This window comes from Pinus tabuliformis, chromosome 3_2 (assembly GCF_031772625.1).
Source record: "Pinus tabuliformis cultivar Carrire ecotype Pingquan chromosome 3_2, CPIR1, whole genome shotgun sequence".
Lineage (NCBI taxonomy): Eukaryota > Viridiplantae > Streptophyta > Pinopsida > Pinales > Pinaceae > Pinus > Pinus tabuliformis.
Genome location: NC_142302.1, coordinates 19,625 through 163,803, shown reverse-complemented (window position 1 = coordinate 163,803; position 144,179 = coordinate 19,625). Strand labels below are relative to the sequence as shown.

The following is a 144,179-nucleotide window of genomic DNA, read 5'->3' as shown; positions in this document are numbered from 1 at the left end:
TTCAAATTAAAAGTTACACTCATGTTTCCCTTATTGATTTTCCAACATTTGAATAGTATTTCCTATGAGGAAAAAAGAAAATAACACCCTTCTTTCATATTATGGACCTCCAAATTATAAAATCCACCCAAAGGGTGAATAAACCTTCAAACATATCATGGTACTGGTTTCAATTTCCTTGCATTATGAACACATCAGCCAACTACTTGTAGTGAAACCTCATCCAAAAGGTAGCTTTTTTTAACGTACACAAAATAGAGAAATCCCAACCTTTAAAGGGGATTAATGGACATCTAGAATGCACAAGCTAGCTCGAATAAAATTTATTTCAAGATGGCCAAAGGGCTTGCATAGGTCATCCTAATCATTACTATTTCAATTTTGCATTGATTAGAAATATACAGTTGTGCACGTCGACTTCATTAGTAAAATTTTGAGGTCTAAAATGTGCCTCAAAACAAAAATGTACAACCAAAATAAAATTTATAAGAACCATTAGGATTCAAGATGATGATGTTAACCATGGGGGATGATTCAACATTTTTGGAGTAAAATTATTTATAAAAAAAAAAAATTTTTTCCAACTCATTATTTCAGCTTACCTCCCTACATTTTTACTCAAAGTTTAAGCGATATCACTTGTTGGATGCAAAATTTAATTCTTCATCCAAGAGTACCCATGTTGCATACTTTTAATGGACCCTGCTACACGAAAAATGAGAAATACATAAAAAAAAAAATGTGATTGCAATCACGTTTTTCATGTATTTTTCATTTTTTGTGTAGGAGGGTCCATCGAAAGTATGCAACATGGGTACTCTTTGGATGAGGAATTGAATTTTGCATCCAACGAGTGCTCGTCTCGAAATTTGAGAAAAATCGTAGGGAGATAAGTTGAAAATACGAGTTGGAAAAGTAGTTTTTTTCCTTTTTTCCTCTAAAATTTGGTGATGTGATCTAATATTTTTTTATTATTTCCACTATTATTTTATAATATTCCTTAGGAGGCCCATTTTAGACCTCAAAATTTCTCTAATGTGACCCCTTTTAAATTTGAATCAAATAGCATTCTTAAATTGGCCTCTAATACCATTTCAACGCTCCAATAATATCAATCCAAATAGGATCATTATATTATTTTTCATCCATATTGATGCTTTCAGAGTGGACAAATTGAAGAAATTAGCTCGCATGACCAATCTTGATGGTGGGTCCTTCTTGGGCGAATTGAAGTTTGAAAACTTTCAAAAGAAGTTTGAGGCATTAAATAGCATTTTTCAATGGTAAAACTTTCGCACTTAAGGGTGGAACACCTAGCAGTATTACACACATAGAAACCTTTCCAAAGGCACAATAAAGGCCTCAAACAGAGTTTGTATGCAAAATTTATACCATCCAGAAGATTACCTTCTTGTTTTGACCACCATGATTCTATAAAATGTTGAATCAACCACATTGTTCATGGAAAATGGGCTAGACACATGACAATGATGAATAATACTCTAGAATATTCAATATTATAACTCTAGTTAAGAGTTAAAAGAGTCAAAATTAACCACTAGTAGGCTATTGGATTGTGTTATAACAAGGCGACTAGGAGGAAAATGGGTTCTATTATATTATAGCTCATTTTCTTCCTTGTGTGAGAAGAGTACATGAGTGGATAGAGAGAGAGAAAACATGGGGGGAGGTGGGGGATTCACTTTAGAATTCCGTGGGCCACAAGTTTCACTCCTTTGTACTTGCTTCAATTTCCATTAAGAGAAAGAGAGAGAAAAGCGGGCTCTCCTTCCAACTAGGTTTTCTCCCATAAAGATATCCTAAATCATATCTTGTGTTCATTGTGGTTTGTGAGTCTGATTTCATTGTTCTTTATTTTTTATATTTTATCTATTGCATGCATAATCATAACACAATAATTAACGATTCTAGAAATCTAAGAAAAAATTAACCCTCATAAGGTAGATTTCAGATTTTTAATAATATAATTTAGTAGATCTATTATGACAATCTGTCCAATGGAATATCCATGGTAGTTTATAGATCATATTGGTATCAGAGTAGGTTTATTTTGGTATATTGTGGGGATCCATATCATTTAAGATGAAAGTCATAAAATCATATCCATGGCCAATGAATCTATTAATAACCCTCAAGATCTCATAGAGGAGAGGTTTGCATAGTGATGCATAAGAATCTGGCACTCTTCATCAAATTCAGAATCTGAAGCGGAGCAAGGAAGAGGACGTGGACCATCGGAGTAAACAGGGGACTTTTTTGTTATAATAGAGCTTGAATGCTGGAATGGATAAAGTCTCTAGAAGACTTATTTAATGTAATCTAATCTGCCATGTATGCGTACAAAGAGAATCTAGGGGTTTGTTGAGTGATTGTAGGAAGAAATCATGCATCTTAAATGATCCACAACTATTGTAATCTCTTATAAAAAGAAAAGTTTGTATGTGTGAGATGGATAGAGAGTGAGGACAGAGTAAATTGGTGAGAACAGAGTAGTCAAAATGTAGTCGAGAGGAGAATTGTTACTAAGGCTGAAATGCCTTAGAATGTAATTATTCGTGTATAATATAAAAGTGTGTTTAAGTGTTGATATCGTGTGCGATGTGTGTATTTTCATAAATAGAGCAATCGTATGTTGTCATATTTTTGATCGACCATCGATCACTGAATGATCGATGGTGATCCAACAATATCAATTATATGAGTGTTCTGTGTGTTAACAGTGTGTAGACAGAGTCGGCAAAGAACTGTGATTCGACCCTGGTTTTCCAGTTAATACTCTCATAAAAGTCGATTTGAGTGTTTTCCTTCATATCGACGTGCCTCTGTTTTCAATTTATGCATTGTTTTAGTCCCACAAGCCGAATTCCAGTTTAAACTAAGAAACAGTGAAAAACATAGAACGGATTCGAAATCTAGACTTGAAACCTTATAAAGGGTGGCTTATATCCTTATCGGGTCCATAAGGATATCGGATCGGCGCTTTAGAGCAGGAAAAGCCTGGCTTGGAGGATTGTGACTATGCGAGATGCAATTTAATTATGTCCATCAAATCGCGATCAATCGCAACCGTTGGATCAGTGGAGTATAATATTGTGTCGCTTTGATTGGTGCATCGCATAACTATTCGCATCGCAAATAGTTATCTCATCGCAAGTTTTAAGCGGAAGGAGCTTGGCGAGGAGGCGTTGAACCTGCCGATTGTGATTGCCGATAAGTGCCACAGTTATATCGCATAGGGGAAACATCGATAGCGAAGCGCCGATAGTGTTGTTCCATTTCTCGTGGAATAACCCATCGATAGTGGATTTTTACGTATAATTGCATTATTTCCATTTTAAACAGCGCCGACAGTGTATTATGTAATTTCATGGAATTACAGTGCCAATAGTGTTAAGTGCCTCTGTTATGAAATTATGCCCGATAATGAAATGGGCTCATAACCCATAGGTCCCAGGATCGATTATTTATAAATAAAGGGGAAATGGATATACCCCTATTTCTCCTTTCACCATTTGGTATCAGAGCAGAAGAATATTTTGCGTGCAAAAGCAGGGAAAGCTTAAGGGAAAAGATTTCCTGCGAGAAGGAAGAAAGAGTGCAAGCAGAAAGAGAAGGAGGTACAGTCGTTTAAAGCTGGAGAGTTATGATCTTACTGTCGTGTAGATAGCGGCAACGGAAGGTGAGAATACTTGCAGCAACCTAGAGCAAGGAGTGCTCAATTGGTTCAAAAGAAGAGAACCAGAAGGATGCCAAAAGACTGAGTGAGGAGAGCTTGGTGAGGTATCATGTATCAGAGGAAGATGTTACTGCGGAGGTTGGTTGCAGCTCACAGAAGATCATGAAGGCAGTTCCACTAAGAAGTGGGTAGAATTGCTAAGGACAAGGAGAAGCATATGACCAGGAGGTCATAAATTTTTGTGCCTCGGGAGTCTGATGCAGGAGCATCTAGCACTCTTCATCAAATTCGGAATCCGAAGCAAAGTGAGGAAGAGGACGTGGAACATCGGAGTAAACAGGGGACATTTCTGTTATAATAGAGCTTAAATGATGGAATGGATAAAGTCTCTAGAAGACTTATTTAATGTAATCTAATCTGCCATGTATGCGTACAGAGAGAATCTAGGGGTTTGTTGAGTGATTGTGGGAAGAAATCGTGCATCTTAAATGATCCACGACTGTTGTAATCTCTTATAAAAAGAGAAGTTTGTATGTGTGAGATGGATAGAGAGTGAGGACAGAGTAAATTGGTGAGAACATTGTTACTAAGGCTGAAATGCCTTAGAATGTAATTATGTGTGTATAATAGAAAAGTGTATTTAAGTGTTGATATCATGTGCGCTATGTGTATTTTCATAAATATAGAAATCGTATGTTGTCAGATTGTTGATAGACCATCGATCACTGAAGGATCGATGGCGATCCAACAATATCAATTATATGAGTGTTCTGTGTGTTAACAGTGTGTAGATAGAGTCGACAAAGAACTGTGATTCGGCCCTATTTTTCCAGTTAATACTCTGATAAAAGTCGATTTGAGTGTTTTCCTTCATATTGGCGTGCCTCTGTTTTCAATTTATGCATCGTTTTAGTCCCGCAAGCCGAATTCCAGTTTACACTAAGAAACAGCGAAAAACATAGAACGGATTCGAAATCTGGACTTGAAACCTTATAAAGGGTGGCTTATATCCTTATCAGGTCCATAAGGATATTGGATCGTTGCTTTAGAGCGGACAGAGCCTGGCTTGGGGGATTGAGACTATGCGACATGCAATTTAATCGTGACCGTCGGATCGCGATCAATCACAACCGTTGCATCAGCAGGGTATAATATCACGTCGCTTTGATCGGCACATCGCATAAATATTTGCATCGCAAATAGTTATCGCATCGCAAATAGTTATCGCATCACAAGTTTTAAGCAGAAGGAGCCTGACAGGGAGGCGTTGAACCTGTTGATTGCGATCATCGATAAGTGCCACAGTTATCGCATCGAGGAAACGCCGATAGCGAAGCACCGATAGTGTTGTTCCATTTCTCGTGGAATAACCCGCTGATAGTGGATTTTTACGTATAATTGCATTATTTCCATTTTAAACAACGCCGACAATGTATTATGTAATTCCATGGAATTACAATGCCGATAGTGCTAAGTGCCTCTGTTATGAAATTGTGCCCAATAATGAAATGGGCTCATAACCCATAGGTACCAGGATTGATTATTTATAAAGAAAGGGGAAATGGACATACCCCTATTTCTCCTTTCACCACATAGATAGAAGCACAAGTTGTTAATATAAAATGTAATGTGAGCCTCCTGATGGTGGCTCTAACCAATAAGATTATGATATGCATAGAATATGTAGGTTTTAACACAAAGGTAAGATTGGAGGGAAAATAATGGGATCAAGAAGAACTAGAGGAGTCCAAGAAACCCAAAAAGAACAACCCAGTTCAAGTGTTGTGAGCCATTCATAGTCCTTGTTTAAGACGGAAGTGAAGTTTCACATCAAGCCCTATGAAGGTGAGATTGGTACTTTGAAGTTTAAACATTGATTGCAATAGTTAGATATTTCTTTCAGTGTTCACCATATAGAGGAAGAATAGAAAATTTTGTTTGTTCATCTGATGATTGGAGAACCATTCCTTGACTTAGTGGGAAAGCCACATGAAAAATTTGAGGCTGGAAGGAGATCATCTAGTGACTAAGTGGGAGGATTTAAAAATTGTCATAAAGCTTTAGTTCTACCCTATTGTGTGTGTAGAAAACCATTAGATCTAGTGTAACTACTTTAGGCAGAGACAGGGGCATAGTGTACAAGAGTACATCATAGAATTTAGGAAGATGGCAATAATGTTGGGTATATCCTCAAAAAATACAAGCACACTCCTCTAGTATATGGGGGGTCTACATAGCCATATGCAGAAGAAAGTGATGGTTCAAAATGCATATAGGAATAGTACCTAGAGAACATAGGTTATAAGAAGGGGAAATCAAGTGAGTCAAAGAAGAAGGAGCACCAAGAAACCTTGAAGGAGGGGAAGAATAAGTGGAAAGAGGGGCAAGAAAAAAATATAGCAGGCACTGAATACCAATGCAAATATCTTAGCATCCACAACAACCATTATAATATTGATGGCGATGTTGAATTTTGTAGCTATGTTTGGTCTTCATAATTAATATTTTAGCCCTTGAATTATGTAAGACATGTTCTTCATGTCATTTTTACGTTAGCCCTTGAAATATAATTAATATAAGACATGTTCTTCATGTCAATTTCAAAAGAGAAATTTTGAATTTTTAAATTTGAATTTTTGTCTCCAAGTAAGGTCAATTTGACCCTCCTTCAATTCATGTCAGCCCTAGGCAGGGAGACACCCATTTGGCCAGGAAAAAGCACTATATATGTGCCATTCAACCTCCTCCTCATGGGAAATTTGGATCACATAAGATAGAAGACATTTTTTGGGCATGTAAACGAAGTAGAAGAAGACAAGGAGGATGAAGAAGAAGGACAAATATATCTCATGAATTCCATCTCTTGTTGGACCTTGCACGTGTGAGTTTTTGACGGTTTTCTAGGCATTAGTTTTTGGGCAGATATCTGAGTTTCTGGGCAACAACAAAGCTGAGTTTTTGGGAAATTTTGCAAGGATGAACTTCAACATATACATATCAGACTAGGACATGTTGATTGGGCATCTTTGTGACTTGACCTAAGGGAAGTTTGACCAGGTTTTACCATAGTGATATTGCTGGTCAATTTGACCTTGTTCTTGGCTAGAAGATTTAGATGTATCTCTATTGAACTTAATGCTTTCTCTAAGAAAAAGGTTGGCTTTTCCCCCATGTGGGTTTTCCTAGGGTAAATTCCTATGTCTCTTGTTTGGTTGTCTCTTGTTGATCCTACTAGTATTTTGATTCTACTGTTGAGATTTTATTTGTAATTGCTTTATGATGAATTTTAATGCAAGAAATGATTACAATAGGAAATGATAAGAAGTAATTATCGATTAGAAGATCCTATGAAAAATCAACATGGTATGAAAGCATGGTTTGAAAGAAGATACCTTGAAGAAGCCCTTATCCAAATCTATGTTTGAAAATGTATATGTTCTATCCATGGTTAATTCTCAGGGATCTAAAACCTAGGTTTAGGATTGAACTAAGTCGAAGCCTAACTAAGCAATATCTCAATCCTGAAACAAGAGACGGAATTACCTTAGGCTTGCTTCAAGTAATATCAGGAAGGATGAGAAGGCCTTAGAATGCCCTAAAGAAGGAAAAAAGGCCCCAGTATATCATACACAGAGACTGAAGCAAAGGATTTCATTTTTTATTTCAAATTTTTTGAATCATACCTCAATCTCTGTGTGAGCATTTAGAAGAAGAACAAATTGATGTTACAATTATTTTGAAGAAGTCAAAGTCTTAGTCATTCCCATAATTGAATATTATTTTGTCTTAAGAGGTCGAGTGCTTGAGGAGTTGAGTTGGTGTCACTTTGAGATTGATGAGAAGAGATCATATTCTTTCCAAATCTGGTGATCACATTGGAGGCCAACATTTCTATTGTCTTGGGAGCTAAGTTATTGGATCAGATTGAGTTACCTCCTATCTAAAATAATCCTTGTATCTATTATTATTGTGTCTTTAAGAAAGGATTGAGAAACCCAAATTTCGTAAAATAGATCTGAGAGGCCTCAAAAGGTGGTCAAGAATTATTTTCTTTGATAATTTGAGGACTAAGTCAAGTCTCGACAATGTGCTTTTGGAAATGGCACTTGCAATATTATCTTACTTGTATCAGTCACACTACTTCCTAAGAGATTTCAAACTCATATATGTCAAATGTTGATCTAGTCTGAGATACCTACAACGAATATTTTTGATGTCATCTCTCTCCTTTTTGAAAGAAACAAGTAAATATCACAAGCTATGATTGAATATGCCATCTCCATTATGATTTCTTCAAGCAAGATATTAAGTCAAAGGAAATTGTTTGAGACAAGTTTGAAGGATTCTTAAATAATCCTTCAACATCATCTTATGATAATCAGTAGGAATCATAGAGAAAATAATTTAGTTGGCCTATAATCCAACTAAGGAACAACTGACCAACATTCTACTACATAAAGCACCTTTGCATACTAGTTATATAATGACGATGGAAAATATCATGATTGAGGTTATAAATTAAAGTCTCTTCTAGTGTCAAATGATTATGTCACTTGAAGATTTGTTTTACGGAAGGTAGTGGAATGCTATTGTTGGGCCTCGAATATTCCCATTTTTCCATCATACAAAACCACTATTCATAACCTACGTTTCGATATTTTTAACTCATTTCGTACCATAATTTCTCAACTTGTCGCCAAATCACATCTTACACCTTGTGGTTGATTATCATTATTTTTCTGCACTTTTCTATGATTAGAGATGATTTTTTCATGATTTACTAATGACGGTTTTTTTCTAAGTTCATTTTCCACAGGGTTCCATTGCCAAAATTCTTCACATGTCAATCAAACTAGTTGCTACAAGTTGAGTACGAAATAAATTCATATAGGTGAAAATATGAAATTTGTGATCAATGGAGAAGAATCTTGAAATTACAACACATAGGTTTTGTTTAGAGTACCCTCATTCAGGTAACCCAGTGACCGTTTGGAAAAATTCATTACCATGAAGGAGTTATGGTCAGGGGAATATTCCAACACAATCTTAAGTACAGAATCAGGGCCGAATTCGTGGTTTGTCTATTTTCGGCCATAGCCACAATTTGGATAAACCTCTTGTGCTAAAAATGGGAACGGTTTGTTACACACATTAGGACCCATCCATTCAAGTCGAGATCAATCTGGAGGATAACTCGCGAGATTTCACACAAGCCCAGATTAGTTGATAATTGCCTATTTTCTTCTTGTCGTTAATTAGTTAAGATTTAGCCTATATCAACTTAACCTTTTTAAGGGCTGATATAATTTGTATCTTGGGGGAGGAGAAAGGAAGTACGTAGAAAGAACTTTTGATCAATTTTGTAAAGGATACTCTGTTCGGAAGATATTACAGTATGACATTTGTATTTACATTTTGAACCTTAATATAATTCAGTTGCAGCGATAAGTTTCTTGTGAGTATTATGGTTTGTCTTTAAGTTTTCAGTCTCATTGATTTAACTTGAACTTGTTCCAGGAGTGGCAAGGGCCCACCACCCCCTGCATATGAGTTCTATAACTTATTTAGATCATAGGATTTACATTCAAAGTGTGAATTTCATCGAGAGATTTGTTGTGTGAAATCTAGCATCATTTTGTACTTAGAACTCTGCCTTGTAGATTTGAAATTAAAAATTCCACAATTCATTCTTCAACCATTCAAGATTGTTATTTGAAACACGAATGATTTCCTTCAGAAATGCAGACTGTTAAATTTGTTTGTAACCTGGGAATGATATCGAAACAATAGATCAATACTTCGTTCCTCTTATCCATAATTCATAACAATTACATTGTTGTAGGGAATGTTCTGAAATGCAAAACTGAATGTATTTAGATTTAATTGGGTAGCTTGTTTAAGCGCGAGACTAAGATAGAGGTTTCGTGAAGGTTTAAGTATTTAGATTTTGGATTAAGTATATACTTTTGATGTTGTTAAAAGTGTGAATGGTTTGAAGTATTTATGAATTGATTGTAAAACAAAGCATTTATAACCCAGGACTAGGCTTGGATTGATTGTATAATCGTCATTCTGTACTTATACAGAGTCATTCCGTACTTAAACAAGTCATGTAATATCATGTTTATATGAATGACCAGTGATAATATGACGACATGTTGATGGTTGTAGCTTAGTTCTGAGATCCATTAGAGTTGAAGTATGGTTGGATTGAGAGTTATAGGTTAATGCTTTTCATGGAATAGACTTTCTAAGTTTATTTGCTGCAATTTTTAAATTAGAATAAACTTTCATCCTTTAAATTTGAGTGTGTCGACATAGCTAGTGAAGGAACATCAATTTGGAGGCTTGTTACTTAGTTTCTTTTGAGTGTTCGCAAATTTGAATGCTTGTCGATTCGTTACATGCATCTTGGGACTTAGTGATTAAAATCGGCCTTGTTTGGATTGTCTATTTTCCTTAGTTTAGAATCGCTTGAATTACAATTAGTTTTGTTTAAGATTGAAAATATAATAAGCTTGATATCTAATGATAATTAGTCTTGTTTGATTTCATATTTCTAAATTTTATTGTTTGGATTTTAGTTAAGTTATACTTGCATTAAAATTAAGTTTTGGTTGATTTACTTTACTTAGATCGAGATTAAAATTGTTCAGTAATCCATATTTTGTACTTAATTCAAGGATAGAAATTTTGTACTCAATTTAGGAATCAATTTTAGATTTCATCATGTTAGTTTAGGCTAGATTCTCTTATCCTGCATTACCTACGCTTGTGCCTCTAAGTCTTACAACCCCATATTGATAATTTAATGTTGGAATTATAACACATGTAATTTCCCCAACAGCTATGATCTCATCCTTCACCTTGTTGAAATGATAATTGGAAGAGAGATCTCATTTCTATACAAAGACACTGAGATCTATGACACATTCTCTTTTGATTATGGTACTTGTATACTGTAGGATAATTTGAACATACATTTTTGAGCTTAGGAAGACATGATAACATATAAGCCAATGGCATCACAGTTTTTTGAATTATGATAAGTATATGTGGCATCTTGAAGCATGATTTAATTGAAGTTTAGGTTTAGACCTTTGTAAAGACATTCCCTAAATATATGTGATCATAAGCATAATGTTAATGTCATATATTGTACTATTTTGAAAAGGATTCTTGTCAAGTATGATGCCTTGCATTATACTATTGAAATTATGATTGCACTAGCTGAAATGTGGTTGATTAGAGTTGTTACTAAACATTTGAGGTATGTTCAAAAAGTTACTCATATTCAGAGGAAGCAAATAAGAACACGACATTCCTTCATGAAGTATTCTAATATGACAAAGATTACAAAGAAAAGGAGGTTGAATTCCTCTTCAAGTTTGAATACCAAAGTTATCTTGAGAAAAATGAGTCATTTGCAGAACCTCTTATTATTACCATTGTTATGATGAAGGAAGGGCTACTTGGGTCAATGTTTATTTGAGAATACATAGTTGCAGCAGTAACCAAGTAATGTTGATGAAGACATCTCACATTTATTAGAAGATCCTTGATATTGACACATCTCCTTAATCTGATATAAATATGGAATATCCTTGATTGTTTTTAAAGACATTGGGACTCAATGGTTTTTGGACATTTGGATATAGAAAGGAGAAATTGCACATTACAAAGTTTGTTGGACTTGCAAAAGGTGTAAATGAGTTTTGAAAAACTTGGGTTTATAAATAATAGAAGATTGGAAGTCTTGGATGTAAAAATCTTAGGGTTTGTGGATAAAACCCTAGATCAAGCCGAGATTAGTGTTTCCACCAAAAGAAGAAACCCTAGCTCATAAGAATGACATCATGTTGATGATGAGGACAAGGTTGATAAATTTACAAGATGGATGCAAGAAGGCCAAGATAGAGAGGGAGATGACATTTCCTTGTAACCCTCAAAAGATAAGTACTTTATATCTCTCTTCCTTGATTATTATTGCTTCTATTTTAGTGTTAGCTAGCCTATTGTGTTTATTTCTTTTGTTGGGTTGTAATTTTTCTTCCATGACCTCCTAGTGAGGATTGCAGGTACATAATAAAGGTTTCCAAGGTTCACGCAGTAGATGGAAGTAGTGGAAGAATGAAGAAAATCTTGCAACAAGAGGACACTCCCAGAATTGGTGATTTGTGTTGAGAGATATTATACTAGATGAGATTTGAGCTCATAGGGAGCAGGAAGATTAGAAAATTTGAAGTATACCATTATTTTTCTAAAGAGAAGTCAATGGTGACTTCCAAATATATCTACAAGATCTAGCATGTAGCAAATGGTATCATAGAGGAAATATTTGAGAAGGTTCTCCCAGAAAGAGGGAGAGGAACATGAAAATACATTTTCTCCAATTTTCAGGTACACTTATATTAGAATTATTGTTTCTTCTATTATGGAATTACATCATATGGATGTAGAGGTTGTTTTTCTCCATAAATAATTTGAGGAAGAATTGTACATGGAATCACCTCAAGGATTTGAGGGCCATGAAGAAGTCTCCCACTTGAAAATAGAATATTATACCTAAGATTTGGATTGATGGATCAAAATTGATCAATATGATTGTTTGTAACATAATCAAAAGAACTCATGTGTTAAAGGGAGAAGCTACGATAGATATAATTTATTTTGTAATAGAGGGAACAATCAGGGAGTCTTGCTTTAGCTTCAGAGGAAGTTGACGTTTGAGTCCAAGATGATGTACTTTCATTGAAATTGACATGATAGATACTCGATATACTAGAAATCAACAGTGGTAGAGGAGACAGTCAGGGTTGTAGTAGCCGAAGTTGTTTCTAAAAGAGCACCCAGTTAGGGTAACCAAAATGTAGGTGATTAGCTTATGGTTGAGCCAAGGCATAAAGCTCAACATGTGTTGGTTATGGTACAACCAAATATGGTTTGAGATATGTCTCAAACATTGAAGTACAACTACAGGAATTCATAGATTCATATTGGGCAAAGAGTACAGAAGACAAAAATAGTTCATTCGGATATTATTTCAGTTTGGGCTCCATTATGATTTCTTGGATGAGCAAGAAGAAAAAAATTTCCACACTCAGTATTGCAGAGGTCGAATATATTGCAGCTTGGTTGGAAATTTGAAAAGTAGTATGGCTTTAGAAAATACTTGCAAGATTGTTTGATCAAGTGCATGTGACAACCATGATGATAGGACAAAGCACAATGAGATATAGTACCAAGACATGGTAAAGAAGGAAGCAATGTGCTTCCAACACTATTCTATAGTCAAGTAGAATGTTGACAAATCCTTCACTCCATTATGAAGTCTGTATACTTCAAGGACAAGCTTGGAGTGATTAAGCATGTCTCTCTCAAGCAAGAGAGAGTGATGAAATTGTAGCATCAAGGGTTGTTATTCCCCCTAGGTCAAGTTGACTAGGATTAGGGAGAATGGTCCAAAGTGTTGCTATGATAGCTTTATAGAAATATATTCTCCATTTTTCAAATATGATGACCAAAATTTGGGAGAATGCTCTGGCAGAGGACAGTCATTCTTCCTATGTCAAACATGTTTACCAGAATTAGGAAGAATGGTCTTAGAGTCCCAGAATCACACAGTTGAGTGGGTTCCTTTCAACATCAAGCTCAGACTCTCCAGATAGGTTGAGTGAGCATATTTGGCATTGGGCCCGAAATTACTCATAAAGAGTGAGGCCTTTGGAGATTCACCACTGGAAATATGGTGAACCAATACTATTCTGTATACCATGTGTCATAGGGACTGAAATTATGGTGACTAGTTGATGTTAATGTTGCACCAGGTGTCAAGAGTACCGACTAGGATTATGGTGATGGTGCACCATAAGTTAGAGGTATCTATTGGAATTATGGTAACTAGTTGATGCGGTTGATTTACCATGTGTCAAAGTTGTTGACCAGGTAATTAAATGATGTTGATTATGTTGTTGTTGGTGATGAATTGTTATAATTTTTTCTTAGAGAATTTTGTTAATGAGAGAACATCTAGATAGTCATTATGAATAGCCCCCTAGCTAAGAGAGAGTGTTGAATTTTGTAGTTATGGTCGGTCTTCATAATTATTATTTTAGCCCTTGAACTATGTAAGACATGTTCTTCATGTCATTTTTCCTTTAGCCCTTGAAATATAATTAATATAAGACATGTTCTTTATTTTGGTTTCAAAAGAGAAATTTTTGAATTTTTTTGATTTTCAAATTTAAACTTTTTGCTCCAAATAAATTCAAGTCGGTCCTCCTTCAAGTCAAGTCAACCCCAGGTAGAGAGACACCCATTCAGCCAACCAAAATCACTATATGTATTACATTCAACCTCCTCCTCTTGGTAAATTCATATCACACAAGACAAAAGACGTTTTCTAGGCATATAAATGAAGTAGAAGCAGAAAAGGAGGACGAAGAAGGAAAAATATATCTCATGCATTCTCTCTCTTGTTTGACCTTGCACATGTGGGTTTCTGAGGGATTTTTTGGTAGTAGTTTTTGGGAAAAGGTCTGAGTTTATGAGAAATTAATGGAGGCCAAACTTCAACATAGGCAAATCAGACTAGATTGCGTTGGTTGGGCATCTTTATGACTTGACCTAAGGGAAGTTTGAGCAAGTTTTACCATAGTGGTATTGTTGGTTAGTTTGACCTTCTTCTTGGCTAGAATATTTAAATGTATCTTTGTTGAACTTAATGATTTAGCTAAGAAAAATATTGTTGGGCTTTCCCCCATGTGGGTTTTCCTAGGGTAAATTATATTAAAAATGTAACTAATGTGGTCTTCATAATTTAATACAAATGTATCATTGATGTATACATTATTATTATTTTATTTCTAGTCAAAACATGTTCTTCATGTTTATAAGGTCAATTGATTCAAAATAAAATTTATTATGAGTCAAAGAAATGTAATTGATTCAAAGTCCCATTTGGACTTCTTGTAAGAAAAAGATAAATTATTCTATTTGAGTCAAAAAGTCAAATTTTCATCCACAAAACCAAGTCGATCCTCCCTGGACAATTCAGCCTTAAAAGGTAGCTATTCGACCTCTTGGACATCTATAAATACAAGACACTTCAACCTCATTCATTCACTCATCCAACACATCAATTTATGTGCCAAAATACAAGAAGAAACATAGTGATGTCAAAGAAGGAGAGAAGAAAATTCAAAGGAGAGAGAAATTTGGGTGTTTTCACTTGTTTTTTGTTCACACATGCGAAGGTTGTAGGGGAGCTTTGTGAAATTATAGGTCCAAAACTTCAGGTTTGAAATTCAGTGATTTGACTGCATTTGACAAGGTTTGAAAAACTTTGACTTTCATTGACTTTGACTTGGTTGGACGAGACTTGAAGGAGGGCTAACTTGGGTACCAAGGTCTTTGTGTCAGTCTTGGTCTTGGTCTTGGTATTGGGTCTTGGATATCTCACTTTGATCTGATTTTATAAAAAGAGGATTTTTGGGTTTTCCACCTTGTGGGGTTTTTCTCGCTTGGAGCCTAATTTGTAGAGTTCTTTGTCTCTTTGTGATCTTTATGTTTTTAGTAATTCCTTGATGAATCCTAAACACAATTTAATAAGAAGCCAACAAAAATTCACAAGTAATTATCAAGTTACGAGAAATCATCATTATCTTTTTTCCAAAGGAAAAAACAACAATTTGAAATCATCATTATCTATAAGAATCTTGGTTTCTCAACATGGTATTAGAGATAAGGTGAAGGAAGGAAGCTTGAATATACATCTTGTTGGAATTCTCGTTTGAAGACATTCTTGTACCAACTATCTTCTCTCTCCCTCTCCAATGGCAAGATACATGAAGGAAGGTCTAACAATTCTTAGGAGTCTCTTTAAATCCATTAAAGGATGCATCATCAAGTTCATCTCCAATTTATCTAAATAAATCAAGGATGAAAGTTTCTATTCCACTGTTACAGGTTCATTCAAACGTGAAAATACATGGGTGGTCGAGAGTGGAGCTTCAAGACATATGACAAGGGAACGTGGTCAACTCAACACTTTATCAAAAGGAAACTCTTCTCACTCAATTGAACTTGGAGACAAGAATATCTACTCGGTCAAAGGGATTGGAACTACCTCTTTATAGTTGGAATCCAATGGGAACATTCATCTCAATAACATCCTCTATGTTCTAGGTTTGATAAAGAATTTGTTTTATATTTCTTACTTAGAAGATAAAGGATATAGGTATCTATTGATGGAAATGTTATTTTTTGGGCAAAGGGATTTAGTATAGAAAATGAAAGGACTATTGAGATTCATGGGGGGGGGGGTTGTATAGAATTCTAACTCCTCCTCCTCAAGCTCTAGTACATTTAGACATCAATCCTTGTGAATTATGGCACAAAAGGTATGGTCATCTCCATTACAATATATTGTCGTCATTGAATCAAATGGTTATTGGCATACCCCAATTAAAACAAGAGAATGAAGGAGTCTGTAAGGGATGTGCCCTTGGTAAAAATGTGAAGAAACCATTCACTAGAAGTGTCACAATATCCAAGGAAATATTGACCTAATACACTCTGATGTTTGTGGACCAATGTCAAAGAAGTCACATGATGGTCATCAATACTATGTAACATTTATTAATGATCATTTAAGAAAGATTTGGATATACCTCTTAAATTCTAAAGATGAAGTATTCGATAAATTCCAAGAGTTCAAGGCAGAAGTTGAAAATATGTTCGAAAAGAAGATCAAAACCCTAAGATCAAATAATGGTGGAGAATATACTTCTAAATAACTTTTGGCCTTTTGCAAAGAAGTAGGAATTAAGAGGGAGCTAATAGTTCCCTACAATCCTCAACAAAATGGTGTGGCCAAAAGGAAGAATTGATCTATTGAAGAATTTGTAAGAGCCTTGCTACATGACCAAGACCTTCCCAAATTCTTATGGGGAGAAGCTTTTGTGGCAGTAGTCTACATACAAAATAAAAGTCCTCACAAAATTCTTGATGACATAACCTCGGAAGAAGCACTTACATGAAAGAAGTCGAATGTTGAACACCTCAAAATTTGTGGATGTCATGTTTACATTCACATTCCCAAGGACAAAAGGAAGAAGTTGGGCCCAACAAGTATGAAAGGTATCTTTTTTGGATATAACATCTCATCCAAAGCATATAGAGTCTACATAAAGAAAGAACCTCGTATTGAAGTATGCAGAGATGTCACCTTCGATGAAAGTGTTTCATACAAGAAGCCCAAGGATATCCCCATTGACGCCAATGAAGAAGAAGAACCTATCCTTCCCATTGAAGAGAATTCAAGGAAAAACAATCCTCCAAAATCTACAACTAATCATCATGAAGAACCAAAAGGACATAGTGAAGTAGTACAACCAGTCATCATTCCAAAAACTCGAAAAAGACCATCTTGGTTAGGATCAACTCTATAATAATTCGAAGGACATGTGGTAGCAAAAGGGACATTTATAGAAAGCAAGAAACCCAAGATATATTCAGGTTATCCAGCATACACGACCAAACTTATTAAAGTAGAACCTACCACTTATGAATAGGAATCGAAACATCAAGTATGGAATAATGCAATGTTAGAAGAATACCAATCTATAATGAAGAATGATGTTTCAAAAATTGTTCCTAAACCTAAAGACAAATCAGTTGGGAATTCCAAGTGTGTGTGCAAAATCAAGCACGTGGTAGATGGAAGTATTGACAAATATAAGGCAATATTTGTGGGAAAAGGATTCTCTAAACAAGAAGGAATTAATTACAAAGAAAAATTTTCTCCAATAGCCAGATACACAACCATTAGATCCCTCATTTATATTGCAGATATTATGGGATGGAACATTCATAAAATGGATGTAAAGGCAACCTTTTTGAATGGGACAATTGATGAAGAAGTCTACAATAAACAACCCTAAGGATTTGAAATGCATGGAAAGGAAACACATGTTTTCATATTAAAGAAGGCTCTATATGGCTTGAAACAAGCCCCAAGTGCATGGTATGCTAGAATGGATGTTTATCTACTAAGACTTCGTTTCATCAAAAGTTCCATAGATCCAAATCTTTATATCAAGGCGGTTAAGAATGAACCCATGATCATAATACTCTATGTGGATGACTTACTAATAACAGGTGTGCAGCATCATATTTGTGAATGCAAGAAGGAACTAATAGATAAATTTGATATGAAATATATTGGACTAATGCACTATTACTTGGGACTCAAAGTGTGGAAGAAACCTGGCGATATTTATCTTGGTCAAGGAAAATATGTGATCACGATTTTGTAGAAATTTGGTATGATGGATAGTAAACCTATGACAACTCCTATGATCACTAATTTGAAGAAGACTCAAGTTTTGTTGATCCTACATCCTACTGACAGTTGATTGGCTCCTTGATGTACCTTGTGAACGCCCGACCAGATATATGTTTTGTAGTAAACACTCAGCGAATTTCAGATGGATCCTAGCATGATCATTGGATAACAACCAAACACATTTTGAGATATCTTCGTGGGGCTATACATTATTTTTTGATATACGTTGAAAGAAATAAGATTCGGTTATTAGGCTACATAGATTCAGATTTGGTAGGTGATGATGCAAATGGAAAAAATACTACATGTGGATGTTTTTGTTTGGGATCCTCTATGGTTTCATGGATGAGCACAAAAAAAGACTCAATTGCATTGAATAGTGTTGAAGTTGAATATATAGCAACCACTAAAGTTGGTGGAGAAGTTAATTGGCTTCGGACATTGCTTGCATAATTGTTTGAAGGACCTTTGGACTCTACTATCATATGTTGTGACAGTCATAAATGCATAAGCTTGACAAAGGACCCAATTTTCCATTCTAGGATGAAGCACATCAATATCAAGTATCAATACACTTGAATATTGGTGCAGTATCGGGTTGTGAAGCTATAGTACATCTCCACTAATGAATAAGTATTTGATATATTGACGAAGTCTCTTCCTAATAGGAAGCTTGATTATTTGAGAAACAAGCTTGGGCTTGTGGATATTTCCTCCTCGGTTGAGAGGGAGTGAGGATGGACACCATATTCTCCATGTGTCATGCACTATGGCCAGGACTAACAATCGTAAGAATAGAGAAGACACTGGAAGGGAGAATGGTGGATTGGATAAGCATATGGTACTGATATTCTTTGAGGATTTGTATCCAAGATAAGAATAGTCCCGAGGATCGATATTCTTTGAGGATGGGTATCTAAGAAAAGAAAAGTCATGTGAGGATATGCCCGGTGAACATATGGATGGGGGTATGTTCCTAGAGAGGTGGTGATGTCCAAATTTATGCCTCGCAACATTTTTCTATGATCTAGTGGAGAGATAGAGCTTGTTAGTCAAGGCCTTGCTATTTTTTACAATCATTATAGAAATTTTGAGGTCTAAAATGTGCCTCAAAACAAAAATGTACAACCAAAATAAAATTTATAAGAACCATTAGGATTCAAGATGATAATGTTACCATGAGGGATGATTCACCATTTTTGGTGTAAAAAAGTAAAAATATTAAAAAATAATAAAATAATTTTTCAACTCGTATTTTCGACTTATCTTGCTATGGTTTTATTCAAATTTTGAGTGGGAGCACTCGTTGGATGCATATTTTGATTCCTCATCCAAGGAGTACCCATGTTGCATAATTTTGATGGACCCTACTACATGAAAAGCAAGAAAAACATGAAAAACATGATTACAATCACATTTTTCATGTATTTCTCATTTTTCATGTAGCAGGGTCCATCAAAAGTATGCAACATGGGTACTCCTTGGACGAGGAATTAATTTCGCATCCAATGAGTTCTCCCTCTCGAAATTTGAGTAAAATTGTAAGGAGATAAGTTGAAAAAGTAGTTTTTCATTTTTTTCCCTCTAAAACTTGATTATGAAATCTAATCTTATTTTATTATTTCCACTATCATTTTATAATATTCCTTAGAAGGCCCATTTTAGACCTCAAAATTTCTATAATGGTTGGTTATGATGATGCTTATCAATATGAATCCCTTCTTATGAGAATATTTCAATTTGTGAGTATAATGTCGTGTCATTATGAATACCTCCCTAATTAAGAGGGAGTGTTGAAAATGAAACTAGTATCGGTCTTCATAATGTAATACAAATATATCATTAGTGTAGTTATTATATTCATTTATTACATTCATTATTATTATTTTATTTCTAGTCAAAGCATGTTCTTCATGCTTATAAGGTCAATTGAGTCAAAAGAAAATTTATTATGAGTCAAAGAAGTGTAATTGAGTCAAAGTCCCATTTGGAATCCCTATAAGAAAAAGAAAAAATATTTTATTTGAGTCAAAAAGTCAACTTGTCATCCACAAGACCGAGTCATCCCTTCCTAGGCAAGTCGGCCTAAAAAGATCATTATTCGACCTCTTGAATAGCTATAAATACAAGACACTTTGACCTCACTCATTCACTCATCCAAATCATCGATTTATGTGCCAAAATACAAGAAGAAAAATAACTAAGTCAAAGGAGAGAGAAATTCGGGTGCTTTGGCTTGCTTTCTATTCACACGTGCAAAAGTTTTAGAGCAGCTCTATGAAATTACAAGTCCAAAATTTCAGGCCTGAACTACAGGTCCCAAATTATGTGATTTTACTATATTTCACAAGGTTTGACCAACATTGACTTTCAATGACTTTGACTTGGTTGGCGGATATTTGGAGGGTTGATTTGGGTCTTTTTATCAGTCTTGGTCTTGGCCTTGGGTATTGGATATCTCACTTTTATATGATTCTATAAGAAGAGGATTTTTAGGCTTTCCCCCTTGTGGGGTTTTGCCTTGACTTGGAATCTAATTTCTATTGTTCTTTGTCTCTTTGTGATATTTATGTTTTTGGTAATTGCTTGATGAAGAGAACAAAATATTAATAATAATCCAACAAACATTCACAAGTATTTATCAAGTTAAGAGAAATCATCATTATCTATAAGCATCTTGGTTTCTAAAAAAAAAAATTGTCTCTTGTTTGGCTATCTCTTTATGATCCTAATGGCATTTTGTTTCTACTATTGAGATCCTTTATGTAATTTATTTATGATGAATTTGAATGTAAGAAAAGATTAAAGTAAGAAATCTTAAGTAGTAATTATCAGTTAGAAGATCCTATGAAAAATCAACAGGATTTATAGAGGAGAAAAGTTGGAAGTTGCATCTAAAGCCCAACATGAATAATAAAAAGAAAGATGCTAAGAGGAAATATCTCATGGCCATTGATTAGAGAAACTAGTTGGAAAGCAGCTCGGACGTGGATGAAAATATTGTCTATACATTAGTGTAGAAGTGGATGAATATGTGTAAGCTTCAACAACAGGAAGAGAAGGAAATGACTAAGTTCTTCCATATAAAGATATAGGTCAAAAAGATGAAAATGGATGCTTTATTTAACTTAGGATCACAAGCAAATGTCATAGTAGTAGATTTAGTCAAGAAACTAGAATTAGAGACTCACAACCATACTATCCCATAACCATTGGATTGGGTCAATAAGGAGGCATAGATAAAGGTAAGAAAATAGTGCAAGATCAAATTTTATATTAGTGCTAATTTATTGATAAAGTAGAGTTGAATGCAGTTCCATTCAATGTATGTGGATTTGTGTTTCAGAGTCCCTGTATGTACATGTAGGATTTGATATTCATGTGGAGAGACAACCATTATCGTCTCATCAAGGAAGAAAAATCCTTCATCATCAATGCCCACTAGGGAAACTCAAAGGTCTTGTTGGTAAGTTCCAACCAAGCCAAAAAGTTGAGCAATTCTAGCAAGAAGTATCTTTTGTTGTTTTCAGGAGAAATTTGGTCTATAGAAGAGTTGATGACAATTAATTCATCCCTAGTGGGGCACTAAGGAATAGAGTAGAAATTAGAAGAGTTTCTACAAGCTATAGGGGTTTGTTCTATGAACTTAAAGGGCTACCACCCAATAGGAAAGTGGAGCACGAGATTTAGTTGTTTTCTGGCTCTTCGTTTCCAAGCAATGCGCTATACAAGAAGTATGTTATATAGGAATACGAGGTGAAGAAGTAGATGAAGCAGCTATTGGAACAAGGTTTCATTCAAATAAGTACCTCACCATGTGGGTCTCTCATCATCATTGTACCAAAGAAGGATCAACTCGGAAAATGTGTATTGATTACATGGTGTTAACCAATATTACACTCAATAACAGGTACCCACTACGCATGATAAATGATCTTTTGGATCAACTGCAACAAGCCAAATACTTCACCAAGTTGGACTTAAATTTAGGGTATCACCAGGTTTGGGTCAAAGAAGAAGATAACAAGAAGACCACCTTCAAAACTAGGAAAGGTTTGTATGAGTGGTTAGTCATGTGTTACACTAAAATTTGTCACCATGACTATTTACAGTCAGTATGGCTCCATCAATAACCATACTGTCCTCCTTGGCAAGTCTTATACCTCTGCTCCTCATGTCAAACTCCAAAAAAGAGAGAAAGCCTTTAAAAGACAATATAACTTTGGTTACGCAGTTTCTCTTACTCTTACCTACGTGTACGCACCTCAAGTTCATAATACCTGCGTACTTGTACGCTCTGTCTGTAAAGGGGTAGGTGCGTACTCCTGTAAAAGTCAAAAGGCGCAAGTTTTACTTCAAAAAAATTACTTGTGGTCGATTCTAGAGCATTCTAGAAGATGGTTTGACGTTGATTGAGCGCCTCCAGATGGTTCATGCATCCCAATGAAAGAGGAACTTATCCCATGAAGAGGGGAGCTATCCCTTCTAAAGAGGGGCTTATCCCATTGATGGTGGACCTGATTAACTTCCTCCAAAGCATTATAAATACAGGTATTGGGCCAGAGGCAAGGGAGGTTGAAAGCTGAACATTCCTAAGGGTAGATGCTGCTGAAATTAGGACTCCCTTTTAGAGCTTGAGAGGAGAGATTCACATCCTTTCTTAGCTTCATTTGGAAGTGGGTGAGCTGATCAAAGTAAAGGAGAACTCTTGCTGGACCCTGGGAGGGACCTGCACAACACCAAGGCACTGGTTGTAATGATTTCTCTTGTTTCCAATTAATACAATTAAGTTCATTTTTCTCAACAAGTTGTTATATATAATTTGTTTCATAAACTCCTTGGTCTTTATGATGAATATGTTTTATTATATGAGTTATTCAGGTGCTATGTAATCATTTGCTTGTTAGTGAATGCAGGTTTCAAGGAGAAGGAGCTCATCGGGATCGGAGAAGCTTGGCTGCTACAAACAGCGTTGGACTAGAGGTAAGCCTTAAACACCTGGTTGCTTTTATTTTAAATGCATATTTAAGCAAAGATAGTGCTTGATTGTTTTGTTTGTCACTAGAAAGCCTTAGCTTCTAGGGAGGTCGGTTTTGTCCACAAAATTGACTCTTTCCGCATGACAAAATGGCGACTCCACTGGGGAATCCATGGATTTGATTGATTTCTCTTTTGGTTGATACTTTGATTTGAGAAAAGTTGATTTCTTTCTAGTTTTTGACTGATTGACTGTGAATTTGGGTGGAATAGCTTAGGATTGAGTTAGTTTTTATTTTTCTTGTTTTTGAGAGCAGTACGCACCCTCTGCGTTAAGCACAGTGCGTACATGTACGCACTTCTGCTTTGTACACAGAGCGTGGCCGCACCTGTGCAAACAGGCTGCCTGCGTACCCTGTCAAAAGTTTAGAAAATTCCCATTTTTTCCTTTTTACCTATTAGATTTTGTTTATAGCTTGTTCATTACTGCCCAGATCCACTGGTTACCTGTCAAAAGTTTTCATCTAAGCTTGTTTCATTAGCATCAAGGGTTTTAGTGAAGTTCATAGAAATTCTAGCCCTAGGTTTGATTTTTGTATTGGTCTTGTAGTGACTCTGGTTTTAGAAGTCGTAAAAACCTTGGATATCCCTGGTCTTTTCAGTCTTCTTAGGAGTCGGACCTTTCATAAAATCACCTTTGTTTGAGAAACCTACCGTTGTGTTGTCTCTTTGCGGAATTTCGAGAAGGCTTGTTTGTTAAAGCTGTGAATTTCATTCTTAAGAAAAAGAACAAAAGCTTTTTATTTTTGTATTTGACTGATTTATGATTCTGCATGAATTGGTCCTTGGTTGAATTGTAACCGAGTAAAACATCCTGGAATTATATTTTGTAGGCTTTTACCTCATTAGATTTGCTTTTAGGTAAATTTCTCTTAGATTTTCTTTTAGGTAAATTTTTCTTAGATTTTCATAGATCTTAAAATTGATTTTTATTAAGTAGTTTTACATGCTTTGTTAAAATAGGAAAAATACAAAATCTCTTTTGAGGAAAGTTTGTTTTAGTAGCATTTGAAGTCTTTGAAAAGAGAAAGGAAGTTTTCGTGAAATAATTAGTGGTCATGTGTTGTGTGCTTTGGAAAAGATAAAGAGATTGTTTCTTTGATTTTCATTGCGAAGAAAGTTGTCTTTATAAATTTTGCATTCTCCAACTCTCTTAGCTAGGGAATTCATTGAAAAGGAAAGATTGTTTTGTTTCATCCTAGGTGCATCTTTTTAGTGGATTTGAGTCGAGTCTACACACCATCAGTTTCATCTCCGCTACCTTTTGTCCTAAAGAAAAGCCATAAAAATTAACGCTTAAAGTAAAATTAACTTAGTAACTTTTTATTTACTAGGGCTCTGATACACCAACATAGATCAAGCTAGTGTCTTGGAGTAGGAGAGTAATTAACTCTCCAAGACAGTAAAAACAAACAAGTAGCTTATCTTGCGATAGGATAAATCCAACTATTACATTTATGCTCTGGGAAAGCTCCTCTTAAAGGAGAAGCACGAGATCGTGTCCGAACCAGTGAGGGAATCAATCCTCCTTCATTGGGAACGATGCCAGATATGCACGTACTACAAACGGTAAACCTCGGATTAACCATTGTCGAGGAGCCTGGGGTCACTTGTCGGTAAACCTTGGATTATTGTCAAGGAGCCTGCAAGGGGATTGAGCTTGCTACTCTGCCCTTGCGTGTGTATCGGATCGTAGACTGTTCCCCCAGGTATATTTGTTGTTGTTGGTGACCTTAGTGACTATTATCTTTAGGATTCTTCATAAGGTGACGGTGGAGGGAAGATCCCATTGTACCTGGAGCAGACGTCGGCTAGACTCACTTGGATTTTCTGGGGGGTTCACTTCACTCGAGACGGTTAAAGTGGAGGAACTTGTGCAAGTCTATTCATTAAGCAGGTTGTCGGGGTGACTGTTCCACCCACCACTTCTGTACTGAATTTTGCGATGTTGGATTTCATCACCAACTAGTGTTTTTGGTCCGGAAAGTTACTGTTTGTGTGTGGTTTGACGCCCTAGATTCTTTAGGCGTGTGATTCGAATTTGTTTGGTTCTTTAGAGACTTTAGGCGGTTTTCTTTGAGATTTTACTTTGTTTGCGTGTGCAGTAGTTAAAAGTTTTTAGCTGTGGCTAAATTACCAAGACAGTCCCGTAGACTTCGGGGCCAGTCTCCTGAGGTTGTAACCATGCCTGATTTGTTGAGGAAGTCCCGTAGACTTCGGGGCCAACCTCCTGAAGACGTCCGGGTCATTACGAAGGTTTGAAAGTCCTCGTAACTCCTAGTGGCAGTAAAGTAGGATCACCTGAAGAAGGAGAGTCTTCGTTGGTTGTTCATCCTGATTACCAAACTCTAGAAACAGGTTATAATCCTGAAGCTATTTCGGTTTCCGAACTTGCTGGTAGCTTTTCATCTACTAGTGATATAGGTGAAGAACCTGAGAGATCTGAACCTGTTACTCCAACATCGGGGTTAGTCTCTCCAAATTCTAGTGCTCCTGATTCACCTAGGGTAGAAAGAGTAATCACCGAAAATCTTCCTTCTGGTTTGATAGCTATTGAAGAACTTGCTCCAGAAGAAGAAATAGGCATCCCTATCCCTGAAAATCAACCTACTATTGATTTAAAGGAGCGTGAATCCAGTTTTTACAGTCCACCTAGAAGTACTACTTGGTATCTTTCTTTAACTAATTATTTGGACAACTCAGGGTTAAGTTTTTCACCACCTAGGGGTATTTATACTCCCGTAAATATGTTAGGTCATTCGTCCATGTTTACTCAATCGCCTGAATCCTTTTTGTACGACGGTCCTTCTGTTCCCTCTGGGTATCAGTCTCTTTCTGGTACTTTTGCGGGAGCATCTCCTCAACCCATTGAACATGGGTTATTAACTGGAAACAATGGTAATAAACCGTTGAGCGTAGGAGACATTTTCATGATGTCAGGTTCTATTCCCAATTCTCAACCTCAAGGTGGCTAGTTACCGCCTGAGGGGCAGCCTCAATTAATGCCTGGGGGGCAACCTCAAGGTACACAAATTGTGTCTGGGGGGCAACCTCAAGGACAGTATGTACCCATGGTGCAGTACATTCCTCAAGGTAAAACCCAGCCTCAATATGTACCCCAAGGTCAACCTCAATATCAATTTATACCTCAAAGGTCAACCCCAGTATCAGTACATGCCTCAAGGGTATCTACCCCAAGGTTAGTACTCGAACCAAGGTTTCCAACCACCCCAAGGTCAATCTTATGTTCAAGGTATGGGAAATGTACCTTTCAATTATCAATCCTACCCTCAATCCAGTTATGGATCTCAATATCCTCAACCTGTTATGGGTCAGTACCCCGGAATGAACATAGTGTGGAATCCATCGCAAATTCAACAGGTGTTGCAGCCAAGTGTACAGTTGTCATCTCAAACTGGACAACCCTTAGTTACTGGTTCACCCCAGCAACCAGTCCAGTCTAATATTCAAACTTTTGTACCTTCGGTAGTTTCTCAGTCTGGGCCTATTTCGCCTCGTACTCCATCTCAAACGACTGCTGCAACTGCCGCAACATCTGTTCAATCTACCCCACTTACTTCTGGAGTATCAATAGCTCTGGTTTCTACTGTTCCTGTATCTACTCCTCAGACATCTTTACCATCGTCTGGATCTACGATTCAAACTACGGTTCAGATGCCTGTAGGACAACCTGGTTTAAGTACGGTTGTCACAAGTCAACCACAATTCACTTATCAACCGTACCAGGGACAGTACCAATTTGGTCCTGCTGTCCAGCAGCCAGTTTACCAGTATCAACCGTATCCTGGGTACACTTATCAACAATCACAGCAACCCCAGTACGGTCCGGTTAATCCTGGTTTTCCGGGAGGATACAATATCCCGAACGCGATTCCCATTCCTAGTTATCCTGGATATCCTCCTCCTGGGGCTGGTATAATGACTCAGAGTTTTAGGGATCCTAATCGGCAGCTACCGTTTATCGCAACTTTGGACTTACCAGACTTGTCGCGCCTAACGAACGATCCAATTAATTATCTTCCGTTTTGGCCGCCAATGCCAAATAAGTTTCCCAGTGACATTCCCAAGTTCGAGGGTAAGTCTGGAGAGGACCCGTCGAAGCATGTGATGAATTACCACCTCTGGTGTGCCTCTAATTCCATCTCGGATGATTCCATCCGCTTACGTCTTTTCCAGTGCACTCTCATTGGTCTTGCGGCCAAGTGGTATATTGAGTTACCACGGGCCTCTTTTTATAATTTTAGCCAGCTAGCTACCTCGTTTTTAACTCATTTTCAGTTGCCGGTCAGATATGATAATGGCACGGAGTTACTAACTTCATTAAAGCAATCGACGTCCACATATATTTCCGATCATATTCATGAATGGAGACGTCGAAGGTAGTTAGTGAAAGTTTTTATCTCGGACCAGATCTTAGCTGAATGGTTTGTTAAATCATTGTTACCGAAGATTACTGAAGACGTAGCTAAGGCCAGAGTAGTTACTGAGGAGCAAGTGATTGCTCAAGCGCAGTACCTTGACTTAGTTTATACTCAGTCAGGTACGTTACACGAAAAGATCCCAGATCTTCCAAAGTCAAATCAAATCGCTGCTGCTCCGTCAGGGTCTCATGCTACTGATGGCATGATTGGTACAGTAAACACTAAAAGCAAGAAGAAATCCTCAAAGAATTCTTATCCTATTATAACCTTACCAAACTCCTCGACAGGAGATTCTTCTGCTGAGGTTTCCACCGATATTCACGCTGTAGAGTCATCTACGGCTAAATCAAAATCCGGTGGAAAGAAGAAAGGAAAGAAGAAGAATAAAGCAGACAAAACTCCAAAGGAGAAAACTGAAAAGGCGGAATCCAATGACGAAAAGCGCAAACCTCGTTATCCATGTCTTATTTGTGAAGAAGAACATTTTACAAGAGACTGCCCTCATCGAGCAGAGGTTGCGAAGATCGTCAAAGGTTCCCAAACACCTGCTGTTTTGAAGGATCCATTTCCAAAGCAGGATAGTAAGATGATAGGTTCTTCCTCGAGTGCCAGTGAAGAACCTATATTGATGATATCTCATGTAAGGATTGCGACTCGATCGCAAGATTATGGTAGTAAAAGTCCTGTTGATGGCAAAGAAGCAGAATCTTCTCATTCTAATCCATCAACCTCAGCTCCCGGTTCCGATCCACTACAGATCGAGAAGCCTAACCCAGACTTAGTAATCAAACCGCCCGCCAAGGGTGTACTTCGAAGGTTTGCTTTCAATCCACATGCGAGAGCAGCCCAGAATTACAACATTGTTGAGGACTTAGCTGTTTCACCCTCAGCAATGTCGGCTTTGGAAGTGCTGCAATCATGCCCAGCACAACGCAAATTACTCTTGTCGACTATAGGAGCTGTTGATGTTCAGGACCCGAACCTAATAATCTTTGATCTAGAAAATAGTACACCACGTTTACCTCATAAAATGGCTTTCCAGATCCCAGTGATAGTAAAAAACAGGCCTATTCATTGGAATGTAATTGATGAGGGAGCTTCAACGTGTATTATGTCGATACAGTGTTGGAGATCGCTTGGTTCTCCTTCACTAAATCAATCCCCGACAATTCTTAAGGCCTTTGATGGCCGTGGGTTTCATCCTTTTGGAATTCTACAGGATTTGCCTATAGGGGTTTAAGGAAAAACCGTTAGTCTAGATGTGGAGGTGGTTGATGCCCCTCTAGACTACAACCTTCTCTTGGGTCGAAGTTGGTCTTATGCTATGACAGCGGTCGTTTCATCGGTCTTCCGAGTAATAAAGTTCCCACATAATGGAAAGATCGTAACAATAGACCAGCTGGCTTACTTTTTAGCCGACCCAGCCTCTTCAGATAGTATTCAGCATGTTGGTAAAACGACTATCCCATACAAGGATGTTGGAGTAGGATTAGTTAAAGATGCCGGTTTACTGGGAACTTTTCCTTTTCCTCCAATCAATGCATTGTCTTCGTTTGCATCCATTCATATGATTACATCAGACACCATTGTTTATGATGATCCTTGTATCGTTCCTTCTGAATCTTAGATAGACTCATTTGGTGATGCTATGCCTTTGAGTCCATATGAATTTGCCTATGAAGCCGTGCAGTCTTTTACCGACCTGTGTTCAACCAGAATCGACCTAATGAATGTGGTAATTTGCGTCGATCCCTCGAAGGTAGAAGCTATCATCAAATTGCCTCCTCCTTCGAGTCTTCACCAACTCCAAAGTTTGCAGGGGAAAGCAAACTTTTTATGATGATTCATTCCTAACTACGTCGAGGTTACAAAGGGTTTTACACGGTTGTTGAAACAGAATGCTCAATTCTCTTGGGATGAGATAGCTCAGAAATCTTTTGATGCACTCAAACACGCGTTGACCCATGCACCGTTGTTGCATCCTCCCAACTACAACCAGGATTACTTTTTGTACCTCGCCGCCGCTCATTCCACCATTGGGATGGTCTTAGTTCAGGAAGACGAATTCGGAACGGAACATGTGATATATTACCTTAGTCAGACGTTAAATCCAACTGAGCTAAAATACTCTCATGTGGAGAAATTGGCATTGGCAGCCGTTCAAGTTGTCCAACGTTTTCGTCACTACATTTTACTCCGTAAAACTACAGTCATTTCGGATTGCAACCCTATGATCTACATTTTGACCAAACAATTGGTAGGGGGCAAGTACTCTAAATGGATTATTATCCTGCAGGAGTTCGACTTGGAGTTTGAGAAATCTAAGTCTAAGAAATCTTTAGTTTTTGCAGAGTTAATGTGTGACTTCCCGCGTGCTGACACGGAAACTGTGGCAGAGGAGCCCATTGCGGACAAATCTTTGTTTCTAATCAGCACTTTAGATCCATGGTATGGGGATATCATCGTCTATCTCCAGACCCAATCCTTTCGGCCCGAAGTTTCAAAGTCGCAACGTCGGAAAATTCGATTCTAGTCCCAACAATACAAAATTATTGGAGATACTCTTTATCGCCGTGGGGCGGACTCTATTTTTCAACGTTGCTTAACTCACGAAGAGGCTGAAAGGGTTCTAAATGACTGTCACTCTGGAGCGTGTGGCGGTCATATGTCTGGGTATGCCACTGCCCAAAAGATATTGCGTGCTGGCTACTTCTGACTGTCCTTGTTTAAAGATTGTATTACTGCAGTCCGAAAATGCCACAACTGTCAAGTGTTTGATCGAAAGATGCGCGCTCCACCTACTCCTCTCCACCCTATAATTTCCGTTGGTCCTTTTGCCAAATGGGGTATAGATTTTATTACATGTAACCCTCACTCGGCCGGGGGGCATGCGTATATCATCCTTGTGGTAGATTATTTTACTAAGTGGGCCAAGGCGATGCCTACATTCGAGGCAGATGGCAAGACAGCTGCAATTTTCGTGTTCAATCATATAATTTCTAGGTTTGGTGTCCCACAAGTGATAATCACTAACCATGGGCGCCATTTTCGAAACGTCATGATGACAGAACTTACAGGCCAGCTTGGTTTGCGTCACGATAGTTCAACTCCTTATTATCCACAAGCGAATGTTCTGGTTGAGTCCATCAACAAAGTTTTAGTTATCATGATCTGACGAATCATTGGTATTCATCGGTCGAATTGGCACAACATGTTATTTTCAGCGCTTTGGGCGTACCGAACCTCAATGAAAACATCAACAGGGTTCACTCCTTTCCAACTAGTTTATGGTTTGGAAGCTGTGCTACCCATTGAATGCGAAATCCCATCACTGCAAATGGCCATCGAGTTATTTCCAGCTACTTCCGAAGAGGAAAAGCATTTATTATACTTAGCTCAATTAGATGAGAATCGACGTGATGCTGCATTGGCGATCGAGACTCACGCAAAACGTATGAAAGCTCAGTATGATCGAAATGTGACCCCTCGAAATTTTTCGGAAGGAGACCTAGTGTTATTGTATGATCAAGCTAATGATAAATTAGGTGCTGGAAAATTCGTTCCTATGTGGCATGGGCCCTATATTGTCAAGCGAAAGCTAGCAAAAGGGGCCTATGAGCTGGTAGACTTTGACGGGGATTCTTTGGGTAAACCCAAAAATGGACTTTACCTAAAGAGGTATTATGCTTAAAAGATGGGTATGGAGATTTTTAGTTAGGTTAGTTTTTCTTTCTAGCTGGTGTGTTTGTTAGTTTAGATAGTGTGCTTAGCTTAGAGAGTGTGTTTTCGTCATTATTCTAGCTTATCTTGGTTTTACTCTTGATGATGCAGATGTCGATGCCTCTCCAAACATACATTGGTTTCGCTGATGGTGCTTGTCGTAGTACACGGAATATCTCTTCCGCAGCTTGGGTTATCTATTCGCCCTCTGACGAGTTAGTATCTATGCATGGGGTGAGCCTCGGTCAAACAACAAACAACATTGTCGAATACAGTGCAGTGATTGAGTTATGGTCTGAATCTATTTCATTTGGGATTCGGAGTTTGATAGTGAGGTTAGATTCTGAACTCATTGTATTACAGCTTAATAGAGTGTATTCCATTAGAAATCCAGTGTTATTGAGGTTATTTTTTAGAGTGCGTCTCTTGGAACGTGAGTTTGATTACATTGAATATCAACGTATTCCAAGGTCTTTAAATACATTAGCAGATGCAATTGCTTCTCGAATGTTAAATAGACATTTGCAATGATCATACATGTAAATTTAAAGCCATTCCATAACATGATTTACAAGATAAGCCGGTAATAATGATATATATATATATATAGGAGTGTGTCAAAAAATACATCGTCTTCGATCATAGGTTGAAAAACACCTTACGATCGGCAAAAACGATAAGTACAAAAAACCAAAATGTCACGTGTCTACAAAACGACCATCCAATCACTGGTGATGATCTTTATATGACACCACTGCACGGGCTACCCTACACAAGAACCTCCTAAAAGGTCCCGGGACCCCGACTACATAGCGCTGAAGCCTGATAGGAATATCATCTATGGTAGTCTCCGGTATATCTGCTGTAAGACGCTCTAGGTCACTTTCCAACTCAGCTAAAGTCTCTGTGGCCTCGTCCTGTGGGGCCGGTGCCACTGCAACTGGTAGTCTCCTCTCGAAAGGCCGGAGATTGGCTGGACGTCGTGGGCCTACATCTGCATTTTTAAAATTATTACTATCAGTTTTGAGACGATATAAAAACAAACAAAAAAAATAGATAGTTTAAAAAACTTGTGGAAAATGAAGTCACCTGTATCATCCCATTGTTCTCCCGGTGGAAGAACCATGTCTGGATCTCCACGAAAATCAACTCCGGCATAAGGAAAATCCTGTATAGAAAAGACTTGGTCTTCTAACCAGTGAAAGTACTCCGGAGTAAATCGAACAACCTCCGTTCCCTCATCAGGATGATGGGCCATAACCGCAACCCATCGCATCAATTTGGGCTCTCGAGGAAGCCCAACACCAACAGTGAGCTGCTGTGGGATCAGCATCGGAACCCTCTCTAAGCCAAAACTCACAACTAAAGGCCCATAACCAAAAGTCTTTAGCTGTCTTTTTTTGGCTCTAGTCAGTTGGCCTTTTACATTGGCCAACACAGCATTACACCAGTTGAAAATGGTACATCGATAGCAATCAATCGCCATCCGCATCTAGGATCCAGTGGAAATGTGTAAAGCGGCAGCCCCGCAAAGTCTGGTAACTGTAAAGGCAATCACCATAAGTTCAGGGCGGGATATAGTTTTGATCTCTATCCCCTTCTCCTGAGTCTGAGTGTTACACCACTCTAGTCGGAGACTAGCGATGGACTGGCCACCCGGCCTAGTCCCGAACAGAGTCAAGTGTTCGCCTCTCTTGGGCAAACCAGTGAGAAAGTAAATATCTGTGGACTCCATCTCGAGCTGGTGCCCTCCAATATAAAAACACTGGTCCTGAACGTTCCATCTTTCTACCAGCCACTCTAGAAATCTCACTTGGGCCCTTATGACAGGTATGGCCCAGTATTTATAAAGGCCGCATGCCTTCAAAGCATCAATTGACGGTTGATGATTAATGGCGGCCAAATCAACATCTTCGTGCTCTCTCTCGCGCCAATCAAGCATGGTGAACAATCTACACACCATAAAAACATCCATTAGAGTTCATAAAATCAAAAAAATTTGGTCCATTTTGGAGAATTTAGGGTTTAAAAACTTGTTGCGTGGAGTACGTACCCCGCCTTTAGGAACAGAGCGTGGGTACGCAGGTTCCCTTAAGGCAAGGTGCGTACTCCCGACATTTTTCTAAGTGAGAAAATGTCGGGGTACGCGGGTCCCTAGTGTGGTGCCTGCGTACGCCGAGAGGCAGTCTTTGAAACCCCAAAACCTCCAAAAAATGAAATCTAGGGCCTAAAAAAGAATTCTAAACGGATGAGATTGAAGGGGAGGATGTTGAAAATTACCTGGAAGAGACGGCGTTCGGTTTCGATGGTCGGATTCTCCGCAATGTCCACGGGAATTTTCTTGCCAAAAGCCATTTTTCTCTCTTCAACAGTAAAATGGTAAAAATGAATTGGTAAAAGCCCTTTTTATAGGTTTTTTGGGTAAATAAATGGTAAATTTGTTTATTTTTCACCATGAAAAGGTATTTTTCAAAGTATTTTTATCTATCTTCAACAGGTATGAGTAATGTGTTGGTTTTTGTGCAGGATAAAGGATTTTCAGGGAAAATTGTCATTTTTTACAAACAAAAACATCAGAGTCATCTTTAAGCCTTTTCTGACTCCTAAAACATGAAAAGATTGTCGAGCATTTCTTTTACACTCGTTAAAACGGAATTAAAAGACGGTCCTCTTATAGCCCTTTTCTGACCGTAAAAACATGAAAAGATTGCTTGATTTTTGTCGTTTCAAATTCGATATTGGAAATAAAACGACGTGTCCTTGGTCGTAAAGATCAAGCGGTTCTCTCAAGTATTATTTTATACTTTTTCGGGCTTGGGAGACACAAATTTACGAAAAAGGTCAACCCTGGAGTCTTCTTAAGTTTTTCAGACTCTCTAAAATTGAAAAACACCGAGTTTCTCCTATACTGGACTCGTTAAAATTTCACAGTAAAGGACCTGTTCGATTACAAACAGGAACGGACCACTCCTTCTTAGGGTTCAAATATAAACTAAGTTGGACTCATCCGAAGGATGAGCTTATAATCAAGCAAATGTTATCCTCCTCAAGCTTGTAAAAAATAAAGAGGTACTTGCCAGAAATGGTGGGGGAAAAGAGAGAAAAATGAGCCTATTTGTTATCCTTTGTCTCAGAAAAACCTTATCACCACTCTTGAACACGACACTTTTCATTCACCTGGGTTGGGAAATCCTTTGCCTAACAGTTGATCAAACCACATTGAAAGTCTCCAGCCGTTTTCTGGGTATTAACTTTGGATCAATTGTCACCAAGCCATCTGTTGTGTCGTTATGTGTTCAAGAGGTCACTGCAAATAAACCATTCATCTGCAAAATATCTGTCATCCATCTTGACCATCCCTGAGTCAGTCCTTACAGCTACATTTCTTCAACTTGATCTATGATTTCGTGTTGTGGGCTTGCCTGCAATGGATCGCTTTCTATCCACATCAGCACATTATCTAGAAAGATGATCTAGAAATCGTCAGTACCTTGAAATCTGCATGCATCAGTGGCAGGTTTCTCGCCTTTGACGACAGTTTACATCATTGACTTTCGATCGAAGGATTCTGTGACATGTTCGACATCAACACATTCATTCACATCTCATGGATTGTACTGGGTACTTTGAGAACCATTGACATCACCGGTGATCCCTCTCACACTTGTTAACAGTTTACATCATTGACTGGTAATCAAGTGGTTTCTACCATGTTCGACATCAACTCATTTATTCGCATGGATAGAATCGTACTATTTCGGGAAGTAGAAATGAAGACTCTGGATCTAGTTTCCTCCATCCAGGCTGCGAGGAGTTTTGTATTCATTATATAGTAGACTAATTATAAACAGATGGCTGCGTCCATACTGTGTCTACATGTGTCTATGATTATGATGTACTGTGAAATCATTCCTATATCAGAGCAGTAGTTAGTTTGTTAGTTTAAGTTTTTCATCTGAGTATGGGAATGCCTACCTCAGCGATGATATGATCTCATACATGTATTTTGTGTTGAATATTTGCAGGTTCCGACTGGGCTCTCCACAAGATAATCCTCGAAATGATAAATTGCTTCACCCTTCCTAGATGATATAAAACCCTAATCTACTACAGACCTCACACTTTAGGGGGCAATCTGTTACACTAAAATTTGTCACCATGACTATTTACAATCAGTATGGCTCCATCAATAACCATACTGTCCTCGTTGGCAAGTCTTATACCTCTGCTCCTCATGTCAAACTCCAAAAAAGAGAGAAAGCCTTTAAAAGACAATATAACTCTGGTTACGCAGTTTCTCTTACTCTTACCTGTGTGTACGCACCTCAAGTTCATAATACCTGCATACTTGTACGCTCTGTCTGTAAAGGGGTGGGTGCGTACTCCTGTAAAAGTCAAAAGGCGCAAGTTTTACTTCAAAAAACTTACTTGTGGTCGATTCTAGAGCATTCTAGAAGATGGTTTGACGTGGATTGAGCGCCTCCAGATGGTTCATGCATCCCAATGAAAGAGGAACTTATCCCATGAAGAGGGGAGTAATCCCTTCTAAAGAAGGGTTTATCCCATTGATGGTGGACCTGATTAACTTCCTCCAAAGCATTATAAATACAGGCATTGGGCCAAAGGTAAGGGAGGTTGAAAGCTGAACATTCCTAAGGGTAGATGCTGCTGAAATTAGGACTCCCTTTTAGAGCTTGAGAGGAAAGATTCCCATCCTTTCTTAGCTTCATTTGGAAGTGGGTGAGCTGATCAAAGTAAAGGAGAACTCTTGCTGGACCCTCGGAGGGACCTGCACAACACCAAGGCACTGGTTGTAATGGTTTCTCTTGTTTCCAATTAATACAATTAAGTTCATTTTTCTCAACAAGTTGTTATATATAATTTGTTTCATAAACTCCTTGGTCTTTATGATGAATATGTTTTATTATATGAGTTATTCAGGTGCTATGTAATCGTTTGCTTGTTAGTGAATGCAGGTTTCAAGGAGAATGAGCTCATCTGGATCGGAGAAGCTTGGCTGCTACAAACAACATTGGACTAGAGGTAAGCCTTAAACACCTGGTTTCTTTTATTTTAAATGCATATTTAGGGAAAGATAGTGCTTGATTGTTTTGTTTGTCACTAGAAAGCCTTAGCTTCTAGGGAGGTCGGTTTTGTCCACAAAATTGACTCTTTCCGCATGACAAAATTCATCCCTAGTGGGGCACTAAGGAATAGAGTAGAAATTAGAAGAGTTTCTACAAGCTATAGGGGTTTGTTCTATGAACCTAAAGGGCTACCACCCAATAGGAAAGTGGAGCACGAGATTTAGTTGTTTTCTGGCTCTTCGTTTCCAAGCAATGCGCTATACAAGAAGTATGTTATATAGGAATATGAGGTGAAGAAGTAGATGAAGCAGCTATTGGAACAAGGTTTCATTCAAATAAGTACCTCACCATGTGGGTCTCTCATCATCATTGTACCAAAGAAGGATCAACTCGGAAAATGTGTATTGATTACATGGTGTTAACCAATATTACACTCAATAACAGGTACCCCCTACGCATGATAAATGATCTTTTGGATCAATTGCAACAAGCCAAATACTTCACCAAGTTGGACTTAAATTTAGGGTATCACCAGGTTTGGGTCAAAGAAGAAGATAACAAGAAGACCACCTTCAAAACTAGGAAAGGTTTGTATGAGTGGTTAGTCATGTCATTTTGAATATGTAATGCACCAACTACCTTCATGAGGTTAATGAATGATATATTGCACCCTTTTATATATTCATGTGTATTGTTTATTTGGATGATATACACATATGCAATGCTACCTAGGAGGAATACATCTCACATTTTATGTAGGTGCTAGAGACAATGAAGAAGCACCAACTGGTGGAAAATCTCAAGAACTATGAGTTTGAAAAGAAACATTCGATGAGTGCAGGATATGTGATAAGTGCAGGTGATTTGAAGATAGATATTGCCAAGATAGAGGCCATCATAAAGAAACCATTGTGTACTAATATTTATGAGGTCAAGAGCTTTTTTGGGGCAACACAGTACCTCAGGAAATTCATATCCTCATTTTTAGTAGTACTAGCACCAATGCACACCATAAAAGTGAGTTGCGAAAATTTCCAAAGAAGAAATGGTTAGAAGAGAGCCTTTAAGGATTTAAATAAGAAGATTAGTAAAGCATCATTTCTATAATTACCAAATTTTCATCAATCCTTCTAAAGTGGAGAAGAATGTGAGTGGGTGTGTTATGGGAGTGGATTGATGAAAGGAGGAAAAGTATTTCATGGGGGGTTCTTTACTATCCTACCTATAACAAGGAGCCACATGTCCTCGTACAAGTTATTAAAAAGTTGAAACATTATTTGATGAGAAAGGAGATAGTAATCCACACTAATCACCAACCACTATAGTGTTTGCAGGGCAATGGTAAGCTACACCAAACCAATCATTAAAATCGGATGGGTTTTCTATAGTAGTTTCATTTAGTGATCAAGTACAATAAGGATAGCACAAACAAGTTGGATAACATGCTTTCAAGGCCACCCACATCAAAGAACACAGCTTTGGGAACTCCAATGAACATGGATCCTTTCACCCATGATGCATATACAGAGGATGAGAACTTCAAGGAGGTGTTTTAGTAGTTGCAAAACCAGATTCATGTGCACGATGGTGACAACACAGTTGAATACAATTCCATAATGATTTACTCTACATGTTAGATAAGTTATGAGTTCCTAAAGGTGAGAGCTTATACTTGATCAAAGAGGCTCACACCTCCAACATTGCAAGGCATTTTGTTGTGGGGAAAATAATGTCCAACTTGTAGAGGTATGTGTAATAGACCAGAATGAAAGAAGAGATAGCTAGGCTCATAAGAGGATGCATGTTTTGTTGTACTAGCAATCCTAGTAACAAGAAACAAGGTCTATACTGTCCCTTTCCTATATTGTTGTAGCCTTGCGAAAGAATTTCTATGGACTTTGTTGGAGGTTTACCAACAAACAAGAATGGACATGACTACATGTTTGTGGTAGGTGATACGTTCAACAATATGTGTTTTAATTCCCTATAAAAAGACCATCAGTTGGAAAGAAATAACAAACTTGTTCTTTGGACAGGTTTGGGTGCACTTTAGGATATCGAGGAACATTGTTTCATATAGGGACAAATATTTCTAAATGCATTTTGGACTAAATTGTGAGAGAAAATGGATATAAATGTGAAGAGATATATAGTATTCCATCCACAAAAATGGGGAAAATAGAAGCAATCAATATGACTTCGGTGTATATTTTGAGGGATTACAATCAGAAGCATCTAAAGACTTGGGATGAAAATCTATTGTATATAAAACACTCTTATAATAGAGTAGTCCATACTTCTACTGGTAAGTCCCCATTTGAAAAAAGAAGGATATTCTCTACCATCACCTTCAGATATTTCATATTGGCAACAAGGAGGGGCAAGGGAGGATCTCGCTAGGGATTTCTTAAGGGAGAAAAATTGTTGAGAAGAACAAGTAGACTCAATCTATAGGTACAGGAGACATTGCAGAAGTCACAGGAAAAATACAAAGCCGGACATGATCAACACAAAACATGCAAGTCATTAAATGTGGGAGATAGAATATGGTTACAATTGAAAAATGAAAGGAAATAGGGTCTTGGTAAGAAAATCAAGGATTTGTGATATGGTCACTTTGAGATACTATAGAAGGTGGGAGATAACACCTATAGACTCAACCTACCCCCATACATGTGAAATTACATAGTGTTGAATGTAGAAAATATGAAATTTTGCGAGCCTTCCATGTTGGATAGGGAAGAGGATTAGGTCCTACATTCTATTGAGGATTTAGAACCATAGACTTATCCGAAGTTGAAAGAGGATACAATTTTGCAGAAGGGTTCCAAAACTACAAGATAGGTGTAGCGTGAACTTTGGCAGATTGAGTTGAAAGGGAAACTTCCAAGAAAGGCTAAATGGTACACCTAAGAGAAGGTAGAGGAACCATTTTCTCACCTCATTTAGTAAAAGCTTTTGAGGACCAATATCCTCCCAAAATGAGAAGGTGTGATCCAGATTGAATCATTATATTATTTTTTATCCATATTTATAATTTATGTTGACACCTAATCCTCTGGGATTGGGAAAATATTGTAAATATTGTAAATATGAAAATAAGAAGATGAAGAGACATTGGAATTTCCAAGGGTCTCTCTCTCTAATATATATATTAATGAATATTCTTAATAGAAATCACACATATTCATGGAGTTACCAATACCTAGCCTCACATTGTATTAGAGCATAGACCTTAATTTAGCATTTTTTTGCTCATTAACTCCTCCGCTCTTTGCTCTCCCTTGACAGAAACTCTGCATTTTGTTTTTAATTCCCTGAAGTTTTGCTCCTAGTAATGCAAACCCTCCTTGTTCATGTGGACGTTGAAGGTTAAACATTCATTTCAACATTGAAACATTGGCAGCCAAAGCACCTTCCAACTCTCGACTATTAAGTGAAGAAATGAATTCAAGTTGTGAGATGCAACCCTTAACGGCGGCGCGAAGAGTTTGACTTTACAAACTATTGCATAAAGGTATGGCAGCGACTAACCAGCCTACCATAGGGCATTAAATGCCCGGGGAGATGCAGGCTGGATAGCCCGATAACACTCGAATTCCCATTTCTTATTTAATGCCCAGTCTCCGAATTCGTGTGTTATCGGGTTATCCAGCCTGCATCTCCCCGGGCATTTAATGCCCTATGGCAGGCTGGTTAGCCGCTGCCTAAAGGTATAACACTGGTTTGAATGCACCTTTTTTAATGCAATCATATATATTATTTTTAATGGGATATAGTATGAATATGCGTGATTCGTATTTGCAGTGAACTATATTCATAAACATTAGTTTGTGCACTAGTATTTGATGTATATGGTTTCACTTGCATTGAACCTCTTTTATATGTGCGTCGATTCTATGCATTGAATTATAGTCAGATGCGTTGAATTATATGTGTGTTGTATTGAATGTTGATGCATATATGTGCATTGAGCTTTGAAGTTTGTGTGTAGTTCATGGTATGTAAATTGAGTCAAGCCATTTAAATGTGCCTTGAACTATGTGTTGTATGTTCCGATGAGCCGGAAGCATTGATTTTGGGTTATTTTGATTGATTTTTAATGATTTTTTGAAGATATTGCATGGAAGTTTGTTCTTTGCAAGAGATATATATTAAATTTTTTACTATTTATGATCCATTTCATAATTTCATTTAATAATGTATTCAATCATCTCCCTAGTTGGAGTAGTTCTCACTGGCAAAGAGAACTACCAAGAATGATTTAGAAAGATAAAGCATAAGTCCCTCATTTTCAATGAATTGAGGAAAGGAGTATGTGAAGGAGAAGTCGGGAATCCACCTGAAAATCCCACATCAGACAAAGAGCTTGCCATCATTAGGGGAATTTTGAGGTCTAAAATGGGCCTCCCAAGGAAATTATAAAATAATAGTGGAAATAATAAAATAAGATTAGATTACATAATCAAAGTTTAGAGGGAAAAAAGGAAAAACTATTTTTTCAACTCATATTTTCAACTTATCGCCCTATAGGTTTACTCAAATTTCGAGCAGCAACACTCATCGGATGCAGAATTTGATTCCTCATCCAAGGAGAATCCATGATTCATACTTTCGGTGGACCCTGCTACACGAAAAATGAGAAATACATGAAAAATGTGATTGCAATCATGTTTTTCATGTATTTCTCATTTTTTGTGTAGCATGGTCCATCGAAACTATTCAACATGGGTACTCCTTGGATGAGGAATTAAATTTTTCATCCAATGAGTACTCCCACTCGAAATTTGAGTAAAACTTTAAGGATATAAGTTGAAAATACGAGTTGAAAAACTAGCTTTATTATTTTATTATTTTTTAATCTTTTTACTTTTTTACTCCAAAAATAGTAAATCATCCCCCATGGTTGACATCATCTTGTTGAATCCTATTGGTTCTTATAAAGTGTATTTTGGTTGTACAATTTTTTTAGGAGGCCCACTTTAGACCTCAAAATTCCCCTAATGATGGGAGAACGAGAACAACAAGGCATATGCCTTAATTGTTGCATCAGTAAATAAAGAGGTGAGTTGTCACATTGCACTGTCTACCAATGCCTTTAGTGCTTTAAAAAGGTTAAAAGACTTATATGGTTCACACTCAACGCTTGAAGTAGTACAGTTAATGATCAAACTCTTCAATCTGGAATTGAAAGATGATAATCCCCTTGCCTTAGCCTCTTAAATCAGAGCTAGTATGCATGAAGTAGAAGAAACAGGTGTTAAAATGGATGTTCCTCTCACATCTTTCATCAAGGATCCCACATATTCTCATTATCTTGAACCACTACAAGCCATTGGCAAACTTAATGAGATTACTTTTGACTCTCTTGTGAACAAGTTTGTAGAAAGAGAAATTTTTTTGGAAGAGGAAGATAATTACTCATTCTTTTGAAGAAGTTATGCAGCAAAAGAAATGGAAATGATGCTTCCACATGCAATCTCTCTTGGGACATAATCAGACAAGAGAGAAATGAAGAGAAAGGTAAATCACCATATCTATTGAAAGGTAAAGCACCTGAATTTGCTCATTATATTGTGGCACACTGCAATATTGGAGTAACTGAAGGTTGTTTAGTGCTTCACTTGCTTCGTGGAAGAATGCATGGTTTCCTGATACAGGAGCAACCTACCACATGAACTTTAGAATATATTTCTTTGAAGAATTCAGTGACAATGTAGATGGAGCAGTCTAATTTGCAAAAAATCAAAACTCAAGCCATCTAGACTTGGCACCATCAAGCTCAAACTGCCTGGTCTCCCTGAATTTCTTCTACATGATGTTCTCTACCTTCCAAAGTTGCCAAAAAGGACACTCCATTCACATGTTTGATGGAAAATTTGAGGTGAGAAAAGCATCAAACAACTCACTTGTCATGACAGGAATAGAAGAAGAATGACTTTTGAAGTTGCAAGGAACCTCTACTTGTGCACATAACTATGCTTACTTAGTATGATGAAGGTACATTACCATCCAGTCTCTTATGGCATGCCAGACTTGGACATCTAAACTATGGAAATCTTCGTTTATTGAAGAGAATGGTGTTACTGGTTTGCCAACTATTCATAGGAAACCAAAGCAATGTGATGTTTGTATCTTAGGAAAACATAGCAAACAATCATTTCATGATTCTCTTTCTAGAGCACGTAGAAAGGTTGAACTAATTCATTTTGACTTGTGTGGCCCTATGTCTGTTCCTTCTGCAAATTGAAATAAATACATGATTTTTATTGATGACTACACCAGAATGCGTTAGGTATATTTGTTGAAGAATGAACCTGAAGTTTTTTGAAACTTTCAAAAACTTTCATGCATGGATTGAAAACGATACAAAATCTCATATTGGTTCTATTCGTACTGATAATGGAAAGAATATACTTCAAATGATTTTGAAAATTATATTCGCCAACATGCGATTCAACATCAGACAACAATGCCTTATAATCCTCAACAAAATAGTGTAGTTGAAAGAATGAACAAGGCAATCTTAAATATGGTTCATTCAATGATGTTTTTCAAAAATGTAAAGCTAATGTTCTACGTTGATGCAATGATATGTGCAGTTTATATTAAAAACAAATGTCCATCTCATATTCTCAAAAATAAGACTCTTTATGAAATGTGGTATGGCCACATTCCTTCGGTGAGGCATCTCAAGGTTTTTGGTTCCACCTACTATGCCTTGATTCCTAAGTAACAAAGAAACAAACTCAGTGCAATGAGTTCAAAGTGCATCTTCTTGGGGTACTCTAATACCTTCAAAGCATATCATCTCTATGATTAAGTAAATAAGAAGTTTACGTTGTCTAGAGATGTGATTTTTCTTGAATCTTCCAAAACTAACAATGTTGTCAAGCAACAACTTGATCACTTTGACAAATTCAAGAATGAAAAATCTGTTCAAGAATTTGATAATGAAATTCCACATCTAGAAGGGGGAGGTTGGTATCTTGGAAAAATCTATGGAATCTCCTTCTGAAACACTCTCTCCCCCTCATGAAGCTCCAACCATTGATCAAGAAGACACTTTGAGTGATGTGATTGAGAGAATTGGAAGGCTAAATTTTAATTCAGCCCCATCTCAATCAACTGAATAGCCTAGGCCATCTCAAAAAGGTCCTCCAAAATCGTTCATTAAGATACTTGGAAGTGTTCATCCTGATGAGGTTGGAAAGACATGAATGAAAAGTTTTACTAGACAAAATGGAGGTGATGTAGATGACTTTGATTCAACTGTTGATATGGATGTTTTCTATGATTGTGAATGAAATTTGTCTATTGATTTCAAACTAGCTTCCTTTAAAGAAGTTGCTTCTCATGATGAATGGAAAGAAGCAATGCAGAATGAGTATGATGCTCTGATAAACAATGGAACCTAGAAGCTGGTGGACCCTCCATTTGGAACCAAACCAATTGGCTGCAAGTGGGTATTCAAGAACAAATATAAATCAGATGGCTCACTTGAAAAGAACAAAGCAAGGCACATGGCATATTGTTTTGCACATAAAGAAGGGGTTGATTATGAGGAGACTTTTGGCCCCACGGAAAAATGGGCTATCATCCAGACTCTCTTTGCCTTGGCAACTCAGAATGGATGGAAAGTCCATTTGAATCCATCAAATGGATGTAAAAACTACCTTCTTGAATGGAGATCCAAAAGAAAATGTTTGTATGTCTCAATCAGAAGGATTTATTGTGAAGGGATAGGAGCACAAAGTATGCAAGCTTATCAAATCCTTGCATGGCCTCAACCAAGCACTGCGAACCTAGTATGAGAAATTGATTGAACATCTTCTAAAACTAAATTTCAAACAATATGAACTTGATGATGCAACTTTACTTGTCAAGAAAGTTAGGCAAAACAATTGTCTATCTTGTAGTGTATATAGATGATCTACTAATGATAGGGAACAATGAAAATTATATTTCATCCATAAAGAAAGAATTGAGGAAAGGTTTTGAGATGATAGATTTGGGAAATGTTGACTACTATCTAGGTATTGAAGTAATCCAACATCGTAAGTTTATATTTCTCTCTCAAAAAAAATACATTGGAGATTTGTTGAACAGATTTGGCATGGTTGAATGCAATCCTTTGTCCACTCCAATGGAACAAAATTTAAAGCTCACATCCAAGATAGGAAATGAAATTGTGGATGCAACCAAGTACAGACAACGTGTAGGAAGTCTTAACTACCTCACTACTACCATATCAGAAATTTCATTTGTTTTTAAAATCCTCTCCATGTTTAGGCAAAATCCTTGTGAAGGTCATTGGTCTGCGGCAAACAAAGTTTTGAGGTACTTGAAGGGAACTCAAGACTTTGGACTCAAATATACACAAGTGGATGACTTCAACTTGATTAGATACTCTAATTCAAACTTTGATGGAGATAAAGAAAATGGAGTCTCTACTTCAGGTTATGTTATGAGTCTTGGATCAGGAGTTGACTCCTAGAGGCCATGCAAACAATCAGTGCTAGCAGATTCCACAATAGACGCAGAATATTTGGCAACTGCAAAAACAACAAAGGAGATTGTGAGGTTTAGAAAAATTCTTGAAGATTTGCAAGAGAAGCAAGTCAATTATATTCCTCTTTCAATTGATAATACTTCAACAAAAAAAATTGTCCAAGAATGTGATGATGAACTCATATTGTTTATCAAATGGACAATATAAAAGTTTATGAGAGAGATTGAGCTCTAAAATATCTAGGTTTGACATCTTTCTTTATTAGAACATGCTTGGTAGTATGTTACGCTTTAAGCTCAAAATACAACATGCCACAAGGGGTTTTTTAAGAAAAGGAAGGAGTCTCAAGGAATATTTTAGGTATCTATATTTATGTTAAAATGCAGAAACCTTGATGAATCTTTGTCATTCTTAAAGTGTCAACTGTAAAAATTTCGGCAATGTGTTTATTAAAATATTCAATTTGTTAAGGATTTTATATAATTTCTAGAAAAAATTGGCTATGTTTATAGTATAACAATTTTATCCTATATAATTTAGGAGAATCATTTTAAAAAATGAAATTGGCAAAAAAAATTGGGAACAAAAATATGGAAAATTAGTTTGTGAAATTTAGCCCCTAAAACTTTTCCTAGAGAAGATTATTAAACACAATATTATATCTCAACCTTCAAATAAATTTTATTAAACACAATATTACATCTCAACCTTCAAATAAAGTTTATTAAACACAATATTACATCTCAACCTTCAAATAAAGTATAGATCTAATGCAATGTCAAACTCCTCAAAAATGTGGAGAAATTATTAGTCCCCTAACAAGGTATCATTCCTTAGATAATGTTTGTATAGGATATGGTTTTATGTGGTTTAAATAAGATCCCAACCAGCTTTAGCACATTAACAATTACAAATAAAATTGTTAGATTGTTTCCATGCTCCCATTGTGCCAAATTCATCTATGAAGCTACAGTTAATAAGTCTAGATTTCAAAAGTAGCCCCTAATAAACCACCATCTAAGAAAAAACCTTTAACAAATAAGAGACCTTGTGCTCCCAAACTATAGTCAAAACCATAACCAATTTCTTTTCCACAACTTTGGTGCACCATCCCAAGTTAAGAATCTCACTAAAATTATATCTTGTATGAAGAATCTTATATGCATGATATGACTTGCAAATCCAAATAGCTATGTTTTAACACCGCACCCCAATCATTCCAAATGGAACCAAGGGTATTATTTAATTTGTAAGAATTTATTGTGGGGATGAGTTCTTGTATGGTAAAACAATATTATCTTATTAAACACTTTTGTTGATAAAGCAAGGACTTCTAGTCTCTCATCCTATTTCCCACAAGTCTCCCTGCATAATAGGCCTCTTCGTTGATAATATCTTAGATTAGAATCTCTCCGTGTGAGAGGAATACTCTAGAGCTTCCATAACCAAATGGTTTGACTAACTAGAACATAGCCCTTAAAATATCCCAAAGCTTGTCATGAAATATGAGAAACCTTTTTCCAATCAACTAACATGCTTAATATGACTAACTCTAGATCTCCTATGATTCATAACAAAAAATACTGCAAACAACCCATTTGGTAGACAATATCATCATGAAGACCAATGTCGTTCAACCTCAATCCCCCCACCATCCTGTTTGAGCATTGTGTAAATCTACCACAACATAGTTAGAAGACCCCTTTTACCACTAAACATAGGCCAAACATAATTTATTGGCAATGTTCCCAATTTGCAAATGGGTCACTAGAAGGTAATCTATTAGAGGTATACTAGACATGACTTGCCTATGGAATCTCACTAACCACGTTGAGCTTAAACAAGTGGCAGAGCTTGAAAGTAGAAACTCAAGGACTTACAATGTAATTATCGAGGCATTGGTTCCACATATCAATGAGACGAATATTAATACCAAAAAGAAATCCCATATATCTAACAATATAGCCATCAATGACCAACTTCCAGGGCAATTCAACGCGGTAGGAACTACGTCAATTTCGATAACCCAAAAATTAGAGTTGTGATCACTAATAATTGTCCTTACATGAGTATATCAAGGTAATCCTTGGCAAAACCAAGTATAGGGAAAACTAAATCGAGACAAGGTCAACAAAATAATTGTTCGATACTTCCTCACATGGTTGTTAATCCCTCTCACTTACCCACACCATCTATGAACATCAAGGAGACTATCGTTAGGTGTAACAACAACTAGAATATAATTATAATGGGCTAAACAACAACCCTGTCTAATTTCATTATGCAATACAATTTTCATTCAATGTACACCATTTATCGGCACAAACATTGAAGCATCAGAAAACGACATCTTAACCATAGCCACAAATGGGAATCCAAAATCCAACAAGGGGGCATATCAAGAATAAAAAGACCAATGAACTGTGTGTGTTGTTAAAATCAGTCTTAGATAATAAAACCTACTCTTGCCTCATTTCCTTCGCATTTTAGGCACTTATGCCATAGGGAAAGTATTCAAAATAAATAATCTCTACAAGAATCATGTATGGTCTAATTAGATGATCCAAGATGCAAATTTTTAAATCCACATAACATCTTAGCCTAGAGGTTGTAGGCACATTGACGGTGTAATTGGTCTCCAACAACGAGTGGAATCTCTATGTTTGGGAACCAAATTAAACAAACCCTAATCTTGTGATTTCTCCCAATCTTCTAGTGTGAAACAATTCATGAGCCATATGAAACATGTACATCCCAAAAATGGACCAATTTACTTTAAAATGTTTACATGGGAAGCCATCCATTTCAAGAGATTTCCCATTTTTCATTGAAATAAGGGTTTGGAGAAGCTCTTCCTCCATCACATCAGCCCTCAACATATCCCTCTCAATACTCTGCACATTAAAAGGAGCAACCATCTTGGAAGCCACCCTAGCAGCAAACTACATGCCCTGTAACAATGTGCACAGCAAAGATATTATAAAAATGTACACCAATCACGTATTCATGTCAGCAAAGCCTTTGACTAGAGCATCCACTAGGTATTTCAAACCCAATATTCACTCTAGCACATCATCTCTCTTCAGAAAAATATCAATGTGATATTTGGAAGGTTTATCTCCTTCAATTACCCATTGCACCCTGGGGCTAATCTTGAATCCCTGACCCAATACTCCTATAAAGTAGTGTTCCTCTATTGCGATTTCTTGAAGGTTGGTATCATGAATGTCTTCTACCAAAAGAGTCACAATTGGTAATATTGCCCAAGTTCGCTTCTTTCTTTGTCACCTAGATTTAGTAACCATTCTATGCAAGCTACAAAGAAACTTTACCATATGCTTGATCACTACCTCCCACTACAAAATCTAGATGTACCCCCTATTTGCCTGGTAACCATGTTCCACTAGTTAGCAACAAGCCGCTGACAATTTTCATATTCAAATGCAAAACAATAAGTTTGAAAGGAAAAGAAGCATGGAAATCAGCACCCTCCCCTAAAGACATAAGAGTGATCGTATCTAGCTAAATTACATACATGTATTCTACTGTCATATATACATGTTGTTCTTATCCCTCGCTAAGCAAATACTTGTGTTGGGTTACCAATAGGTCCATTCCCCATAGGTCTTCCTTCACCTCAGTGTTTCGCCCTCAACTCCAACACTATATTACAACCTACTCTAGGTTAAAATGAACAAATTTAGCAGCAAATTCCAATGGTAGGATTAAACCCCAGGAACACCTCCACATCCTACCTTCAAGCCAGTTGAAAATGGGAAGATCACATGCTCCGAAATATCATACCCATTAACCATTCATGACCTAATCATTGATTGCAATGAAAATCTCATGATGAAGATATTCTTCTCACTGAATCAAGCGATGAGGAAATGAAGCACCCAATGCCCTACTTTTGAGGAGTTGCTTGACAAAGGGATGGATTATAATGGCAAAGCCATGGATACACCATAGTCCATGTATGTGGACATGTAGACGATATTTCTAATATTATTTGGCATGCATCTTTAGCAAGTAACGGTATCCACTGCTTACAATTTTGGTGCCATCATTGCAAATTTGAATATCCTTGGTCAAACTGGCTTATTAAATGAAACTTGCCATCGCATTCAGACTAACACTGTCTAATTTGAATCTCTCTGCAACTAAGAGTTATAGCATTCTCTTAATTATAATTGCATCACATAACTTTATTGACAATGGAAATTGTGAAATCTCAAGAGTTTATCTGTGGTGAACTTGTCTTTTCATCTCAAGAGTTAGGTAGAATGTCACAGCTATTTATCTCTGAGAAAGGTTGACTGTCACACCATATTATGAGATCTATGACTAGTCAGAAATCATAAAACCCCCCAATGTATTGCACAAGGAGAGTCATGCCATTCCAAAAGTAGCACCAGAATTGTCTACAGCTGAAAGAGAGAATTTCCCTTCATCTCATGGAAAAAGTTGAAAATCATGTATTTGTTGGAACATATGAAGCACAGGTCATGGTATACTGGTACATTGTTTTCTGTTCAACAGTTTGCTGATTTTAATGGACAAACATAAACTGCTTGGCCTATTCACACATTATATTTCAATTTAGAAATTTAGAAAATGACCCTTTTCAGTGGCAAGTTTACATACACTATTTAGAAAAGGAGGCTGGTATACAAAATGTAAGATGGAATTGTATATGACGCTTTAGAACCTGTTATTGTGCTTCCATCTTTGAAGCACAAATATTCATGAGATTTGGAATTTCTCTTTTACATAGCTTTGACAAGAAATACTCTTGCAGATATCTGATTCTTATGCCACTTTGCAAAAAAAATGCCTAGGCACTGGAAAAAATAATTTCACAATACATTTGGTCAAATAGCCATTCACAATTTAATATAATACACAAAATTCAGGATCTCAAAAATCGAAGCATATATTGCTGACTTATTCAATATGGCTTCGAAATGCAAGATGCTACTACATGCCTCTCCTTTCGTGGGGCACCTTTCGTATCGAAAAATGCATGATAATAGAGAAGCAATTCGATACTTTGCTAACTGCCCCAGGACAACTAGGAACCAAATGGTCATTCATTTAAATGCCAGGTCAGTGATCAGTTGCATTGCTCTCTTCTTTACCACTTGTATTAAAAGGTGGCTTTGTATACCTTCCAAGTGACTTCTGCTTATAACCAAATTTCAGGCGTTCCAGTAGCTTTTCCTTGCTTTTCCTCCTTTTTTCCATTTTCATGCGGTACCGTTCCTCTCTCTCCCTTTCATAAATTCCTTGCCAATGTACCTCCCCTGTCAAAGGCCATAACCATCTCTTGTCTGGATGGTCGTCATCTGCCTCCTCTGCCAAATCTTCATCCATATTCTTTAACAATGTAAAATTGAAATATTTTACCCACATCTGGCCCCTGCGATCATTCAGATTATGCTGCTCTTGCATTGACCCAGTTCGAGGATCCAGGTATATCATTCTTCTGGCACTGTGATAAGCCCAGACATTAACTAGAAGCTCTAGTAGGCGACAATAACAGTGTTTTCTCTGCAATCACAACAGAAATCTATTTTATTTCTCACATAAAGGAAACCCTGGCAGACAAACCCCATTTAACAAAATGTTATTTTCAGGCAATTGCAAGAAAACAGTGGCTTTGGTTTAAATGATTCATGATATGGATATTACAGGAAAGAATTATGGTTTTCCTCGTATGTTTATTTATATAAATTGATTAATCAACCAGTCTTTTAAGAGTGCAACCTCAAGTATTCAGTGTATAGGAGGCACAAAATACTCTCTTCTTTGAAACTAGTTACTGAAGTGTATCCCATTCTGTATACAGCACCCATTGCCAATTATACATGAGAAATAATGGCAGCATTTTGGATCTAACGTTCTTGGATTTTGGCTTCTTAAATTTTAATTGACCACATATGAGACACGCAAGACACAATTTAAAGAGGGTATAGGCTTAGACGCACTCCATAATAATGCAAGATATCTTTCAAGATGAGACACCAAAAAACTAGAGATCTGATGCAAACTTAGATTGCAGGCTAGAATGGATTGGCCACTAATATAAAACAGCCAAACGTCTTTCTGTCTGTTTACTGCACAAAGAAAACTATTGCTCAATAAGATTTGTCTCCATTAGCTTCAAGAGAATAAAGCTGTTCAGAAAAATCTCTTCCAATCATTTCAGGAAATAAAAGAAACAGTAAATTCATATTTCTACATATAACCCTTTGACTTGAAAACTTATGGCAACCGAAATTAATTAAAATACATTTCAGTTGAATAGAAATTGAAATTAGTGAAAATACAATTCAGTCAAATAGAAATTGAAATTACACTTTAATGCAGTCATAATAAGCATAACCTTACCTAAGTTCTAATTTAGCTTGTGTTGTTGTATTGCCTTTATAGCTGGTAGTTAAATTTAACTTGGTCTTCTTGATGTAATGATGTAAAAGCTCCATGAGTGATCTAGGTAAAAAGGTGGCTAGCTGTTGAAGTAACCTAAGGGACATAATATAAAGTCAGCCTCAACGGTCATGCTGAGGCTTTGGGTTAATGATTAAGTTTAGTCTTATCTAAAAGGATCTGATAGATTGAGAAAGGACTCCAAGGCTAAACAAGTTCACCTATCCATTGTCCAAGTTGAGATGTGTTGATGGACAGGATGTATTTCTGAGTAGATGCAGGATAAATGCTCGCTGTGATGTGATAGACAGTTTTGGTGGATGCACTTAATGCTTTCAGATAGGGTTTTGAATCCCGGTTCTTGGGTTTCCCACTATAAACCTCTCTTATGAACCGGTATGCGATTCACTGTTATGTTTTTTGTTGAGTTATTGCACCTTGCAGATATACAATAGACAGATGTTTTAGTTAGAGCAATGGACATGGTTTAGAGTATTGAACTTTGGACAGTATCAGTGATATAAGTTGTGTTAGAGACTAGTGCATCCAATTTTAGCAAATATTGGCATCCGTTGGAAGTTATAACATGCCCAATATGTTGGACACTAAATTAATATCATATTTTGACTCTTGAGGGGTATTCCCTGCAAACTCAAGGGCTAGTTTTCACCACTGAGTGAACGAGTAGTCTTAGGATTGGATTCTCTTTATTATAAGTGGGACAAGAACTTGTGTATCCCAAGTACAAGAAAACAGACCAACATAACATGGACAAGGTAGCAGGAAAGAAGGTGATTAGGGAGACAGACAGAAACTGGGTTTTACAAATGAGAAGTTTCCCATCCAATCACCAATCAGACAACCAACAAGATGGCCAATAGGATTATGGAGTTGACAGTGGATGAAAGCTGAAGCAAGAATCAGAAGATGAGTCCATCAGGTGGACAGTGGGCAATGAAATTAGGGTTCACAAAGGAAGTGATTCCAACTCCACTCCCGATAAGATGTTGGATAGCACTTCCAATTGGACAACCTAAACAGAGGTAAACAAGGATGGTACCACCAGCGACAAGGGAACAAAAAGATGAAGAGGAGACTAATTAGAAGTGACCAAAAAAGTTGTTCAAAGGAAAGGCACCTCATGTGTCCCCATTAAAAGGAGATAATGCAATGGACAAGAGGAAGGACAAATAAGATGAGACATCAAATCGGGGTAGTGTAGGGCAAGGGAACCCATTGATTGGAAACCTGAATTGACCTCTTATTACTGTAAACATGAAAGAAAGAGGGGACAAGAAAAAGAGAAGAAAGAGAGGTATAGATAGTGTGAAGCATGGGAAAGGGGAAGAGAGAGGGACCATGAAAAAGAAAAGAAAAAGTGAGTAAAGGAAAAAGAAAGACAGCACGGAAAAGAAAAGGACAAAGCTCAGAATATACAGCACAAAGGATTGACACAAAAGTCAGACTTATAAGTCCTCAAGAGTCCATGCAAGAGTCAGACAGGTCCACAGTCTCAGATAGAGAGCACAAAAACATATATAATGCAAACAGTTCTGACAAGGAGAAAGATGTCCATCCTCGCTGAAGAAGACCTAAGACTATGGATCAGAACTGGATCCAAACTTAGATTGAAGCATAAATGGGGATGACCATCTGCTTACCATAGATGCAATATCGCAAGCATATAAAGAATCAAATGCAGGGAGTAGGTGGGCTAAATTTAAAGGGTCTTTGAGGAAACATTTTGCCATAGTATAGAAATGTGGATCCACAATACCCATCCAACCAAGGAACCACTGTGTAAGTCAACTATCAAAATCTAGAAGAGAAGATCAATTACTTCATATTAGGATTGAACTTAAGTACTCAATGCAGCAATAGAGATAGAAGGAGAAACAGATGTGTCCACAATGGACAAGGAGACTTAAGAAGTACAAATGTGAGAAAAAATCTAGAAAATGGAGAGAACACATTGAAAATTTTCATAGAAGTTCACAAGCACGGAGAGAGACCCAAAGAAAATCAGAAGCAAAAAAGAGAAGAAGAGACAAGGATGGATTTTGCCACTCACAAACAGAAAGAGTATAATTTTTGCAAGGATCATAATACAACAAATCATGGTAGGGTGAATTTGTTAAATTATGGTATGTTCTATGCTTAAGAGCAATTTACTTCAAATTTTCTTATTAGCCCAATATCAATTTCCAGAATTGCAATCACATCAGCATGATAGTAAAATGTAGATAGAACATAAATGTAAACAGTAGAAGACAAGCCAAGACAAGAGACACAAGATGTGGCACCAGTGAGGGACAAACCCAATGCGCGGAAACCCTTGATCAATTCTTCTTATATTCTTCAATAATTCAGCAGAGAGAAAGATAGTACAATTACACAAATCTGTGATTTTATAACAGCAGCAATGAAACCCTAACCAGCAAAGTCAAAGCTGGTCAAACAGGTCAGAAATGACCTCAAGTCAACCTCAGTCAACTCGGCCTCCAACAACAATGATAGGCAGCCCAAAACAGTCCAAGAATGATGGTCAAACAGAAGTCAATGCATGTGCAGGTCTGCGGTCAACCCTCAACAGTCAACGCTGGTGAAAACAGGTCAACGCTTGCTGTCCAATACTGCGGCTTGGTTGGAAGAAGCTCCCCACACTAATCTGCAGTCAAAGATACCTCCTCGCTGGTCAATGCCACTGAAACAGTCCCCCTGCACCTCAGTCAACCCAAGTCAACGCTGCCCTAGATAAGATCTGCGTCCTCCTTTCAGCCACACGTGTGAGAGAGATATTCTTCTCTAATGCGTAGGAGAGAGAGAGAAGAATGTGTGTTGAGATGAGTGAGTTTATGCCACAAGGTCTCTTCCTTTTATATGCCACGTTGAGGATAAGCTGGGGGTGTAAAACACTGTTTTGCTTGCTGGCCGACCTTGACAAATTGTCAAGAATACAAATAAATTCATATCTCCATGAATACATGTTGGAATCGGATGATCGTTAGATCAATCCTACACCTCTCAATGAGAGGAATCCAAGAAAAATATCAGTTGCCATAAATAAGGTGACCCACATGGAGTTTGGCCCTAGTTGCCAATTTTAACAGAATTGCCGAACAACGCAAGGAGAAAGGAAAGATTTTCTAGAAGCGTTTCCCTGAAAATACAGAGTGAACAAAATGTCTTCATTGTTCAGGCTAGGCAAGGAGGTGTTGAGATTCACAAAAGACATAGGATCGAATGGAACCAACCAGCAAACTCAAATTCTGCAATAAAGGAAAGCTAGAGATAGCACTAGTACGCTAGAGAGAGAAGAATAACCATACAACACTAAATATAATAATGAGGTTGGCCTTGGCTAAAAGTAAAGTTTACACCATTTTCAACACCACCGCGCCCTCCCCCCCCCTTCCCCAAGTTGAATGGAAGTCGATGGAGAAAAATGATGGATACATATGGGAGTTACCCCCCCCCCCTCCCCAAGTTGAATGGAAGTCGATGGAGAAAAATGATGGATACATATGGGAGTCAGTTTATAAATACCCAACTCAATATAAGGTCAATTGTGGCTGAATACAGAATAAGAGTGGTGTTGAAATTTGAATGCGTGATAGAATTTCTTAACATGATAATTACTTGTGACTGATATATATATTTTCTCTTAGCATTTACTTCATTTAGTTATGTCATCAAGTAATTACACATTAACAGTTTAGCCATTCAAATAGAAATTATAGTTGACAAGAGATGAGAGACACCAGAAATTAGGCCAGAGGCCAGGGCAAAACCAAGAAGGGGAAAACCCATCAATCATTTCCTTATAGAATCTTGGTCATCAAGAGAAATCTAAGTCATAAATGAACTGACCAGTAGACCAATTACCAATTGCCAAGTCAGCTCTCTCAAGATGTCACAATACATGTTCTTCAAAACTTCGTCATCCACAGAAAAGCCTCAGACTTAACACTGTTTCTCCACAGGAACGAGTTACAGAACAACAGATTTACGCCTCAAACTTCTACTTCTTTTCAATCTTCCAAATATCCTTGAGTGAGTTTCCTTGTCTTCCGTTTTTTGTCCTCCAAAAGTTCTTCCTCACTTCGTTTCAGATCAGATGTATGTGTGTAGGATGATGTCCAAATGAAAGATGTGACTGGTCTATATATAGTCTTCTCACAAGCAAATGGGTGCCACATGTAGCTGAGCCAACATGAGAGGTAGGAGGGCCAACTTGGCATTTTGGTGAGACAAATGACACTCGGCAAATTTTATGTTTATTTCTTTTGCAAGGGTCATGAAGAACATGCCCTTCTAAATTTTCTTTTGAACAATATAAAGCGTGAAGAACATGCTTGAAAATAATAATAAAAAAATATTATTTTGTTTTACATAAAATACATATTGATACAAGTAAAATGACAATTATGAAGACCAACCCTAGTTACAATCTCAACACTCCCTCTTAACTAGGGAGGTATTCATAATGACTCATCGGGATATTCTCAAGTAGAAGAATTCTATAAGAAAGGATCCAGATTTATAAGCATCATTATAAATATCATCATGACTAGCATTGTCAAATTACCAACGCCTTGAGAAGTAAGTTGTTAAAGTTGGCAACTAGGGCCAAATTCCACTTCGGACAGCTCAATTGTTGGAGATAATTATTGCATTGAATTCCTCTTTTCAAGAGGACCAAAATCGACCTAAAGATCACCCAAATCAGTAAATTGTCAAGGTCTGCTATACCATCATGTAGGCTCATGAAGCCCAATGGACATGTCTCTTGACCCTCTATGACTTGTATAAATAAGAGAGACCTCCAATCTCATTTGGCATCACTACAACTCACACATTCTTCTCTCTCCTCATCTGATTGGTTCGTACAACTCATTGGGAAGCTCTTCATCTCACATGGGTGGCAGAAAAGAGGACGAAAATCACAAGGCCGAAAATATGAAGTTTCTCTGCAATTTGACCAGCGTTGACTTTGACTTTCTAGGCAGAATTTGAGTTCGATCTTTGGGCAGTTTTTTGTTTGGGCAGGCTGTACAGTTTGGCATAGAAATTGAGGTGCTCTAAGCACTTTGACCACAGAGATAAATTGCATGTTTGACCACAGCTAAAAGTGCAGACTTTGACCGATCTTGACCGACTGTTTTGGGACTGTTTTGGGCTGACCTTGACCAACAAAGAAGGCTGAGTTTGACTAGGTTTGTGTTCTCTTGTCTTGGCTTGTCTTCTGCTTTTATTGTTCATGTTCTATATACAGTTACTGTCAATGTTAATGTGATTGCTATTGAAAATTAAATTGGAAATTGTCATTGGACTAACTAAAGGACATTGAAGTAATTGTTGCAAGCATAGAACATACCATTGTTAGCTAAAATTAACATGGTACCGTTGAAAAATGTAACTAGTATCGGTCTTCATAATTGTACTTGAGTCATGATGTAATATATTTATCAAAAGAAAGAAAAATAAATTTTATTATTAAATAATTTGACTTATTAAAGCATGGGTTTCATGTTTGGGTCAATTGCTTTTAGGTCAAAGTCTTCATTGAAGACTTCTAGGGTTTATTTCAAGTATCCTTTTCCATGTCACAATGTAAAGAACCCTTCTTGAGAATTATTTGTCAAGAAAGAAAATTATTTTAATGTAAAATAGGTCAATTAGACCTCCTCCACCAAGTCGGCCTCAAGGAAGGACATAAATTCCATACATATCCAACATAAATTCCACTCAAGAAATGTATAAGGCTCTCTCCAAATTATTCACAATCGAGAACATTGATCAAATAACAAGCCTCAAGAATGAACTAAGAACTGTTAAGATGACAAATGATGATACGGTTTCATCATATTTCTTAAGGATATCTAGAATCAGAGATGAACTCCAAGCAATAGATGAAGTTGTCCCGGAAAAGGAGCTCGTAATTACTTCCCTTCTAGGACTACCAAAATCCTGGAGTGCCTTTGCATCAAGACTTAACAGTTGGAAGGATACTCCAACATTTGAACAAATGTGGAATGCATGTAGTCAAGAAGAAGCCAAAATATCATTAGTAAACAACGAGGAGGAGGATCAAGAAGAAAACATATCAAATTCCTATTTTGCACATCACAAGAAGAAGGGAACCTTCAAAAAGTTCAAAGGACCAAAGAAGAAAGTTGACCTATCCAAGATCAAATGTTACAATTGTCACAGGATGGATCTCTACAAAAGTCATTGTCCAGAGAGCCCAAGGAATAAGAAGAGAGAAAGAGAATATGTGAATGTTGTTGATGAAGGTCCTCCAAAGAATAACAAGATTGAGGAATCCAAGATCAAAGATCTATTTGCCAAGGTCTCTTAGGGAATTATATCCCTCACATATCCTTCTATTTTGAAGTTTTCCTTTAGGTTTTGTGTTTATAAGTATAACATGTCATCTTTCTTTTGGGTTTTTATAAGTTGTAAGTATCCCTCAAAGGTTCTCATATCAAAATATGTTTGTATTGTATGCTAATAACCTTTCTCTTATATTTTTCTTGGTTAGGAAAGCTTCTTGATTACTCAAGGAGGAGACTTCAAAGGATAGACTTGAAGCATTAAAGAAGTTCTATTGTAGCCCATCAAGATTTGATGTCCTACCAGGTTTGTTAAGGAACAACTTAAAGGCATGTCTTAAACTATTCTCTTCGTATAAAAGGTACGATCTTTATTCTTTTAAATTTTGCTTTACATTACTAACATTATTATGTCTAGGGTTTTGAATCATAAAGATTCTTGTTTGGGTGATTAATCATTTTAATCATTAGATTAAATCTACCCTCATTATATTTCGATCATTTTTATGGAACCCTAAAAGGTTCACTATAAAACCCCAACCTAAGGGTGTGACAATATTGATTATGAAACCCTAATATACTTATGGTTGATGATGAAGTATAGAAATCCTATTTTCTTGATGTTTAGAGTTTTGGTATTGATATAATAGAAACCCTAGATTTTTAGGGTTTGTTGTCAATGTCTAAGTTATATATTGTAATCCTAGACCTTTAGGGTTTGGTAAATTAGGATTTATAAGAAAACCCATGTAATGTCTATAGTAAGATTCTAGCGATGAAATCTTAGGTGTGTATTTGTCTGTCTGATCGAAACCCTAGTCTTGTCAAAATTTTATATATCTAACTTTAATGTATTAATGTTTGTGTCTTGGGTTTACCTAGTAGATATTGTTGTGATATGCTAGTATATGATTATAAAATCCTAGATATGTATATGCGAGTATGTTGACCTATTTGTTGTTTCTCATGTTTTAGTTTATGAATTCTAGAGTTTGTAACAATGCCCTAGTAAAAGATTGATATTCTAGGACTTGATGATATTATTAATATGTTTTAGTTTTAATGATGAAAATCTAGGGTTTGCAACAAGCCCTAGTAGAGTCTAACATGCATAGTAGAATTGTTATTTGATTAAATTGCTAATATCTAAAGGCTTTGTGTCACAAAGGTGGAATCTAGGGTTTGCAAGAGTAAGAGCCTGTTATCTTGATTGAGTTGCTTTAAGTCTTAATAATATGATTAGGGTTTATGACAATAATCCTAGCAGAAGATTGAAGTATGTTTCTCTTGTTGATTATGAACCTAACTAGGTTTAGGTATCAGATATCTAAAGTTTGAATGTTTTAATGCTTCCATTATAATGACTTGATTTTTAGTTAACTTCATACTTTTGTATATTTGTATTTGGTTGTACTTGCTATTGAAGGATTTGCAAGTACACAATCTTCAAGATGATGAAGATGTTCATATAAGCATGATGAAGGAAGATGACCTTGATACCGTAAGAAAGAATGAAAACCATAGAAGGTTCTCTGATGTTATAGAAGAAGAAAGTAGTTAATCTCTCTAAGTCAAGAGGGAACATGGTTAGAAAGAGTACATCTCCCCAACTGAGAGGGAGAGATTTTATGATGGATACCTTGTAGAAGAAATTAGAGAATGAATAGCTATGTAATATATTTGGTGTTGCTAAAGAATTGAAAGAAGAAGAAAGCTTCTGATAAATTGCATATGTATAGTTTGATGATAAAAGCAACATCCGAATGAATGAGGACCTCGAAGATTTATGTTTACCTGTTTGTATATTTGAAATTTTATTGTTGATCAGGGTTTGTGTTTGTACAGGTAAATCTCTCCATAAAAAGGTTGAACACTCTAGAAGCATGCTTGGACAAGTGGATATATCTAGTTTATTAGGGAGAGTTGAAGCATCTAATGGATGCTTGGGAGGACATCCAGCCAGCCTGTGTGTTGATGTCTAGATCCCGAAGAGGGAGGGTGGCATTGGTCATGGAGCACTGACCTTAGATACACACCTACATCCCTAGGTTGATGCTTAGAAAGTAAGCCTTATGGTACCTAGACTGGGTGAAAGCTTGAGTCCATCTTAGTCTGTTAAAATTGGCAACTAGGGCCAAACTCCATGTGGGTCATCTTATTTATGGCAGCTGATATTTTTCTTGGATTCCTCTTGTCGAGAGGTGTAGGATTGATCTAAAGATCATCCGATTCCGACATGTATTCATGAAGATATGAATTTATTTGTGTTATGTGACAATTCGTCAAGGTCGGCCAGCAACCAAATTACCCCCACTTGTCCTCAACGTTTTATCATAAATAGAGGTGGCCTTCAAGTCATTTGGTCACTCATCTCTTGTGATCCCTCTCTCCACTCGTTTGGGTTTTAGTGGAAAGAGAGGCTTAGAAGAGAAGGTCTATATGCTGCCCTAGAGGAGATAGCCTAGACCTTAACGCAGTCATGGATCCTAGACTTTAACGCAGTCATGTGACAATTCGTCAAGGTCGTCCAGCAACCAAATTACCCCCACTTGTCCTCAACGTTTTATCATAAATGTAGGTGGCTTCAAGTCATTTGGTCACTCATCTCTTGTGATCCCTCTCTCCACTCGTTTGGGTTTTAGTGGAAAGAGAGGCTTAGAAGAGAAGGTCTATATGCTGCCCTAGAGGAGATAGCCTAGACCTTAACGCAGTCATGGAGGCTAGACCTTAACGTTGTCATGGAGGAGAGCCCTTAAATGTTGTCCTGAAGGAGTCATATAGCCGCAGAGGAAGAAGACACCTAGGCTGCAGTTAATGAGGGTTTTTATGCAGCAAGAGGAGGATCCTTATACACTGGATAGAGGAGGCCTTAACTAGCCCTAGACGCTGTCAAAGAGAAGGCTATTCGTAGTCAATGAAGCATGCCCTGTCCGCAATCATGGAGGAGTCTTACCACAACAAAATGATGCCTAGTCTGACCTCTGATTTGGATAGGGACAACGTCAAGCTTCAGGCAAATAAGGAAGGTCTGAAAATCAGTGTGAGTGGCTTGTATGACATGGAGAAGAGTGTTGAGGGGTATGCGTTGAAGTCTGTCCAGCAAGGCGTGCTTGGACAACATATTTTAGGGTTGTGTTGACAATAAATGCAAGGGCATAATTGTTGTATGTTGCAAACCTTGATTTAGAAGTTGTGTACAGTCACTCGGATGGAGCAAGGGGGTGTGAGATCTTGAACTTGATGAAGGCTATGAACAACGAAATCTGTGGAAGAGAAATCACTATGATGAAGATCTTGGTTGGAAACCCTAAGTACAGTGACCTTTCGAGCAGCAAGGGGACTATTAGAGGGCAGATTAATATAGGCCTATGTTCAGTGACCTTGGTGGAGCTTCATCATTGATAGAAGGTGGATTGATGAGCTTATCGTGTAAGAGAATATGAAGGTGTAAACTTCCTTGTGAGCAGCAAAGGTTTATGCTGCTATTTGAACATTGTGTTAGGTCATAGGCCATAACACCACAGTCAAGCATTTTGTATGAGTGTATGAGGACATATATATGCCCAAATCTTCAGCATAACTTGTGAGATATTACTACTGAGATCCAAGGCTATTTCGATGACTATTGGAGGGATGTATGATGTTGCTGCAAGATGATATGGACAGAGCTATTATCATGGGTTAGTATTATTGCGTTGAGGATTAGTGTTAAGTTATGGTATGTTCTATGCTTAGAGAAATTTACTTTTCTTTCTTATTATTATTCATATATTAGCAATCACATGTGCATAAGTAAAGTGCAGATAGAACATTAAACGATCAACAGAAAACAAGCCAAGACAAGAGACACAAGTTGTGGTGGCTAACCAGGGACAAACCCCACAATGTGTGGGGAAACCCTTTGATCAAATCTTCTTTTATCTTCAATAATTCAGCAAAGAGAAATAGTACATAAATCTGATTTACATTAGCAACAGCAAACCCTAGATCAGCGGCATCAGCATCATCGGCATCATCATCATCAGCATCACCAGCATCAACTTAGGATCTCTCCTCCTAATAAAACCCAAAGACAAGTAGAGAGAGGAAGACATCCAAGTGTGTGTAGAAATGACTTGAAGTCCTCTTCCATTTATACTAAAACGTAGAGGTTGAATAGACATGACATTTGGGCTTCTTGAGCCTACATAAGTTGTAGGTCAGCTTGATAATAATTCCATAGCCAAAATAAATTCATATCTCCATGAATACTTATCGAAATCGGATGATCTTTAGATCAATCCTACACCTATCGATGAGAGGAATCTAATAAAAATATTATTAGCCATGAATAAGATGACCCACAGTTTGGCCCTAGTTGCCAATTTTAACACTCCCTCTCAACTAGGGAGAACTTCATCTGCAATCTGTCTGTCAGTCGCTACTATTATCCATCAAATGCACTGCCCTGTACAGCCTGACCCTTGCCCTGCTCTGCTCTATTCTGCCTATTCTGCTTTGTCTTGTTCTACCCTGTATTGATCTGTACTGCTATGTCTGATCTGCTCTACTCTACTTTGTTTTGTTCTGCTTTGCTTTTGTCCGAATTATGAAAAAGAAATGATCGATGATGTACCATATTGACTCAAAGTCAGTCTCAGAGTATGTACCACTAGTCCCAGACCAGTCTCAACCAACCCGAAGTAAGTGTCATAGTGAGTACAACTCCTACCACTGGTCCCAGACCAATATCATCCTCCACTGACTCAAAGTCAGTCTCAGAGTGCGTACCACTGGTCCTAGACCAGTCTCAACCGACCTAAAGTCAATGTCATAGTAGGTACCGCTCCTACCACTAGTCCCAGACCAGTATCGCAGTCTTAGAGAGTGTACCACTGGTCCCGGACTAGTCTCAATTGACACAAAGTCAACGTCATAGTATGTACCACTCTCATTGGTCCCAGACAAGTACTGCACTGACCAGAGGTCAGTCTCAGAGTATGTACCACTAGTCCCAGACCAGTCTCAACCGACCCGAAGTCAGCGTCATAGTGGGTACAACTCCGACCACTGGTCCCAGACCAATATCGCAGTCTCAGACAGTGTACCACTGGTCCCAGACCAGTCTCAACTGACCCTAAGTCAGCGTCATAGTATGTACCACTCTCACTAGTCCCAAACCACTACTGCATTGGCCAGAGGTCAGTCTCAGAGTATGTACCACTGGTCCCAGACCAGTCTCAACCGACCCGAAGTCAGAGTCATAGTGGGTACAACTCCTACCACTGGTCCCAGACCAATCTCAACCGACCCGAAGTCAGTGTCATAGTATGTACCACTCTCACTGGTCCCAGACCAGTACTGCACTAACCAGAGGTCAGTCTCAGAGTATGTACCGCTGGTCCCAGACCAGTCTCAACCGACCCGAAGTCAACGTCATAGTATGTACCACTCTCACTGGTCCCAGACCAGTACTGCACTGACCAAAGGTCAGTCTCAGAGTATGACCACTACTCCCAGACCAATCTCAACTAACTCGAAGTCAGCGTCATAGTATGTATCACTCTCACTGGTCCGAGACCATTACTGCACTGACCAAAGGTCATTCTCAGAGTATGTTCCACTGGTCCCAGACCAGTCTCAACCGACCTGAAGTCAGCGTCATAGTGGGTACAACTCCTACCACTAGTCCCAGACCAGTGTCATTGATCCCAGACCAGTATCATTGATCTCAGATCAATGAAGGTCATCCTAGCATAGGGAGTACGGTAGATACAGCGATGCGTCCATCGGTACTACTATGGTCCCTATCCTCATTTCCCTGCTCATTGATCAAATGAGAGGTACTTCCCATGAGTCCCAGATTGCATGGGTAGGATGCCTCGACAGGAGAACTTAATCAATCATGTCCTCACAGGAGAACTAATCATCCTGCTACACAATCGCCATGGAGAACACATCATCCAGGCCTCACAAGAGAGCTAATCATCCTGCTACATAATCGTCATGGAGAACACATCATCTAGACCTCACAGTAGAACTAATCATCTTGCTACATAGTCGTCATGGAGAACACACCATCCAGACCTCACAGCAGAACTAATCATCCTGCTACATAGTCATCATGGAGAACACACCATCCAGACCTCACAGGAGAACTAATCATCCTGCTACATAGTCGTCATGGAGAACACATCATATAGACCTCACAGGAGAACTAATCATCCTGCTACACAATCGTCATGGAGAACACATCATCCAAACCTCACAAGAGAACTAATCATCCTGCTACACAGGAGAGCTAATCATCCTGTCCCACAAGAGAGCAAATCATCTTGTTCCTCAAGAGAGCGAATCATCTTGTTCACAGTGCGCACCACCAGGGAAGGGTGAGTCACCCTGTGGTCGTATGTTGCTCCAGTAAGAATCGCAAGCCCCCAAAGCTCCCAGAGCTCAATGCATGCAACATGTAGGACCCTTTTACAAGGGTCTCTCGATGACTCCAAGTTGTTCGGGAAAAATCACAAATTTGATCTTTTCCCGGGGCTCTGACCTATACATCATCTCAGTGCGATGGAGCCTCCTTGCTCATCAACTTAACATATCCCAGATAAGGTAGTATCTGATGTCTATCTACTGGAGTAATCATTGAATACGGGATTCCTCAATAATCGAATCCCACCTCTGGTTGTCACAGAGAATCACAGTGGTATTCATCATGTGTACTCACTGAAGAGTTTCCACAACCAGGCAACTTCATACGAGGTCATACTTGCAGTTATGTATCCAGTCTCAGCGGTACTTATAACAACCAATTTCTGCTTCCTGCTCATCCATGATATCGAAGCAGAATCCAAAGAGAACCAACACTTAGAAGTGCTCTAGTGATCCTCCACAATGCCTGCCCAGTGAGCATTCGAATAATCATGCAGTTTTCATATTTCCGACAGTGTATCTCAATCCATGAGAGATTGTGCCCCGAAGATATCTCAGAGGATTCTTGGCACCAATCCAGTGAGGCTCAACCAAATATGAGCTCACCATGCTAACTACAAAACATATGTCCGGACGGAAGTTCACCAAGAACATCAACGTGATTGAGTTTATGAAACTCAGAGGCATTTCCCAAATCTGGTCCGACATCACTACCATATAACTTCTGAAAGTTAATATCCTTGAGGTAGTCACAGGCTTGCAGTTTATCATTCCACATTCGGAATCCAACTCCCTCTTACTTCTGCAAATGAGAGGGTCTGCACCTGTCAAAAATAGGTCATCCTTATGAGGTGCCAGTATGAGAGGTCTATCATCCACAACCTTCAGGTAATGGTTTGGATTGGTTTCACTCCTAATGAATCTCAGCTTCATCAAATAGCTATCAAACCTCTCATACTACGCCTGGGGTGTTTTGCTTCAAGCCATAGAGAGCTTTCTTCCACCTGTATACATGAGATTCCCGTTCATGAATCTCAAACTCCACGGGTTGTTACAAACCTGTGGACCTGCTACGTGAGGGGAATGGTCCCCTTGTAAGATTTTCCTTTAGTACATCTCAGACATGTACCTTCATGCTCTTTATGAATTCAGGCATCCCTATCACCATCTGACTCACAGACCGCCGGTGTTGTGTCAATGGACATGGTCCCCAGTGGACTTCCAGCAACTTGATACAACCCTGAACTCAAAAACATCTTTGAAAAAATATATTTTCAAACACGTACCTTTCCATCGATGAGTGCCACCCTGTAACCTTTGACTTCCATTGCTGAAATGGACACCAAGTTCTTCTTGCGATCAGGTACATAAAATAGATTCTGTAAATGAATCAAGTTACCTTCATTCAATTGAGAGGTAACATTCCTTACACCCTTAGATCTGAACTTCCCAATGAAGTATTCTTTAAGTAGGCCATCAGAAACTTGTGCTGCGCCATTCTGATAATATTCTTTGCTTCCACTTCACCCTCGGTGAATTTGAACCCATCGATCCTTTTGTCTTGTCCTAACTGTTGTCGGTGATTGCTCTTTCACTCTTGCTTGGGCATTGTCTTCACCTCAACTCTGATCCCATGTTAAGTTATGGTATGTTCTATGCTTAGAGCAATTTACTTTTCTTTCTTATTATTATTCATAAATTAGCAATCACATGTGCATAAGTGCAGTGCAGATAGAACATTAAACGATCAACAGAATACAAGCCAAGACAAGAGACACAAGATGTGGCGGCTAGCCAGGGACAAACCCCACAATGTGTGGGGAAACCCTTTGATCAAATCTTCTTTTATCTTCAATAATTCAGCAGAGAGAAATAGTACATAAATCTGATTTACACCAGCAATAGCAAACCCTAGATCAGCAGCATCAGTATCATCGGCATCATTGGCTTCAACGGCATCACCTTAGGATCTCTCCTCCTTATAAAACCCAAAGACAAGTAGAGAGAGGAAGAGATGCAAGTGTGTGTAGAAATGACTTGGAGTCCTCTTCTATTTATACTAAAACGTAGATGTTGAATAGACATGACGTTTGGGCTTCTTGAGCCTACATAAGTTGTAGGTCAGCTTGATAATAATTCCATAATCAAAATAAATTCATATCTCCATGAATACTTATCGGAATCGGATGATCTTTAGATCAATCCTGCACCTCTCGACGAGAGGAATCTAATAAAAATATTATCAGCCATGAATAAAGTGACCCACATGAAGTTTGGCCCTAGTTGCCAATTTTAACAATTAGTCAGCTAGCAAGGTGCAGCATGGTGATGGAATCACCTTGGAGAATCAACTGAAGAATGAGGACTGATAAGTATGCCTTCACCCGAGTTCAGAACTGCAGTCCTTGTCATCAGATCTACAACCTCATTGTGTTATCTTCATGGTGAAGATCTCTGATGTTTGATCTCTTATTTTGGCAAGTCAAAGTGTTGACTTCAAATGTATTTGTATTATCTCTCTCTCTGCTAAACTATTGAAGAATATAAGAAGAATTGATCAAGGGTTCCCCATATTGGGGTGTGTCCCTGGCTGGTGCCACATCTTGTGTCCTCTTGTCTTGGCTTGTCTTCTAATGTTTATGTTTATGTTCTATATGCACTTTACTATCATGCTGATGTGATTGCTAATCTGGAATTAATATTGAGCTAATATGATAAATTGAAGTAAATTGCTCTAAGCATAGAACATACCTAAAATTAACATGGTATTAGAGGTGAGGTGAAGACAAGCAAGAGTGAAAGAGCAATCACCGAAGACAGTTAGACAAGGTCAAAGGCTCAATCGGTTCCTCATCCCACTTCCCGGCTGAAGACAAGCTCCGTGAAAAGTCTGACTATCACGGATGGAAGATGTCTCCGAATACATTGGAAGCGCAAGAAGTGTTGGATTACGTGAAAGGTAAAATCCCTGAGCCTCCATCAAATGCATCGGCTGCTCCAAAGATCAAGTACACCAAGGGTGAAGTCGAAGCGAAGAAGATTATCAGATATTCCACTGACAAACGTCTGGTGGCCTACCTAAAGGTCACTTCAATGAAAAGTCTGGATCTAAGGGTGGACGGAAGGGCAGATGCCTTGCTTGCAATAAGTTTGGCCATTATGCGAGGGAGTGTCCAAATAGAAGGGACACATCACATGATGATGATCACAATCATTCCAAGGGCATCTTCAATGATCGAAGGAATGACAGGTACAATGGCAAGGAAAAAGGAATGCAGGACATCAAGGAAATGGTCGACCCTCCAAGAAAGTAAGGAACTCCAAGTATGAAATCAAATGTTGTTTCTGATAAGCAAAAGGAGTATTGTCTTATATCGGCCCTCTCCACTACCTCTCCTCCGAACTCTTTGGGAAGGTTAATAGATAGTGGTGCCTCAAGGCACTTCACCAGATTCAAGGAAGCTCTCTCTAATTTGATAGAGAAGGAAACAATCTTGGAGATTATTCTTGGAGACGATGCCACCTATCCCGTAAAGGGTGTAGGGAATGTTACCCTTCAATTGGATCAGGGTGACTCGATTCATTTACAAGAAGTTCTTTATGTACCTGATCTCAAGAAGAACCTAATGTCCATTTCGGCAATGGAAGACAAAGGTTACAAGGTGGCATTCATTGATGGAAAGGTACGTTCTTGGAAAAGGAATTTTAAAGATGCTTTTACTCTTGGGTTCAGTGTTGGCAATTTGTATCAAGTTGCAGGAAGTCCAATGGGGACCATGTCATGAGACACATCTCTTCAATGGCACCAGAGGTCTGCCCATCTTCATTGTAAGGCCCATCCCAATGTCAGACAGATGGTGACAGGGATGCCTAAATTCAAAAAAGAGCATGAAGGTGCATGTCTGAGATGTACCGAAGGAAAACTTACAAGCGGACCATTCCCCTCATGTAATAGCAAGATCTCAAATGTGGAACAACCCGAGGGGTTTGAGATTCATGATCGGGAATCTCATGTATGCAGGTGGAAGAAAGCTCTCTATGATTTAAAGCAAGCACCCCGAGCTTGGTATGAGAGGATTGACAACTATCTAATGAAGCTGAGATTCACTAAGAATGAAGTCGATCCAAACCATTGCTTTAAGGTTTTGGATGATAGACCTCTCATACTGATACTTTATGTGGACGATCTCTTTCTGACAGGTACAGACCCTCTCATTTACAAAAGTAAGAGGGAGTTGGATTCCTAATGTGGAATGGTGGACTGCAAACCTGTGACTACCCCGATGGAGCTTAACTTTAAAAGGTTATGCGGTAGTGTTGTCGGACCTGATTTGGGAAATGCCTCTGAGTTTCATCTACTCATAGTAGCATTCATGTTCTTGGTGAACTCTCGTCCAGATATTTGTTTTGCAGTTAGCATGTTGAGCCAACATATGGCTAAGCCTCATCTCTCATTGGATTGGTAACAAGAATCTTCTGAGATATCTTTAGGGCACAATCACTCATGGACTGAGATACATTGCTCGAGCTGTGAGGTTGCATTATTATTCTAACGCTGATTGGACAAGCAGCATGGAGGATCGCAAGAACACTTCTGGGTGTTGGTTCTCTTTGGGTTCTGCTTCGATATCCTGGATAAGCAGGAAGCAAAAGTCAGTTGCTTTGAGCACCACTGAGGCCGAATACATAGCTGAAAGTATGGCCTCCTGTGAAGCTGTCTGGTTGTGGAAGCTCTTCTATGAGCTGTTTGGACACGTGCTGGATACCATCGTGATCTTCTGTGACAACCAGAGTGGGATTCGATTATTGAGGAATCCCGTGTTCTATGATCACTCCAAGCATATAGACATCATGGACCACTTTATTTGGGATATGGTACAGCGAGGAGCAATACGGCTCCATCACTTTGGGATTGATGTGTAGGTCGCCAATATTTAGATGAAGTCCATGGGAAAGGTCAAATTCTTGACTTTCCAAGAACGACTAGGAGTCATGGAGAGACTCTCTCCTGAGGGTCCTGTATGATATGGACATTGAGCTCTGGGAGCTCCAGGGGGCTTGGGGGTACTTCTTGGAGCGATGAGCAACCATAGGGTGAGTGGTTCAGAGTTCCCCTAATGGTTTGCTATGTTGGCAGGATGAGTGGTTCATCCTTCTCTTGCTAAGACACAATCATAGGGTGAGTGGTTCAGCCTTCCCCTAGTGATTTGTTGTGTATAGGGTGAGTGGTTCAACCTTCCCTTGGGATACCCCATGGCGACATGTAGGCAGGATGAGTAGTTCATCCTTCTCCTGCTGAGACATCCTACCCATGCAGTTTGGGACTCATGAGAAGTACCTCTCATCTGGCCAATGAGCAAGGAAATGAGGATAGGAACCATAGTACTATTGATGGACGCATCGTGTAGTGCTATACTCCCTATGCTAGGATGATATTGATCTGAGATCAACTAGAACTAACTTCAAGTCAGTAAGAGTGGTATGAGACACTCTTTCTCTGGAACTAATTTCGAATCAGTAAGAGTGGTATGAGACACTCTCTTTATTTGGAACTGATTTCGGATCAGTAAGTGGTATGAGACACTCTTTATTTGGAACTGATTTCGGATCAGTAAGAGTGGTATGAGACACTCTCTCTATTTGGAATTGATTTCGGATCAGTAAGAGTAGTATGAGACACTCTCTTTATATGGCACTGACTTCGGGTCAATAGAGAACAGTATGATACATTCTCGATCACTTCTTCTTCATAGTTTAGCAGAGCAGTGCAGTGCATTGATAGCAGAGATAGTACGGACTGGCAGATGGATTAGAAGATGGAGTTCTCCCTAGTTGAGAGGGAGTGTTAAAATTGGAAACTAGGGCCACCAAACCAATGTTGCACGAAGCGGAAGCGTTTTTTTGGAAGCGGGGACGCGGAAGCGTCATTTTCCAAAAATCTAGGAAGCGAAGCGTCTGCTATATATATATATATATATATATATATATATATTTGCATTTATACTCAAAACAAACATCCCAAATAGCGAATTAATTGTAGAAGACATGAAAACATGCATATTTTTGCATAAATCAAGATAGATATGGCATCCATGATTCCATTGTAGTTACTAGTATGTACAACAATCATCTATATTCTAGCTATTACAAACATACATCAAATTTTTAAGCATATTATAAAACATAAAACATAGAGCATATTATGATTTATCTAGCAAGTGAGCAACTGTCAACATTTGTCATGTCCAAAATTCAAATAATAATGTTTACAAAATATGTCACTTGGTCACCGCCAAGACAAAAAAGGTTCAAAATTCAAATTCACAAGCCTACAAGTCTAATGAGTAATCTATGACAAAAAGTAGTAGATTGTGAATATATCTACTAATCTCTCCTCCTTCCACCACGAACAGAACGTGTCGGCAGGCGGGGGCCTCCACATGGTGGCAATGAAGAAGATGGTGCCGGTGGAAGTTGTGGAAGTGGCACTGAAACTGATGAAGAAGAACCCCCTGCTGTTGGTGTTGAACCATGGAACCTAGGAACCAAGGGACCAGATGGGGGTGGGGGTGGCATATCAACACGATCATCATCATCCTGGAATCGCTCAAAAAATTCATGCAAAAAAAAAAAACAATAGTTAACAAAAAAATTATAAACATGAATTAGAGAAATGCTTTATAAGGAAAAATTGGAAAATTCATACCACAATGGACATACCTGGATAAGAGCATCCTCTAATTGCTCTAATCGCAACACTCCATCCTCCAAATTGGGCTCCTCTGGATTCTTGTCCCAAATCAACATGTCTTTATTAGACTTTGCATCTTCACAGTAATGGGACAACAGTCGCAAGTTGGAATGAACATAAACCAAGCTCTCTGCCCGGTCTAAACTCAACCTGTTCCTTTTAACACTGTGGATGAAAGAATAAGAGCTCCAACACCTCTCTGCAAAAGAAGTGTTTACCACCTGTGATAGCACCCGCAATGCCAAAGCCTGTAGAAGTGGAGTACCCCCTCCATGCATGTTCCACCACTCAAGAGAAGAAAAAGTCTCTCGATCTTTAATTGCATGCATGCTCCCAAATGGACCAGTGTTAAGCGTATAGTTGCTCACCTGTCTCCGTACCAATGCAGCCTCCTCCACATCAGGGATTAATTTTCTCAATGTAGCCATATATTTTCTGTGAACCTCTTGATGTTGGTGCGGTTTTCTCCTGCTTCCCCCCCCAGGTGCTGGTGTTGAAAGCCATGATGGATGATAGTATTTAGGTGTCAAAACATATGTTAATGCATGCAATGGAACATTTAGCATTTCCCATCGGTTTTGCACCTCTACACGAATATAATTGTACAAGGTGGTATCTCTACACTCAACAATGTCTTTAATCTGCCCCAACATGCTATCCATTTGCTCATACACCTCCCCAATTACTGGTCGATCTGAATCTGCAAACTTGATCATGTAATAAATTGGTTTGGTGAATTGCAAAACATATTTAACCTGTGACCAAAAGTAACTGTCAAGAACAGTGTCCTTGACTGCATTAGCACCATCTATGTCAGTGTTAATTTCATCCCATGTTTCAACACACACCAGATTAGTTAAAGCTTGTCTCACCTTCACTAGCCGCCTAAAGGTGAGGTAATAACTAGCAAATCTTGTCTTTGCAATTTTAAGCAACTGCAACTTGGAGTAAGTGCCATAGAAGTAGTTTACCCTTGTATGCCCTGTGATGAATTTAATGAGCTGCTTCCCTCTCCTGTAAAGCTCAGTAATCCACCCACATTCTTTGTGCTTCACAATATCATGCATCAAAAGGTTCAATGTGTGAACCAGGCACCCAGACCAAAAGATGTGTGGATGAGTACGCTCAATAATTTTTCCTGCTGCCTTACAATTTGCTGCATTATCTGTGATCACTTGAACCACATTATTCGGACCAACATCTTTGATTGATTTCAATAGGAGATCTGCAATGTTTTGTGCAGATGCACTGATGGAGGAGGAGTCATGACATGTAATAAATACTGCACCACTAGAAGAAACACCAAGAACATTTATCAAATGTTGGTTTCTAATATTTGTCCACCCATCTGATACATTGGATACCCCAGAATCTACCCACTCATTTGTAAAACGTGTCAAAGCTCTTTGAACCTTAGCTTTTTCTCTTTCTAATAACACTGTTCTAGCTTTCTCATAGTTGGGGGCCTTGTATCCTTTTGGGGCTTCATTGATGGCCTTTACCATTTCATGCCAATAGGGAAAGCGAAGCACATTGAATGGTACACCGCAAGCACAAAGAAAACGGACTATCTTTCCATCCACATCATCCCTCCCAGCAACATTAAGGAAATCCCCTATTGTTCTTCTACCTCCAAAGCTTGTAGAAGTACCATGAGGAGATGAGAAGCTACCAAATTTAGAGGTTGCACTTGATTCAGAATGAGTTCTTTGTTTCTTGTTTTTTTGTTGTGCAGCCATCTCTATTTGGATGTATTTTCTTCTTTCTTCAGTTGAAATGTTTGGGCAAATTTGTACCCCCACAGGACCCTTTTTTTCATCACTGTCCAGCACCCCACAAAGATGCCTCCTCAAACGGGTATATGAACCACAATATGGTTTTCCTTCATGACAACCATGAGGGCACACAAATTTGTAAGATCCACCACCCTTTCCCCCATCAAGTTTGGTCACATAGTTCCACAAGGGTGTTGATGTAGCTTTCCCATCTTGTGTTTCAGTGTCCTCTTCAGGTTCATCCCCTTCCTCTTCAAACCCTTCCTCCTCATCATACATTGGGTCACTCATATTGGGACCACTGTCCTCTTGTGTTTCTTCCCTTCTATTCCTATTCCACTTTTCCATCATTAAAACCAAGAGTGGAATGATACATAGAAGCCAAAAGAACACCATCTTGGAATATGGATATAGGTGGTGGACAACCTGTAAGTAAAGGAGCAAGTAGAAACAATGGGAAAGAGTAGGAGAGGGAGGAGAAAAATACAAAAAAATTGTCAAAAAAATAAGGGAGTTTGGGGTTTGAACTTACCTCTTTAGCTCTTGTAGATGAAGTCCTCCAAGCTCTTGCTCCAAGGTCCTCCTCCTAGCTCCTCCTCCTTCACTCCTCCAAGCTCTCCTCTCTTCTCCTCTCCTTTCCTCTCTTCTCTTCTCCTCTCCTTTCCTCTCTTCTCTTCTCCTCTCCTCTCTTCTCTTCCCCAACTCTCATAAACTCAAAGTGAGAAAATGAGGAATGAATGGGGGCTTTATTCTTTTCATTCCTCACCTTAATCTCGCTCTAACCTCACCCTAACCCACCCCCTTTATGTTGATTAAAAAAAAAAATGTTTTTTTGCCTTGCGTGCGGCCTCCTTTCCGAAGCGTACGGGAAGCGTACGCTTCCTCCTCCGAAGCGTCGTACGAAGCGCGCTTCAGAGGCCTAGAAGCAGCGCTTCCGTACCGCGCTTCCAAATTTCCAAGAAGCAGCGCTTCCAAATTCGGGCCAAGCTTCCTAGGCGCTTCAGTACGGGACGCGCTTCGAGGCTTGGAACCGCCCAGGGGGGGCGCTTCGTGCAACATTGGGCCAAACTCCATGTGGGTCATCTTATTTATGGCAGCTGATATTTTTCTTGGATTCCTCTCGTCAAGAGGTGTAGGATTGATCTAAAGACCATCCAATTCCGACATGTATTCATGAAGATATGAATTTATTTGTGTTGTGACAATTCGTCAAGGTCAGCCAGCAACCAAATTACCCCCACTTGTCCTCAATGTTTTATCATAAATAGAGGTGGCCTTCAAGCAAGGTTGCACGAAACGGGGAAACGGGTACGAGTTTCCGAAACGGGAAGCGATACGAAACGCGACCTCCCCAAATTTTGGAAACGGGGAAACGCGAATATATATATATTAGGAATTTAAGAAATATGTGCAATCATAAAGCATATATGATACATTCTAATTTATTACATTATGATAAAATTGTCAATTGTCAATGCATAGACTATAAGTATCTAAATTTACATCACATTTACTCATGAATAATCACATAATGAAAATAGAAATATCCAAAATCAGCCATGAGAAATTTCTAATTTTTTGTCTCGTGGTTGATTGGGAGTCTCCTCCTACATAGTCGAATGACCTTAGTGCTCTTGATTAAATACAAGTTTCATACCCTAGTACCCTACATTCTCTTGATTATTGGGAGTCTCTCCTGCATAGAGGGCTTTGTTCTCTCGATTAAATACAAGTTCCATACCCTAGTACATGATAAAATCCAATGGAAACATTGAAATCCCCCCAATCCTGAAATCCTGAAAAACAGATAAGTCTGCTGGATTTTGAATAAGATCTAAAATTCTACTTTCTCCATATGAAATCCAATGACGGCGAAACCACTCTCAAACATCCTGAGTCATTTCATGGTAATGTTAAAAATTTAAGTAAAAGGATGAAAATGAAAAATAAAGGAGAATATCACTTTTACTTTAAGAATTTAACATTACCATGAACTGCATATCAACACTTGGGCAAACAAATGTAAGAGATCTACATTAGAAAAAAAAAAAAATTAAAAAACAAATGTTTTTTTGGGGGAAACGTGGCCCGTACGGCCTGGAAACGCGTTTCGTTTCGTTTCCCCTGGCGAAACGCCCCCTAGGGCCACGTTTCCTGCAACTTAGCCTTCAAGTCATTTGGTCACTCATCTGTTGTGATCCCTCTCTCCACTCGTTTGGGTTTTAGTGGAAAGAGAGGCTTAGAAGAGAAGGTCTATACGCTGGCCTAGAGGAGATAGCCTAGACCTTAACGCAGTCATGGAGGCTAGACCTTAACGCAGTCATGGAGGAGAGCCCTTAACGTTTCATGGAGGAGAGCCCTTAAACGTTGTCCTGAAGGAGTCATATAGCCGCAGAGGAAGAAGACAACTAGGCCGCAGTTAATGAGGGTTTTTATGCAGCAAGAGGAGGATCCTTATACGCTGGATAGAGGATGTCTTAACTAGCCCTAGACGTTGTCAAAGAGAAGGCTATTCGTAGTCAATGAAGCATGCCCTGGCCGCAGTCATGGAGTCTTACCACAGCAAAATTATGCCTAATCTGACCTCTGATTTGGACAGGGACGGCGTCAAGCTTCAGGCAAATAAGGAAGGTCTAAAAATCAGTGCGAGTGGCTTGTATGACGTGGAGAAGAGTGCTGAGGGGTATGCGTTGAAGTCTGTCCAGCAAGGCGTGCTTGGACAACATATTTTAGGGTTGTGTTGACAATAAATGCAAGGGCATAATTGTTGTATGTTGCAGACCTTGATTTAGAAGTTGTGTACAGTCACTTGGATGGAGCAAAGGGGTGTGAGATCCTGAACTTGATGAAGGCTATGAACAGTGAGTTTTGTGGAAGAGAAATCATCATGGTGAAGATCTTGGTTGGAAACCCTAAGTACAGTGACCTTTGGAGCAACAAGGGGACTATTAGAGGGAAGATTAATATAGGCCTATGTTCAGTGACCTTGCTAGTGCTTCATCATTGATAGAAGGTAGATTGATGAGTTGATCGTGTAAGAGAATATGAAGGTGTAGACTTCCTTGTGAGTAGCAGAGGTTTATGCTACTACCTGAAGACTGTGTGTTAGGCTGCATGACAGAACACCACAGTCAAGCATTTCGTATGAGTGTATGAGGACATATATATGCCCAGATCTTCAGCATAACTTGTGAGATATTACTGTTGAGATCCAAGGCTATTTCGATGACTATTGGAGGGTTGTATGATGCTGCTGCAAGATGAGATGGACAGAGCTATTATCATGGGTTAGTATTATTGCATTGAGGATTAGTCAACTAGCAAGGTGCAGCATGGTGATGGAATCACCTTGGAGAATCAGCTGAAGAATGAGGACTGATAAGTATGCCTTCACCCAAGTTCAGAACTGCAGTCCTTGTCATCAGATCTACAACCTCATTGTGTTATCTTCACAGTGAAGATCTCTGATGTCTAATCTCTTATTTTGGCAAGTCAAAGTGTTGACTTCAAATGTATTTGTACTATCTCTCTCTCTGCTAAACTATTGAAGAATATAAGAAGAATTGATCAAGGGTTTCCCCACATTGGGGTTTGTCCCTGGCTGGTGCCACATCTTGTGTCCTCTTGTCTTGGCTTGTCTTCTAATGTTTATGTTTATGTTCTATCTGCACTTTACTATCATACTGATGTGATTGCTAATCTAGAATTGATATTGAGCTAATATGAAAAATTGAAGTAAAGTGCTCTAAGCATAGAACATACCTAAAATTAACATAGTCCCACCTGGATAAATAACCCTAGTCAGGTATCTAGTCTGAGGCACTAAGTGTGCCAAAACTCTTTGTAGTTCATTTTGGAGAGCTTCCATGTACCTTTATATATAGGTAGTTGTGAATACCTCCCTAGTTAAGAGGGAGTGTTGAAAAATGTAACTAGTATCGATCTTCATAATTGTACTTGAGTCATGATGCAATATATTTATCAAAAGAAAGAAAAAGAAATTTTATTATTAAATAATTTGACTTATTAAAGCATGGGTTTCATGCTTGGGTCAATTTTTTTTAGGTCAAAGTCTCCATTGAAGACTTTTAGGTTTATGTCAAGTATCCTTGTCCATGTCACAATGTAAAGAACTCTTCTTGACAAATATTTGTCAAGAAAGAACTTTTTTTAATGTAAAATAGGTCAATTAGGCCTCATCCACCAAGTGGGTCTCAAAGGACGAATTCGATCACCTAGAAGGACTATATATAAGCAACAACTCGACTCATTTGGAAGAACTCACTCAACAAGTTCGAACTGCAGTGGCTGGAAGCAGTAAAAGGTATGAATTCCAAGGAAGAAAAGGAAAAGGCTAGCAAAGGGGAAGGAGGTCATTATCTTGCTAAGGAAGTCAAAATTGTCTCTCTCTTGTCTCACATGTGCGAAGGAACTGAAGCTACACGAGGGCCGAAATTGTAGTCTTGAAGCTGGACCGAAATTCTGATGCAGTAGGTCGAAAATTTGTCCTTGATGCAGTATTGATGCAGTGTTGATGTAGCATTGTTGCAGTTGATCTCTGAAGGTTGGAAGAACAGTTTGAGGGTTGACTTGGTATCTATTGGTCTAGGGTCTTGTTTTATCTCATTTTAAATTACTGAAGGAAGAGTTCTTGACTGGGTTTTCCCTGGTTGTGGGCCTACATCTAAAGTTCTTGATCTTCGCATTTTGGTTTTGTTAATTGCTTGATGAACTAAGATAAAAGGAAAACATAAGAAAGATTATAATAATAATTCAAAGAAATCACAAGTAATTATCAACAAGGAAAAATCTTTATGCCTTTCTAATTTTCTAACAGGTATCAGAGCCCAGGTGAAGACAAAGCCCAAGAGAGAAAAGCAATCACTAAGAGATTTGTTGGACAAAGATTACTAGTCAAGTCTCAATGGCTTCTACATCCTACTTCAAGACTGAGGACAAGCTCAACGACAAATCCGACTATCACGCATGGAAGATGACCTTGGTCCTGACCTTGGAGGATCATGAAGTATTGAAATATGTGCAGAGAAAAGTGGTGGAGCCTCCTTCAAATGCATCAGCTGCTGCTAAGACGAAATATAGAAAAGGTGAGGTCAAAGCAAGAAAATTTTGATTGACTCCATTCAAAAGCATTTGGTTGCCTACATTTTTGATTTGGGAACTTCTAAGGAAATATATGATAAGTTAGTTGGGATGTTCAAAGTGAACAATGCAAGTCAAATCCCCTTTCTCAAAAACAAGTTGAAGGATATCCAAATGGATAAAGGGGAGCCTATCCAATCCTACTTCATGAGAATAACTTAAATCAAGAATTACATTCTATCTATTGGAGAAGTTATTACTAACAAGGAGCTCACTCTCATTGCCCTTGGAGGTCTTTCAAGACCATGGGATGTATTTACTAGCACCATTCTTAGCAACAAGAAGATACCTAGTATCTATTTCTGCGATGGAAGACAAAGGATTCAAGGTAGCATCCATTGATGGAAAGGTACGTATTTGGCAAAGAAACCCTAAAGATGCATTTACTCTTGGAATTAGGGTTGATGGTCTCTATCAAGTTGGTGGAAGTCCTCTGGGAGCTTTGGCGAGTGATACTTCTCTTCAATGTGAATTATGGCACCGGATATTTACCCACATACATTACAAGGCCTTCCCTGGGGTAAAGAAGATGGTCACAAGGATGCCCGACTTTAATATGAACCATGAAGGAGTTTCTCAGGGTCGTGCAGTTGGGAAACATACAAAGGGACCATTCCCTTTTAGTGAAAGCAAGACCACTGATATTCTTCAAATGGTCCATTTTGACCTATCTGGTGCCCTGTTTGTAGCCTCATTGGGAGGATACATATACTATGCAATCTTTGTGGATGAGTTCTCACACAAAACATGGATCTATTTCTTAAAGAGGAAGGATGAAGTGTTCAAATGGTTTTGTTCTTTCATAGCTTTCATGGAAAATCAAATAGGGAAGAACATCAAGACACTGAGGACCGACAATGGAACAGAATATGAATCAAATGAATTGAATGAATTTTGCAGAGAGGTTGGCATTAAGAGGGAGACAATTGTTCAAAACACTCCTGAGAAAAATGGCGTTGTTGAAAGGAAGAATCAAACAATTATAGAAGCCACCCGTGCCATGATCTATGATCAAGGTTCGCTGAAGTTGTTATGGGGAGAAGCTACCAACACTGCCATATATGTTCAAAATAGGAGCCTGAATCAAGCGTTGGATTTCAAGACACCCGAGGAAGTTTTCACTAGTAAGAAACCTGATGTTTCTCATTTTAGAATCTTTGGTTGTCCAATGTATTTTCATGTGCTTAAAGTGAAAAGGAATAAGTTGGAAGCTTCTGGGAAGAAAGGCATATTTGTTGGCTACAGTGAAAATTCGAAGGCATATAGAATCTATGCGCCTAGTCAAAGAGATGTGGAAGTAAGTTGTGATGTCACCTTTGATGAAGATACTGCCCCTTGGAAAGCCACAGATCTACCCATCTCAAGGAAGGTCAATAATGATACTGTTGAAAAACAGGATGAACCTATGCCTGGGGTTGAAGGCTTAATGGATCCTATTGATCCACCTCCTGGTGATCCCTCTACCACAAGGAAACGTCCACTATGGCTCAAAGATGCTAAAAGACATATTGCTCCATGAGGGACATTTCGTGAAAGTAAGAAGTCGAACAGGTATCAAGGATACTTCGCTTCCATGAGTACTATTGTTCAAGCTAAACCATGCACATTCGAACAAGTTGTAAGATACCTAAGGACAAATTCGTGGTCACCTCAAAATGGCTTTACAAAATTAAACATGGAGCTCATGGGAATGCTAAAAAATATAAGGCCAGGTTGGTTGCTCATGGCTTCTCTCAAAAGGAAGGAGTGGACTATGACGAAATATTTGCACCGATTGCCCAATATACTACTATCCGATGTATTATTCCTCTTGTTGCAAATCAAGAATGGAGCTTGTTACCGCTCAAACTAGCAGGGGTCCTAGGAGGGGATCCTATAGAGCAACTTCTAGGTCAAGGGGCAACAATGGAGTGATAGCCCAATGTCACCTCAATTAAGGCTCCCTGCTCTTTACAGACTTTCACCAATGGGAGGAGACCTAGTATAAGAGGAATCACAATGACAAATGGATCAATGACTAGATAAGGAGTGATTCCTAAAGCCTATTCACAAGAGAGACTCAATTAAATAGCTTGCTTGCTTGAGAAGAGAGGTGATGGGCTCTCTAAGAAGGACTATGAGAATACCTTGGCCTAAGGTTAGAGGATATGCCTTGACAAGGGGTTTCCTAAACTTAAGAATCCTTATGGAGAAATGGATTCTATACAATCCTTGTGGAATTTGAGTTATAAAGTTGCAGGACCACAAAGAACCCAGATGGACCAAAACTAGGTCAAGGGTATGGAGTTGATCGACCAAAGAGGGGTTGGACCTAATCAGGGAAGAGAAAAGGATCAAAGAACAAATTTTCTTTTGAGATTTGGATGTAATAATCCTAATGAGATCACTAACCCAAAATCAATCTAGGGCAAGAAATGGTCTTGTGGCTAAGGCTTGCTATATCTCGGGATTCCACTGTCGCAATTGCTTGAAATTTGGAGGACCTCTTGAGCAAACTACAGCACAGTAGTGGACCAATTTTCAAGGGTTTTGGATAGCTACAAATGATTTCGTGTGATGCCTTAGGAGACCTTATGGGTTAGTCCTAGAATTGGAAGAAATGAACAAAAGAAATGTTATCTTGACCACCAAAGGGATACGAGGATCAGTTCCTTATTGCTTGGGCTTAATGGAGTTAAGATACACATATTTCATGGAATTTCGTGAGCGCTAATTGATCTTTGCTAGCTTATCCAAGGGTAGCAACTAGATCAATAGAGATTTATACTTCAAATTTGCGAAGGAGGCAAAGTTTCGAGGTCTTTAACCTAAGAGGTATCTCTAGGAACATTTGCCTATGTATTTAAACACTTATTCAATGTCCCAAAAGAATTTCACATTACATTTAACCCATACAAGAATAAAGATAACATACATGCAGTTAACCAGTAAGATAACAAGAATAACATCAAAATTTCAACTTACATGAGAGAGAGAGAGTATATCCATTTATCAACTTTGCATTAGAGAAGCTCCAAAGACAATAGTGAAATACAAACACCATAATGCATTAGGAAAATCTCCAAAATTCATCCCAGCAAGAAGTGCAAAAATCTCATAAGAGATACTAATCCAATCCAAGTGATGATGATGAAAACAAATCATCTCACTTCTATTTATCTTCTAAGGGATTCTAATGGCCTAATTTGGACTAATAATGCCCCTAAAATAAAATAATGTGCATAATAACAATACTTTTGGTGACACGCCCATCAAAATAGCTCAATATAGTGAGTCGTTGGGTCTTTAAGGAGGCCTAATGAAGCCCTAGGGGTGCCATGATGTAAAACTAGACTCCAAACATAGTGGACAAGGGGTTGGCCCCTTGTTTTCCAAGCAAGAACCTGTGGTGTTCCCAAGTGGGTGTGGGGGCACAAGGACATCCTCATGGGTCTCCAAGTGGATCGGAAATGCCTGTAGACCATATGTAAGGGCTAAGATGATGACATAAGCCCCCTGTAGCGGGAGACATCCTCTAGACCTTGGAACATCTGCCAAGTGTATGGTTCATGTTTGGAGTCGGTTGGGCATGGTGAACCAGGTGCATCATCATCATCCAAAAGGTGGAACACAAGCAATCAATTAGTGGTGTTAGGGATCCACGAAGTACTCTCTATTATGGTGGAGGCCCATGGCTCTCAACGCTCAACCTACAAGTGCCAATGTGGCCCTCTGGAGGGCTAGGACACCGTATAGGGTGACCAGCGTAATATGGAGACCCACTTGCAATCCTACATAAGATCCAATGCGTCCCCTTGCCCTCCAATACAACAAATCATTAGGATAATCAAGTAAAATAGCTTACAAGTCATGGAATCAATGGGGCACTTCACGGTGGCATGCCCTTCCATAGTGGGTTTTGGCATGTACAGGGGTCTACAAGCTCAATCAGGGGCTAATCAAGGACCCTATTAGGCGGTTTCAACCTTTAAAGGGGGTGACATCTCCCTGGTACATCCCTCAAGTGGTAGGTGGAAAATGACATATTAATGGAACGGAGTGGGGATCAAGGGATTCATCCAGACCACATGTCATGGTACAAGGGTAGCTATAATAAGGGAAGCTCACACCTGGGTATGTGAGCATAGGAGGGAGCAAATTGTGGTACATGAGTTACCCCAGACTTTGTTTTTCCACCCTTTTTCGTATGCCTTTTGCCTCCGATTGATTTTTATTCATAATTGTTCGGCGCTCCAAGGGATGAGAGCATGATGTCTAGTATATGGCACTGGATACCCCCCTAAGGTGAGGCGGTTCATTGCCCACCAGAGGTTGGGACAATCATGGGTTCCTTAATGATGGGGGGCCTCATATAGAGCCCATAGGAACCAACATGATGGCCATGGATAAGGGTAGAGCTCTTGTTTGGCTTTTTCCCACGTGCTAAATTTGTATGTCCCGACCATCTTTTGCATTTTTTGGTACATTTCCTATTGAGAGTGGCCAAATTATGTTTTTTCTTTTCTTTTTAGCTACATCAACCTCGGGCATGGTTCCAGGCCCGACCCAAGGTGTGGATAAGGGGAAGGGGAGGCTAACCCTATGTGGACCCAGTGGACACATGTGGACCCAGATGGGAAAAGAGATGAATAGAGCTAAAATGAGTGGAAAGGGGTGATGTATGTGGTGTTGAGAAGCGAGAGCACACAACCGAAGTCAGGATTATCCAAGTAGTGCCAACCCTAAAGCTAGTAGCCAATAAAGGAGACCGCACAGGACTACGATACAAGGCTAGCCACAGAATTGCAGAATGGAGACAACAGTAGAGACCTAGACCACTCTTTCCGCCAAATCCCCCACCAAGCCATGCCCAAAAGTGCCCATGACAAGTAAGGAAAATTACTCAACTACACCAACGAAAAGTTGGCATACCTTCAGGGTCAAGACGCCCACCTTCAAACATACAATCATAACAATTGGGCAAGGGACAACATGGATGGCTCATGTGGTGGAGATAATGGCACATCGAGCTATCTGGTGGCTGCAAGGGGTTGTTGGCTGCCAGTTGAGAACCATCTAGGAGAACAGATTTATCATATATGCACTATCCACAAGTGGTGGGTAACAGAGCCTACATCAAATGAATGTTAAAATTGCATTCTTCCATGTCTCGCTTAACGAGGAATTCTACTTGGAACAACCGCAAGGGTTTGAAGTACCAGATCGAAGGACACGTGTATGCAAGTTGAAGAAACCCCTCTATGTGTTGAAGCAAGCCCCTAGGGTTTGGTTCAAAAGGATTGACAGTTATCTTATGAAGTTGGGATTTACAAGGAGTTATGTTGATCCAAACCTATACTTCTTGAAAAGGACATGCCTCTTATTTTGGTCCTTTATGTTGATGATCTCTTTCTAACAGGTGTGGACCCTCTCATTTATCAATGCAAGAGGAAGTTAACTTCTGAGTTTGAGATGAAGGACCTAGGTTTGATGCATTACTTCCTAGGCCTGAAGGTCTAGCAAAAGTCAGGTGATATTTTCCTTTCTCAAGGAAAATACATTATGAAGTTGCTAGAGAGATGTCGGGTTGTGGAATGCAAAGTACGTGCCTACTCTAATGGAACTCAACTTTAAGAAGTTATGTGGACATGTTGTTGGGCCCGAATTGGCAAACAATTCTAAAAATAGATAACTTGTGGGGGCCCTGATGTTCTTGGTAAACTCTTCACCGGACATATGCTTCGTTGAGAATACTTTATGTCAATTTATGGTTGATCCTCATCGCATACATTGGATTGCTACTAAGAATCTCTTGAAATATCTTCGTGGCACAATCAACTATGGGTTGAGATACACTACATGGATATTCTGATGCTGATTGGGCTGGCAGTGTGGTGGATAGAAAGAGCATGTCAAGATGTTGCTTCTCATTACGATTAGGGAGCTTCCACGGAGCACATAGTGAGCATGATAGGAGAGTGTACGGGAGAGCGATTTGACACGTAGGAGTGCCTATGGGTGCATGGTAGTCCCAAATTTCCAAGGAGCGTTAAAATTAAGGCTGGAGTGCAATTCCATTTTTTAGGAGTGCACTCTAAAGGGCACTCCTATTGCACTCCCACTCAAAGCAAGGTTCCAAGGTCTAAAGAAAGGGGGCTGGCAGTTCCTACAATACTGGTCCAAGCAAATGGACATCAAGCAACAAGCAATCAAAGGTTTAATTAGACTTCACCTTTCTTGTACTTGGACTTGACAGCAACAGAAGCATTTTCCGGAGGCTCAGGTACCTTTCCTTCAACATATTCCAAAACATCATTCTCCCCCAAAGTCAAATCCATGCTGCCTCTCCAGACAACATAGTTATATGATTCATTCAACTTCTCCTCAATCTTTGATCAATTCAAATGAACTTCAGTATCAGATAAGATATCTTCAAAGGGTAATTTCTCTTGTCTCCTTGGGCTTGTTTTCACCTCAGTTGTGATACCATGTTAATTTTCCAATGTTTTATGTTGTAACAATCACTATAACAATTTTTTCTTTCAATAGCAATCACTTTTCCAATTTCTTTTCAATCAACCAATAACAATAAGCAATTGTAGATAAAACAATACACAATATGCACAATAGAAGACAAACAAGATCAATAGAGACATTGAGACTTTTATTCAAACACCAGTGAAAAGCCCCACAAGGAGGAAAACTTTAACCAAATTCTTCTTCTATTAGATGTTCATTAAATGTTCAGTAGATACATAGTTCAAATACATCAACAACTAGTCAAATGTCATAGCCTTGACCAACCAAGCCAACCAATCAATATCCAATCCAATATGAGCATAAAAGACAAATTTGATCAAATACCAATTCTGCAATTTTTCAGTCAAAGTCCACAGCAATCAATGCAGCGCTAACCAATCCTTGGTCAATGATCAAATCAACTCCAAAAAGTTCGTTTACCCAGTCAAAGAATGCGACCTCCTTCCCTTAGTCAAGCTCTGTCAAAACAAAACAAAAAATCCTCTAGCAACTCGGTCAAATTCAATACTCGACCTGCAATCAAACCCTGCTTAAGTATGCGGTCAAAGGTAGTCAACATGCCCAGAAAACTTCGATCAAAGTGCCAGTCAACTCGACCTCCCAATACAGATCCAAAACAAAGTCAAAACTCTCCAAGTCAACGCTAGTCAAACAGTCCCAAAAACAGAAGTCAACACTGATCAACAAAATTACCCTCTCCTCAAGTGTGAACTCGACCCTGCAATTTCAGAAGTGTGTGAACCAATCAAATGAAGAGAAGATGTGTGATGTGATGTCTCCAAGTGATGCCAATTTTGGTGTACTTATATGTGATTGAGAAGGATGAATTTCTCCTTTAGGCCTACTTGTACTTTTTGTGTTGACTTGGTCCAACAACAAAAATAATATTTTACCATGTCCAAATTTAATTCTTCCAAGGGCAAGTAAGGTCTCCTTAGGGTTTGTTAGGCTTCTCCAAGGAGGGAATTGCTCCCTCAACTACCAATGTTTAACAGTTGCCAAATGTTGTAGATGTCAGGTAGCACTGCCATGCATGTTCCACCAATGCTTGACAAGCAATGTTCCACCATCACTTATATCAGGATCCTCATCATTAGCATCATCCTTCATTATTTTCCTCTTGTCTAGCCTTCTTCTCTACCTCGATCCTCTAGGGACATCAATCAACACCATCCAATTTTCATGAAACCACCTAATCCAAGCCTCAAAATATGGTAGAAAAAGCTTAACATGCCTAATCAATGAATTCGGTTTGAGTGAAGGGTACATTTTTGCTAAGGCCATGAGAAAGGGGATCAACAATCAACACCACCAACAATGGGGTGCATATAGGACTTGCCGCTTGGTTCTCTTGATTTAATGCCAATTACATACCCGCGTACATGATAGAATCCAATGAAATGTTGCACACCCATCAATCCTGAAATCCTGAAAATTGTTAACTCCATTGAATTTTGAATGGGATATGATTCATATGAAACTTTATTTTCTCCATATAAAGCTTGCAAAGGTTGGAACCACTCTCAAACATCCTAAAACAATAAATGGAAATGTTAAAAATTGAAGTAAAACGATATTATCCTTTTATAGTAACATTACCATTAGGGAGCTTCCACGAAGCACATAGGGAGCATGACAAGAGAGTGTACGGGAGAGCGATTTGACACGTAGGAGTGTGTATGGGTGCATGGTAGTCCCAAATTTCCAAGGAGCGTTAAAATTAAGGCTGTAGTGCAGTTCCATTTTTTAGGAGTGCGCTTTAAAGGGCACTCCTATTGCGCTCCCACTCAAAGCGAGGTTCCAAGATCTAAAGCAGGCGGGTCGGTGTTGAAGTTTCTAAATTTACTTAGTTTAGAAACCCTTCATGCACTTTTTCTGGTTTATTCCTACCTACTTGTTATTTTTCTTTAACAAGTTATTTACAAAGTAAATACTGAAAATAAACACCAATGCATGCTCAACATATTACAAATCAGCAACTAAAAGAAACAAGAACAAACACACCACATGACACCATTATTTTTGGACCAATGTCCCTGGAAAAACCCAATGCGGGAAAAACCAGTGCAACTATCTGAGGGTTTTCTTATTAAGCAGTATCATAGTACAATCTGGGTGTCGAAACTAGCCTACCCAACAGAGAATTTCCTTAGCAACTATACCTCATAGTTTGAGAGAAATCTCCTAGCTGAAACCTCGGAAAATCCTTCCGACAGCTCTTCAACACAAAACTGCTCCTGCAACCCTAGCGTCTGCCCAATCGGGACTGCGTCAACCCCTCTTTGTCTCACGCTGGCCCTGCATCAGCCTTTCTAGGCCTGCGTCAACCCCAGGAGGCCCTGCCTCAGCTCTGGCAGCCTTTGCGTCAGCTGCGCTGGCCCCTCCGGTGCTCTGCGCAACACTTGGCTACCTTTGTGTGGCCCTGCGTGAGCCCTTATTGGCTCTGCATCACCCTCCTTGGCATCTGCGCTGCTCTCCTGGCACAATCTTTGCCTTCTCTGTTTCTCTGTACTCAATGCCCCTCAGTTGCTCTCCTGATCACTGATTCTATCTCTCTTAGCAAACCCTGCTCTAGAGAATAGAATAACTGATCATCTGGTGTATTTTCCAAGTGACCCTCAAGCCTCCTCTTATACTTTTCCTATTGACATCTCAACGGCTGAGATTAAGTCCCTAATCAACAACTAAGATTAGATCTGGCTTTATCCATGTCTTTTGGACCATTCTAACACAGATTCATATTAATACACATGAATATTTATTTTCCCTAAGTTTAGACTTAGGGATTCCATTAAAAATATTAATTATTTTAATATCTCTTGGTCTGTTTAGAATTTGCCCAAACCCTTTCTGGGTATTGGAGATCTCATGTGCCCCAACCTCTCCACAAAATTTTGTGGCTAGAGCACATTTGATGCTCCTCCAAATCAACAGTCCACAGTTCCTACAATATTGGACCAGGCTAATGGACATCAAGCAGCAAGCAATCAACTGTTTGATTAGATGATCCATATACTAGAAAGTAGACCATTAACTTATGGAATGAAACAGGTTATCCAACAACTATCAACAATAGAGTGACCAAATAGTTATGTTTACAAAACAGGCCATCTACACACTGAAATATAAAATGAGCTAGTTGCAAAACACCTCTCTACAGAAAGTGTTCACCAATTATGAAAGCACCCATGTTGCTGCTAATTTTCCAATGTTCTATGTTGTAACAATCACTTTAACAAATTCTTCTTTCAATAGCAATCACTTTTCCAATTTATTTTCAATCACCCAATAACAGTAACCAATTGTAGATAGAACAGTAAACATTATGCACAATAGAAGACAACGAAGATCGATAGAGAGAGATTTTTGGTCAAAGACCAAGGAAAAACCACACAAGGGGGAAAACCTTAACCAAATTCATCTTCTATTAGATGTCCATCAAATATTCAGCAAATACATAGTCCAAGTACATCAACAACTAGATAAAGGTCATAGCCTTGACCAACCAAGTCAACCAATCAATATTCAATCCAATATGAGCATAAAAGTCAAATCTAATCAAATAGCAATTCTGCAATTTTACAGTCAAAGTCAACAGTTGTCATCGCAACCCTAACTAGTCCTTGGTCAATGATCAAATTAGCTACAAAAAGTTCAGTCAACCAGTCAAAGAATGTGGCCTCCTTCCCTCAAACAAAGTTGGTCAAAACAGAACAAAAAGTCCTCCAGCTACTTCGTCAAGCCCTGCTCAAGTTTGCAGTCAAAGGTAGTCAACATCCCTAGAAAACTTCGGTCAAAGTCCCAATCAACTCGTCCTGCCAAAAAAGATCCAAAACCAAGTCAAACATTGTTAAAACTCTCCAAGTCAACACTGGTCAAACAGTCCCAAAGTCAATGTTGGTCAACAAAATTACCCTCTCTCCTTCGCACGTGTGAACTCGGCCCTGTAATTTCAGAAGTGTATGAACAATCAAATGAAGAGAAGATGTGTGATGTGATATCTCCAAGTGATGCCAAGTGCGGCGTATTTATATGTGGTTAAGGAGGTCGAATTTCTCCTTTAGGCTGACTTGCACTTTATGTGTTGACTTGGTCCAGCAACAAAATTAATATTTTCGCATGTGCAAATTTAATTCTTCCAAGGGCAAGTAAGATCTCCTTAGGGTTTGTTGGGCTTCTCCAAGGAGGGAATTGCTCCCTCAACTGCCAATTTTCAACACTCCTTCTCAGCTAGGGAGGAATTTCCAACTGCATCATAGGTCTCATCTCGGATGTCTCGTCATCATCATCATTGTATCATATCATATCCAGTCTTTGCTCATCTTTGTGCATCTATTGAACACTCTCGATCTAAAGAAGAAGAATCATCATAGGGCAGATTAATCTGCCACCCTATATCCAATGACAATATGCAAGATATTGCTTACCATGAGAGGTCTATCTTATTGTTCGTTGATATTCCCACCTTGACCCTTAAGAATCAAGAGGTAGAACACTTGCATCTTTTAACTTGGGGAGGATACCCAACTTACCAGTGGTGAGGATCACACACACCCAAGTTTGTCTCACCCACTAACCAAATGGGTGGCAATCCCTACAAGCCCAACTTATGGGTAGGATGCATATTGGGGTATACTCAATCAAGTCTCAGACTTGATGGTAGGGGAGGATATGCAACTTGCCATAAGAATGTTATCAGAACCAGACCGATCATTGAACTGGTAGATCCCCCGCACCGAGAACCATCCAGCGCTGGACGAAAACCGGTAAAAATACCAGACAAAAAATCGGTCAACCAAAAACACATAAAATATTCAAATTTTAAAGAAAAAGATATACATTCATGGGCATCCATATGAATCCAAACCATTTATACACAACTTAGTTCTCATTTATATAGCATGTAAGGGTGCACATAATCAAAATAGCACCAAGTGCAATCCATCTCTAAACAGAAAATACATTAGCAAACAAGCTCCACACGGCCTCTAGAATCCAAAAAAGATTATGCTACAACAAATACCTACATATCATCAAAATCATTGCTTATATTAGGATCTTCATCATCAATATCACCCTCCAAGCATTAAAATAAGATAGAAAAATATCACCCTCTAACCATTCAGAGCTGGACGGAAACCGGTAAAAATACTAAACAAAATATCGGTCAACCAAAAACACATAAAATATTCAAATTTTAAAGAAAAACATATACATTCATGTGCATCCTTATGAATCCAAACCATTTATACACAACTTAGTTCTCATTTATATAGCATGTAAGGGTGCACATAGTCAAAATAGCACCAAGTGCAATCCATCTCTAAATAGAAAATACATTAGCAAACAAGCTCCACATGGCCTCTAGAATCCAAAAAAGGTTATGCTACAACAAATACCTACATATCATCAAAATCATTGCCTATATTAGGATCTTCGTCATCAATATCACCCTCTAAGCATTAAAATAAGATGGAAAAAGCATAACATGTCAAGTCAGGATTTTGTTTTGAGTGATGAGGAGTTCGACAACCAATGACACTAACAGCAAGGTACATAGATGGCTTGGTTGATTAAATACTAGTTCCATACCCTCGTACATGACAAAATCCAATGTAGCATTACAATCCCCCCAATCCTGAAATACTAGAAAAGTGAAGTCTATTGGATTTTGAATGAAATCTAAAATTCTACTTTCTCCATATGAAATCCAATGAGGTCAACACCACTCTCAAATATCTTGAGTCATTTCATGGTCATGTTAAAAATTTACGTAAAATGATAAAAATGAAAGATAAAGGAGAATGTCACTTTTACTTTAAGAATTTAACATTATCATCAATTACATAACATTAATAGGGAAATATGGTCAAATACTAGGCTTCGCTTGTCAGTAATCATTGCTTTTTTTCTTAATTGTGTTCAAAAGGTCATTGGAAGCATGTACCAAACAAGCTGATTCAGTACCGAACCAGTTAGTTCAATTTTAAAAGGTCATTTCAATACTGAACCGGCAGATTTTGTACAAGAACTACGCAAATCAATAGCGAACCGGCCAAAAATTGCTCAGGTCACTGGTCCGAACCAATTTTGGCCTCAGACAAATTGCACTGGCCGATTCAAACCAGCTTGATCCAGTTCTGATAACACTGGCCATAAGTGACAAGGACCACACACACCCTACAGTGACAATAGGCAGGATGCCACTTACCATGGGAGGTAAGGAAAAAAGTCTATCATATTGTCCATGAGTTCCCTCAACCTCAGGAAATCTCCAACTCCATTCCACCCTAGGAGATCAAACAAGGGGGAAGAGCATAGCTCAACGTTCTCAATCAACCATGACCACTTCCCGGAAGGGTCACAACCACCAATCCAAGTTGCTCTCTGAAGACAAAGAACTTCCCTTTCGACAAAGGCTTGGTAAGTATGTCGGTTATCTGCTCATCAGTCGAAATGTAATGGAGTCATACGGCCCCTCTCTGCACCGTATCTCGAATATAGTGATATCTAATCTCAATGTGCTTAGACTTGTTGTGGAACACAGGATTCTCCGAAAGTCGAATCCCACTCTTGTTGTCGCAGTATATCACAGTCATATCCAATACCTACTCAAACAGCTCTCCAAAGAGCTTCCTCAACCATATTGCCTCATAAGTAGCCAAGCTAGCAGCAACGTACTTAGCCTTAGTCGTGGTAAGAGCAATGGACTTCTGCTTCTTGCTCATCCAGGATATCATGGTAGACCCTAGGCTAAAACGGTACCCTGATGTGCTCTTCCTGCCAACAACATTTTTGGCCCACTCAACATCAGTGTATCCATGTAGTCTCACGTCTCTAGCAGTATATCTCAATCCAAGATTAATAGTCATATGCAGGTATCTCAGCACATGCTTCGCAGCAACCCAGTGTGCAAGTAGAGGCTCTATCATAAATTGACTTAGAGTGTTGACAGCAAAACATATGTTCGGTCTAGTGTTTACCAAGAACATCAATGCCCTAATCAAGTGTCAGTACTTGGAGGGAATTGCCAGGTCAGGTCCCACAAGTTCACCACATAGCTTCTTAAGATTCATCTCATCAGTGTGGCTATGGACTTGCATTCCACCATACCAAATCTCTCTAATAGCTTAACAACATATTTCCCTTGCCAAAGGAAAATCTCACAAGGTCTCTGCTACACCTCTAAGCCCAGGAAGTAGTGCATCAAACCAAGGTCTTTCATCTCAAACTTAGAGGCCACACCCCTCTTACATTGGAGAATAAGAGGCTCTCCACCTGTTAAGAATAAATCATCGACATATAATACCAAAATCAAGAGCATATCTTAGACAACTTTGAAGTAGAGAGTCAGGTCAACATTGCTCCTTGTAAATCCAACCTTCATAAGTAGTTATCAATGTAGGCATACCAAGCCCTAGGGGCTTGCTTCAATCCATAAAGTGTTTTCTTCAGCCTAAACACAAGGGTCTTCCTGTCTTGTACTTCAAAACCATGCGGTTGCTCCACGTATACTTCTACCTTGAGTATGCCATGTGCAAATGTGGTCTTCACATCTATCTAGTATAGTGTCCATCTCTAGCTAGCAGCAAGAGCAACAATCAATCAAATGGTAGTATATTGAGCAATTGGTGCAAATATCTCATCATAGTCTTCTCCCTTTTCCTGGGAGAATCCTCTAGCCACAAACCTCACCTTGCACTTTTCAATACTTCCATCAGCACCATGCTTGATTTTGTAAATCCATTTTGAAGTCACAACAGATTTCCCTTTAGGACTCAGAACCACTTCCCACACATCATTCTTTATGACGGATTCATATTCCTCTGGCATAGCATCCTTCCAAACCTACTCTTTCACTACTTCTTCAAAGGTGCATGTTTCAACTTGTATGATGTTACTCATAGCTACAACATATCCCTGATATCACCATGGCTTCTTGCTTCCCCTGAATGTTCCCCTGGAATTAGCATGTCTCTCAACATCTTGTATAGTGTCACGAAGCCATAATGGTTTATTCGTAGCAGGAAGATCACACAGAGGGGGATCCAAGGGGTCCATCGGTTCCATGGGATCATTAGCAAGATGAGGATTTGGCTCAGGCATAGGAAACTCTTCTTGTTCATCCATGGCATTATCCTTTCTTCCAACAATGGCAAGGGTAGGAGTGTCCCTTGCTTTCCCAAGGGCAGCATCTTCAACAAATGTCACATCCCTACCAAACTCTACATTCCTTTGACCAGGTAAACATATTCTATAAACTTTTGAATTTTCACAACAACCAACAAAAGTACCTTTCTTTCCTGAAGCTTCTAGTTTGTTCCTCTTGTCCTTCGGTACATGGAAGTAAACAGGGCAACCAAAGATCCTCAAATGTCCAACTTCAGGCTTTACAGCTGTGAAACTTTCTTTGGGAGTCTTGTCACCCAATGCTTGATGAGGAGTCCTATTTTGAACATAGATCGCAGTGTTAGCAGCTTCACCCCATAAAAACTTCGGCAACTTTTGATCATGCAACATAGCTCTGGCTGCTTCCATGATAGTAATGTGCTTCCTTTCAGCTACACCATTTTGCTCGGGGTTATAAGGTACAATGGTCTCCTTCTTGATTCATGCTTTCTTCCAAAAGTCAATGAATTCATTTGAAATGAATTCTCATCCATGGTCAGACCTGAAGATCTTGATCTTCTTCCTTGTTTGATTTTCCACCAAAGCCTTGAAGTCCTTGAACATATCAAATGCTTAGTCCTTATTCTTTAAGAAGAAAATCCATGTCTTGTGAGAGAAGTCATTCACAAAGATTAAGTAGTACAAGCAATCACCAAGAGAAGTCACTGGCATAGGTCCACACAAATCCGAATATATAAGTTGAAGTATTCCATTGGTCATGCTTCTACGAGAAGGGAATGGTCCCCTCACATGTTTTCTATTGCCACATCCTTGACAAACTCCATCATGATCTACGCGAATCTCGGGCATCCCAGAAACCATTTTTCTCACATGAGGTAGGGCTTTGTAGTGAAGGTGTACAAATCTACGATGCCATAGCTCACATTGATGATTACCATCATGGAACAATGCTCGAATCGGTCTTTCCATTAACTTTGTAGAGGCTTACAATTCTTGATCCCAAAGTGAATGCATCCCTCATGCTAGATTTCATTGGCCAAGTAAGAACCTTTCCATTTATAAAACGAACCTTCATTCCTTTGTCCTCCAAGGCATATATAGACACAAGATTCTTATTCAAATATGGTACATATAGAACATATTGTAGATGTATAGTTTGACCATAATCCACATGAAATGAAACAGAACCAAAACCCTTTACAGGATAAGTAGAATTGTCCCCAAGAATGATTTTCAAATTGATCTCCCTCTCAAAAAAGTTTGAGAGGACTTCTCTATAGCTAGTGAAATGTCTGGAAGCCCCATTATCTACCATCCAACTATCAAAAGAATCTGGAGGAGAGGAACTAGAAAGAGAAAAATTAATAAAGTATTCATATTGAGTTGCAGTTGCATTATTATCATACCTTGAGTTCCTTGATCTCTTGAGAGGACGATGACATTCTTCACGAGTACCAGGAGCTTCTCTTCTTCTTCTATAGTTAGACCTATTATTGTTGTAGCCACGATTGTTGTTGTTGGATCTAGGAGAATTACCATTCTCTGGGCAATCTCGAGCATAATGACCATGCTTGTGGCAATTGTAGCATTGAATTTTGTCCCTTTTGAATTTTCTATGGATGTACTTGAATGTTGGAGCAAGCTTTCTTGAGTTAGATGGTCCTCCTCTTTCTTTCCTCTTCTTGGCTTGAGTAGCAAATGTAGTGGGTTCACCTTATTCGTGCTTCTGAATTCTCCCTCTAGAGATCATCCTAGTCTCCTCTTGAGTACACTTGCCCAGTAGCTCATCGAACAAAGGAAACATGTCATTATTGCTAATGGTTGTACTAAATGTTTCCCAAATTGTAGGAAGACCTCCAAGGATGACTAGAACCATCTCTTTATCAAATGTAATCGCTCCAACAGACAAAAGTTGATCCTTGAGTTGAGGTATCCTCATGAAGTATGATTGGATGGTCTCCCCCTATTCATCTTGATGTCCTTGAGTTGATTCGCCAAAGAAAGAATATGGCTCAAGTTGTTGACCTCATACATCCCAACCAACTTATCATACATTTCCTTAGACTTCTTCAATTTTGAAACATAAGTAATCAAATGGTCTCTCAAAAGAATCAATAATGATTTGCCTAGCTTTGACTTCACCTTTCTTGTACTTGGACTTGACAGCAACAGAGGCATTTTCTGGAGGCTCAGGTACCTTTCCTTCAACATATTCCAAAACATCATTCTCCCCCAAAGACAAATCCATGTTGGCTCTCCAGACAAGATAGTTATATGAGTCATTCAACTTCTCTTCAATCTTGAAGTATGAGGTAGTCATCTTTGATCAAGTCAAATGAACTTCAGTAGCAGACAAGATATCTTCAAAGGGTCATTGCTCGTCTCCTTTGGCTTGCTTTCACCTCAGCTTTGATACCATGTTAATGTTCCAATGTTTTATGTTGTAACAATCACTTTAACAAATTTTTCTTTCAATAGTAATCACTTTTCCAATTTCTTTTCAATCACCCAATAACAATAAGTAGTTGTAGATAAAACAGTAAACAATATGCGCAATAGAAGACAAACAAGATCAATAGAGACACTAAGATTTTTAGTCAAGGACCAGTGAAAAGCCCCACAAGGAGGAAAACCTTAACCAAATTCCTCTTCTATCAAACGTTCATTAAATGTTGAGCAGATACATAGTCCAAGTACATCAACAACTAGTCAAATGTCATAGCCTTGACCAACCAAGTCAACCAATCAATATCTAATCCAATATGAGCATAAAAGACAAATTTGATCAAATACCAACTCTACAATTTTTCAAGCGAAGTCCACATTAGTCAATGCAACCCTAACCAATTCTTGGTCAATGATCAAATCAGCTCCAAAAAGTTTGTTTACCCAGTCAAAGAATGTGGCCTCCTTCCTTTAGTCAAGCTCTGTCAAAACAAAACAAAAACTCCTCTAGCAACTCGGTCAAATTCAATACTTGACCTGCAATCAAACCCTGCTTAAGTCTGCGGTCAAAGGTAGTCAACTGTTGATTTAGGGTAGCATCGGATGTGCTCTAGCCACAAAATTTGGTGGAGAGGTTAGGGCACATGAAATCTCCAATACCCAGAAAGGGTTTGGGCAGATTCTAAACAGTTCAGGAGATATTAAAATAATTAATATTTTTAATGGAGTCGACTTAGGGAAAATAAAATATTAATGTGTATTAATATGAAACTGTGTTAGAATGGTCCAAAAGACATGGATCAAGCCAGATCTAATCTTAGCCGTTGATTAGGGACTTAATCTCGACCGTTGATATGTCAACAAGAAAAGTATAAGAGGAGGCTTAAGGGTCACTTGGAGAGTACACCAGAGTGATCAGTCATTCTATTTTCTAGAGCGAGGTTTGCTAAGAAAGATAGAATTAGTGATCGGGAGATGCAGCTGAGGGGCATTTGAGTACAGAGAGACAGAGAGGCAGAGATAGTGACGGAAGAGCAGCGCAGTAGTCGGGGAGAGTGACGCAAAGCCAGCCAGGGCTCATGCAAGGCGACGCAGAGGCAGCCCGGAGCTGTGCAGAGCCTCGGAGAGGCCAACGTTGATGCAGAGGACCGGAGGGCTAACACAGGGACTCCTAAGGCTGACACAGACCCATCCGGGGTGACGCAGGGACAACGCTGGGCAGAGAGGGGCTGATGCAGTCCAGAGAGGGGTTGATGCTGGGGTTTCTGGGGAAGGTTTGTGATGAGTAGCTGCCGGAAGGTATATCCGAGGTTTCAGCCAAGAGATTTATCAAAAACTAAGAGGTATTACTGCCAAGGAAATTCTTTGTTGGGTAGGCCAATTTCGGCACCTAAATTGTACTCTGATATTGCTTAAGAAGAAAACCCTCAGATAGTTGCATCGGTTTTCCCACATTGGCTTTTTCCGGGGACATTGGTCCAAAAATAATGGTGTCATATGGTGTGATTGTTTCTGTTTCCTTTAGTTGTTGATCTGTAATATGTTGAGCATGCACTAGTTTTTATTTCCAATATTTACATTGTAAATAACTTGCTAAGTAAAATAACAAGTAGGTAGGAATAAATCAGATAAAGTGTATGGAGGGTTTCTAACTAAGTAAACTTAGAAACTTCAACATGGTATCAGAGCGTGATTGCAGATCATAGGAGGACTAAGGACATCACCCAAGCAGAGCGATAGAAGCACAAAACAATTGTCCCGAGGTGACAGAAGTTGTTTCTAGCAGAGCAGCAACAAGGGAAGGGTGACGCAGTGCCTGCGTCATCAAAGGTGAGTCGGGAAGAGGCAGCGCAAAGGCTAAAGAAGGCAAAGGGAGCCTTATGCAGAGCCACGCAGTAGCTAGGAGGGCTGACGCAGTTGGCTAAGGAGGTCGGGTTGGTGGTGCCGAGATTATGCAAAGCCCGGGAGCTCTCACCTTCAGGTTGTTGGGGTTTAGAAGGCTGTGGGAATATTGCAGAGTGGAGCTGGTGAGGTACTGTAGTCAAAACAGTACCTGACAGAGAAAGGCCAAGAGGAGTTGCTACCGAGGGTTTCTAGTCGAGAAACCCGGATCAGTGGTGCGGTTGCACAAGACGATCAGAGTAGGGGGCATCTCGACAGCGGCAGAAGGATTTCCAGGAGGAAAATCAGGACTCAGAGTGAGTCCAGTAGAGAGCTTCCAAACGGGAAGTAGAGACTCAGAAGAGTCGAACAGAGAACTTCCAAGAGGGAAGTAGAGGTGCATCATGGCACTACATGGAGTAAGAGACCAGGATAGACTGGACGAAACGTCGAGCTTCACAGTCTGGAAGGCCAGAATCTTAACTGTACTTGACAGAAATCGTGTCAAGAACTTTTCCTTGAAGGTAATAGCTATCCCAGTCAACCCTAATGATAACGACAAGTACAAGGAGGCAATGGCGAAAGCCAAGAGCGTCATCCTTGACGGGGCCAAGGATCATGTAGTACCACACATAGTCGAGAAGGAAACAGCATTTGAGATGTGGGAGGCTCTCAAGAAATTGTACCAGCAAACATCTGTGCAAAGAAGAATGCTACTTGAGAATCAGTTGAGGTCGTATCAGATGAAGAAGGGAGAACCGATTGACACCTTCCTCGGAGGACTGAATAAGATCCGAGATCAATTGACTGTTATAGAAGCGACAACGGATCAGGAGTTGATGGTAAGGACAACCCTGAATGTTGTCTCAGAATACTGGGAGGTATTTGTCTAGAGTATATTGGGCAAAGGGACTCTCCCACCTTGGGATGAGATGTGGGCAGCTCTTTGCCAAGAAGAGGTCAGACGGCAGTCAAAGACGGGTAGCAGCAGCAAGGGGATCAAAGTCAAGCAGGAGGAGGAAGATGTTGCCCTAGCATCTGAGGGAAAGTAAGAAAAGCGGAAAAAGAAAGATCTCTCCAAGATCAAGTGCTTCCACTGTGGGGAGTTGGGTCATTATGCAACCCAGTGTCCAAGGAAAAAGAGCAAGGGAGAGTCTTCCGAGACTAAGGCAGCGCCCGCACGGGCAGAGAAGGAAGTTTTGACAGACGATGACTATGCCATGAGTGCACACGCACCACTTGAGCGAAAGTGGGGAGACATCGAGTTGTAGTCCGGCAAACTACAGGCGATGAGGGGCAGAATCCTCGAGGTACTCAGCCTCTTGGATTAGACCTTGCTACAAAAGCCCCGAAGAGGAGTAGCAGGACTGGCTGAGTCGGGTAGAGACAGGCGCGGATGGAGCGGCAGAGAGAGCTACAGTGCAGGAGTCCCGAGACAGTGCAAGGCTAGCACGCTGCAAAAGTGTGAGAGGCACGGGAGTGTTGCACCAGTGCAAGATGGCACAGAGAGGTGTGCAACGGTGCGAGATGCAGGGAGTTGTTGCAGCAGCGCAGAGGTCAAAGAGGGAGCACTTGTTAGCAGCAGAGGGAACTTCAGCATCAGGAGGGTCTCTAGCCCAACAGGGAGGTCAGCATTGGGAGATCAGTTACTTACTTCTCAGTAACTGAGTTGCAGTGCAGTAGTGGGCAGCACGATGCAACATGATGAGAAGAGGTGCAGTGCGGATGCAGTGCTAGGAGAAAGGACCAGCAACAGCACGGATGCAGAGGGAGCTATCGTACGGATGCAGCAGTGGCAGTGGCAGAACCATGGGCAACAATACAGGATGCATCAGTGCAGAGGATGTTGAGTAGGAAGGGCTAGCATCAGCACAGGTACCGATGCCGGATGATCAGAGTAATACTCAATGAGGAGTATTGCTAGAGCACAGTCCTCGCTAAGAGGGAGTGTTGATTTGAGGTAGCATCGGATGTGCTCTAGCCACGAAATTTGGTGGAGAGGTTATGGCACATGAGATCTCTAATACCCAGAAAGGGTTTGGGCAGATTATAAACAATTTAGGAGATATTAAAATAATTAATATTTTTAATGGAGTCCCTATGTCTAAACTTAGGGAAAATAAAATATTAATGTGTATTAATATGAAACTGTGTTAAAATGGTCTAAAAGACATGGATCAAGCCAGATCTAATCTTAGTCGTTGATTAGGGACTTAATCTCGGTCGTTGATATGTCAACAGGAAAAGTATAAGAGGAGGCTTGAGGGTCAGTTGGAGAGTACACTAGAGTGATCAATCATTCTATTCTCTAGAGCGAGGTTTGCTAAGAGAGATAGAATTAGTGATCAAGAGATGCAGCTGAGGGGCATTTGAGTACAAAGAGACAGAGAGGCAGAGATAGTGTCAGGAGAGCAACGCAGTAGCTAGGGAGAGTGACGCAGAGCCAGCCAGGGCTCACGCAGGGCCACACAGAGGCAGCCGAGAGCTGCACAGAGCCTCAGAGAGGCCAGCGTTGCTGACGCAGAGGGCCAGAGGGCTGACGCAGGGCCTCCTAAGGCTAACGCAGACCCATTTGGGGTGACGCAGGGCCAGCGCTGGGCAGAGAGGGGCTGACGCAGTCCAGAGAGAGGCTAACGCTGGGGTTTCTGGGGCAGATTTGTGTTGAGTAGCTGCCGGAAGGTTTATCCAGGGTTTCAGCCAAGAGATTTGTCAAAAACTGAGAGGTATTACTGCCAGGGAAATTCTCTGTTGGGTAGGCCAATTTTGGCACCCAGATTGTACTCCGATATTGCTTAATAAGAAAACCCTCAGATAGCTGCACCGGTTTTCCCACACTGGTTTTTCCGGGCACATTGGTCCAAAAATAATGGTGTCATATTGTGTGATTGTTTTTGTTTCCATTAGTTGTTGATCTGTAATATGTTGAGCATGCACTAATATTTATTTTCAGTATTTACATTGTAAATAACTTGTTAGGTAAAATAACAAACAGGTAGGAATAAATCAGATAAAGTGCATGGAGGGTTTCTAACTAAGTAAACTTAGAAATTTCAACATCAACATGCCCAGAAAACTTCAGTTAAAGTCCCAGTCAACTCGGCCTCCCAATATAGATCCAAAACCAAGTTAAACAATGTCAAAACTCTCCAAGTCAACGTTGGTCAAACAGTCCCAAAAACAGAAGTCAACACTGATCAACAAAATTACCCTCTCCTCGCGTGTGAACTCGACCCTGCAATTTTAGAAGTGTGCGAACCAATCAAATGAAGAGAAGATGTGTGATGTGATGTCTCCAAGTGATGCCAAGTTTGGTGTACTTATATGTGATTGAGAAGGTTGAATTTCTCCTTTAGGCCTACTTGTACGTTTTGTTTTGACTTGGTCCAACAAAAAAAAATTATTTTCCCATGTGCAAATTTAATTCTTCCAATGGCAAGTAAGGTCTCCTTAGGGTTTGTTGGGCTTCTCCAAGGAGGGAATTGCTCCCTCAACTACCAATGTTCAACAGTTGCCAAATGTTGTAGATGTCAGGTAGCACCGCCATGCATGTTCCACCACTGCTTGACAAACAATGTTCCACCATCGCTTATATCAAGATCCTCATCATTAGCATCATCCTTCATTATTTTCCTCTTGTCTAGCCTTCTCCTCTACCTTGATCCTCTAGGGACATCAATCAATACCATCCCATTTTCATGAAACCACTAATCCAAGCCTCAAAATATGGTAGAAAAAGCTTATAATGCCTAATCAATAAATTTGATTTGAGTGAAGGGTACATTTTTGCTAAGGCCATGAGAAAGGAGATCAACAATCAACACCACCAACAATGGGGTGTATATAGGACTTGCCACTTGGTGCTCTTGATTAAATGCCAATTACATACCCTTGTACATGATAGAATCCAATGAAATGTTGCACACCCATCGATCCTGAAATCGTGAAAATTGTTAACTCGATTGAATTTTGAATGGGATATGAAACTTTATTTTCTCCATATGAAGCTTGCAGAGGTTGGAACCACTCTCAAACATCCTCAAACAATTAATGGCAATGTTAAAAATTGAAGTAAAACGATATTATCCTTTTACTTTAAGAAAGTAACATTACCATTAGGGAGCTTCCACGGAGCACATAGGGAGCATGATAGTAGAGTGTATGGGAGAGTGATTTGACACGTGGGAGTGCGTATGGGTGCATGGTAGTCCCAAATTTCCAAGGAGTGTTAAAATTAAGGCTGGAGTGCAGTTCCATTTTTTAGGAGTGCACTCTAAAGGACACTCCTATTGCGCTCCCACTTAAAGCGAGGTTCCAAGGTCTAAAGCAGGGGGGTCGGCAGTTCCTACAATACTGGTCCAAGCTAATGGACATCAAGCAGCAAGCAATCAAAGGACATGTTGGCTGAGGGGAGACAATTATCGATGTCCTTGACAAACTCATTGACTGATTTGTGCACACCTAGTACTATGATAAGGAGTGGAAAAGACAAATTGTTAAGTGGAAAAAAATGTAGCCAAGATTCCAATTAGAGTTGGGTTAAGGGACAAGCAAGACAACCCAGTTTTGAACAATTTGTTTTTTAGATGGGGAACTAGCAACCTGCCCAGATATATGCAACAGCCTGCAAGCCACATATATCAGAAACTCATAGTTAAGCCTAGGACTGAGACATCCAAAGACCACCGAAAACTAGAGTCGGGATCCCAGACTCCAACAGAGCGCCTATCTTTTCACTGTTCAGCGTTACTATAACAGGCCACGTTGTCGGAGACTTGAAGAAGATAGACAAATTTATTCAAAAACATACAATGGAGGACAATGTCAAGATGGCCATCCATGAAGCATGAAGAATTGGATATGATGTATGTGTCACGGAAATTTCAACATTATTTCCTTGCTTGCAAATTCCATTTTTATGGGGACAATCAAGCTCTGAAGTATATTGTTAATAGGCTGGCACTGTCAGGAAGCTTAAAAAGATGGATCCTATTGTTCTAAGTGTACAACTTTAACATCTTCATGAAGCCAGGAAAAACATGTGGCAGTGGATCATTTGTCTGGATAGACACCAGTAAGAAGGATAAAGCTAAAAAGGAGAATTTTCCAATGTGATTATGCCTCGTGTGACAGATCTCTCAGATAGCTAGATGACATCTTCCATTTCATGTAGAAAGCACGGCCACTGAGTAGGATGTCAACAACCTAGAAGTGAAGCTTAGTTAATGGGGCAACAAGGTTCAAGCTTGTTGCAGGTGTATAGGATTCAAATTGATGGGATATTAAGGAGATGTGTCAGTGAACAGACACAAAGAATATGATCAGAGGGCACATTATAGAATCACAGCAGGTCATTTCTTTATGACAAGAACACATGATATGACTATTTAAAAATTGTTTCAAGTTTGTGAAGAAATGTGAGCAACGTCAGAAGCCAACTCACAAGCCACAGGTGGAAGACCTTCCAGCATTGAACAGAATACTGCAAATGTTGCCTTTTGAGCTCTAGGTATTCAGGTATATTGTTCTATCTGTACCAATAAAAGAGACACATCATAGGGATATCATTGTAGCCACTGACTTATTCACAAAGTGGGCAAAAACAAACGCTATCCAAAAGGACACAACACTGATGGCAACCAAGCTTTTATTTCTTCTTATTTTAGTTTGTATTTTGCAGGTTTGGATAATCGAATGAATCACATTAGACAGGCAGGCACATTTCACATCGAGTTGATGAAGATATTCAACATGATGCATCATATAAGAAGTTTGTATTATTTGAGGGAAAAAGGGCAGGCAGAAAGCACTGAAAAGGTATTCATAGAAGCATCGACAAAGATTTGCAACTTCATGAGAAGGCACTAGGAAGATGAGCTTCATACCTTCCTATGGGCTTACCAAGGAGCATGGAAGCCCACTACAGTTCATGCTCCATTTAGATTGGCATTTAGAAAGGAAGCAATCATGCCAATCGGATAATGAGTCCCTTCTTTTAGGATTGTGGTGGACCAAAGATAGCAGAAATTGGAATTGTTAAAGAATAGGCTAGAAGAGCTTGAGAGATTAGATGAGGACAAATTTTGATCCAAATTCCAACAGGTTAAGGCAAAGGACAGGATGAAGAGACATCATGACTTAAAGGCCACACTTTTGTGGAAGGACAGTTATTTCCATTATATGATAGCAAGAAAAGGAACAAGGGAGAGAAATTGAAATATGGGTGGCTTTGACCATAAGTTTGAGTTGTACGAAAATGGCTCAGCTGAGCTACAGAGTCCAGACGCTAGAAGGTTTTCCATAGGCATAATTAGCTAGGTGAATGTCTCTCGACTAAAGTCATTTCAGTCATGAGGGAGATAGAAGGCTGAGGTGAGAAGCATCCACAATAAAATTAAATTAAAATAAATGTAGTGAGATAAATCCCAATAGGGGTCAAATGAAAGACCCAGCCTCATACATGGACACAGAAGACCACCTACGGTAAAATAGGGGGTTGGATGACAACTGGTGTAAAATATTTGTGAGTTCTCTGAATTGCAAGGTTTTTGGTCAAATTCACCACAAGAAGGCATCATCATACAGGTCCAGGACAACATATTGTTGAAAAGAGCTGAGGGTGGACAAGAAAGTGCCAAAAGGCATTGAGGAGAGTCATCATAGGACACAAAAGAGTACTCCATCAAGAACTCATGTGGAAAGATTAGGAAAAGCAATTCTGGACAGACAGCGAGAAAAAAAGATAGTGCAACATTGAAAGAGGACAAGGCACTGCAAGCAGGAATCAATTGATGATAAGGGATTCTGAAGATTTCTGAAGGGGCAGCTTCCAGGGGACTAGACATAGGGAAAAGAAGGACGGAGGTAAAAAAGGTCAAGCAACTGGTGGGAAAGATCATCAGGAGGATAGGACTTGACCCAAAGGAGTCCAATCAGTGGACAGAAGTCTGGTAGATGACCAGAGATATTGAGAAGTTCATTGGATAAGGAAAATACAAGGGGAGTGGGAGTATTTGGATGCAGATCCAGTTTGAATCCAGATGAGGCCAATCTGAAAGACTCTGGGGATGGATAGAACCAAAGGAAGAAGGGAATGCGCAAGTCAGGAATAAAGCTAAGTTACAGGAAACGCAACGGTCCCCCCAAATGTATCAAGCAGTTTTGATACAGAAATGTCGAAACACACTTGATATGCACTCAAAACGTGTTTCAAGAGCGGTGAAGTGTGTTTCACTCCTCTTGAAATACATTTCAAGTGCCGTACAGTGTGTTTCTCTGCCCATACAGTGAGTGTGAGCTGAACATAAATTATTAAAAAAATAATAATAATTTATGAGTGGGGCAGCCTAGTATTCAACCCTAAGGCCCTACCAATGCTATGTAATTAATGGTAATGTTAAATTCTTAAAGTAAAAAAGAATGAAAATTACTTAAATTTTAACATTACCATTAATTGTTTCAGGATGTTTGAGAGTGGTTTGAACCTCATTGGATTTCATATGGAGAAAGTAGAATTCTAGATCCAACTCAAAATCTAACAGACATAAGAGTTTTAAGGATTTCAAGATTGGGGGATTGCAATGTTTCAATTGAATTCTGTCTTGCACGAGCATATGGAACCAGCATTTAATCAAGAGCACGAATCCCTCTATGTTCCTTGATGTTAGTGGCATTGATTGTTGAACACCTCTATCAAGACCCTTGTAAAAATGTACCTATCACTCAAACAAAATCTAAATTTGACATGTTAAGCTTTTTTCGATCTTATTTTAATGCTTAGAGGGTGATATTGATGATGAGGATCCCAATATAGCCAATCATTTGATGATATGTAGCTATGTGTTGTAGCATGATTTTCTTGGACCTTGGGCCTTGACACTTGATAATTTATTCATGAATCAGTATCTACATTCTAAATTATAATGTTAAATGCTTTCCTTCAACATTTCAGTCTCTTTTTTTTAAACAAACAAACACACACACATATATCCCCATTTCCTGAATTTTGGGGGGCCACGTTTCCAGCATGTTCCTGTTTCAGATACACATCTCCCTTTTCCCATATCATTCAACTAACAATTAAAGATTGGACAAGACACTCTTGAGAAGAAGACTGAGCACAAGATTGTAAGGATTGAACAAGATAGCATCATTAGGTGGTCATCGTGGACTTTGGGGTTGTATGGGCGTTTTTGCCTAGTGGTTAAGTTTGACTTGGTCTTTTTGATGTAATGATGTAAAATCTGACCCATTAGAGGTCTAGCGGAAATAAGTCATTAGTTGTGTAGGGGCATTTGATGTAAAGTCAGCCTTAATGGACGTACTTGGGTTTTAGACAAGTGATTGAGTTTAGGACTATTTAGAAAAATATGATAAATAGAGAGGATTCCAAAGGTAGGCATGTTTCAATATGTGTTTTCTGATTGGACTGGCCTTGGTTCTCTTGTGTTGGACAATGGACAGTGTTGATTGAGACTGAATTGAGACATGATGGTGGATAGGACATCTGTCTGAATGGATGCTAGACATATGGTCACTCTGATGTAATGGACAGTCCTGGGTAACAGATGCTGAATTTTCAATACCAATTTTCTAATCTTGATAATTACTTCTAATGATTTATAATTAAATTATCTTATATCACATGAATCATTAAGCAATTATACATAGAAAATTTTCAACAGTAGAACAATGATAACAGTAGGATCATCAAGAGACAACCAAACACGAGACACAAATTTACCCTGGAAACACCCAACATCAGAAAAAACCCAGTAAACTTTTCTTCTAAGGAGAGTTCAACCTTTAGCATTAGTTTAAAATAAATATTGTCTAGAAATCTGTGCCAATTCTCAAGCCCAAATACCAGTCAAACCTAGTCAAAATTATTCCAAACTGCAACTGCTGGTCAAGTCCGTCAAAACAGAGAAGTCAAAACTGGTCAACGTTAGTCAATGCTGGTCAACAGAGAATTTTGGTCAACAAAGATCTTCAGTCCTGTCACCTGTGGTCAACTTTCTAAGGTCAATTCGGCCAGTGATCAACATCATGGGGTCAGATTCGGTCAAAGGTCAAACTTGGCCAATCTTCGAATTACAGTCAACTTCGTCCTTCTTTGTCTACTCATGTGACTACCTCAGATGATATGTCAGTTGTTGATTGGATGATCGAATTGGATGTCTTCTTGTGTATTTATAGTTGTCAAATGGGTGCCCTTTTTGACCAAGGGTCACCTCTAATGGTGGGGCCGACTTAGGCTACTTGGAGCCTACATGAACCATTATAAAAATTTGAATTTTCTTTTAATAATCATAATTTTTTGTTGTTGATTTGGAATTTTCCTTGGCATGCAGGAATACCTCCCAATGCTACAAAAATCAACAACAGAGAGAGTGAGTTTAGAGTGGGTGCTTCTCCGAATGCTCAATTTTCCCACCATAAATCCATGTCTCATGTGACAGGCATGTGATTTACTGTTTTGGTTTTTTATTTATTAGTTTTTATGGACATACACTAGACATATTCTCTAGTTAGAGAAATGGACATGGCAAAAAATTTGGACAGTGTTAGTAGTTTAAGAGTTGTTAGAAACTGCAGCACATTGATGTAGTCAGTGTTTAAGATTGCATAGAGTTTTAGTTTAGGTGTCGGAATCCCTTAACAGTTATGGGCATGTCCAAAATTTTAGTTTAGGTGTCGGAATCCCTTAACAGTTATGGGCATGTCCAAAATGCTCACCGCTTAGTGAAGTCTACTAATGAACAGTATACATTGAAGTTTTAAATTAATTTAACTTCATCCAATATCATTACTTGTATATCCATACATCAAGATTATCAACTTGGGCAATTATTAGAGACAGGCATTAACCAAGCATAGGGACCTTAAGCATGTGAAACACCCAGATCAGCGACAGCAAACATTCAGGGCTACAAATATAAAACAGATCGAATGACAGTAGAGGGAAAATTGGGATTAGCAATAAAGGAAAAAAACGAAGAAAAAAAGAAAAGAAAAATTATAAAAATAAACATTAAGAAAGTCAGCAATGATTTTGCCTATACAAACAGTTTCATAAAGATCCATGGGCTCATTCTACAAAAAAGGCACTGAAGAGCTGCATTGGTAGGCAATAATTTTGCAAAACAGTAGGCCTGTGTGATTTCCTTTAGTTAACCAGCAAAGGTTAGTTGTATGCTAAGCAAAATTTCAGACTATAAACAGCTTCTGTAATGACTTGAACATAGCAAATACCACGAATCACACCATATTGATCCTCCCAACATGTAACAGCTCATTAAAGTCATGGAAAATGGTACCTCTGTCTTTGAAGTTCCTAAAGCACATGTGCCATTACCATGATGCTTGTCATAATGTTGAGCATCGAGAGCATCAACAAACATTCTGCAATAAATAAATACTACTAGTTTAGATTCACAACTCTGCTAAATATGCAACCACTGTTCTATCAGTACATTTATGAAGATACCCTTACCTTGAAAACATTACAAACTCCAGAAAAGAAGGCGTTGACATGACCCAGCTATTGAGGACTGACCAAGAATCTCCATCAATAGGCATATGTGGAAGTACAGTCAGATTTGATGGCAGATTATACATTTGCCTGAATGCATTCTCAAATACAACCCTACAAGAAGCACACGGCATCTGATGCATCAGATATGAACTGGACCTAGTAGTCAGCATCTTTCTTAACCACAACCATAATACAAAGTAACGGAGATATTACAAACAAAGCATTAGCTTGATGCATTTGGAGTAATGCCAATGTGCTATTTAAGGAGAATATTTGGAACTAAAGACAACATCCCATTAAAAATCTTTAACATTAAAAACACTTATGCTAATTGGAATCAAATCATCCAACATAGTGACCCATGTATAGTGCAAGCTGCAATGGAGTCTGAATGAGAATTAAATTAGTCATTCTTCCTTAATCATGCAAATATGATAGAGTAAACAAAATAAGAGTAATATTAATGATAAACAGATTGTCTGACTTATTTATCAATCCACAGAACATCTGGCTATGAACCATGATTTGGAATGAAATGGGCCATTCTTCTCTTGTCAGTATCATAAACATCAGAGGGAACCCATTAAAAGTATAGCTGCCAACAGAGCCCTGCTAATTCATATACAAGCCAGTTACAAGTTAATAACCTCAGTTGTCTAGACTCTATCCAGATAAACTAACAAATTTAGTCAGCAATGAACTAAAGACAACATCCCATTGGAATATTCAATAATCATAAGAACACTCATGCTAACTGAATACAAATCATCCAGCGTAGTGAGCCATGCATGGTGCAAGTTGCTATGGAGTCTGATTGAGAATTAAATTGGTCATTCTTACCTAATCAGGCAAACATCACAAAGTAAACAAAATAACACTAATATTAATGATAAACAAACTGTGTGACTTATTTATCCATGCACAGAACATGTGCTATTGAGTCTGCTGAGAATTAAAGTGGCCATTCTTCCCCAGTAATACAAATATCACAAAGTAAATAAAATAACACTAATATTAATGATAAACAGACTATGTGAATATTAATGATAAACAGACTATGTGACTTATTTATCCATGCACAGAACATGTGACTCTCAACCATGATTGGCAATGAAATGCCATTCTTCTCTTATCATTATCATAAACATCAGAGGGAACCCATTAAAAGTATATATGTCGATAGAGACCTGCTAATTCATATACAAGCCAGTTTAAAGTTAATAACCTAAGTATAAAATTGTCTTTCCAGATAAACTAAGTTAGTCAGCAATGACCCTCTCACCATTTAATGTTCTTCTTAAGGACAAGCAATTACAGTGCTAACTCCTCTGTTCTTAATGAATATGATTCCTGATATTCATAGTGGAACTCTTCAGGCTTATTCATGCACAAAAGAATGCTAAATTATCATTGACGTTCAGCGTGCTATGTTGAATCCAAAATCCATAATGAAGACACCATTCTAAATTACTATTATACGTAATTTCCAGGAAAATTCTTAATCTCATAATCTTTCAGAATTGACTTCTAACCCAGGTTCACTACAAATAATCATAGGCCTTCTTCTAACTAACAGAAAAAGGTTCCAGATTGGAAGTCATAACCTCTGGCATTTAATGGTTTACATTGGTTTTACAGCTATATGATCATAACGTCTAATTATGGTATATTAAAAACTAAGTTGCAAGGATAGGAAAATGGGTATGGCTACAGATACAGCCTCTGAGAAGGATGTGACAATCTTTTAGAAATATTTGGGTATGACAGGGCTTGGATACAATGTACACACAAATGTATCAAGATAAGTATGATCACTGATAAAGATCATCAGCAAGTCTCATAAGAATTATCATACTAACATACTACTATATAGAGTCTATGTTACCCACCAAAAGTGGGTGACCCCTAGGAGAAGCTTTTCTCCTATTCATCTCTTCCATCTGGCAGCCAGCAGCCCCCCGAGAAGCACTTTGTAGCAGATATGACATGTCATTCATATCTCCGCCACATGCATCAATCATATGTCTCCTTGCCCATTTGTCAAGAGCACATGTTGGAAGGTGGGATTCTAATCAAAAGGTACTTTATTCATTTTGCAGTCGAGTGTTAATGCTTCTTTGTATTTGGGCATTTTCACATGGTTTATGAGGTAACTTGGAAGAAAAAGGGTCTTGGCCGTAGTCTTGTTCACTCACCTTAAATGGGTTTTAATCTTCAATCCCAGTCCAGTGGGACCTCCCCTTATGAACCATGGCTTTAGAAAGGTGCACTACTTGCGAAACCATGATTGAGATAGCATAGCCCCATCTATCCCCATTCCATACTTACCACTTTCCATCTTTGTTAAAATTGGCAACTAGGGCCCAACTCCACATGGGTCATCTTATTTATGACAGCTGATATTTTTCTTGGATTTCTCTCTCCAAGAGGTGTAGGATTGATCTACAAATCATCCAATTCCGACACGTACAAATGAAGTTATGAATTTATTTTGATTATGGACAAATTGTCAAGGTCGGCCAGCAAACTTATGTAGGCTCAGAAGCCCAACAGTCACGTCTATTCATCCTCAACGTTTTCTATAAATACATGATGCCTTAGCCTCATTTGGACACACTCACCCTCACACTTCTCTCTCTCTCTCCTCATTGATTGGGTAGAGATTTCTAGACCTCTCTCTCTCTACACGTCCAAAATTTCAGGAGACTGAATTTCTGGAAAGTTTGACCAAGCGTTGACTTCATTTGACTGCGTTTTTGTGGGGCCTATCTCTGTTTGGGCAGGCCGCATTTTTGGGCACAGAAATCGAGGCAAAACGTTGACTTTGACCAGTGTTGACTGCAGCTAGGGCTGACCGCAGGTTGGCTGTTTGACCAGATTTGACTGGGCTGATTTTGGGTTGTTTTGAGGGCTGATTCATCTTGTTGTTTGGAGGCCGAAGTTGACTGAAGTTGACCAATTTATTGAGGGTCAAATCTGCCCTGTTGACCAGCATTGACTTTTCTGGTTAGGGCTCTTTTGCTGCTGTCATAAATTATCAAATTTGTAAATTGTACTATCTCTCTCTCTGCTGAACTATTGAAGAATATAAGAAAAATTGATCAAAGGTTTCCCCGCATTGGGGTTTGTCCCTGGCTGGTGCCACATCTTGTGTCCTCGTCTTGGCTTGTCTTCCACTGTTTATGTTTATGTTCTATCTGCATTTTACTATCATGTTGATGTGATTGCTAATCTGAATATTGATATTGAGCTAATAAAGAAATTTTAGTAAAATTGCTCTAAAGCATAGAACATACCATTGTTGCTTAAAATTAACATGGTATCGGAGCTAAGGTGAAGACAAAGCCCAAGCAAGAGTGAAAGAGCAATCACCAAAGACAATTGGACAAGGACAAAAGGCTCATTGCTTTCCTCATCCTACTTCTCGGCTAAAGACAAGCTCCATGATAAATCTGACTATCATGGATGGAAGATGTCTCTTCATTTGACCTTGGAAGAAAAAGAAGTGATGGATTATGTGCAAGGTAAAATCCTTGAGCCTCCTTCAAATGCACCGGTTGCTGCGAAGACCAAGTACAATAGGGCTGAAATCAAAGCGAAGAAGATTATCAGGGATTCCATTGACAAGCATCTAGTGGCCTATATCTCTGAATTGAAGACCTCCATGGTGCAAAGATCAAGTCAGCCTAAAGATAGCAATTCGTACCCCTCAAGAGCCTACAAATAAGAAGGACCCCGACCCCATTTAGAGACACTCTCAACCAAGTTTGATCTCCACGAGATAGAAGCTGGAAAAGGACGAAAAAGGAGAAGAAGAGCAAGATCAAAGTTTTGGGCCTCTCTCTCTCTCTCTCTCTCTCTCTCTCTCTCTCGTGTTAGGGTTTTTGCAATTACTGGGCAAGACGAATTTCTAAAGCTAAGTCGAAGCTGTGAAAGGCCAAAGCTGAGAAAGGTCAAAGTTGTGAAAGGTCGAAGCACTAAAGCTACTAGATCAAAGTTTCAAAAGAATCTGCTAGTCGAAACCGCAGGAGTTCTTGGAAAGCAGGGAAGATTTGACTTGGTCTTGGAGGGTCTTGGTCAAGGGTCATAGGTCTTGGAATTCGTCAATTGAAGATCTATAAGAAGAGAAGAATTCTTGCAGGTTTTCCTCTCAGTTGGAGAGGTTTTGGCCCTAGCTGATCGCCTATATCTTGTGTCCTCTTGTCTCATTGTTCTTCATTGTTTGGTAGTTGTTTGATGATAAGAACACTAATTATAATCAAGTGAAAGAAGAAGCTAATAAAGTTAAGTAAAAATACATCACAAGCAGTTATTAAAGTAAGAGAAATCGCCTATCTTGCTGCCCCTAGATTTCTCAACACTACCAAATCTTTCACAGAATTTTTCCAAAGTCTGCTACACTAGGATGTCTTCAAGTCAGCTACCAAGTTCTATCCAAAGCCCTTCAAATCTGCTTCAACAAATGATTAAGAATGCTCCAACAAAGCTGCTCAAAAAGTGGTCTCAACTCAGCTCCTTAGAAGTTCTTAAAAATTACTTCAAACTCAGCTCAACACAGTACCAATTCTGCTCCAAAGATGTATAAGAATTGCTCAAGAATTGAGGTAATAAGGCCGAAATCCTTTATAGTTCCAAGTCTGCTATAGTTTTATCACAAGGCTGAGATTCTTCACAGGTCTGAATCTACTACAATTATGTCACAAGACCGAGATTCTTCACAGGTCCGATTTTGAGATCTGAGTCTGCCACAGTCCAAATTTTGGGTTTGCCACAGTCTGAATTTTGAGTCTGCCTTAGTCTAAATTTAGGTCTCCAAGAGCTGAGGTCTATGTCGAGTTTCTTGTGCTAAATAGGTGGGGGACTAAGTTACGATAGGGCAGAAAAGAAGGCCAAAGTAATACTCCAAAAGCAGTTCCTATTCTTCACAAAAGACGCCACAAGGGAGGATGAATTCCAACAAAAAAACCACCAAGAATCCTTGACCAAAAACAGAGAGAGAATCCACATCTTGTTCCTGCAACCAACTCCTAGGTTCATGGGATATGAACCCTTACACTTCTTCTCCACAAATCTGAATTTTTCTTTCCTTGCTTGACTGAGTTGATAACCAAATGGAGGAGATGGGTTGTTTATTTATACTAGTCCAGCATACTTGAATGGACATGCCTGTTAGGGAGGGGGCTGACTTGATCTTAGTTAGACCGACTTGATAGAGGTTGAAATAAGTGGTTTTTCTTCTTGAAAAAATTCATTTATCTTTAACGAGGAGGAAATAGGAGCAGGACATTCCTTTGACATCAATAACAAATATTCTTCCAACAGTTGATTATGAGGATACTTTCACACCAGTGGCTTGATACACCTCAATTAGAGCAGTGATCTCCATTGCAGCAGAGATGGGTTGGAAGATTCACTAGGTGGATGTGAAGACCACCTTTCTCAATGGGGTCATACAAGAAGAGATCTACATTGAGTAGCCACAAGGCTTTGAGGTGCATGGGAGAGTGTCTCATGTATGTAGGCTTAAGAAAGCCCAATATGGTCTAAAGCGGGCTCCAAGAGCATGGTACTTGAGGATTGATTCCTACTTGCAGTACATGGGATTCACGAAGAGTGATGCAGATCCGAACCTATATTATATTGTGGTTGGCGAGGATCCCCAAATTTTTGTATTGTATGTGGATGATTTATTTATTACAGGAGAGGAGAGACTCATAGAGCACTGCAAGAGAGATCTTGCTTCATAGTTTGAGATGACTGATATAGGATTGATGCACTATTTTCTGGGGTTGGAGGTTTGGCAGGAGGATAGTCGTATCTTCTTGGGCTAGGGAAGGTATGCAGGGGACATATTGAGGAGATTTTGTATGGAGGACTGCAGGCATGTGGCCACTCTGATGATTACCAACTGGAAGAAACGGCATGCTTCTAATTCCAAGTTGGTAGACCCCACTTTATATCGTCATTTGATCGGGTCGTCGATGTATCTCGTCAACACTGGACCAAATATTTGTTTTGCAGTCAACATGTTGAGTATGTTTATGATGGAGCCCAACAGTGTGCACTAGGTGGTCGTGAAACATGAGTTACAGTACCTACAGGGCACAATGGATTATGGATTAGACTATGTCTAGGGGGATGGAGTCGAGTTGACACGTTGTACAGAGTCAAATTGGGCAGGCAGTGCTAGTGACAGGAAGAGTACATCTGGATGTTGTTTCATGTTGGGTTCGGTAGTGGTGTCGTGGTTCAATGATACATAAATTGTCGTGGATATTCCACTAAACAGTTCATCACAATAGATTTAATAAAATTATGTTCAAAATCTAAAATTCTACACTATTATAGTTTTATTAGATTTCTGGATCTATAGATTTATTGTTAATAGTGAATGCTTGCAAATTTAAAATTATGCAGAAAATATAGAGAACAGCGAAATAAAATCTCACACACACATTTGACATAAGATATGACTTGGGAAACACTTTTGGGAGAAAAACCCAGCTGGAAGGTGAGGCCACTCTGCTCTCTTTCTTAGAATGGAAATATGGCTACGAGTACAAAGAAGTATGGCCTATGATCTGTGCGCTGCTACAGTGCACAAATCCTCTCTGTGTGCTCTACCTCTTATCCCTCTTGGCTATTTTTGCTCATTTATGGAATAGAGGCACTCAAAGGAATGGAACCCTTTTTCCTCCTAGCGGCTCAATTATAACACAACCCAATAGCCTACTAGTGGTTAGGTTTGACTACCTCAACTCTTAACCAAAGTTACAATATAGAGTCTTCTACATCATAATCACGTGGCTAGCCCCTTTTCCAAGAAGAACGGTGGTTGGCATGGCATCCTCTCGAATTATGGTGGTGAAAACAGGAAGGTCAACTTCTGAGTAGCATAACTTTCGCATACGGACTCAGATTGAGATTGACGTGATTCTTGCGTCGTTGGAAAGGCCCTCTGTGTGTATAATAGGCACACAAGATGTTGTGCTAAAGTGGAAAAGTTTTAACCCAAAAAAATCGTTTTATGCCTCAAAACACTCCCGGAAGGGGTTTCATACCCCTATTTGTCAAACTGGGTCCCACCAGCAAGAATGGTCCTGAGAGTTGATTCCTCCACCTTTTCTACTCTGAAAGCATCAAGATGGTAGTGATCCAATCCAGATCAATTCGGTAGTAAATAGAGATGAATGGCACTAATTTCTGCAGAGGTTGAGTAAAGTGTAATTAGTCATGCCAGTTGCAAGGCCATTTGGCTCCGCAAGATGTTGTATGGCTTATTTGGTTATGGGCTAAGACCAACTGGAATTTATTGTGATAATCAGAGTTCTATTAAACTCACAGAGAATCCAGTATTTCACGACAAGTCAAATCATATTGAGATCAAGTACCACTTCATTCGGGATTATGTTCAGAGAGGGGGAGTGAAGCTAGAGTACATACCCACTGATGAACAGGTTGCAGACATTCTCACCAAGTCCATTCCAAGGGGCAAGCATGTCTACTTTGGGGATAAGATGGGAGTGGTGACAAACAGTGTCCTCGGGAAGAGGGAGTGTTGAAAAAGGTACCAAGGAGGTGTTTCCTAGGGCATTTTTCCTAAACCTATTGAAAATTAGCAATTGAGGGAGAAATTCCCTCCTTAGAGAAGCCCAGCAAACCCTAAGGAGACCTTACTTTCCCTTGGATGAATTATATTTGCACATGGGAAAATATTATTTTTGTTGTTGGACCAAGTCAACACAAAAAGTACAACTCAGCCTAAAGGAGAAATTCGAACTCATCAACCATATATAAATACACCACACTTGGCATCACTTTAAGGCATCCCATCACACATATCTCTTCATTTGATTAGTTTGTACATTTCTGAAATTGCAGGGTTGAGTTCACATGTGCGAAGGAGAGAGGGTAATTATGTTGACTAGTGTTGACTTCTATTTTTGATATTGTTTTACCAGCGTTGATTTGGAGAGTTTTGACTTTGTTTGACTAGGTTTTGGATCTGTTTTGGGAGGCTGAGTTGACTAGGAATTTGACAAAAGTTTTTTGGGCATGTCGGCTGCCTTTGACTACAAACTTGACCAGGGTTTGACCGCGGGTCAAGTATTGACTTTGACCAAGTTATTGGAGGACTTTTTGTTCTATTTTGACCAAATTTGACTAAGGGAAGGAGGCCGCATTCTTTGACTGGTTGACCAAACTTTTTGGAGTTCATTTGACCATTGGCTAAGGATTGGTTAGCGTTACGTTGATTGTTGTTGAATTTGACCAAAAAATTGCAGAATTGGTATTTGATCATATTTGACTTTTAAGATCATATTGGATTGGATATTGATCTGTTGACTTGGTTGGTCAAGGCTATGACCTTTGACTAGTTGATGTACTTGGACTACGTATCTGTTGAAAATTTGATGAACATCTAATAGAAGAAGAATATGGTTAAAGTTTTCCCCCTTGTGGAGTTTTTCCTTGTTCGTTGACAAAAAATCTTTGTGTCTCTATTGATCTTGGTTGTCTTCTATTGTGCACATTGTTTACTATTCTATCTACAAATGCTTACTATTTCTCTTTCTAGCTCCTCTCCTCTGGATTCTTTTGATAGTTGGTTGGTAGATAATGGGGCTTCTAGACATTTCACTAGCTATAGAGAAACCACTCAAACCTAGATGAGAGGGAGAACAATTTGAAAATCATTCTTAGGGACAATTCTACTTATCCTGTAAAGGGTATTGGTTTTGTTTCGTTTCATTCGGATTATGGTCAAACTATACATCTACAAGATTTTTTATATGTACCGGGATTGAAAAAGACTCGTGTGTCTATATCTGCCTTGGAGAACAAAGGAATGAAAGTTGCTTTTATAAATGGAAAGGTTCTTACTTGACCAATGAAATATAGCTTGAGGAATGCATTCACTTTGGGATCAAGAATTGAAGGCCTTTACAAAGTTAATGGAAGACCGATCCAAGCATTGGTCCATGATAGTAATCATCAATGTGAGCTATGGCATCGTAGATTTGCACACTTTCACTACAAAGCCCTGCCTCATGTGAGAAAGATGGTTTATGGGATGCCCGAGCTTCGTTTAGATCATGGTGGAGTTTGTCAAGGATGTGCCAGTGGAAAACATGTTAGGGGACCATTCATTTCTAGTAGAAGCAGGACCATGGAATACTTCAACTTGTACATTTTGAACTGTGTGGACCTATGCCAGTGACTTCTCTTGGTGGTTGTCGATACAACATAATCTTTGTGGATGACTCTCTCGCAAGACATGGATTTTCTTCCTGAAAAACAAGGACAAAGCATTTGATATGTTCAAGGACTTCAAGCCTCTGGTGGAAAATAAAACGGAGAAGAAGATCAAAATCTTCAGGTCTGACAATGGAGGAGTTTCATTTCAAATGAATTCATTGACTTTTGCAAGAAATCAGGAATCAAGGAGACCATTGTTCCTTATAACTCTGAGAAAAATGGTGTAGCTAAAAGGAAGAACAAGACTATCATGGAAGCAGCCAAAGCTATATTGCAAGATCAAAAGTTGTCAAGGTTTCTATGGGGTGAAGCTCATAAGACTGCCATCTAAGTTCAAAATATGACTCTTCATCAATCATTGGGTGACAAGACTCCTAAAGACGTTTTCACAAGTGTAAAGTCCAAAGTTGGACATTTGAGGATCTTTCGCTACCCTGTCTACTTCAATGTACCGAAGGACATGAGGAACGGGCCGGAAGCTTCAGGAAAGAAAGGTACTTTTGTTGTTTACTGTGAAAATTCAAAAGCTTATAGAATATATGTACCTAGTCAAAGGAATATAGAGTTTAGCAGGGATGTGACATTTGATAAAGATGTTGCACTTAGGAAAGCAAGAGACACTCCTCCCCCTACCATTGTTGGAAGAAAGGATAATGCCATGGATTAACAATAAGAGTCTCCTATACCTGAGCCAGAGCCTGATCTTGTTGATGATCCCATGGAACCCATGGACCTATTGGATCCCCCTTTGTGTGATCCTCCTACTAAGAAGAGACCATTATGGCTTTGTGACACTCTACAAAATGTTAAGAGACATGCAGATGCTAGGGGAATCTTCATGGAAAGAAAGACATCATGGCAGTATCAGGTATATGTTGTACCTATGAGCAACATCATATATTCTAAACCATGCATCTTTGAAGAAGCATTGGAAGAGCAGGTATGGAAGGATGTTATGGCAAAGGAATATGAATCCATCATAAAGAACGATGTGTGGGAAGTGGTTCGGGGCCCGAACGGAAATCTGTTGTGACTTCAAAGTGGATTTATAAAATCAAGCATGGTGTTGATGGAAGTGTTGAAAAGTATAAGGCAAGGTTTGTGGTTTGAGAATTCTCCCAGAAAGAGGGAGAAGACTATGATGAGATATTATCACCATTTTCCCAATATACTACCATCTGATCGATCGTTGCTCTTGCTGCTAGACAGGGATGGACACTACACCAAATGGATGTGAAGACAACATTTGTACATGGCATACTCAAGGAAGAAGTATACTTGGAGCAACCACAGGGATTTGAAGTTTATGACAGGAAGGCCCATGTGTGCACGCTGAATAAAGCACATTATGGATTGAAGTAAGCCCCTAGGGCTTCATATGCCCGCAGTGGTAGCCACCTAATGAGGCTTGGATTTATAAGGAGCAATGTTGACCCGAATCTCTACTTCAAAGATGTCCAACGTATGCCCCTGATTTTGGTATTATATGTCAATGATTTATTCTTAACAAATGGAGAGCCTCTTATTCTCCAATGTAAGAGGGACTTGGCCTCCAAATTTGAGATCAAAGACCTTGGTTTGATGCACGACTTCCTGGGCTTAGAGGTGTGACAGGGACCTGGTGAGATTTTCCTTACTTGAGGAAAATATGGTGTTAAGTTGTTAGAGAGATTTGGTATGGTGGAATGGAAGTCCATGGCCAGACCAATGAAGATGAATTTTAAGAAGTTACGAGGTGAGGTTGCGAGACCTGACTTGGCAAATCCCTTTGTGTACCGACAGCTAATTGGGGCACTAATGTTCTTGGTAAACACAAGACCGAACATATGTTATGTTGTCAACACTGTAAGTCAATTTATGACATAGCCTCTACATGCACATTGGGTTGTTCCTAAGCATGTGCTGAGATACATGCATGGCACTATTAATCTTAGATTGAGATATATTGTCGGAGGTGTGAGACTACATGAATACACTGATGTTGACTGGGCCGGAAATGTTGTTGACAGGAAGAGCACATCAAGGTGTTGTTTTAGCCTAGGGTCTGCCATGATATCTTGGATGAGCAAAAAGCAAAATTCCATTGCTCTTAGCATGGCTAAGGATGATTATTTTTCTCTTTACTTTGCTAGCTATGAGGCAATATGATTGAGGAATCTCTTTGGAGAGTTGTTTGAGCAACTACTAGATACAACTGTGATATACTGTGACAACAAGAGTGGGATCCGACTTTCAAAGAATCTTGTATTTCAAGTCCAAGCACATTGAGATTAGATATCACTATATCTGGGATATGGTGCAGACAAGAGCCGTAAGACTCCATCACATTTCAACTAATTAGAAAATCGCTGACATACTTACCAAGACTTTTCCAAAAGGGAAGTTCTTGGTCTTCAAAGAGCAGCTTGGACTGGTGGATGTGACCCTTCCAGGGAATGGTCACGATTAATTGAGAACACTGAGCTATGCTCATCCCCCCTGTTTGAACTCCTAGGGTGAGAATGGAGCCAAAGAGAGCCTAGGGTTGAAGGAACTCATGGACAATAGGATAGAATGTGATCCTTACCTCCCATGGTAAGTGGCATCCTACCTATTGTCACTGTAAGGTGTGTGATATCCTTGTCACTTATGGCAAATTAGGTATCATCCCCTACCATCAAGTCTGGGGCTTGATTGAGTATACCACAATATGCATCCTACCCACAAGCTAGCCTTATAGAGATTGCCACCCATCTGGCAAATGGGAGAGGAGAGACTTGGGTGTGTGAGATCTTTACCACTGGTAAGTTGGGTATCCTCCCCAAGTTAAAGGATGCAAGTGTTCTACCACTTGATTCTTGAGGGTCAAGGTGGGAAGATCAAGAGACAATAGGATAGACTGTGATCCTTACCTCACATGGTAAGTAGTATTCTTCCTATTGTCATTGGATATAGGGTGGCAAATTAATCTCTCCTATGATGATTCTTCTTCTTTAGATCGAGAGTGTTCAGCAGATGAGCAGAGACAAGATATGATATGATACGGCGATGATGATGACGAGACATCTCAGATGAGACCTATGATGCAGTAGGAAATTCCTCCCTAACTGAGAGGGGGTGTTTATAATTAGCAACTGGAGGAGAAATTCCCTGTTTGGAGAAGCCTAGCAAACCCTTGGAAGAATTAAATTTGCACATGGAAAAATATTATTTTTGTTGCTAGACCAAATCAACACAAAAGGTACAAGTCGGCCTAAAGGAGAAATTCAACCTCCTCAACCACATATACATACACCACACTTGGAATCACTTGGAGACATCACATCACACATCCCCTCTTCATTCGATTGATTCGCACACTTTTGAAATCACAGGGTCGAGTTCACACATGCGAAGAAGAGAGGGTAATTATGTTGACCAACATTGACTTTTGTTTTGGGACTATTTGACAAGCATTGACTTGGAGAGTTTTGACTTCGTTTGAATTGATTTTGAATCTGTTTTGGGAGGTCGAGTTGGCCGAGACTTTGATCGCAGTTTTTTGGGCATGTTGACTACCTTTGACTGTAGACTTGCACAAGGTTTGATCGGAGGTCAAGTATTGACTTTGGCTGAGTTGTTGGAGGACTTTTTGTTTTGTTTTGATCGGTTGATTGAGGGATGCAGACTGCATTTTTTGACTGGTTGACTGAACTTTTTGGAGCTGATTTAATCGTTGACCAAGACTGGTTAGGGTTGCATTGACTATTATTGACTTTGAGTAACAAATTGCGAAATTGGTATTTGATCAGATTTGACTTTTATGCTCATATTGGATTTGATATTGATTAGTTGACTTGGTTGGTCAAGGCTATGACCTTTGACTAGTTGTTGATGTACTTGGACTATGTATTTGCTCAACATTTGATGAATATCTAATAGACTAAGTCACCTGACACGGGGATTCGGGACACGTAGGATTCGGGATTCGTGGTGTCGGATTCGGGACACGCCGACCCCCCGGAACAGGACACGTTATATATTATTTTATTAAAAAATATATATATAATATATATTTAAAAAAAAAAAAAAAAAAATATATATATATATATATATATTAAAAATTAGATATTATCATATTTCTTACACAAATTTTAATTAATGATACAAATTTATTGATTTCAAACATAGATCTTCATCTATAGCTATTAGCATGCATAGTACATACAAAATTCAAATAAATGTCAGTGGTACTGGTCACATAAATGATAAATCTATTAAAAATTTAAATCGTGATTCATAATTCATAACTGAAAGACAACTTACAACTACAAGATAGTAAGATAAACACACTGACAACTGTAGTTTTCTCATTAAGTCATCAAATCAAAATGTGTTACATAGGTAGTGTTGGTGCAATGCCAATGGCAAATAGAAATAGAAAATATAAAACAACTACAGGTATACAAGCCTCAAGGCATCAATCAGCATCAGAATCAGCATCACTGTCCCCATCATCATGGTCCCCACTACTCTCCTCTACATCCTCCTCCTCCCCTGTATCCATAGTCGCCTTTGCATCTGCTGGTATGGAGGCTGACCCCTCTAAGTCATCAAATCTAACAGGCTCTAGCACTGGATCACTGAGATCCATGTTGGCCAATGCCAACTCAACAATGGTGTCCAGACCCATATCATCAGGAACAGTGTTACTTGGGAGCGGGAGCGAAAGCGGGGAGCGGGAGTGAAAACGGGAGCGGGAGCGACATATTCAGAAGCTCTTGGTTTGGTGCTCTTGATTAAATACGAGTTCCATACCCTAATACATGACAAAATTCAATGGAAACATTGCAATCCCCCAATCCTAAAATCCTGAAAAACTGATAAGTCTGCTGGATTTTGAATGAAATCTAAAATTCTACTTTCTCCATATGAAATCCAATGAGGCCGAAACCACTCTCAAACATCCTGAGTCATTTCATGGTAATGTTAAAAATTTAAGTAAAAGGATGAAAATGAAGATTAAGGAGAATGTCACTTTTACTTTAAGAATTTAACATTACCATGAATAGCATATCAATACTAGGGCCTAGACTTGATTATGAAGCTGCCAAAATGCTCTACTCCTTGCTGCAACAGCACAAATCACTTACCAAATGAAAATATTAATGAGCAAACACGCCCTTTTCATACCCGCGCTGAGCTTAGCGAGTCCTGGAAACCGGACACGTGTCCTAAAATCGCGACACGCCCCTGAAAATCACGACACGCCCTCGGACACGACGTGTCCTGTGATTTGGACACGAATCCGAACCGAATCGTGTCGGATTCGGGATTCGCAGGGGGTTTAGGACGAATCCGGTTTCCTAGAATAGATAAAGAATTTGGTTAGGGTTTTCCCCCTTATGGGGTTTTTCCCAAGCCTTTGCCCAAAAATCTGTGTCTCTATTGATCTTTGTTGTCTTCTATTGTGCATATTGTTTATTATTATATCTACAATTGCTTACTTTTATTAGATGATTGAAGAGAAATTGGAAAAGTGATTGCTATTGAAAGAAGAATTTGTTGAAGTGGTTGTTACAGCATAAAACATTGGAATATTAACAAAGCCTAGGAAAACAAGTGAACCCACCTTTTTAGTGTGCCTTTATGAGTTCATTAAATTCATGTGACTTTTTAGTCACTTTATCAGTTCTAAAAGTACAGTGTATTTTATAATATTGAAGTGACTTTATGTTTTTAAAGTTACTTTATGAAGCAAAAATGTACATGGTACATAAAGTTATTAAAGTGACTAGAGGGGCTCATTAATGAAGGGGTAGACATGAGAGGGGGTCAATGTGAGATTCGATCTCCACCGTTGATCAAGAGACTCTGAGATCTAATCTCAACCCTTGATCTTAGGGATAGGTCTTCTCATCATTAATGAGACTAAAAACGAGGAAAAAGGCAAAGAAGGGATTCATTCTTCAAGTGTAGTGTTGAAGAAGAGGAGAAGCTGGGAGAAGGCTGAGATAGCAAGTACTTTCAGCAAGGAGAGGCAGTGCAGTAGCAAGGAAAGATCATATAGGCTTGAATTTCTAAGCTAGGACAGTGGCACGAATACCAAGGAGAAAGAATAGGTTCCAACATTGATTTCGAGGCAGCTACCCCCAGCACTTCAACCCCTATATATTGTTTCATCATTAAATCTCCCTCTATGATGTTTCTCCACATTCCCCTATCCCAATCACGTCTTTTCCAACCTCTTTCCAATAGGGAGATCAAGAAAGAGTCAAGGTTATGAACACTAACTGGGACACTAATGACAAAACACTTCCAAACCAAGCACTGTATTCATTGTCTCATTCCTCAAAACCATAACTATCAAAACATTATGGAAGGGCATTCTATAGTGCTTCATTTATTGCAATTCAATAGGCCTTAAGGGAGGCACCTCAGTGCCAAAGGATGGGTAGGTTTCCACTTAATACTAGACTAATGATTGTATCTTCACATTCAAGTTCATAAGGTGGCAACAAGCACTATAACATAAGAGTAGATTTATATTTGTCACTCCTAAGTTAAGGAAAAAGTAAATATATCCCACTAACCAATGCACCACATTTAGTAATCCAAATATCACTCCACTAATTTGTAAATCATTGCACTTTTGGATCCTATGTGTACCATTATAAAATCTGGTCTACAGAAAGTGGACTACATGTGCATTTGTGACATTTCTCTTGCATTTTGAACCTCTTAGGCCAGTTTTTTCAATTGATGTTTGTGTGCACATATCAATATTACTAGAGTAGGTATTTTTATTTGATAACTTGGTGGTATAAGCAAATGTAGTAGCAACCTTATTTCTTGCAACTATATGATCTGTAAAATGTTGTGGATATCCCATAGTTCATCACAATAGATCTTGCAAATATTTTAAAATCCCTTATTATGCAAATTATTTCCTTGTATCCCAAATTTATTATTACTCGTTGAATGCTAAAATTTAAGGAAATAACTGAAATCCAAAGATGAAAGAACAAACAAAAGAATGCAAGGCATGAACTAGGAAACCCAGTACGAGAGAAAATCTAGATAGAAAGTGAGACCTATGCTCTGCTCTCTTTCTTCGGTTATGAAATGCAAGTACAAAAAAGGGGCACTCACTATGGAGATGCTTATGACACTATGGCCTAAATGGCTACTACAAAGTCTTCTTAAACTGTTATGCTTTACTATCCCATTCCTAGATGTTCTATTCAACTATAGAATAAGTACAATGCTAGGAGAATGGAAACCCTTCTCTTCTTGGTGGTCCAATGTTTAACATAGCATGATAATTATCTAAGGTTAGGGTTAGGGATTTTGAATACTTGAACCCTCAATTATTTTTGGGTCTTACACCTTCTCGAATAGGTTATGGCTTTTGAATGCTTTAACCCTCAATTATTTTTGGGTCTTAGACCTTCTAGAATATTCGTATAAGTGCACACGTGATTAGCCCCATTTGTGTGAATAAAGGGCACTAACATGGAATCCATTTAGTACCTTGGTGGTCAACAGGGTAGGTCAACTTGTGAGAGGCATAACTTCTATATATGAGTTATAATTGAGTTGATTTTCAAACCATTGGAAAGATCCTGGTGTGTAGAAAAATGTCGACTGGGCTGCAAGCTATACTCACAAAGATTTGACCCAAAAAGTATCATTTCATGCCTCAAAATAGCTTTGGAATGTTATGGACCCCAAATCTCCAAACTAGGACCTACCACCAAAATGGGCTCTGCAAGCCAATTCCTCCATTTTTCCGCCTAAACAGTTCCAAGATAGATGACAAATTATATAATAATCTATTATGAATCATACCTCTCCATTTCGAGAGGCTTTTGGTCACCACAAGCTTTTACCGAATGAGGTGAGAAAATATTTCCTCTACCTTCTCCCTATAGGGCCATGTTTCCTTTTGCTAGAAGTTCTTGTTTCAACACTATCTCCCAGAGGTCATGCTACCCATGTCTAGTAGTTATGGACTTCATTTACAAAATTGTATCTTCTACCAAATCTACCTCAACTTCTAGTGCTAAGCACTTTATGGTAGGTAGTACCTACTCCCCAATTTCTTGATCCAACATAGAAGGCATAGAGTTTCAAATTATCCACAATCACTGAGAGTAAATGTGTATATACGCAGGTAGATTGAGTTTGTAGGTATTATCACACCCCTTCTTGAATACTTCAAAAGATCATTGCCACAAAGCCTTGATCTGCTTACCAAGACCCTATAGCCTTTTCTTTTCCAAATGCAATCAAACTCTATCTCCCACCATGAATGTTATCCAAAGCCATAATCTTGGATGTGGGTGACCTTGAAAACATGTTTTCCAACTAATCAATGTCCACCTTATATTTAATGACCAGATGAAACCACTGCAAAAACCCCATCCACTTGTTGTGGATGACTTGTTGAAGCTTGCTCTAGGGTTGCAAATACTACAATGGCTAGTGATTAGTGAGAATAATGATTTCCTTTCCTATCAAATAGTGCTTCCACTTCTTAACATCTTGAACCAAGGCATAGAGTTCCTTATCATACGTTAGTTCAAAACTTCTCCATAAAACATTTTAAAATGATATGATATCAGCTTAGCTCCTTGCATCAAGATCACTCCCATAGCATATCCATTTGCATCCATCTCCACTTCAAAAGGCTTTTGCAAGTTAGGCAATGCAAGAACTAGGGCTTGACTAATCTTCCATTTTAGCATGTCAAAGGCTTTATGTTGACTCTTTCCCCGCTAGAAACTTTTACCACTCGTTGTTATCGCATGGAGGGGTGCAACTATTGCTAAAAAGGATGCTATGAACTTTCGCAGCTATCACACTGCCCCAACAAAGTTCCTAGCTTTAATGACAATAATAGGAATTGCACACTTGAAGATGGCTTCCATCTTTGTAGGATCTATCTTGAGTTCCCCTCCAATCATACACACCAATGACTACTCACATCTCTTAAGGTTAACTAGCGACCAATGTTTTTTTCAGAGTTTCTAACAATTGCATGAAATATGAGCTGAGCTCTTCCCAAGTAGAGCTATAAAACAATATGTCATCTAAATAAACTATTACAAATGAATGTAAATAGGGGTGCAAGACACCATTCATCACTCACATAAATGTAGTTGGAGCATTACATAAATCAAAGGCATTGATAGCCATTCATAGAGTCCATGCCTTGTCATGAAAGTGTAATATACTAGAGTAATTTTTTGCCTAGGGTTATCTGAACATTCCTTTCTGTTAAATTTGGACAACTAGGTCCAAACTCCATGTTCTGATGCTCAGATTAAGAGGCTAATATTTTTGTTGGATTCCTCTTTCTGAGAGGTGTAAAATCCATATAAAAATAGTCTTAATCCGATGAGCAGAACTTATATTTTGAATTTATTATTCTTAATAAATTATATGTGCAAGGTCAGCCAGTTTTGTAATGTAGGCTCACATGCCCAACAAATGTGTCACACACCCTCATTGATGGATATATATACAGGAAAAGTTGGTGAGAATTTGAACACAACTCAACTCACATCTTCCTCTCTCATCTACTGGTTGGAGGGTTGTTGAGACACATGCTGGGCTGGCTGACCGAAGGAGACTTTGCTGGTTAAAGCATCCTGTTGACCGCCGAAACGAACACATACATTTTTCTTGTTTCTGATTTGTCTTCTGTAAGATCCGCTTATATGTTCTATCTGCATTTTGCTTATCTACATATATGATTGCTGTGAGAAAAGTGAAATTGCTCTTAGCATAGAACATCTACAAAACTTTACATGGTATCAGAGCTGAGGTGAAGACAAACTCTATCTATAGCAATCAAGGAACCAACGAAGTCTCTCATGTGAGATATGTGGTCGACAGTTGTCTCTAATACGCTCGAGGAGCAAAGGATTGCGTAGATCGAGGCTTAGAGGACGGACTGAAGACGAGATTCGAGTAAGCAGTTTGGGTATATGATAACGCAGGTTATATGAGCGTTTGAACGCTCGGATAACAGCGCCAGGAGGTTATATATCCTCGGTCAGGTATCTTGGTAATCAGAGTTCGGGCAGCAACTGAACATATATGGTTGCAAAGGTTTATATGAGCGCTGAAGCTCTCGGATAAACGCACAGGAGGTTACATATATGCAACCGGCTGTCGGACGGATTAAACAGGAGGATTGTCACGGTTGAGTTTCGGAATTCGAGCAACAGTCTCGGTGTGTGAATGCGCAGGTTTACAAGGGTATATCGGGCAATACATGCAGGTGCCCGCTCTTGGGTAAACGTGCAGGAAAGCATACGGGGTTCTGAGTTCCGGTAGCAGCTAACGTATAATCGTGGAGAAATATCAGAAGCGTTAAGATAGCCCGTAGGGGTATCAGCTCTCGATAGAGTCTCAGAGATTATACACAGTCGAATCGACTTATTGATTGAGCGGTTTGCTGAAGGTCTGTCACGTAGACAGAATGATATGGTAAGTGCAGATTGGATTGCACAGATATATCAGATTGCTGGCACGTGGACAGTAGCATACGTAATCGTGCAGAACCGAATTGGAAGTCCAAAGAGGATAGCACGTGGACGTAAAAGCGCAGGTTTATGGGTGTTTGGGTGCTCAGGTAATAGCGTTGAGATCTATATGTATTTGGCAAGTTGTCCCGGTCGAAGGAGGTTGTATATGAATGTAGATTATACGGCTGTTCATATCTGAAGCGGGGAGCATGCACAGTCGGTAAAACATCTCACGGGTTGTGGGATGCAGGTCTCGGTGGATAAGCTCAGAATCGGGACAGTAGTTCGATAACCTCAGTGCGTGGACCTGTCGGAGTGGCTGGACTGCACTAGGGTTTTCCAGACTGTTACGTGGCAGCTGGAATATAGGACAGCGGTCGATGTGCCATTGCGCAAGTTTATGAAAGCGTGGAACGCTTGAATAAACGGCGCGAAGATTATATAGCAGATTATCGAAGGATTGTCACGTGGACGGAGGTCTGCAATACAACGCAGAGTTATCAAACGGACTGTCACGTGGACAGAGAACTTCAGAACAACACTGAAGTTTACATACGCAGTGAGCAGTCGGGTTTTGGTAGTGACACGTGGTCAGAGATCTATTGCACAGGTTGCTGGTGGTCTGACGCGTGGGCAGTTATATATATACACGCAGGTTTATATACATACGCTGGGCATATATACGCTGGGCAGCAACTCATAGAAATGAATACACGCGTTTAGGGTTACGCAAGGCATAAGATATATATGCTGGACATGACGTTGTTCATGGTGAAGCCGCAGATAGAAGGAACCCTGCCATAGTTATATGCAAGGCATAAAGACTCCTCATCTATACACAGGTCATGAGGATGAGACCTTACGTAGAAGATATAGGTAACATTGTTCTGGAAGATACAACACAATCAATGGAGCTATCCAAGACCTCGCTGTTCTTGAAGACTCCTTACCCGTGAAGACACGTACACGCAGTTCTTATACGCTCTCGGATGAAGGAATGGAAGATACGCATTACTATGAGCTAGGGTATCCGCTAACAGCAACTCAAATTCTTTCGTGTGGATATTAGCAGATCCGCACTATATGAAGGTTCATATTAACATGATGGGAGCCGCAGTGAATTAACATAGTGGAACCCGCTGAAGCACGCAGGCATGAAAGCACGCTCGATCGCTGTCATATAATAGAGCCGAAATTTCAAGATCCTGTGCACTAGCCGAAATGTATTTATGGACAGAAATATGATGTCTATCACAGGTATGTGCTTGTCTTTTCTAATGATGAATTTGCCAGATATTATGGTCCAGATTAAACAGTTTGCAATTCTGGTATAATGGGTTGTATGAAGATGCTTGGTAAAGCTCCAAGTATAGTCCCTTGAGAAGGACAACAAGGGCTGTTAAGAGGCAGATGATTTGGAATCATAAAAATGGATATATGGAAGAGCTTAAGGGTAGACCCCATCTTTTGTACATATGACAGTGAAATATGACAATATGACAAAGTTTTTTGACAGTGATCTTCTGCGCTTATTGTAGTGTCACTTACTCTTATGAAAGTTATGCATAGCAGTGATATTGTTCTCTTGACAAGTGATGAATGGAGATAATATATGTCAGAGATATTTGTTCCTATGACAATAATGTTTGGGTAACGACTTTAGTGATATTTGGACAATGTGTCTTGATGTGCTATGAAATGTTGAAAAGAATATCTCTGTATCCTACAACATGATGAATGAGATCATGTGCATAATGATCAAGGGCAACGTGATAATGAACCAGATCATGGTCATGGACAGCATCATGATGGATGTAATAATAAGTAAAGGGCAGCATGATTGGCAATGAGACTACATGCTGATGTATGAGGACAGCATGATGATGGATAAGATCATGGACATGAGCAACGTGATTAGTGAAGTAAGGTGCAGTATGAGTGGTACAGCAAGAGAACCAGATGCAGTGAGACTTCTAAGGCATATAGAGTCTATGTACCTGGTCAAAGGGAAGTAGAGATAAGCCATGATGTCACTTTTGACGAAGATGCTTCCCTGAAGAAAGTAGTAGATCTTCCTAGATCTGAAGAAAACCATGAAGAAAGACCTGGAAATCTGGAAGAACCCCAGGATGAGACTATGCCTGATGTTGAAGGGCCAATGGACCCTATTGATCCTTCCCCTTCTCTAGGAAAGAGGCCATCATGGCTCAGGGACACCCTCGAAGATGCTGAGGGTCATGCTGCCCCAAGGGGAACATTCCGAGAAAGCAAGAAGCCGTGTAGATACCAAGGGTATCTAGCTGCCATGAGTACTATTATACAATCTGAACCTGGATCTTTTGAGGAAGCCATCAAGCATCAAGTCTGGAAGGATGCTATGCATGAAGAATATGAGCCTATTATGAAGAATGATGTCTGGGATGTGGTCCCGAGACCAAAGGACAAATCTGTTGTCACCGCTAAATGGCTCTACAAGATTAACCATGGATCTGATGGGAGTGCTGAAAAGTTTAAGGCAAGATTTGTTGCCCGTGGCTTCTCTCAAAAGGAAGGAATTGACTATGACGATATATTTGCACCTGTGGCTCGATATACCACCATCCGATCCATCATAGCCCTTGCTGCTACGCAAGGGTGGAGTCTTCATCAGATGGATGTCAAGACCGCTTTTCTGCATGGTGCAATAAAGGAAGAGGTGTATGTAGAACAACCTCTGGGATTTGAAGTTCAAGATCGAGACACTTATGTCTGCAGGTTGAAGAAAGCCCTCTATGGGTTAAAGCAAGCACCCAGAGCATGGTATGAGAGGATGGATAGTTACTTGATGAAGCTGGGCTCCACTCGAAGCAATGCTGATCCAAACCTTTACTTTAAGGTTGAGGAAGGAAAGCCTCTCATTCTAGTGTTGTATGTGGACGACCTCTTCCTGACAGGTGATGACCCTCTCATTCATCAATGTAAGAGGGAGCTTGCTGCTGGGTTCGAGATGAAAGACCTAGGACTGATGCACTATTTCCTAGGCCTGGAGGTCTGGCAGAGACCTGGAGAGATTTTCCTTTCTCAAGGAAAGTATATTGTGAAGCTTCTGGAAAGATTTGGGATGGTGGACTGTAAGTCTGTGTCGACACCAATGGAACTCAACTTTAAGAAGTTGAGTGGCAGCGCTGCAGGGCCTATCTTGGCCAATCCTATTGAGTATCGTCAACTCATAGGAGCTTTGATGTTCTTAGTGAACACCCGTCCGGACATATGTTTTGCAGTGAATACTTTGAGTCAACAGATGGTTGAGCCTCATCATTTTCACTGGGTTGGTGCCAAGAATATTTTGAGATATCTTCGGGGCACGATAAACCATGGGCTGAGATACACTGCCGAGAGTGTGATACTCCGGGGATATACTGATGCCGATTGGGCTGGCAGTGTGGTGGATCGTAAGAGCACATCTGGATGCTGTTTCAATCTTGGTTCTGCTTCGATCTCATGGATGAGCAGGAAGCAGAAGTCGGTGGCTTTGAGCACCGCGGAGGCCGAATACATTGCTGCTAGTATGGCCTGTTGTGAAGCAGTTTGGTTGAGGAAGCTCTTTAGTGAGCTGTTCCAACATGTGCTAGATACCACTGTAATACTCTGTGATAATCAGAGTGGGATTTGTATGACTGAGAATCCTGTGTTCCACGACCGATCCAAGCATATTGATATCAGGTACCACTTTATCCGGGATATGGTACAGCGAGGCGCCGTAAGGCTCGATCATATAGGAACTGATGAGCAGGTCACGGATATTCTCACTAAGCCCCTGGGGAAGGTCAAGTTCCTAACCTTCCGTGAGAGTCTTGGTGTCGTGGAAAGACCCTATGATGTGGGTCCTGTTGGACGATGAGCTCTGGGAGCTCTGGGGGGCTTTGAGGATAGCTTCTCGGAGCTATAAGCACTCATAATGCTTCTGCCCCATCCTTGTGATTATTGAGCTGGTTCGCCACTCATTTAATCTGTGCCCCGTATGCATCCTACCCATTGAGTTCAGGGCTCATGGGAAGTACCTCTCATTTGGCCGATGAGGTGTGGAAAAGCTAGAGACTATTAGCAAAGACTGATGGACGCATCAGAGATTGTCGTACTCTCTATCTAGGATGGCATGGTCCAACCACTTGATCTGGGATCAAGATTTGTGAGGTCTGGGACCTCTGGACTGATTATGTCAGTCGGGGAATGATGTCTTTGTGACTGACCCACTTCTGTTCTGAAATAAAGAAGCCAGCAAAGCAAGTTTCGGCGGGATGACTCACGATGTTAATTGCACTAATAGATGGAGTTCTCCCTAGTTGAGAGGGAGTGTTAAATTTGGACAACTAGGTCCAAACTCCATGTTCTGATGCTCAGATTAAGAGGCTAATATTTTTGTTGGATTCCTCTTTCTGAGAGGTGTAAAATCCATATAAAAATAGTCTTAATCCGATGAGCAGAACTTATATTTTGAATTTATTATTCTTAATAAATTATATGTGCAAGGTCAGCCAGTTTTGTAATGTAGGCTCACATGCCCAACAGATGTGTCACACACCCTCATTAATGGATATATATACAGGAAAAGTTGGTGAGAATTTGAACACAACTCAACTCACATCTTCCTCTCTCATCTACTGGTTGGAGGGTTGTTGTGACACATGCTGGGCTGGCTGACCGAAGGAGACTTTGCTGGTTAAAGCATCCTGTTGACCGCCGAAACGAACACATACATTTTTCTTGTTTCTGATTTGTCTTCTGTAAGATCCGCTTATATGTTCTATCTGCATTTTGCTTATCTACATATATGATTGCTGTGAGAAAAGTGAAATTGCTCTTAGCATAGAACATCTACAAAACTTTACACTTTCTATTTAGAGAAAACATAGTTTGTTCCAATATAAATGTATCCTTCAAAAAACTGATATTATTCCTTTATCAACACAATCAACCATGTAATTCAGTGATTCAACAATTTACAGTATTAATATAGTCCAACTCCACAATTCAGTATAAACCAACCAATCCAGAACAGTTACCAACAGAGTTATTCTAATTTAAACTTCAGCATAAACTAATCAAGTCCAAAATAGTCCAACATTGCTAATCTAATTTAGAACTTGATTACTAATTAACTCAACTGGACTATGCTACGCTTTGCTTGTTTGGTTGGTTCCTTCTTTAGTAGGAAACCCTCTCCCCACTACAAGGACTGTTCGAGATGCAATGTAGACTCGGGAGTGGATTCCAAGTTGTTTCAAAGAGATAACGAGATGACTGAGTGATGACAGAACTCTAAACTGGTCTTGATTTGCTTGAACCCTTTTAAAATCTGCCACAAGGTTCTCTGCATCAGCCTCGGGAGCTCTGTGCTTATTCCAGACTTATGTTTGGCCTCAGTGAGGGTCTGAAGTGGCTGGAAGACCTTCTTTAACCCCAGACTATTGCGAATCATTACAAGATAGGGTCCGTTCCACAAAAACAGCTGCAGAGTTTATTCAAAGATACCGCCTGACCCTAGGAATATATTTGACCCACTTCAAATAGTCTTTCTTCTGCCACGGACAGCGCTTGCAAGGATATGTACCTCAAAAACTTCGATCTATTGACTACAGGAAACCCTGACTGCCTCAAAAAATCATGTTTCTACCTCAGGTCCATTCTATCATCCTCCGGGAATTTTGTGCCCTGCTTCAAATGAGTTTCACAAGGGTTTGGCCACCAAAAATTCACGCTTTTTCGGACAATTAGCTTTAGACAATTAGTTTTGTTTCTTCCTCAAAGGGTCTGTGGCTACCACAAGAACTTCAACCTACTGGCCTCAGAGATCTTGACTACCACAGGGATGTGTTTCCCTTGCTTAAAGGAGTTGCGGCCTGCCTCAAAGGATATGGCTAGCTTCAGTTCCTCTTACTGTATACTTTGTTGCCAGAACATACCAAAATACCAAACAATAGTTGATCTAGACCTATCCCAGAACAAAGAAGAGTGACTAGGTAGGGTGGGATCACCTCCATCGAAGCTACTCCAAAAGAGAAAATGGGGTCTTAAACCCATAAAGCATCAGGCTCAACAAAATAGAGATGAGATAATCCAATCCAAGTCATGCCTCAAGTGATTTTAATCCTCTTGTATTTATAGATTTCCCTGAGGGGGTTTTCTCTTTAATTAATTGAGTGAGGTACACACCAAACCCAGACATTGGGCTATTTTGCCCCAACTGTCCCAAAACTTGCCAAAACACTAGGTATTTTGGGGTTTTCCCCCTTATCGAGGACTATAGCCTACTGGGGTCGATTGGCTACTTCGTCCCTTGGGCCAATTAATCCCTCGGGGACATTATAGAAGGTGGTCTTCCAAGTGTCATCCTCTTTCACTTGTACCTAATGGTATCTAGATTTGAGATACAACTTGGTAAGTACTTGAAATGTTGCAATTGATTCAACAAATCATCAATATTGGAACAAGGGTATCGATTCTTAAGGGTGATCTTGCTCAAAGCTCTATAGTTGATACACACTTTCCAAATCTCATCCTTCTTGGTTACAATGATGGTAGGTGACACACAAGATGAGGAGCTTCATCGAATTACTCCCTACTCAAGCAACTATCGCAATTGTTTCTTTAATTCATTTGCTTCAAGGACAAACTATCTATATAGCCCAAAATTTGGTAATGGAGAGTCACACAACAATTGTATCTCATGCTCCAGTTTCTTCTTAAGTGGTTGCCCTTTGGGATCCTAGAACACTCCTACATACACCTACAACAACACATCTAACTATTGTTTATGCTCTTTGGTATATCCCTCCACGGATATCTTTATTCTTATCAATTCATCCTTTAGTTAATTCTCTCTTAAGAAAAGCAATACAAATTTTCTAGTAGAACTGATCAAATTCTTGCATTGGTGATGAAAGACTTTCCATCCTTGATCATAACATACTAGTTTGTTCTCTTTATGATGATTGCATCCCTTATATACATGTAGGGGCTTCCAAACACTACACCACACACATCAAGGGGTACTACATCTACCTCCAATCCATTAATAGAATTTGCCCTTGTAGTAAATTTAATCTTACATTGTTTAGTGACTTTAGCTCGACATCTTATCCCAATGGGATACCAGCTCAGATGATTATCAACTTTCAAACCAAGCTTGTTGACCATAATGTCTACTATGACATTGACTTGTGAACTAGAATGGAATAGAGCATCTATCTTGGTCTTTTTGGCTTGGGACTTTAACGTGCAAGAGTTTAGTAGTCTCCTTCTCTTCCTTGTGATGAAGGCTACTCAGATTCACCTCCTTCTGCACTATAATGTATACAATCTTATCATCCACATCCAAGCTACTCCCTACCAAGTTGCCAGAGTCCATGCTTAGCAACTTCTTATTCTTGGCATACTTCTTACAGTTATTTGGGTTCATCTCTAGATGTAGTTTCCAACACTTTTCTTTGGTGCAACCATCGATATTACAATTGTTGCAGGGGTTGTTTAAACCCTTACAATGATGTGTAATGATTATCACTTTGTTGTCTTTTCCTTTCCGCTCTTGTTGGAAATATGGTAGCCATGGTCGGTATTTTCATCATGTGGAAAAATAAAAAAATTAAATTAAATTTAAATTTTTGCCTCCATTATATCAAGTTGGTCTCATATTATTTTAGGTCGGTTGGGCCCCTAAGAGGTACCCATTCAACCCCCCTTGAAAGACTATATAAAGGAGACCACTTCTCCTCATTCGGACACATTGATTTCTCTCATAATGATCTTTGTTCTAGCACAGTAGGAAAGAAGAAGGGGGCCAAAATCAGGAGAAGAAACAGGACTTGGCACTTGTCCTTGGTTTCTGGTTTGGTTACTCTCTTGATATTGTTACTCCTGATGTAGTGATGAACATTAAATGCTCTCCCTCAAATAAGGAAATATTTTTGGGTTTTCCCCTTGTGGGTTTTTCCCTGGCCTCATGCCTAAATCTCTGTCTTTTGTCTCATTGTCTCATGGTTATTTTGTTGCTCTTTCATGTCTCTTCGTTCATATTTTTTCTGTGTAACTGCTTAATGATCTTGAATGTATCTTATGTGGAATTAATGTTAACTGATCATTGGAAGTAGTTATCTGGTATTTGTTCTAGCTGTGTGCCATAGAAAATTCAACATGGTTTCAGAGCTGGGAAGATTGAAGATCAAAGAGCAGTTTCCGAAAAGCAAGCGAAGGTCTGGGTAGATCTGTGATTTAGGATGAATTATCTCTGAGGGTCAAGTCCCTGAAGGCATGCTAACTTCGTGTTGCATCTGATCTACTTCCTCTGTGGCAGTTGAACACTATTGTAGAGCTCCCGAGACCTGTAATATAGGCTGAACCATGTGGCATTATATCTCTGTTTATGGGAAATATTGCGGCCTAGAAAGCACTCATTCTCTGCAATTGTGGATTTAAGGCATCCGAGTTGTGCTTATCTATGGATAAACCTTCTGTGGATATTTGCGAGGTTTGTGACTTCTTAATTCAAGCAACCTCTGCGGCATTTTATTATCTCTGGTATGCTGAGGAAATATGCGAGTTTTATTTTTCTCTGTGGCGAATTTTGTGGCATCAAGCGAGCCTCTCTGTGGTATTGTACGCAAGTTTCCCTGAGGCACATGATCTCTGTGTCATCCGAATTTCCTGAGGCTCCTCTTCCATGTGGATATCTGAGCTATTAAGGCTCCCATCCGGATCATTTGAAGCCCTCCTATATGGGCTATATCTATTCCAAAAGTTCGACTATGTGGTGATTCATCCAACACATATGTGGTATCTGTTGATCTTCCTAACGCATCCTATCTCCTGTGAGAAATTGTGAAATCTATGGAACTATATACCTCTGTATATCCTCGTTTTGTGGCTACAAATATACGTGGTCCTGAGGAAAAGTGCTCTATGACAAATATAAAGGGCAGAGGTTTGTGACATGTGCATTATGCAAAGCTTCATGTGGAACAACATGAAGTTTTGAAGCCGAAGATTATAAGGCATGATAATCTATGCAATTTAAGAAAATGTATAATTTGAACATCTCTGTGGCAAGGTTCTGTAGATTATTGTGCGAACTTTGAAACACCCTTTTGGCATCTCCAGTCCGAGTTTTGTATGGTTCATGCAAAATTACAAGTTTCTTTGTGAATGTATTATCTATTATATGAACCTCCTTGAAGCATGGTATGCAAGCTCCTATGAGGCACATTCCAGTGTGGACGTAAGGCTTTGACTCTATGCAAATTCTCTGTGGAAAAGGCATGATATTTGAGCCTTTTCTCAAGATATGTAAATTGATCCATGTTTCCAGTGGTATGTCACACAAGTCTGGGCTTGTCATCTCTACAAAATTCTGTGTGACATGAGATTCTATGAACTTTCTAATCATGATCCGAGATTGATTGTAATAGTTCGAATAAATCTGAGGATATAAATATATATATATATATATATATATATATATGACAATGGAACTATGCTAAGCTCCCTGTATCATCCAAACTAAGAGATCTGAATTCTTTGTAATAGTATGAAATCAATCTGGGCAATATGAACAAGCATGAGAATCTGAGTCTAATTACCTCAGAGTCAAAATGGTATTGAATGATGACCGGGACCTAGCTTTGTCCAAACCCATCTATCTCTGAGAAAAATAACAACATAGAGGTTTGTTTGAAATCTTTGTTTTCTGTGCATAGATATATGGTCATATTAGAATGCTAAGAAGTCCTGATACTTCTCTGCATGTCCAGTAGTTAAAATTTATCCCTAAGGCAGGACCTGATCCAAGAAAAATCTGAGACACTGTTGAGCAATCTGAAGGATTGACCTGAGCTTTGTCCTATACATAAGAGAAGAACGAATCTTTGAAAGAGCCGACCTGTCTAACTGGTATGTATTGTTTGAATTATTAACTCCTATGAAATATTATCTGAAAATTGTTGTTCTTCTGAAGTGAAGCTTGAAATACGAAAATATGAGACATATGAAGAATGAAGTTTGAGACATGAGCTCTTAAAGTCATATGAGTTGTAGTAGCAAATAAGGAAGGCCTCTGATTTCAAAGGGTTCAAGATTTGAATGTTGCTTTGGATGAAGGATTTCCTAATTGAAAAATCTAGGGCTTGTGAACCCTAGCTAGCATCAGAATTTGATCAATTATCGACCTAGTGCTTGTTGACAAAATCCAAAGATGATGAAGGTTACACCTCCTGCTAAGAAAGTCAGAACCTGACTCCTGAGAAGTTGCATTGAAATCAAGATTGTCACAAACTGGAATGTGTTGTGATGGGTGGCTTTATAAAGGACGATAAAATTGTAAGTCTGCAAAATGACTTCTATTAAGCATCACGTCTACTATTTACATATAGATCTTGCATGTTTCTTGAAGACCAATGTCTCTTTGGATGAAATCTTATGTTCAAGGATGAGCCTAGACTTGAATGATGAACCGATGTTGCTGTTACAATAACGATGTCATAACAGAATTTCTTGATTTAAAAAATTATTGCATGCATGTAGCTTTGGACAGTGAAATTTAATGCAAGCAAGGCAGAAATTATAGGATGTCAAAGCCTGAAAGTCTGAATCAAACTATTGTTGACGATTTGAGTATGAATGTCTGATCAATGTTTTGGGTCTGAAAAAACCTAGTAAGGATTTGAACAAGAATGACCAAGGGTTTATGGTCAGATCTCTCATAATGTTGATCAAGAATAATGAAGTTGGAACAGACGAATGTTACTCATCTAGGGTGTCTAAACCCTAGACTAAATTTTAAAGGCTATTAGGGTTTGAAGTCGAAACCCTAGCCAATCAAATGTTAAACTTATCAAGACAAAAGGGGTTGGAAATGAAAGCCCAAGGCCTGTGGATTGATTGTTTCCACTTAAATAAACGAGCCCTAGATTCTAGAAGATTTGACATCTTGATGATGAGGTTGCTTTGCAGGTTGAATGCAGAAGACTAAAGATCAAGAGGGAGTTGTCGGATCTCCAAGAGAAGTCTCTTGTATTTCCTTTAGTGTTTTAATTATTACTGACATTGGATTGTTTATGGTTTGTAAACCCTAGGTAGGGTTTGGAAGAAGATCTAAGGCTTATGAACCAAATCCTATAACTGATTATGTTTGTTTGGAAGAAAAAACCCTAACTCTGTAATGATGTGGATTTCTTGATGATAATATGGATAGATTTCTTGATAATGATGTGGAATTTTTGATGTGGACTCCTTGATGATGACGATGATGTGGACAAGATTAACTCCTTGATGGGTTGAACGAGGTTGATTGGACTCAAGAAAACTAAGATCATGAGGGAGCTAACACACTCTCAAGAGATAAGTACTTTCTTGATTTTTTCTATCACTGTTTCATTATGAGTCTCATCTTTGTATGTCTTGCTTGGTTATAGTTCTTCCATGGTCTCCTAGTGAGGATTGCAGGAATGTGATGAAATATGTCAAAGCCATGGCATCATTGAAAATATGGAAGAACAAAGTGACAAGAAGGCTCGTGATTGGATGAGTTTTGGACTCAGAGGGAGTAGACAAGATCAGCCTGATTAAAGTATGTTTTGATCCATGATGGTTTGAAGCCTTGAAATTAATGTTGATCTAGGTCTACTGAAGAAGAACTTGTGGTTTTTCTACTATGAGTTGATGACGTGTTTCTGACAAGGACTGAAGTCCTCTTCGTCCGGTGTAAGAGGGAGTTGATTAAAGAATTGAAAGTGTGGCACGAGCCTAGTGAAAATTCTACCGAGGTTGTGGCATAATGCACTGTGAGTCCATGAACATTTACTTGAGGAAAAAAATTGAAGAAGTTGTGAGACTTTGTTCTTGATTTGATGAATCCCTCTGATTGGCTTGTTGAACCACCCGATGCATAAAAATTACTAAATCTATCTGGACTGGATGTATTCTAGGTGTTTTCCAGTGTAAGAGGGGGTTGATTAAAGAATTGAAAGTATGGCATGAGCCCGGTGAAATTTTTGTTGAGGTTGTGGCATAATGCATTGTGAGTCCATGAAAATTTGCTCGAGGAAAAAAACAAAAATTGAAGAAGTTGTGAGACTTTGTTGTTGATTTGATGAATCCCTCTGATTGGCTCATTGAACCCCTCGATGCATAACAATTACTGAATCTATCTAGACTGGATGTATTTTGGGTGCTATGTTGGTCTAAATGACATGGATGATCCTACTGAATGTAGCACAATTGAAGCTGGAAATGTAGTTGATTTGGCTTCGGAAGTTATTTACTAATCTATTGGATCTTATGTTGAAATTGATTATGGTATACATGTTTCTCAATGTGCAGGTTGCCTATTTCTGTGAGAAGCCACTATTTGTCTAATGGATTCGACTATGGCACACTTTTCTATTGATGAGCAAGGTGTTGATATTTGCCACTTTTTATTTGTTGGATTGTTGATGTTTGCTTATGTGATAAGCCCCAGCTAAAGCCAAATGAATCACTAGATGTTGTTGTCTACTGGAATGTTTGATAAAGTGGTGTAGTCCACCATGGCTACTTTTTCTCTATTGAATTGGTTGTCGATGATTATGTGAATGGTTGAGAATCCCTTTGGAAAGGGAGCATTGATTACATAGCATCATGAATCTTCCTTACGTTGTGTGTCGGGAGACCTATGGATTGGTCAAGGAGATTAATCTTGAGTCCCCTTCCCTAGACTATGGGTTGGGAGACTTATGGTTTGGTCGGGAAGGATGAGTTCTCTCCCTTAGATCATGGACTAGGAGACTATATAGTCGGGGATTGACATAGGGATTCCTCCCTTAGAGTGTGAATTGGGAGACCTTGTTTGTGGTCGGGGAGATGTACCCTATGTATATGATTGAGATAGGGATTCCTACCTTAGGTTGTGAGTCAGGAGACCTTGCTTGTGGTCGAGGAGATGTACCCTATGTATATGATTGAGATAGAGATGCCTCCCTTAGGCTGTGGGCCAGGAGACCTTTTCTATGGTCGAGGAGATATACCCTATGGATATGATTGGTGCCTCATTGATTGATCCCACTTGTTGTGGTGGATGTTATGTATCTTTCCTCATTTTGAGACTGATGATCTCTCCCTCAGGTTGTGTGTTGGGAGACCTATGGATTGGTCGGGGAGATTGATCTTGACTGAGAGAGAGACTTGTATTTGTGATCTCTCCCTTAGGCTATGGGCCAGGGGACCAGTGGATTGGTCTAGGAGATTGATCTTGTGAGAGAAAGAATGAAAAGTACATCCCTGGATAAGAGGGAGTGTTGGAAATATGGTAGCCATGGTCAGTATTTTCATCATGTGGAAAAATAAAATTTTGAGTTTAAATTTTTGCCTCTAATAATTCAAGTCGGCATCCTATTATTTTAGGTCAGTTGAGCCCTTAAGAGGCACCCATTCAACCCCCCTAGAAAGACTATATAAAAGAGATCACTTCTCCTCATTTGGACACATCAATTTCTCTCATAATGATATATGTTCGAGCGCAAAAGGAATGAAGAAACGGGTTGAAATTAGAAGGAGAAGAAACAGGCTTGGCACTTATTCTTGGTTTATGGTTTGGTTATTCTTTCATATTGTTACTTCTGATGTATTGATGAACATTAAATTCTCTCTCACATAAGGAAAGATTTATGGATTTTCCCCTTGTGGGTTTTGCCCTTGCCTCAAGCCTAAATCTCTGTGTCTTTTATCTCATTGTCTCATGGTTATTTTGCTGCTTTTTCATGTTTAATGGTTGATATTTTCTTCTATGTAACTGCTTAATGATATTGAATGTATCTTATGTGGAAGTAATGCTAACTAATCATTGGAAGTAGTTATCTGGTGAAGAAAATTTGTTATAGTTGTGTGCCCTAAAAAATTCAACACTTCTTCCCCTCCCTGGAAGCATCACAGTGATCTTTCTATTTATAACCACTTGGTTATCTTTTCATGTGGCCCATGTCTTCCAAGTACTGTGTTTACAAACAAGCCTCATCAATGCTCCTAGCTTTGAAGAGCATCACTCACTTCCATAGATGGTTGTGCAAAGCCCCTAAATACTCGAGGATTACGTCTAGGTTCATGGAGGTGTAACCAACATAATCACCATTTTCCTGAACACAATGATGTACTCTTACACATTGTACCCTTTCCTCTGCTTCAAGTAATGCCAACAGATCCATTAGTCCTATACATTCCTAATATGGTAGAACTACGACTTGATGAAGGTTTTAAACACCTCTCACTTAGTCATTAGTGAATCAACCTCTAGCCTAATTGTTTCCATGTGGCTTTCCCATCAAGTTAGTGCATGGCCTTATTATTTTAGTCAAGCAACTGAAACCTTCTACTCTTCATATATATTATGAATAGTAAAATACTCTTCTAACTATTGTAACCAATGATTCAACTTAACAACATCAATCTCACATTGGCAGGGTTTGATGTCCACTTTCATTTCCATTTTAAACAAAGTTTGTGAAGGACTGATGTCACAAGGGCTTGGTTGCTCTTTCTTAGGCTCTTATTTTGATTCCTTTTCTAGGTCTTCACCATCTCCCATTTTCTCATTCGATCAAACTTCCATGTTAGAGCCACCAACCTCTTTGAAAGGTCAAAAATTGTTTCGTGAGAGTCGCCACAAGGAGGCCATGTTGCAAAAATATTAACAACTCATTCTTCCAGCTTTGCAAATCTCTTCTATGGCATCCTGAGGGTTGCTATGACAAGACTAATTTTCCATGGCTAGATATCCACGACTCACGACTTCCTTCTTAAGCCAATTCTTGGATCTTGCACCTTCCCACAAAAACCCAAAGAAAACTACTATGATACCAACATATCTATAATATGTCATGGACATTCCATTAAAACAATTGCCACAATAGGGCTTGCAATATTCTGCAATCTTCTATTATGCAATTTATTTCCTTAGATCCCGGAATTATCATACTAGCTTAATGCACAAATTTATGGAAATAATTGAAATCTAAAAATAAAAGATAAGTAAATGAGCATGCCATCTACACAAATGAGCACAATATGTGACCTAGGAAACCCAATACAAGAAAAAACCCAACTAGAAGGTGAGGCCTATGCTCTACTCTCTTTTCTTCAATTATGAAATGCAAGAAAAATGAAATCGACAGTCACCATGCAGTTGCCCACAACATTGTGGCGGCGTGGCCTATATAGCTAGTACAAAATCTTCTTCCTCCTCTATTCTAGTATACTATCCCACTCTCAGATGTTGTTCTCAACTATGGAACAAGTACAGTGGTAAAAGACTAGAACCCCTTCTCTTCCTATTGGCCTAGTGTTTAACATATCCTGACAGTAATTTAGGGATAGGGATAGGATTTTTGCATGTCTCAACCTTCAATTAATGCTATGGTTTTGGCTCTTCTAGAATCTTCTTCAAAGTCCACATGTGACTACTCCCACGTGCATGTAAAGGTAGATGATGTGGCATCCACTCAGTACATGGTTGTCAACAAGGTACATACAAGCTCCAATTGAGGTGATTTTTGAACAATTGGAAAGCTCCCAGTGTGTAGAACAGCATCAAGGGAATAGGACCCGCCCAATGAAATTTGACCCCCAAAAGTGCCATTTGATGCCTCAAATTGGCACTAGAAAATTCTCAATCCCACATCTCCAAAATGGACCTGCCACTAAAATGGGCCCTGCAAGCTAATTCCTCCAATTTTTTCCACCCAAAAAGTACCTAGATAGATAACAAATTATACAATAATCCATTCCAGATCATTGGACATCATATCTAAATTCTTTGTTGTATATTTATGTGATATAGTCTCCAGGACTGTTTTAAAAAATCTGGAAATTGCTTTTGAATATTTAACTCGAACTAAATTGCACATACTTTAGACAAAATTCTACTCTTTTATTGATGTATGCTGGATATTGAGTGAATACTAAAGTGATTCCTTTTTTCCTTTCTATCTGCACACATAGAGGGAAACTCTATTAGAACATACTCCTGAAATGTTTGAATCAACTCAATCATTCTTCACTATCTTACATCGGGAAAATTGTCATTTTAGACACATAAAATAAATGCAGTGAGATTGGCTCTGTTTAATTAATCATGTTCAGGATATGATACAACAGAACAGTATGATTTATATGATGTCCTTTGTAACTTACAGTTCATTTGTATAAAATAAAGAAGTTCTAGTAATAATGACTCAAGGATGGTGCAGAAAACATACAAAAATACTTCTTTTATTTTTTAAATAGGTACCTCACATGTCAAGCTAATCTTGTCAATTTAAATCATCCTTTCTCACTTGCATAATTGTAGTGCTTTCTCAATTTAGAAAACTATAGACTTTAAAATTAGTTGTATATGGGAGAAAATGGACAAACAAAGATAATATTAAGAGGCATATCATGACAGATGAAGGAGTTTGTTGCAAGAGTATAAATTTATACATAGAACAAAATACCTGCACTTCCCAGCATTTATTGTATCACAAAATAACCAAAAGTCATTATAATGTTGATTTTGCTTCCCTGCAATGCCACTTCTAGTATCTTTATCCATTCTAGCCCAAAAGTAGAATGCGTCTCCATTGTTCCCTGATTGTACTGCATCAGCAAGAACTCTCTCAGCTTCAGTTGACAAGGAAACCTGTGTGATGAAAAAAAACAAATTCAAACATAGTCAATCAGAAGCTCTGGCATTAGTCAGTGTAATACTAGGGCCCTAGAGTGAGCTGCTACTGCCTTGTGAAATCAAAGTATGCTACTCAAAAGGAAACAACTAAAAGAATTATTACATTAATAGGTATATAATCGGATTTATAAAGAAAATAGTTACAAAGAAAGTTGTTAGACTCAGACTCAGCAAAAAAGGCAACCAGCGTTGGCTTTGGCAAACCTCAAGGACTCAGACAAACTCAGTTTAACACTCGGCAAAACTCCAGAAACAGAAAAAAACAACTCAAAACATTGGACCGTTTGTACAGAAAAAAGAGTAATGATATTTTCAATCCACGGAACCTATGAAACAACAGTTTATCCATAAATTCATGCCATCAAATTTGATAATATCAAATTTAATGAGTTTTTGGCAAGTTTCCTGTGTTTTGTTTCCAGATCTGGAAAGCATACCCCGACTTCTATAGGAGATAACTTCTACTTCATATACATTGATTTGGGTG

At 39.1% G+C, this 144,179-nt stretch overlaps 1 protein-coding gene across 1 annotated transcript; it reads right to left on the bottom strand.

Annotated features, from left to right (window-relative positions):
- Positions 1 to 49,511: 49,511 nt before the first annotated feature.
- Positions 49,512 to 143,647, bottom strand: LOC149179508 (uncharacterized; the record flags this gene model as incomplete). Its single annotated transcript, XM_089418000.1, has 4 exons — positions 49,512 to 50,395; positions 107,001 to 107,085; positions 107,177 to 107,329; positions 143,463 to 143,647. Coding segments are annotated over 4 exons (867 nt in total), but the record flags the coding sequence as incomplete, so codon positions are not given.
- Positions 143,648 to 144,179: the final 532 nt, after the last annotated feature.